Below are 144179 nucleotides of genomic sequence, written 5' to 3'. Positions count from 1 at the left end.
GGAAAGAGTGGCATGCCCCCTCCGGGTCGGGGATGAGATCCTGCCCCAAGTAGGTGAGTTCAAGTATCTTGGGGTCTTGTTCACGAGTAAGGGCAGGATGGAGCGAGAGATCGACAGGCAGCTCGGTGCAGAGTCTGCAGTAATGCGGACTCTGTATCGGTCCGTTATGGTGAAGAAAAAGCTGAGTCGAAAGGCGAAGCTCTCGATTTACCGGTCGGGTAAATCGACCCAGGACACGCTGGAGAGACTATGTCTCTCGGCTGGCCTTGGAGCGCTTTGGGATCCCGCTGGATGAGCTGGTTGAAGTGGCTGGGAAGAGGGAAGTCTTGGTTTCCCTCCTAAAGCTGCTGCCCCCGCGACCCGATCCTGGATAAGCGGTAGTAAATTGATGTATGTATGGATGGATTGATACTCTATATTACTTTATTGTATTTTATTGTTGTAAACTGTATTCTTACATTTCATCACTAAAAGTATGTGCCATTCTAAATATTTTACCAAAATTCATGATGACAACAGTTACAAAAGGAAGACAGACAGGGTTTCAACTCCTCTTGAGGAGTTGGAAAGAGCAGCGACTGAGGGGATGATCACATGTCAGGTTGGAAAGGAGATACAAATCTGCAGATTGGCCATAAAAAATACAGGGATAAGGGAAAAATAGGCTCCAGCTCTCCCTCCAGACCACTCACCAAGTGACAAATCTGGTTGTTCTGCTCACTTGGGTAATGTGTCTTCAGAAGTTATTTTTCCCTTGCCAAAATCCACAGAAAGAAAGAACAGAATTGTTCAAAAAAAAGAAAGAAAGTGAAAACAAGAATTGTGACGGAGAAGGCTCACAAAGAAAGAAAAGATTAAAATGCTGGAAAACAGGAAAAGAAAAAGAACGACAGAAGAAAAGGCCTCTGAAACCTGCAAATCAAAGTTTTGTATTGAATTTGTCTTTTTTTTTTAAATATATTATTGCTTGTTAGATTAAAATGATAATTTTTTTAACTTCAGTTATCAATGGCACAATTTACTAGGGATGTAACGATATCCAAACATCACGATACGATATTATCACGATCTAAAGCTCACGATCCGGTAAATATCACGATATTGTGGGAGGTTGGCGATATTACAAAAAGGTCACAATATTGTAAAAAAAATTAGCTGATACTAAAAAAAAGCACAGTATTGTGCTTTTGTACATAACACAATGGATATAAACTCTCTACAATCGCTAATAACACTTAATATTGAGGCGCTTACATGCTAATGCACGCGTACATTGAGTTCCTCCACATATTGACTCGGTTCACAAGCATATTATGTTCCCCTCCCTCTGACAATTAGTGTGGATTTTAAACATAGAAAGGCCAAAACATCCCTAATGAAAATTAAACTGCAACTTACATTGAAAACAAATACATCAATAAATAAAAGAATGCATCAAAAGTGAAACAAAGATGGGATGAATGCGTCAACACTCCACATAAAACAAAAGACAGCCGTACTTGTGAAATATACCTGGTCCATTTTTCCCATTTAAAAAAAAAACACAGGTTGTAATCTTAATGCAAAAGTAATTCTTTCCATTTTGTTTATTTTGTAAACAATGTCAATCCATTCCTCTATTGTAGGTCTTTCTATCCTTAACCACCTCCTTGTAATGGCCTTCCTACAGGCAGCACTGTGAATCTGAAATAAGTATTTATAAGATAAGATAAGATACACCTTTATTTATTCCACAGTGGAGAAGTTCACAGCAGCAATACACATCATCACACATCATATATAAATAATATGTATCGCAAAAAATACTTATGTAGCTTATAGTTAAATAAAAACTGAGAAGCACAGCAGTGGAAATAGATGGCATCATCATCACATTTGTTAAATTTGAAATTAAAACATCACACCACACTCCATCAATGGTCTACCGAGAGTACAACTGATTGTAAAGTCTAACAGCAGCGGGTAGGAAGGACCTTCGGTACCTTTCCTTGTTACAGCGTGGGTGAAGAAGCATAGCACTAATGGTGCTCTCCAAGGCAGTCCAACAGTCCCGCACAAGGGGTGGGAGGCGTCAGATGACAGCTTTGTCACCATTCTCCTGTTGCCTACCACCTCTACCGTTTCGAGACTGGAGCCCAGAACACAGTCCGCCTTCTTCACCAATTTGTTCAGTCGCTTTATCATCTAAAGAAAAGTTCCCTAGTGGCAAAGTCCCCAAGTACAGAGAAACAAAGATTGTAGCAAAACCTGGTCGGTCTTCTTCCAAAAAGGCAGCAGTACTGAGCCAAGTCCAAAATATGTGAAAATGGTTTGCTGCATTTGCCTCAGTGCAACCGCACTCTCTCCAACATGCAGATGTATTAGCATCGTGTCTTTGTTCATCAGTCTCTTATCCCCCAGCGCTGCCTGAATCGGAAATTCATCCATCATGGCTCCCTCAATGTTTTTCCATCTGGCTCTACAGTATATCTAGGGTTACATCAGAATATTAACGGCCTCAGTTGGGCTGCAATATAATAATCCTTTAAACATGGGAGTGCGACTTGTGTTACGGTCACGGAGTGGAGGACCCAAATGCAGGAAGGTAGGAGAGCCACGGCAGGGATGCTGGTAACTTAGTTTTAATCAAGAACAATGAAACACAAGATCACGCCCGAGGGCGGATAAAACAGCGAGTAGTGTGGGATACGGAGTAGATTCACAGAGAAACGCTACTAGTCAAAGCACTCGTGGTGTCCACAGCACCTGGAAAGATTGCACCTGGAAAGATTGCACCTGGAAAGATTGCACCTGGAAAGATTGCACCTGGAAAGATTGCACCTGGAATGGTAGCAGAATCATAACGTCAGGTCTGGTGAGTAGCGTCACGGAGTAATAGCCCGACACTCCTCGCTGTTTTTTGCCAGGTTTTTATCTTGGCCTGATGAGCTAATGGGCAGCAGGTGTGTTTGGCGGGATCCGCCCTCCAGCTGTTTCCCCAGCAACTGCAAGGGAAAACAGAAACAGCTGACCCCAATCATGACAACTTGCCCCGATCCTTTGCCAATTGCAAATTCTTAAATGTGATTCTTGGTATACGCCCCTCCCAAATATATCTCGATATGATCTTATCCCACTCTTGGAATTGTTGATCGGATATTTGAGTATAAGGCACTGAAAAATTTATAACAGCCTAGGCAAAATACACATCTTAATCAATTCAATCCGTGACCCAAAATTAAGAAATGGCACAAACTTCCATCTCCTTATATCATCTCTAATTCTGTTATTCAGTGGGACATAATTGAGTGAGAATAATTTTGATAAGTCCATAGGTATGTTTACTCCCAGATCATGGAATCAGCCTCCTATTTCAGTTTGTACCGCTTTCTAACCTTTTCTGAAAGACTATGCGAAAAAATTTAGAATTTGTGTTTTAGAAACATTTAATTTATACCTTGAAAAAGAGCCATATTGTTCCAAGATAGAAAATAACTGTTTCAAAGATTGTTCTGGGCTGGACAACTTCAGCAACATATCATCTCCGAACAAAGAAATATTTTGTTCCCCTCCCTTCAAATTTATTCCTTTAATTTCATTATTCTGAATAATCCACCGGCTAGGAGGATTCGATGAAGATTACAAATAAGAGGCGACTAATCGGACATCCTTGCCTTGTTCTGTGTTCCAATAAGAAAGTTCCTGAAATCCCAACATTAATCTTAATTCTCGCCCTCGGTCTGTTATACAGGGCTCGTATAGTTTTAATAAACAAATTATGAAAACCAAATTTCTTACTTGAAATTAATTTTTGCAGTCTGTACCCTCCGCTCTTTCACAGGTACCCCATCATTTCACCTGATTCGCAGCAAAACCTTGATTTTCATAAAGTCATTTCGGTTCCTGAAGTCTGTAAAACAGCAAACCTCTCTTTGTAGTTCCCCGCCATCGCTCCTGGTTTCCCGGCCACCCTCTTGTGCGCCACGTGAATCTCATTATGCACTCCAAAAGAGACTCAGAATGTTTTATGACAGTCACAGGAAATCTTCTTTTCGCCATGTTTCCAGTCGCCTTCTGCGCCGATCCATATAGCACCGTGCCGTCTGGATAATAAACTCACAATCGTGCTGGGAATAGTGTTTGGAATCATATCTTCTCCTTTAGCACCGACTTGGCTTCGTCATATTCTCTTTGTCGTTTCAGCACGTCCGGTGCATAGTCATGATCCAAATGTATCCACTTGTCCTGCCATTGAAAGCCACGCTTCTGCCAGGTCAGCCATAGTACTTCCTCCTTCATCCTGTAGCTTGGCATTTTAACCACAATCAATCTCGGCGAGGCACCGGAAGGCGGCTTCGGCATCAAGGCTCAGTGTGCTCTCTCCACCCGCAGTACAAACGAGTTCAGAAGTTCCAGTCCCTCTTGTAGCAAACGTTCCACGTAGTCCACCATCAACATTGAATTCTCTTCGTTTCCCTCCTTCACCCCATGAATTCTTATATTCTTTCTCCTCAAGCGGCTCTCCAAGTCCGTCAGCTGTTCGTCCAAATGAATCTGCAGCTTTAGCAACTCTGCTACGGTCTCCTCCGTGACTTGTATCCACGTTTCCGCGGCGTCAATCCGCCCTTCAGCTTCTTTGATCCTTGTATTTGTTTTGTTCATTTCCTCTCAAATTTCTTTTAGCTTCTGACCGCTATCCTTTCGGAACACTCTCAATTCTTTCAATGTCCCTCTGCTTGTCATCGTCATTGTCGGCGGAATGCGCGGCCATGTCCTCCATTGTGCTGGGCCGGGACTTTCGATTTGCTCCGTCCTCTTTAGATAAGTTGGACTGCATTAATTTATTTGTCTTCGATTTGGGCATTTTAGTGAAACCCACCAACGCAAATCAACTTGTACTCAAAATTTTAAAACTATTCGAGTCGTAGTGGGGAATTTTGCATCGAGTCGTCGCAAGCTCACTTACCTACCCATTGCTTCGCCTGCCCAACCGGAAGTCCACCACTTTTTTTTTTCTAAAGATATATTTCTCAAATAGTTTATTGAAGATCCAACATGATTGCTCCCAGCGATACACAACTTCCTAAACTATATGAACATATTTTAGTCGGAGGCATTCCTGTAATACCATTGCGTAAAAATAAGTAAAAATTTGCACTACTTGCCCCACTCTCCCCTACTTCCAAAGAGCCATCCACATCCTCTGAGGGACACTGGTGAAAGTGTTCTCAGAGTAGCAACTGTGTCGAAAATGCTCAGCCACGATGAGGATGGGATTCAAATCCATGCATCTAGAACAGAATGTATTAGCAGTCCATCACCTTAACCGCTCAGTCACCTCATCTGCATCTAGTTGCTCAAATAGAGCCCATTGGGGTTTAAACGTCCGGGCCCTAAGCCAAAATTGGCATGATGGCTGCGAGATAACATTGCACCCTTGAGTGGCTTTTATTTATTTTTTCCCAATTCTTAATTTTACTCTCTTCCAAGTGTAAATATTACTCTAAAACTGAATCTATTTGGTCCCACTCTAAATAGAGTCAAATTTACTCTACAGAATTTACTATGTAGGTCTGCCATTAGTCTTTGTATTTAAAGTTCCTTGCTATCATCATGTTCTTGTTTTGCTGCAACATAATGAGCCGCTATGTTGAAATTTAGTTTGGCGATGTTACGTTGAAGCACTTCATTTCCGGGTTTGTGTTACACAGCCATTCAGGTGCCTGTATTCAAAATACAGGAACTGGATCGGCTGCATAACCACAAGACAATTTGAAACAGAGCGCTGGCTGGATGATAGAGCTTCTTCTGCGCCACAAAAAATCTGCCCGTAAAGGTTATTAGAAGAAATGATAACAAAGGACGATCCAGTACTCCGTACTTCAAAAAGCGCCACCCACATCCTATGAGGGACACCGGGGAAAGTATTCTCAGAGTAACAGCAGTGTCGAAAATGTTAAGCCACAATACAGTAAGAACAGGTTTTGAACCCATGCGTGTAGAATACGATGGATTAGCAGTTTATCGCCTTAAACACTGAGTCACCTTAACTATATCTGGCTACTTAAATCGAGTCAATTTTGGTTATAATTGACGGGTAGAACGGAGGTCACCAACATCCGGGCCATGGGCCTAAATTGGACCATTGCCAATTATATCAGGCTCGTGAGATGAAACCTCCTCTGTGGTTTTCCACTACACCAGCTGCCTAGCTTTTGGAAACTCAGCATCCTTCTGCCAATATACTCACGATCTCTCCTCTGGACATGTCCAAACCATCTCAGTCTGGCGTCTCTGACTTTATCCCCAAAGCCTCTAATATGTGCTGTCCCTCTGATGTACTCATTCCTGATTCTATCCATCCTGGTCACTCCCAAAGTGAACCTCAGCATCTTCATCTCTGCCACCTCCAGCTCTGCCTCCTGTCTTTTCCTCAGTGGCACTGTCTCCAGACCAAACAACATCGCTGGTCTCACCACAGTTTTACAAACCTTTCCTTTCATGTTAGCTGAAACTCTTCTATCACACATCACACCTAACACTTTTCTCCACCCGTTTCAGCCTGCCTGCACACGCTTCTTCACTACCTTTCCACTCTCTCCATTGCTCTGAACTGTTGACCCTAAATACTTAAACTCCTCCACCTTCTTGGTCTCTTCTCCCTGTAACCTCACTCTTCCAACCTCACTCTCCCATTCACACACAGATACTTTGTCTTGGTACTACTAACCTTCATTCCCCTCTTTTCCAGGGCAAACCTCCACGCCTCAAGCTTCTCCTCCACCTGTTCCCTGCTCTCACTACAGATCACAATGTCATCTGCAAACATCATAGTCATGGAGATTCCTGTCTAACCTCATCTGTCATCCTGTCCATTACCATAGCGAACAAGAAGGGGCTCAGAGCTGATCCCTGATGTTTTCCCACTTCCACTTTGAACTCCTCCGTCACACCTACAGCACACCTCACCACTGTCTTTCAGTCCTCATACATGTCCTGCACCACAGACTTTGAAGACATTTAACATTTTCAATTTATATTTTTATTGTTTATGAATTTACTTAGAAGTATATAGATGCCATATAAACTGTGTAGTGAAAAGAAGATCAACTATGATAATGTTGTTGTGAAATATATTGGAACTTTTACTCCCTTCCAGTTCTCATGAAGATAAGAAAGAATGTGGAAGTTCTCATGGAGATAAAATGTGTGTCTGAAAGGGAGTCAAGTTCTCATGCTATTACTCATTAAGTCGTAAAAACTGAAGGTCCAAGATCATTACCTGCCTACATCATATATCCGGGATGATAGGAGAACTGGAGTAAACATGACGGTATATCACATATCTGCTTATTATAATTACTAACCCTTTGTCCAGCCTGAGAGGGGGAGTATGCTTTTTTCAAGTATAAAGCAACTGTGTGTTTTCATATTCGGACACACTCGAGGCTTAACATTACCTTTGAATGTAAGCATTTTCTCCTGTGTCTTTAAGAGCTCCTAAATAAATCTTTGCAAAGAAAGCTTCTTCATAAGATCTCAATGCAATTATTTTGAACACGCAAAGATTACACTTAATATAGTAATCAAATAATACCTTCAACTTCCTCATACAAAACCACAGTTCCTCTCTGGGCACCCTGTCATAACCTTTCTCCAGATCTACAAAGACACAATGCAGCTTCTTCTGACCTTCTCTGTATTTCTCTATCAACATCCTCAAAGCAAATACTGAATCAGTGGTATTCTTTTTTGGCATGAAACCATATTGCTACTCACAAATGTTCACCTCTCCCCTCATTCTAGCTTCCACTACTCTTTCCCAAAGCTTCATTATGTGGCTCATCAGCTTTATTCTTCTGTTAGTTGCCACAGCACTGCACAATAGTCATGGTATTTAAATGTCCTTGCTATTATCATGTAAATGTCCACATAACAATGTGGGATGATTCTCGGGTGGATGAAGTCACAACTTGTGCGCCGTAAAGGTTATTTATTTATTTATTTATAAGAACCGGTAACAAAGGACAGTCCAGTACCCTGTACTTCTTGAGCAACTTCCACACCCTCTGAGGGACACAGTTGAAAGTGTTGTCAGAGTATCAACAGTGTTGAAAACAGTAATCCACGATGAGGAAGGGGTTTGAACCGATGCATGCAGAACACAATGGATTAGCAATCCATCACCTAATCCACTCGGTCACCTCATCTGCTTCTGATTACTCAAATAGAGTCCATTGGGCGTGAAATTGACAGCTCTCAAACATAGGTCAGCAATGTCTAAACCAATTTTGGCCCACGTCTTAGACCATAGGTGTCAAACTCCGGTCCTGGAGGGCCGCAGTCCTGCAGGTCTTGGATGTTCTGTTCTCCAACACATCTGATATATGATCAGCAAGCCAAAATTGGCCCACTGCGAATTATATCAGATCTGCAAGATGACATTGATGGAAAAAAAAACTGATAATTAGGGATGCCACAATAGTCTTGGTATTTAACGTTCCTTGCTATCATTGTGTTATTGTTTTTCTACAAAAATAATGAGCCATTATGCTTAAAGGACAGAGGTCAGAGGCAATGCATTGACATTGAAATCTAGTCACAACTTGGTCGTTTCTAAACCAATTTCTGCTATCAATACAGAACTTACAAGAAGAAGGCCAAACAATAGTTTTTATATATGAAAGGTTATTTCTACTTTCATTGTCGTAATTGTATGCAGCACAAGACATTAGACATTATTAACATTTTTAATTCTTTATTTCATATATTAACCATGTTGAAATATTTTATAGATGTGAAGTAGGTAAAATAGTGTTGAACTCAGTATAATTTGACGAAAATAATATTATGTAACATATTGAGTGAGAACCAATCTGTTCTACTCATTCTTTGTAGGAGGAAAAGGGGCGTTTTACTTTCCAAACTCGATACTATAAAATGCCCTCTCTCCCAAGGGAGGGGGCACATGGGCACTTTTTAAATTCCACCTTTTACGTGATGTAAATTGTTGCCGTGGCCGGAGAATTCTCTGTTTAATAAATCATCCTTGCAAGGTGTTTTTCTTACAAGAAATCTGTCTTCAAATTTTTGGAACACGCAAAAGAGGACAAATAATTAGCCTCTTTCAACTTGTGCAGGTACTGGCACATATTGATTCATTATTTTGTGCGCTACTCAAAAATCGTCCATGTTCTCCATCAAGAGCATCATGGCTGCTGGGATTCTTTGAGAGCTTGCTGTACAAATGACTCTGATAAAGGTACAGCCTATTATGGAGTTTGAAATATCAGATAAAGAGAAACCAGACTGTTGTCCACCTGGAGTTGTCAGGCCATTTAGAAATCCAGGATCTCATTGCTTGAAGTAGGGTCAACTGGTCTTGAGCCCGATGTTCATACACTCTCCACCTCCAAGCGAGAAAAAAACTTCTCCATTGGATTGAGGAAAGGAGAGTATGGTGGTAGTAGTTTCATGAGCATCCTTAGATGGGTTGTAAACCAGGCCCTGATGAGATGGCCCCGATGGAAATTCACATTTTGACAATTGAACATATGATTTTGACTATGACTTACACACTGAAATCCTGCTGACATGTTTTGGAGAGGACAACCATTAGAGTGAAAAACAACTTATCCAGTTCGATAAGCAAGATCTATTCATTTGGAAAAAATGGTCTAAATGTAGGCACATTGTGCTAACTTTAGGCTAAATGTACAATAACTTTTGCGCAGATCCACTGAGGCAATTGAGACATGTACTAAAACATTGGCAATTTGATGAGAGCATCGAGGAATGCCATTCAGTTGACACCAATTTGTAAGGTAGTTTTGGGATTTGTCCATGAAAATGTCATCTCAGTTTCAAGAAATGGGCCAAACCTATGAAGAAAAACTGTAACATGCCAGACATTTTTTTATATCCAAAATAACAAAAATAATTATCTCCAAAATGAGAGATATTTCTTCAAGTATACAGCATAATTCATTCATTCACATTCATTCAATTTGGGGTCATTTTTTACCCCATTCATGGAACAGTGAAGGCATTAGTAGGTCATGTATCTAAGGGTTAATTACATATATATGCCCAAAAAATAAGGAAAACTCAAATAGGGAATAACAGTTTAAAGGCATGAGGGATGCTCAACACTTTTTTTGGTGGCACGGTTCAGTGATACAGTGGTCGTTTCCCAACTGGGAGGTTGTGGGTTCAATCCTAAACCCTTGTGACCATGTTGTAGACATAGACACTGGTTTCAGATTTGCTTCCAGTAGACCTGGCAGCTCTTTTCATGGCAGCAGCTGACCACTGGTGTGTGAATGTGAGGCATTGTAAAGCTCTTTGGGCACCATATAGTGACCGATACCAATATGGCGAGTACTTGGCTTTTGAGTAGTCACCGATCCCTATACCAAGTACTGATACCACTAGTACCATTGATACATAAAATTTTCCCCCCCAAAACAACCAATGACAGATCATTTTAAAGAAAAGCCCTCCATTCATCCATCTATTTTCCAAATCATTTATCCTCACAATTTATCGCAATATATAATTTTTTCCCCTTAAAGCAATACTAAGGAACTTTCAGTTTACAATGATTATGGCGGTATCATATGGACAAAAGTGGTAATGTTATGTCTGAAGGATGACCACATTTTTCATAAGGACAAGCACAGAGCGTTGTATTTTGAGTTCACGGCAGCGAGTGAAAGCCGGGCCAATGTTGATTCTTGACTGTTCTCTTATCCAGGTAGCTTCCCTTTTTCTTTTTTGTCTCCTCAGACAAAACTTTTTAGTTGTTTTGCTGCTTCTGCCATGAAAACAGTAATCCTGCATCGACATTCAAATTGACTTTCATTTTTGTAATGAATGGGGAAAAAGGGAAGTGGCGTATGCCATAAAGCAGTCAGCACATTTGTAGTTTTTTTGTGTGGCAAGGTTCCTACTGTTAGATTAGGCCTCTGAATGATTAGACAGGTGACTTGAGCTAGGCCGTTGTGTCGCTGTGACTTGTCCTGGTTTGGCGCCTTTCTATCTATCTGCACTCTGACGCACTTGAACAGCAGAAACCAGTTAAGACCATCAGGTAACACATTTTCACATGGGCTATAGGCTAAGCCGTCTCCCGCGTGGGTTGACGGCCAAGACAGTTAAAGAGTAGAGACTATTTTGAATAGATTAGACATTCTTCCGCGTACTAAGAGAAGAGGGCTCCACAGCTGTGTACTCAATCTTTCTGGCATCCAGTAAATAGTTCAACTGAGAACATGCAGTCTTTTGGTCATTACTGTTTACATAATATCGCGAGCACCACAACCTTAAACTACCATCCTCCTCAAAGTTGCTTAGTGCCAGTAAAAATGATACAGACCCCCTCAGGCCATGGCAAAGACACCATTCAACTAGTTTTAAGTTGATGTTTCGACACGTGTGTGACGTCATGCATGTTGTGATCTATGGCAAGCCCTTTGAGCATTTATTCCATATCCTTGATATCAGACAGTAGTGTTTCCTAACTAGTGCACTCTTTGTCAGAACTAGGTGGACATTCAGCCATACTAGTTATGCGCTTTGTCGTACTACTTGTACAAAAACACTGACATGTCACCCATTTTCTGCAACTTGTGCCACTTTAATCCAACTAGTGCTGACACAAGTCTAACTAGTGACACATATAAGCATGCATGTAGTGCCAAAGTCGCAGCTAGTCGGCTCTTTTATGCACTAGTTGCCCAGTGGACCAAACAAGTAATGTTCAAAGTCTTACTAGTTAACTAGTAAGACACAAAAGCTCTAACATGTTTACTAGTTGACCGTGAATTATTCTAACATGTTAACTAGTTACATCTGATTTGCTGCACTAGCTTACTTGTGAGAGCTGAAATACCTACTTGTTAACTAGTGAATGACAAAACACTGACATGTTAGCTAGTGAAAGCCTCTTAAAGTCTACATGTTGAACTAGTGACACTCAAACATTTTTACTAGTTAACTAGTAATGCCCAACATTTCCACTAGTTACTCTAGTGAGACATTTTGACTGAACTAGTTCAACTAGTGAGGTCCAAAATGTTCACTAGTAGAACTAGTGGATGCCAACATGCTCACTAGTCAACTAGTGTTACAGTCTTTTGAATTTGCTAGGTAGCTATGATGCCCAAATGTTCACTAGTAGAACAATTGAAAAACAAATTGCTCACTAGTGGCACGAGTTACGCTAAATGCTAATCAGGAGGCTGGACAATGCCATAAGTGGGTAACTCCTATTGGCTCTATGATCAGAGCTCAACCCAGGAAAATTTTAACCCTGTAAAGCCTGAATTTGAGCTTCCACAGTCATTTACTGCCCCTTGTATCTATTCAAAATCAACACAGAGCAGTCACTTACCACTTTATATGCTATACTAAATAAAAAGAAATCCAGTGCAACAGTTCTGAAATAAATTTGCCCTTCTTGAGGATTTGAATTGTCATTTGTTGTTAAATCTGTTCAAACTGGTGGTGGTAGCAAATGCATCATGATTGGCTGATTGGTTGTCCGAAGTCACGCAGATCTTGTCTGGTGCATCCTGGGTAATGTAGGCGGAGTAAGAACACGTCTGGACGAGTAAGTGTTCAAAGTTAATTTTTATCTTTATTCCTTAAAATGTCCACTAGAGGGCAGCATGTCAACATGCACACCGTGCAAGTTACATGTTAACAAGTAAGCTTTTATTGAACGTACATGTTAACAAGTAAGCTTAGATTGAGTGTACGAGTAAGCTTACATTGTGTACATGTTAACAAGTATGCTTAGATTGAGCTTACATGTTAACAAGTAAGCTTTTATTGAGCGTACATGTTAACAAGTAAACTTTTATTGAACGTACATGTTGACATGTAAGCTTTTATTGAGTGTACATGTTAACAAGTAAGCTTACATTGAGTGTACAAATAAGCTTACATTGAGCTTACATGTTAACAAGTAAGCTTTTATTGAGCTTACATGTTAACATGTAAGCTTTTATTGAGCGTACATGTTAACAAATAAACTTTTATTGAGTGTACATGTTAACAAGTAAGCTTACATTGAGTGTACAAATAAGCTTACATTGAGCTTACATGTTAACAAGTAAGCTTTTATTGAGCTTACATGTTAACATGTAAGCTTTTATTGAGCGTACATGTTAACAAGTAAACTTTTGTTGAGTGTACATGTTAACAAGTAAGCTTACATTGAGTGTACAAATAAGCTTACATTGAGCTTACATGTTAACAAGTAAGCTTTTATTGAGCTTACATGTTAACATGTAAGCTTTTATTGAGCGTACATGTTAACAAGTAAACTTTTATTGAGTGTACATGTTAACAAGTAAGCTTACATTGAGTGTACAAATAAGCTTACATTGAGCTTACATGTTAACAAGTAAGCTTTTATTTAGCTTACATGTTAACATGTAAGCTTTTATTGAGTGTACATGTTAACATGTAAGCTTACATTGAGCTTACATGTTAACAAGTAAGCTTTTATTGAGTGTACATATTAACAAGTAAGCTTACATTGAGTGTACAATTAAGCTTAGATTGAGCTTACATGCTAACATGTAAGCTTTTATTGAGTGTACATGTTAACATGTAAGCTTACATTGAGCTTACATGTTAACAAGTAAGCTTTTATTGATTTGTGCAAAGAGCCCATACTGTGCATTACAGTAACATACCGAAAAGCCCCTGCGTTGACCACCTTCAAAATAAAAGCTACTCAACACCACAAAAAATCATTAAAAAAGTCAAGGTTTGTGGCCAGGACCCGGACCAGTTCTACAGGACACTGCACCACCCCAGGTGTTCAACGAAAAAAGCACTTTGACCAAAATCTGATGTTACATTTTAAAATAAAAGTCATTTGAAATTTAGACTATTACTGCTGATTTCAATAAATCATTAAAAATTAAAAGTTTGTTATCCTAGGACCGGACCAGTTCTACAGGACACTACACCAACCCAGGTATCCAACCAAATTTCTTTCATGTGATTTACTGGCTAGTACTGGACCACAGCACTCGCTCAAAGCAGGTAGGATATGCTCCAGCTTAAAGAATATAAGCTTGTCGAAATGTCATCAGTTAACAACCAATTCCTGTTAGGATGACATTACATATATAATGACACAGGTATTTTAAAACATATATATACAATACAGGCCAAAAGTTTGGACACACCTTCTCACTCAATACATTTGATTATTTTTCATGACCATATACAGTACATTGTAGATTCTCACAACTAACAAACACATGTGGAGTTATGTAAAAATAATAAAATAAACACAAATAAAAAGCCACCCTTTTCTCTGATTACTTTTTTGCACATTCTTGGCATTCTCTCGATGAGCTTCAAAAGGTAGTCACCTGAAAAGGTTTTCCAATAGTCTTTAAGGAGTTTCCAGAGGTAAGAGTATGCAGAAAAGAAACCAGAGCAAAGGATGGCTATTTGAAAGAATATCTAATATAAAATATATATATTTTTAAGTACATAACTCCACATCAGTTCATACATAGTTTTGATGCCTTCATTGAGAATCTACAAAGTAACCAGTCACGAGAATAAAGCAAATACATATATTCAAACAGAATAATTATATATACACTACTCACAAAAAGTTAGGGATATTTGTCTTTCAGGTGAAATTTATGGAAAATGTAAAAAGTTCAAGCTACAATGATATCAATACATAAATGTAGGACATTTTGAGTGGTTCCACCACACTGGAATCCCTCTCTAAGTAGAACGATGCACTGGTGATTTCGTCATCTCAAACAATTGATTGAAACAAAAAATAACAACAATGGTGGGTACCCCACAACCAGAAATTTCAACATCTCAATAATTCACCATGTGCCCTTGAGCATTAATTACAGCTTGACAACGACATCTCATGCTGTTCTCAAGTCGACTAATTGTCTGCTGAGGCATGGCATCCCACTCTAATTGAAGGGCATTGAGGTTTTGGAGTCTCCAGCCTCAATACGGCGACTCTGCTGATCCCACAGCTTTTCAATAGGATTCAGGTCTGGAGAAAGTGCAGGCCATCCCATTTGAGGTACACCAGTTCCAACAGCCGTTCCCTGATGATACCACCTCCATGAGCTGGAGCAATGTCATTTGTGAATTTTGCCAGTAAGCTCCTTCTCAGAGAACAGCAACTTGTGCAAAAAGTACTGAAACATTTGACAGTTGAACATGTGCATTCAAAAGCATAGGGAAGGTCACATTATGTTAACCTGTAAAGGTTTGAATGCATTTTAGGCTTGTCCTGAAATTTCACCCAAAAGCCAAATATCCCAAACTTTTTGTGAGTAGTGTGTATAATTTTGTGTAAAACATCGTCCAAGATTTTTCTTTTTAATCCACTGTGATAACTTCCGACCTTTTGACAGATGCTAATTTGGGGAAAAGAAAGTATATTGCGACCTTTATAAATCTTTACATTTACAGTAAATTTTCGTTTTCTTGGGAGTTACTGTAGTTTTAATTAATTAATTCATTAGACATTCCAGATTCATCAATATGAAGAGCCCCTCCCTTTGGACCATGGCAGTGAACAGTGCACGGAATCCTCGTATGTGCCATCCAATGCTCTTTGTCAGAGGAAAGACTTGCTGCACTACAGCAAATAAATCCAACCTCTTATTCCTTCAAATCTGGTCAGGACATCTTCTTGCAGGCTCTAAAAGTTGCGGTCTAGTGGGCAATCAAGGAAGTTGCAGATTGGTCCAAATAGACATTACATTTGTTTATGTCACAAATAAAAATACATTCTTATGCCAAGCAGTTTCTCTTTTATTTATTAAAAAAAAACCCTGCATATTAATTTTCCCATCAACAATAACCTTTTGCGGTTCAGTTAAAAACAGTTAATGTGGAACAGACTCTGAGACAGATCCTTGTGGGCCTGCACCACCTCAGGAACGGAGGAGGCTCTTCCATTTTCATCTTCTGGTTTCACATCTTCAATAGTAAAGAAAATATAAGTAGCTTATAAGTGACAAACATACAAAGTATTTTTTTGTTTTTAATCAGGTAAGACGCGTTTGACATATGATTTTTAGAGCTAACAAACGAGCAATAAACAATATAACAATCACAGATTAAAGTTATTACAAAATATTACTTATAAATATATACTGTTCACCAGAATAAATGTTTACAAAATATGTATAAAATGGCATTGGCATTCAGACCTGAAAAATTCACGCTGTGGTCCCCCCATATCATCTGCATCTTCTCCTACAAACTCAATGTGTGGTGGTTGGCTCCAACAAAAACTCACTCTAGAGAGTGCTTTAATGGCACTCTCTAGAAGCTTACTCCTCCTGATACAAATGGTGGATGCCATAGTGCCAGAAATGTGATCCTCGTGATAAGTCCTCAAGATACGTAGTGGCAAGATCCACTTCTTCTTTCTAATATATATGAAAAGAACAGTACATTAGAAATGAATGGCAGAAAGTGGCAAAATCATTCATTCATAAACATTTTTAAATGCAGTCAAAAACGACTACTGAAAAAAATTAACATTTTTCCCAATGCTGTTTAAAAAGTTATAACTTACTGGAGGACTGTCATTTTCAAAAGGATCTGCAATGATATCATCATCTCCCCCATCTTCTTCAGTATCATCAATAAAAAAGTAATTGGCAAGAGTCCTACAAAATATGATTACACAAGTCATAATTACACACAGGAATCCCGGAGACCTAAACCGTTTGTATTATACAAGTACTACATTGTAATTTAGCTAGATGTACTGAGATTTCATTTGTGCATGTGTATCTCATTTATTGTGCATTCAGTCATTTTTTTTCACAGAAATTTTGACTACTCCTTTGTTTTCTGTATTTGTCATATAGTTTCATAACTATCGTAAGGACAAACTTTGTGTTGTCCGGCATAATTGATAAGAGAGGGATGTTTAGCTCTCTGTCAATATACAGTATACAGCAAGAGCACAGCACAAGTGTTGAGGACAGAATTGACATTGAATAGAATACAATGTAACATGTGGCTCCTGTTTCTAAACCTACGAAATACCTGTTCATAGGTTCCAAACATGTTGCTCTGTAGAAGACCTTGAAAAATAGACATGGTGCATGTAATAATGGCATAAAATGATAAAGCCTATAGTCATATTTCTAGAACATGCTCAATATGACTGATTATTTATCATCACATCTGGGGTCCAAGCATTGAGCCACTGTGCAGGATCCAAACTTGACTCCTGTTGGAAAGAGTTACATTCAGCTCTCTTCTATTGAGGTGTACACAGAAAGGGTGACTTCCAAATAGAGATGCAAAATAATGCTATTTTCAAACAATACCGATAAACCAATCATTTAGAAAGTGTCGATGTCGATAACCAATAAGTAAGTTGATAATTGTTTCCAAAATTAACTTGTGTGTGTTTACTTTTGAGTCCTACTATAATTCTAACATACTACAAATACAATGAAACATTGTGTAAAGCACCATGAAGCTGAATTTTCTTGATATCTCTGCTTCAGACAACCAGTAATCCATTTTGAGTTTGCCAAAACAAAACAGTCATGTTTAAAAATTGCAACAAAAAACTGTAAGGGTAACATTTTTGGGAGAAACAGTAAAGAAAGCCCACAATGGCGACGGCCATGTCGCCATAATGCATCTTCTGTGAACACGAGGTCGTGCGCATTACGATGTGACAAATATGCGACACTACCATAGAAGAGGGGAGTGGTTGAGGAGTTGGGCACAACCACAACAGATGGAGCAACGTGACATGATATTAATATTGGCGGATTTCTTTATTATCTGGTTTATCTGTATGATGTCAAATTGATTGATAATTGCTGATAACTATCAGCGGATTTCTTCATTATCTGGTTTATCTGTTTGACGTCAAATTGGTCAATAATTGTCGATAATAATCGGACACCGACATTATCGTGCATCCCTACTTCCAAACCCAAATCATTAACATTTAGACCACCATTTTCTTCAGTCTGAATTATCAAGTACATACAAAATACAGTATTGTTTACAAATACTTACGAGTACTGCGCTGAAGTCTGTCCTTGGTGCACTTCCTTCATTGTCCATGGATGTAGGCAAAGACTGGGAACTTGCACTACACTGTAAAAAAAAAAAAATATACAAAATAATAATAATAATAAAAAAAATGGAATTTTCCAGCACCAAAAAAATAGTCAATTAACATAAATTTATTATTTCTCATAAAACATGCCATTTAAGAAACAATACTTGGATTTTTTTTATTTTTATTACATCCTGGAGATAACATCCTCCTGTACAAATCCATTGAAATCTGCTGTCGAGATTCCTCATTGACCGCTGCAACAGCTCAGCTGGGATTCCATCATTGTTTGATTGTAAATGGCATGTTTTAAGGTTTCAATTACTATGAACAAAATATGTTTCTTCCATCACACTTGGTTTTATTGGATTGTTAAAAAAAGTTCCCATTTTTTTGGTCACCCTAACAGTATAGGCTATGACAAAAAATAATGCGATTCAGCTTCCAAAACATGTAAAAAAAACTGTTGAAAAACTAGATATTGGGTTTAAAATTTCAACAATTTACATTATGGTACTGCAATTCATTTACCGTATATAGCACTTTTCCACCTTATGATGTCCTCAAACAGCTTTACATTTTGACTACTCATTCACCTTCTGATGATGCAGGATCAGGAGTTCAGTATATTGCTCAAGGATACTTCATTATGGTCACAAAGGGGATCAAACCCACAATTTAATGGATACTAGCCAACAACTTTACCACTGAACCATGTCGCTGCTGTTTTTAGCAATTTTAGATCACATGAAATGTATACTTAGTTGGTAGTGCTGATGCCCCATGGCATCCCTAAATCAATTGCAATTATTTGCTTTGCATATTATTTATCCTCTCATATTTTCCCTATGCCTCTTTAGATGTCCTTTCAAAATAAATGTTAATACAATGTCAATGAATGTTACCATCTAGTCAACTAATTAAGAATTTATCGTACAATTATACATTTTTAGTATTAATTTCTCAGAAATTGTAAATGTCTCTCATTTTTAAAGGGTTTTAAAGTTGCATAAATTTGAGAGGTTATTACCTTAAATAACAGACAAATATTTGAGGAATTACGATTTATTTGTGAACCTATTTTAACAATAAATATATGCATTACTAATACGTTTTTCTGTAAAACAACAGAAATATCAAGTTGTGAAATGTTGTGTCAGAGTTACAGAGATTTTATGTTATTTTTGCATTCAGGTAAAAACAGTCTATTTTTGAAAATTAAATCTTTTTTTTTTGAAATAGGAAAAACCTGTAAATTCAAATCAAATAAATATCGAAATTCTGTTTCTTTAGATTAAAAAAAATATATTATTATAATGTAGAATTGCTGTTAGATGTGACAAATGGCAAGTGTATTGGTACTCCAGGAAGTAGAGAGCATGACCTGAGGGACTTCAGCTGAGGCTAGAGATCCGAGAGCTGATGATGAAAGTGATTGAGATTGATTATTGTGTGAGACTTCCGGTTCCGGTCTGCAGGCTGTTGTGGTAGCAGTGGAAGAAGCAATTGTCTCTGGTGTCCTTTCAGATTCAGTGATCTAAGTTGACAACACAAACTGTCTTATTAGTAAGTCACTACGCTAATATAAAAAAAAGGAATGTTTGATCAATACAAAGACAAACACTAACCTCTATTGGCAGTGAAATATTTGTCTGGGGAAGAATATATAATCTGCTTCTGCCAACTGCTTTTCTGAGGTCCTTCAAAGTATTGGCCTGAATTTTACTCAGAAGCCTCGATTTGTCAGCTCTTGCCAGGTGAAAGCCAACTACGTTTAGGCTAACAGAGGGGAAGCTTTGGCAAATGTAGTTATTAAACTCTGGAAGAGTCCATGATAACTGCACAAAACATCGAGAGGAGGTTGCCCCTAGTAGCTCATGACTTGGGGTCCCTGGAAAACAATTAAAAAAATAAATATCTAACAATATTATTTCAGTACTGGTTCAACAAGTTTAAACATTTTTAAAATCTGGCTATCTATCTAATTGTGCTATTTTTTATTTATAGGTTGATTTGTTATACTGCGTGTATACAAAATTTGTTATGTCTGTGTTTGTGCAAGAGGATACCTCATGATAAAAACGTCACTGGCATAAAGATGCCAGAATGTAGTTAATATATTTTTTTAAAAAGCACTTAGTTTTTTTTTCTATTTTACGCTACAATACTGCACAACCAACGAAGCAATAATACACATAGATTTTCTGCATACACAAAAAATAAAACACAAATGCAATCTCACTGTGCAAATCAATAGTGTGTACATTACCCAAACCAATTCTGGTTAGTTGACAGCATTGTGAAGCCGATGGAACAGCGAGATGATCAGCATTTGGCAACAGAAAGAGCCTTACTCTCCAGATTCCATTTGTTCCTTGTGTTTCTGTATTAATAAGAATGTGTTAATGAGATGCAATTAACAGTAGCACATTCGGCAAAATGGGGTATCGTAATCTCATCATAAAACTATACAAATACAGTAGATTATGGGACGTGGGGTAAAAAATAAATACATTTAAATTTCGTGACGACCATCTGGGGTGGGCGATGAACATTCTTAAACATGTGCTCAAGAATCTTCAAAAGAACACCTTTTTTTTTCATGCCAAATGTTGCAAATTAATCAAGTACTGGTCCACTAAAGAATCAGTTCCATGGCTCAAGACTGCTTTTTTTTTGCCTCTACAACACCGTCACCGCAAATTTCTTTGAAATATCGTGCCATTATTTTTAGGCAATATCACCCACCCCTAATAGTATTGATTGACAGACAGTCTTACAGTAGCTAGCCGGCTAGCTGTAAGTAGCACTAATTGAATTAGCCATGTTAAAAAGTTAGCCAACCTGTCGTCGTCGTCGTCGTCGTCGTCGTGCGTGCTCTTTTGCGTCTCCGAAATGTGTTCCTTGTGGCTCGCAATACGTTGTTTCCATTCATCTGCGCTGCCAGTTCTCGTCTTGCAATATCTAGTGCATTCCAGACGCGACTAATAACTTCATCAAATCCACTTTCTGAGGCAGATTCAGGTGAAGACCCGCTCATGTCAGCAATCAGCAGGAGGCCCGCCAAATAACTTTGTTGGATACGCATACTGCCACCCACTGGTCACTCTTTGTCCATGCCTGTATACTGCACTGTATCTATACAGTGCAAAAGTACTTATCCAGTTATTTAAAAATAAAACAAACTGAAAACAGCCATAATGCTTATTTAGTTTACTGATAGGGGCGAGATGAATTAAGCATGTTTTGTTTGTTTTTTGTAAATACAGTTGATTTTCTTTACATTTATTGCGGTCCAGGCACTTAAGGGTTAAAGCTTCAAGACATCTAATTTGAATACCGACCAATCAAAGTTCTTGTCCCGCCTGCTACATTTGCATGTAGTCCACTAGTGAACGTGTTGGCGTTTGAGTCGCATTCAAGACGTCTATGGTCTATTGTTGCATTTTGCATGTTGACATGTAAGGGCCAAATGTCCACTGGTATCACCAGTTGCGTTTTTTCTTACCTTAGTGGTTCACTTGTAAGGTTTAAAATTGATTACTAGTTAACTAGGAAGGCATAGAATGTCCACTAGTTACACTAGTTGGGATCTTCACAACCTTACTAGCTGACTAGTGAGGTACAAAATGTGATCTAGTGAACAAGTAAACGCAAATATACCCACTTGTGGCACTAGTTGGGCTCGTTTTGACCTCACTTGTTAACTAGTGAATCACTTGATTTCTCTCTTGCAAGCTAGTTACATCCGGACTGAGTCACTAGTTAACAAGTGGCACGGCTGTTTATTTAACTAGTTAACTAGTGGAAGGCATTTTCTTTCACAAGTCAGACCAAGAAATGAACTTGTACAAGATTTGACAGAACACGTTAGACATTTTTCCTACATGTTGGGCATGTCTTTTAACTAGTGGGCCCTTATGTAGCACTGGTAAGCAACTGTGCCCAACGAGTACAACAAATATCTAACATGTAGTGAATTTTGTTGCACTAGTTGATGTTTCTAGTATAATAGGCGTCTTTTACATCATACTAGTTTAACAAAAATGCTTACTAGCTGACATGTGCGCACAACTAGTGAACTTGTGAAGTGTTGTAACTGGCAAACATGTCAACAAGTAAAATGTAATTATTTTCACTGGTTAAGTAGTTGTGTGCACATGCCAGCTTGTGAGCATTTGTGTGAAACTTGCACAGTCAAAGTCTGTACAAATTCAGTCTTGAGGCCGACACGTGAGACAAAATACCTTCTACTAGTAAACTAGTGATCAGAAAATATGTGTCACTAGTTTACTAGTTACTCACTCTGTACGCAGATAGTTTACTTGTAGGAAAACACGTGTTTCACTAGTTAACAAGTGGCATCATAAAGACCCCAACTTGTGTAACTAGTAGATATCTCTGCATTTACCAGTTAACTAGTGAACATTTTGAGCCTCACTAGTTAGCTTGTAAGGTCCAAATAGATGCAAGTAGTTGTGAAGTCTGGGTTTCTGCATTCACTAGTTAACATGTATCCGTAATAAGCATCCACATGCTAACAAGCTCCAATTCCTCAGGACAACTTGTAAACTAGTGTAAAACGTGCAATTAAAGGGGGTGGGATAATGACAAAATCTGAATCTTGATTGGTGTATTTTAACTGCAGAGCCAATAGGAATCCTGGACGCACGTCGGCCCCACCTCCTCATTAATTTTTGGAGTGTAACTAGTTTACTAGTGAGCATGTTGGCATCCACTAGTTCTACTAGTGAACGTTTTGGACCTCACTAGTTGACCTAGTTCAGTCAAAATGTCTCACTAGTGTAACAAGTGGATATTTGGGGCATCACTAGTTAACTAGTAAAACAATTGCGTGTCACTAGTTTAACATGTAGACTTCAAGAACCGTTCACTAGTTAACTTGTCAGTGTTTTTTCTTTCACTAGTTAACTAGTGGATGTTTCAGCTCTCACAGCCTAACTAGTGCAAGGAAATCATAGGACACATGTCACTAGTGAGAAGAATTCACGTTTGACTAATTAACATGTTGCTGAAAATGAGTGACTAGTCAGAGTTTCTGTGCAACTAGTATGACAAAGTGCATAGCTAGTGTGGCTAATTGTCCAACTAGTGCTGGCAAAGACTGCACTAGTGAGAAACACTACTGTCTGATATCAAGGATATGGAATAAATGCTCAAAGGGCTTGCCATAGTGATCACCTCTCTGATCAACTGCTGAAAAAGGTGAGTGATTCTTTCATCTTTCATCTAGAACTACTTCAAACTTCAAAGCGTATGTAGGAATAACAAAAACATGTTTTTTTGTGATTGTGTTGCAGGTTATGTTTTTTGTGTGTGTTTTTGTTTTATGCTGCGTTTTTGTTGAGCATACAGTACAGGCCAAAAGTTTGGAGACACACACACACACGCACACACACACACACACACACACACTCATGACACATCTCATGCAATGTGTTTGCGTCATTCTCATTACTATTTACATTGTTGATTCTCACTGAAGGCATCAAAAATAAAAATGAACGCATGTGGAGACTTAACAAAAATAGGTGAAATAACTGAAAACATGTTTTAGATTCTAGTTTCTTCAAAATAGCCACCCTTTTCTCTGATTACTGCTTTGCACACTCTTGGCATTCTCACCTCTGGGAACACCTTCAATAGTGTTGGAAAAATTATTTCAGGTGATAACTCTTGAAGCTAATCGAGGGAATTCCAAGAATGTGGAAAAAAATGATCAGAGTGACTATTTTTGAAGAATCCTTCTTTTTTTTGTAAGTATATAACCCGACATTTGATCATTCATAGTTTTGATGCCTTCAGTGAAAATCTACAATGTAAATAGTCATGAAAATAAAGAAAATGCATGGCATGAGAAGGTCTGTCCAAACTTTTGCGCCTGTACTGTATATCCGTATATCTTTATTATAGACCAGTTGGCCAAAACGCGAACAGACGGAGCAGCACAGGTCCAAAAACTGTTAAATTCTTTACATTCTCTCTAATTATGTCATTATTGTATGTTTTATATTTGAGCCCGCCCTTTCTTATAGCCCACCTTAGAAAAACATCCTTGCCCACAGCCCTGTGTTTCCTCCCCAGCTTTAATCTCAATGAAAAGAGCGTTCAACGATAAAGCGGCCAACCAAAGTGCAATAAAAGATGGGAGGAACTAGGAGCACAGTGCAAGGTTCCTTTATTTTATCACCTGTTGCCTTTGGGCAGCCTTACGATTACCTCTCGCACCTGGACTTTGTGCAACGGTCTTCTTATTAGCAAAGAACAAGGGATAACATGCATTAAAGGTGCATACAAGGAGACGGAGTTAACTGCAATTATATCTACCCAAAAAGTATTGTTTTTTTCCTCTGCAAAATTTGTGAAATAGATAAATAAATGATTTTATTATCTGTTACACAAGTGTGCCAACTATACAAGGAAGATCCAATTAAACATAAATAGTAACGTCCTATCAATTCGCACAGTTCCATTAAATCAGATTGTTGAAAGTTCATTGACTGGTCACGTTATCTTTGCCTGCCATCTTGTGATTCTTTGTTGCACATGCAGACATACAGTTGCTAAGTTTAACACAATCAAACCTATAAAGGAAATATGCTTTAATTGGATTATTGATTTATATATTTAGTAGGCTCAAGCTATAAACTGTAATGCATTGTGATTGAATTTCTCCCTCCTTGTTCTTTTTTCTGTGGGGTATATTAGCAGTTGGTAAATTTGCTTTAATGGTGCATCAATGCCATCATTTGACGTTGTCCTACAAGGAATCAATGTGAAATGCTGTTAAAATTGGAATGAGTTATTAATTTTGAGGTAGAGGTCTAAACTGCACGCCTATTTAAGAATTTGCTTGTATCTCATTAATAAAAACCCTGGTCTCTTGTAAAAGTCAACTTACTCATATCTCAAGGAACTGATGTAGGGAGACCGGGGCTAATTGTATCACTTTTTATATTTATATTTATTTAGTGTCAGTGCATAGTTATTGCTTTCCTTAAACTGGAAATTTGAGATTAAATTGAATTCCAAAAAAATGAAACATTTTGGTTATTGGATGGATGGATGGTTCATCATGAAACTTAAACCAGTCCTGACATGTCAGCATACTGTAGTTCCAACAACTGGAAAATCTATTTCTAAACAACGAAACAGAACATTGTAAATTAATTTACTCATACTCATCTGAAGAATAATTCTGGCATACGCAAACCGAGCTTTTCATTGGCCCATTCTTTGCATACAGTATGTGACAACAAACCTCAAAATGACTGCAACAAGTTGCCCCAAACTACCATGTTGGCTAATTCTTGCTCTAGTTTAAAGTTATCTTAAAACAGAGCAGTGACACAATGCCTGGATCTTTCCTCTAAAGAGTCCACATAATTTGCTGCTAGAATTGGTCTATTACTTTGGGTTGTGCAAAACATGTAACTGGCACTTATCTCAGCTCACAACGTGCTATTTTCTTCTCAGACGGTACACAACCCTTGACCATTTATACGAAGAAAACTAGTATTCTACTTTTTTGTTGCACCCTCTGGTGGAGAAGAAAATTGCAATGCGACAACTTACCCGTGATACAACTAGCCCCGGTGTCCCCTAGATAATTTTGCATTTTCATATGAACATTTTTAATTTTAATTTTAATTTTTTGTCTTACTTAAGGTGAATCAATTCTCTTGACAGAACTTTCTCTAAAAGGAGAACTGGATCTGGTGAATGCTCATGCCCAGGTGGAACCTTCATGTCTGGATATGCGCAGGTTAGCTGGGGACAATGGCGGCCGCTGTGCCTGGCCTCACTGGAAGACGTGGAGGACCGATACATCATCGTTGCCGTGGTGATAGGGATGCTTCTGCACACACACACACACACGCACGCACACACACGTATATATATATAGCCGAAAGAATATGGCCGAAAGAGGATGTTGTGGTGACCAGAGGTGGGTAGTAATAACCTACATTTACTCCGTTACATTTACTTCGAACTTCGAAGAGTAGTTTTACCACACAATACTTTCTACTTTTACTTGAGCAGATGTGTGAAGAAGAAACGCTACTCTTACTCCGCTACATTGGGCTACATTAGAGTCGTTACCCACCGCCCCATTCATATGGAGGGCCAAAAGTGCCAAAATTAAATAAAAAAAAATACACCATTAAATAATTAAATAAATGTTTGCATATATATATATATATATATATATATATATATATATATATATATACATACATTAAGGCTGTCACTTTAACGCGTTAATCTAGATTAATTAATTACATGCTAATTAGTACGTTAAAAAAATAACACAATTGATCACGAGTGGCAAGTCAATGCGCAATTTGGTCCATCGAGGTACCCGTAGGCGGCAGAGGCGCGCCATTACAGGGTAGCACTACTAGCCACTACGAGCATTGACAACAGCAGACATGGACGTGAGTGCAGCACAGCCAGGAAAGCCATTTCATATTTTGACGGTTCTATTCTTTTCAATGTATATCTTTCACCTTGCTGGGACCCGCGGGGTTGTGCCGTTGGGGTTCCGCAACTGCCATTCATCACGGAGGCTACAAGGTAGATCACCATGGCGGAACGCCGTGTCGTGGAGCGATGGCACCAACATTGTTGGAAATCTGTCGTCGAGACGAGTCCGGGGATGCCCTTAGGTACCCTGGTAGGACGTACGGTTCGGGAGATACGGCTGCCCAAAGACCTCTACGAGACAGATGATTTCAAGGTATAGTAAAGGCTTATAGTAAAAATAAAAAAAGGCTGCTAGATGTGATGGTGTCAATGATGTTTTTTGGCAGTACAAGCCTGATAATCGAAATCAATAAAGGTCCACCACCCGTCCGCCTCAGAAAAGCAAGAGAGGGATTTTATTAGTTACTTAAAACAGCCAGTAATAACTATTAATATTAAACTCAAAATGACAGCTTTGGGAGATCTAGTTGTCTTAAAATTCTGGTAGTGCTAGTGGTTAAACGCAAGTTTATTTATAAAAAGAACAAAGCCGGGACTATAAACAAGAACGCAGTGATTTGTACCTTTTGTAAAAAAAAAAGAAGAAGAAAAAAGCAGCTCCAGCCTGACTTATCATTTAAGACTCTCAATGTAAACAAGCTTGTTTGAGCAACTGGCTCAAGGACACATAGCGTTAGTTGTCTGTTGTCAGATACTATAACGTAGCTTGGGGTGGAATTTTGATTTGAGGAGTTGATACTGTAGTCCCAGTTCCTCTTTTGGGTTTGAGTTGTTATGACCCAAATATTGTAGCTTTAGATTTTTGTTAACCTCTCCTTCTAACCTCTAACTTTTTTCCTGATTACCAGTTTGTTAGTTTAGCTCAAAAACCACCAGCGCTATTTATTATCAGTTCATTTCATGCCATCAATACACCGACCGTAGCTTGTGGAAGTTTAGATTAAAGTTTGTTCAAATTTTTTTAAAAATAAGGTATGGCCTGATTGGTTTGTTGATGTGCTTAAACGTTTTCTTTTGAATTTCATTTATGAAGCACTTACGATACGATATACTTTTATTTTCCCCGTGGGGAACTTTTTCCTGGACTCCGTCCAGCTGCAGTTTACAGTAAAGAAAAAAACAACAGAATAGAAAGAGATAAAATTAAAATTAAATAAGAAGTGCAGCAATAAGTAGAAGACTTCCCAGAAGACTTCACAGAAGTATACATGTGTAGAGAAGTACATACATGAGGACTGCACACACCCATAAACACACACACACTCCTATATATATATATATATATATATATATATATATATATATATATATACATATATATATATATATATACACACATGAGTATGTACAGCATGGCTGCATATATTCCTATATTCCACACACACAACATTGCACCATATATCTTATTGCACTGAGTTAATGTCGGTTGTTAAGCAGTTTGATGGATGTCGGCAGGAATGAGTTCTTGTAGCGGTTCAGCCTGGTTCTGGGGGCCCTGAATCTCCTGCCGGAAGGCAGTAGCTGGAGCTCATGATGCAGAGTGTGAGTCGGGTCAGTAACAATTTTCTGTGCCAGTCTGGTGACGGACCGCTCATAAAGCATCTGTAGGGAAGGATGATTCCTGACCCCCATGATCTTCATGGCAGTCCGCACCAGACCGGCAATCTGTGACCTTGACTGCACAGTCAGGTTGCCGTACCAGGCCGCAATGTCGTATCTGATGATACCTCTTTCACTGCCACTGACGTTTAAAGACGTCAAGTAAAAACCTACGCTTCACTGCCAATGACGTCAAAAGACGTCATCCAATGATTTTTTTTTTTTTTTTTGAAACGGGTAGAGGAAACCCTTCCGCATGTCTGATGAAAGTTTCAAGTCTGTCTGTTGTGCCTAATGACTATTTTTGGCCCCTAGAGGGCAGCGATGACTCTCTTTTGACAACATCGGGTGGGCGTCAGTAGAGGCGGAGCTAGAGCGTCGAGCAGGAGATGAGAATGGAAGACAAAGGAAAAATGGCGGCCGGTCGCGAGGAGCTCACACCCGAGACGTTTTTTTTCAAAGACCAAAAGCATCGCTGAAAAAGCACATTGTTGACGATGATCATCATAGATGATGAAGATGAGGGTGACTCCGTGGTTGGAAAGCATTGACGCGGCAGTAGAAGACGTTAGATGGAGCTAGATGGAGGAGGGAACGGGCAATGGCGAGCGTTTGCAAGCAGCTCTACACTTACAAGACGAAAGGCATCGACCAACGCTAAAATAGTGCATTGATGACGACGGTGATTATCCTCGATGATGATGAAGGTGAATCCGAGCTTGACGGCGAAATTGGAACCGCTGACGCGGCGGCTATTACGGTGTCGTAACGCGGAGCGCAACCGAGCACTCACAGGCGGACGTTCGATCGGACGACGGAGAGTGCCCCGAGTCCAATGCATATTCATCGGAGGAAGTGTGTACAGTCTGCTACTTGCTTTTTATTCCCCGGAAAAAAAGGCCGTCAAGAAAGTGTAACGTTTGCACGCAAAACGGACCAATGTGAAAGTGAAAGTAAACTGTGTGCGAGTCCTGGCATCTCCTTGTACGCAGGAGAGCGTTACAAAAAGAAAAACTGTATTTGAAACATCCACATAATTGTAAATAGTACCACAGTTGCACACATTAGTAAATAGTTTGCGAAATTGTTTTGTCAAATTGTTACACTGTTGAATGGAAATAAACGCATTTTGCAATCAAAAAACACTTTTTCATTGTTGGTGAAAGCGTTTTACAGAAGTAAAGCACTATTTAGGTGTTTGTGGCATCATTCATGGACAAAAAGAAGTGTACAATTCACTAGAGTGCATGAAATAACATCGTTTCACAAAAAGCTCTTTTTCTCCGTTTTTTGTTTCAAAAGAGAGAATTTCGGTGAAAGTAACCATTTTCTATTGTTGATTACTGAAGAACGGAATAAGGTAGAAACAAACTTTTTTTTTCTGATGAAAGCTGAGAGTCTTTCATTTGGTAGTATGTGTGTTTCCATAGTCCAAACACAACATTTTCTGTGGACCTTGAAAGATCACTCTAAATGCTTAAATCGGCTGGCAGTGGGGACAACCCGTTTCTGAAAACGTCTGGCAGTGAAAGAGATACTTTCCAATGCAGCCCGGTAGAACAACAGCATGATCCTCTGCTCCACTCCATAGACCCTAAGTCTGCGTAGGAAATAGAGACGCTGTTGGAGTTTGGAGCAGAGACTTCCAACATGTACCCTGTAGCTGAGTGTGTTGTCAATGTGGACCCCCAGATACCTGTATGAACCCACCTGGCTGATGTGATTGCTTTTAATGACGACTGGCCTGTGGTCACCAACAGTTTTTGGATCAAATATCACCTCCTCTGTCTTCCCCACATTGAGCACAAGATGATTCCGGTCACACCACTGGACAAATTTCTCTATTTCTGAGAAATAGTCCAGTGGGCTACCGCCGGCCTGCAGCAAGCTGACGATAGCTGTGTCATCAGAGAACTTAATGATAAAGTTCTCTGGGTGTGATGTCACACAATCATTTGTGTACAACGTGAAGAGGACCGGGGAGCTGACGCAGCCCTGTGGGGCGCCTGTGCTTATCAATCTGGGTTCCGAGAGGGAGCTGTTGACCCTGACTTGCTGTGTGCGCTGTGTCATGAAGGAGTGATACCACCTCGAGATGTACGGGTTCACATTCATCTCCTTCAGTTTACCCAAAAGCAGGTGCGGCTGCATTGTGTTGAACGCTGAGCTAAAGTCAACGAACAACACACGTGCATAAGCTTTAGGGCCGTCTAGGTGTTTGCTGACCAGATGTGTGATGCTGTTGATAGCATTGTTAGTGCCGCAACCCCGCTTGTAGGCAAACTGAAGGGAGTCTAAGTGTGCATCCACCTCCCCCCTGAGCAGAGTCACCATCAGCCTCTCGAAACACTTCATGACAATGGAAGTTAGATCCACAGGCCTGAAGTCATTATTGACCACAGGATATTGTTTTTTAGGAACCGGGGTGATTACTGATTTTTTCCAGCGACTGGGAATGGAGTGTGAGTCCACAGATCTCTGGAAGATGGGCTGCCATGCCGCTGTGAGCTCCTCTGCACAGGATTTTAGCAGAAGGGCAGATATCCCATCCGGTCCTGAGGCACTCTTCTCTTTTTGCTGTATTCAATTGATTAGTCATGCACTACAACTTTGTAATGTCCTGGAATTCAAATTCTTTATTTGGGGACCTTTATCAGATATGAGATTAAAATAGATTGATTAGAATAGTTAATTACAAATCCTGTAATTAATTAGATTTAAAAAATTAATCACCTGACAGCATTCTAGTTATGATATAAAAGTTTATACTCTGGAAAATACTGTATGTAATTTTTGGAAACTCCAAACAAATTGAAAGCGAAACATTCTCCAGAGCAAATTTGATACAGATTCAAATGGTCTCTGTAATTGAATTCTGTATACTACTTCATATAAGGCATCATTAATCTAGTGCTGTCAAATGATTACATTTTTTAAACTAATTAATCGCACAATTTTCCATAATTAATCACGATTAACCACATTTTTCCACTTTTGCTTCTACTTTTTTCTTCAAAGCTTGTAACAGATATTTACTTGAGTAAAATCTTGAATATGAAATCATCAAATAGAACGTATATTTAGAATCAAAGACTGTTCGAATAGCATTCTTTGAGCCTTGACTAGAATATTTCTCCTGTAAAATGCAACTGTCCAACAAAACAATCAAAATAGACTCCAACAAACAAAACTTAACCAGAAAGTAATACTACGGGAAAATACCACTATGCCATCATTAGTGCTACCAGATTAAGGTGGTGGCGGGGTTGTGCAATCTTTGTTTTTATCAGTGTGTGGGTCAGAAAAATAAAATAAAAAAAATTAAGTCTTGGTTTCAAAGTGCTATAATAAATTTATTTACAATTTTACAAATTATATTCTCTGAAAACAATTAATTCAGAGTGAACATGTTCAGCAAAAGTTAATAGTCTGTGCACAATGAATGACATTATATGGTCATTTTTAAATTGATCTTTTACTCATTCAGAAATTAAGTTTAAAAAATGATGATGCCCAACCTTGTGGCGTTAGGGTGAACGGTCCCTTGGATGGTAACGGTCCTTCCAGTCACATTGTAGAATTTTTATTAATTACGATTAATCGCTTAATCAAAAAGGCTTTTTATCAAAAAAATGTTGCCCGCCAAATTTAAAAAGCACCTGTTATTTAATTGTTTTGACATTTAATGTTATGAGGACGTCTTCAATATTTTTTGATCCACTGCACATGCTTATCTTCCTCTTTTTCTAATGAGTTAATTACTTGCATAATTTAAAATGGGAAAAATTGACCCCTATAGTTTGACATTCTAAATATCATACACAAACGTTTATTAAACACTTTATTTTAATACATCTAGTTATGTTGATTGCTTAAACACAACCTGTGCTACCTTTAACGTAGCCATCCGCTGTTAGCTAAAGGATCATCTGTGCTCAAAATTAATAGTGTGATTAACCGCTCCCTTCTTTGGTGGTGGTTTTCATGCATGCCAGATCCACCACAACAGCATCTACCGAAATTCAAACACAATCTGCTTCTTCCTCTGGTCGTTGAATCAGTGGAGGCTGATGTCTGTGGATCTCACTCTGCTTCATCTATCCTTCCTTCCTTTCCTCAGTCTTTCCTTTGGTCTCTTGAGGTCTCCCTAATTGGTTGGAATTTACATGTTTCTGGGGTTGGTAACCGGTGGGTAGTAGGTGATGTCTGGTCGGTGCTGGATTTAACTTTTCTTTCTTTTCTTTGATCCTTCCTCGGGTCTCCTGACAACTTCACGACTAGCGGGATTCTGAAGTATTCGGTTTAGGTGAACGGTATGGGATTTTTAATAGGTTTTAGGTGAATTAATGAGCACACACTCACATGCACGCATATATGCACACACACAGCTGCACACGCATATACAAAAAAAGAAGAAAAAAAAGAGAGACTCTTTTTAATTGGCCAAAATACTCTCATTGAGTCCTGGGTTGAGTTTGCATGTTCTCCCCATGCCTGCGTGGGTTTTCTCCGGGTATTCCGGTTTCGTCCCACATTCCAAAGACATGCATGGCAGGTTAATTGAACACTCTAAATTGTCCCTAGGTGTGATTGTGAATGTGAATGATTTGTCTCTGTGTGCCCTGCGATTGGCTGGCAACCAGGGTGTACCCCGCCTACTGCCCGAAGCCAGCTGGGATAGGCTCCAACACCCCTGTGACCCTTGTGAGAAATAGGCGATTCAGGGAATGGATGGATGGAAAATACTCTCAAGTGGGAAAAAATATTTTGACAATGTATTTCATTACACAGCTTTCTCATACATCTTTCTTTGAACAGCTCTCTCTTCTAATTTCATATATATAATGGGTAGAATTAATTAATTTAATAATTTTAATTTAAAACTTCCATATACTGTATTTAATTTTCTGCTCACAGAATTCCAAGGCTATCTTTTCATGCATGTACATCCTTCTTGGTCTCTGCTGGAAGACAGCATCTTCTTTCAGGGATGCCATACCAGATGTGGAGGATTCACAGTCTTTGTGCAATGGCTCCTTCACAAGGGTTAGAGTAATTTACTCTGGGAAAACATCAGTGTTAGAAAAACTCACATCATCCTTAGAATGAAATAAAAATAATGGTAGAGACATTGGAATCATTTGTATTTACAAGTGGTAACTAATTTGGGTTCAGTTTTTCTTGTCCACTGTCCAAATCAGGGGTGGCCAAGTTCGGTCCTCGAGAGCCACTATCCAGCCTGTTTTTCATGTTTCCCTCTTTCAGCAGAGCTGAATCTAATGATCAGCTCATCAGCAAGCTTTGTAGAAGCCTGAAAACGATCCTGATTATGAATCAGATGTTAGTGGAGAGAAACTTGGAAAACAGGCTGGATAGGGGCTTTCGAGGACCAAACTTGGCTACCCCTGGTCCAAATGGTCATTACATGGTTTCTTCTACAGAGTAGATAGTTCAATGTAAGTAAGCAATATCACGAAATTTGGCATTTGAGATATCATAACAGACATGTCTCACCTGCAGTTAGTTGCCTTACCGTTCTTGTGGTTACATTTTCATTTGCATTGAATTAATTGCAAATTGCAGCCCAAGTACTCCTTATATGTTCAATAGCAGCAGTATGGCATTTACTTAAAATAACAGCATGGTTTCCTACAATTTGTTTCTGTTTCTGAGGTTGTTGTTTTTTTGAACATGTTATTTTTCTTTCAGCCATTCTTTAGGGCAAGAATTTCCTCCAAAGTTTGTCCTGAATTCCATTTCAGGTTTTCGTGAGAACCATTCTCGTTTAAGGTTGCTCCAGGACTCCATAGTCTATGAGCAACTAAGACAAATTTAAGACACGCTCTTGCAAGCCACGAAAATGACCTAGTTTTAGTAATCTGATTTAGGCCTAGTCCTGTCTTGATATAAACTTTGTCTGTGAAACTGGGCCTTAATGTTATGAGGACGTCTTCAATTTTTTTTTGATCCACTGTACACTCTAGGCCTGAGATTTAGCCAACCAGGCTAAGGAGCTAGCCGGGCTCCTAACATGGTAAATTGAGGTAGCCCGACAAGTTTCCAGGTAGACCAACCATTTGATAAGAAATATGGTAATTTTTTCAAGTCCATCCATCCATTTTCTTTACCACTTGTCCTCACAAGGGTCACGGGGGTTGCTGGAGCCTATCCCAGCTGGCTTTGGGCAGTAGGCGGGGTACACCCTGAACTGGTTGCCAGTCAATTGCAGGGCACACAGAGACAAACAACCATACTCACAATCACCCCTATGGACAATTTTGGAGTGTCCAATCAACCTGCCATGCATGTTTTTGGAACGTGGGAGGAAACCGGAGTACCCGGAGAAAACCCACGCAAGCACGGGGAGAACATGCAAACTTCACCCAGGAAGGCCGAAGCCCGGACTCGATCTCACGTCCTCTGCACTGGGAGGCGGACGTGCTAACCAGTTAACCACCGTGCTGCCCATTTTTTTCAAGTCGTAAACTAAAAATAATTCAGAATTGTACATTAAGCCTTTTCGGGTGGTGGCCAGAAACCAAATTGGAATGGCCCTGCCAGAACCAGCACTTTCCCTGTATAATCGCTGGTTTACCTCACGTATAATTTGCCCAATTATTATTTCTTTTTTTAATCTATACTATTAGTTGGTGTGTGTGTGTTTTCTTTGTCAAATTGTTCACCAATAAGGTAACTATAATAAGTAATACAAGAAGATGATTCCTTTAGTAATAATAAAACATAAGTAAAAAATATTGCATATTAAAAGTGTTGATTTCATCACATTTATTTATGAAATGTGTAAGGCCAATGGTATTTTCACCTCTGTGTCCAGACTATATGGACAGCCTGTAGAATACACAATAAAATTATTTTTAACAGGAAGTCCGCCATTTTAAGTTTATTTTGGGAATTGCGCACCATTTTTGGCCTTCTAATGAAACTTTACTTTACTTGACTTGATGTGATTGGAGGGTGCTGGTTGAAAGAGGATAATGTGGCACGTCTTCGCCAACATTGTTGTGTGATGAGCACTCAACCAAACTAGAATGTGCTGAGTCAGCTGCTCTTGCTCTGCAAGCCTCTGTCCTTACCCTGTACGCTGTTCGTACACACCCAATACCAGATTCTGCACACATGCACACACACTGTGCTCAGCAGTCTTGACAGCACCGTGTAAACAATAGACAACACAAACACGGAGGGCAAGTTTGAAGTTGTGCTACAGGTTCTTTCTTGACTGTATGCTGAGAAGGAAATGGCAGGTGGCTGGGAAAGTTTGGCTGTGAAAAGGAGACACTACGAGTGACCATCAGCCTGAATGGGAGCAACTTAGACCTTTACCAAATTTTAGCAGATCACCTCCAGGACACCGAGGCAAGGACAATGACCTTATTTTAAACAAGTGAATGTAAGTATATATGTATGTATGTGTGTATGTATATACTGTGTATATATGTTTCCGTTTTGTCAGTTGCATCATATACGTGCGTACAAATATTCCAAATGCTTTATGCATTATTGGTTTCTGTTTTCATGGATTCACTTTCGATGCCTCAAACTCTGTAGCTGTACAAGAAAACTTTGCAGTTCACATTGTTGTAGTGTTTTTACATGTGCATTTACAACATAGGAAACATGCACATGGAGACACAAAAATGTGAAGTATTTCAAGGAAGATGTTAAAGAGAAAGTCAACCCCAAAATTTTCTTGACAATTACATTGTTGTATAGGCCCCCCTAGTCTAAACACAGCATTCTTATTAATATTGCATTTGTGAAATATGAGTTAGGAAGCAAAGTCTAAACATTTTATCCAATCGCGGGTGGCCATTTTGCTCAGGTAACGACCAATTATGGCTCATCTTAAAAAACAGGTTGTCAGGAAGGTAGCGTGGTTGAGTACTCAAGTGCAGGGAAGCAGAGCGACAAGGCAGAAGTGAAGTCCAATAAGGTTTTTAATAGAACAAAAATTAGGTGGTGACAAGGCACAGTCCGGAAAAAAACTACAATGTTTTGAAATCCTGGCGTGGCAAAACGTAGGTAAACGGTAGGTAAACGGCAAGGCTTGATGTCGACAGAGAGCAACGACAATGGACCAACAAGAACTGAACCAAAAACAGGGGACTAAGACGCCGTCCACACCAAAGTCAGTTTCAATGTATCCTCACAAGTTTCTTATCGTTCGTCCACACAATGGCGCGGTTTCAGAGCTTGAAATCGATCACTTTTGAAACCGGGCTCCAGAGTGGAAAGATTTCAAAGCGCGCCCCGTACGCGTCCGCTAGACACCATATGCAGCAAACAAGAACACAAAAAAACCAAACCAAAAAAAACCCCTAAACCCAAAACATGACACAGGTGAGCCGTGATTGGTCGTTACCTGAACCCTGAGCCACTATGATGTCATTTTCCGTTGACAGCCAGTGGCAAAATGGCCACCCCTTGAGATGTATAAGAATGGGTTGATTTTGTTGCTTAAAACATATTCCACAAACACAATATTCAGAGGTGGGCACTTCCGTCTCTCCGTTGGCCCCGTTCCAGAGGGATGCCCACATTTTCGGCGAGTGCTTTATGACACGAAGGCTCAAAAAAGTACACAGACTGAAACGGACTGTCTGTACTGACCTGGATCGACGGACGAAAACCTGCTTCAGTTGGATGCTCAGTCCCTGTATTTTTTGGCTGTTAGAGAGACGGAAGGGCCCACCTCTGGCAATATTAATCAGAATACCGTGTTTATAACTAGTGGGGCTGCATAGAACATTGGGATGGGAATCTTTGACTGTCTCACGATTCTATTTGATTCAGATTTTTGGGTCTGCGATTCGATTCAGAACAATTTTTGATTCAAAATGATTTGATTGACAATGATTTCTGCTTCAATTTATAGATGTGTAAAGAATCGTCATGAACACTCCAGTCTGACTCGCTAATGCTAATTAGTGCGCGACTCGTGGCACTTTTATCACTCAAAAGAATGGCTATTCATACAAAATGCTTCAGGAATGTATTCAGAGAAGCATCTTAACATTACTCATATGCTCTTCCTACGCTGCAAAAAAACCCAAACTTTTATTGGAATAACTTGATCGTGACTTTTTCCTTCTGCTCTCTAATGTGGCTACAACTTAACAGTGTATCAGAACGTGCAGAACCACACAGCCCCTAAGTGGCCAAATCATGTACAACATGAACACCGTTCCCAATAAAGACACACACAAGGGCAAGACAGTATAAAATAATTTTAATAAGAATTTTTGGGGGCACATTTAAAATAAATTCGGAATCATACTAAATGAGAATCGCAATTCTTATGAAAATCTATTTTTTGGTTCACCCCTAATAGAACATATTATTGTAAACAAAATTTTGGGGTTCACTTCCCCTTTAAACATCATTGGGACATATTGAGACAGATTTTTGTGTGTGTGACTGAAACCAAAGCCAAATCCCATTAATTGCAATATATTTGGACTCAAAGGTGATTGATACCCAAAAGAACAATGCCATATAATGTACTGTATGCCAGCTATGACAACCTTTAAACTGAGCCCTTGAGTTATGAGTCTACTTTTAATACATTTATAGTATGAAAAAATCTTATTTGCCTTAAATACATTTTCTTGAAACACCAATGGGTTACAGAGGTTGGCAGTAGAGCCAAACGACTGACTGAAGGTGAGGTCTCCTGTTCATCAAACCACCGGTCAGCTTTAATTTTACTTTACAAATTGGAAAGCCTAAATTAACCAAGAAAAGGTCCTGTCAGCCTGTGTAGCATAAAATTACAAAGTAGTGGTCAAATTTATACTGTGACCTTTCTTATTTGCTAAACATCACTTTTACTATGACAACCAGAAAAAAACAATCCGAAAACAACGCGTTGAGCGTCATCAGGTTCACCTAAAATCTGACACAATCACTTCCAGGTGTGCTTAAGTGTTAACCTTGCTTAAGCACACCTGGAAGTGATTGTGTCAGATTTGAGGTGAACCTGATGACGCTCAACGCGAAACGCATTGTTTCCCCTCAAATAAACTCTAGAAGTGAAGTTCTGTCAGTGTGCGAGTTTTTTTTTTTTCTGGTTGTCATACACGAGTTCCTGCTGCCTACCAGCACCTGACCTTTGGCGGCCATGCATAGGTACTTCTCCATTGATTGATCACTTTTACTATGTTGGCACATCTTCTGTGAATTCACATACCGGTACACACAATGTAAAGACTTGACTCTAAATTTACAATAAGATGTACATGTAACCAACTTTTATATTTACATACACATACAGACGTGATCTTAGCATTTGTTTTTCTATTCCCATACAGTACCTACATGAGTAATGCAAACATTTGTCCAAAATACTTGAGTACTGTAGTGATATACATTTGTCTGTTCAACTCTCTCTCTCTCGCTCTCTCTCTGAATGAAAATGTAAAAAAAAACAACTTAATATTCAACATGTAGCTTATGTTTTGTTGTTCCCAATGCTCTTTGGAGCACATGAACTGGACATGTGTTTACCTTAATAGCAATTAGCAGTATTTATTGCTGCACTTTAATTAACAATAACAAATACATTTTGCATGGAGAGTAACAAAACTACCAAAAGGATGAATGTACGCCACAAAGACTTATGTCACATTCTCAATTTCACAGTCTGCATGTGCGTTCCTGTCTTGTAAAACTGTAGAAGAGGTGAAGAGGTGAGCACTGCCCTCAGGGCTTTGCTGGGATCAGGCGTGTTTCCACAACATTTGCATGATGTTGACAGGCAGGGATGAATACAGGGCGTGTGCTAATAGTATGTTAGCGGAGTCTTCCTTTTAGAAGTAAACCTCATTACGTCTTTTAGTGGCTCCTGTTAAAATAATTAAAATTCACAATTTAAAAAGCATTAATGTTCATTTGTTATTCAAGTAAAAGGGGTGTGGACTGTTGGTTAGCACACGGACCTTACAACTTGTGAGTCACAAGCACTCAAAACTTGCTCATTGCTAACACATTTCATGCTTGACCAAGAGCCCTGCAGAGTGCAGAGCAGAGGTGACAAATTCAGGTCGAGAAAGTAAAAACCCTGCCACAATTTGGCTTTAGGTATTGATGCTAGCCAGCTAGCTCCCTAGCAGGTAAACAAGCACCATGGGAACTAGCTCTAGCTAGATGTCTAGTACCTGGGCTGGGGCTAAAGCCAAGCGGTGGCAAGGCTTTTACTTTCTGGACCTGGATTTGCCACCTCTGGTCCAGAGACAATAAACGTAAATGACGAAATGAGCAAAAATGCAAATACAACAATAGCAGCATGAGTTACATTACAAGCTGATGTGAAAACGCCATATAAAGTTCATCTGAGCACAATGTTGTCACAAAACCACATTTTTAACCTCCATTCAATACTAGCAAAAAATACTTGAAACACAATTTCACAATTACTGGTAAACTTTTTCAATATAAGAGAATCCGCAACAGAAACCTTTTTATCTGAGCTAAGTGGCAGAAATGTGAGCAACTCTCAGTGCACGTTACTAATGGTATGTTGAAGGCAGGTGGATTCACATGCCAATCAATTTATTTCCTCTTGAAAAGTAACAAAATTGCTTATGGGGTAGGACAGAAACAAACGTAACACCACAAAACATATCAAGTTAAAAAGACAATGACCTGACAAGAAAGGAGAGAAAGTGAACGGCATGTACAGACGCTCCCCACCTTACGAACGAGTTACGTTCCGGACGATCGTTCGTAAGGTGAATTTGTTCGTAAGTTGCTTCAGTGCTATATTTTGTATTATAATTTATGTTTAAAGCCTATATAAGTATATTGAAGGTTTATATAAGTATGTTTAAGGCTTGTACAAGTAACCTGCATTGGTTTGTACGGAAAAAAACTTAATAAAATGGAGAGAATACGTACAGTACTGTACTGTACTACGTATGTTAGAGAGAGAGCGCGAGAGACACACACACACAGTATGTACATGTACGTAATAAGATCAATAAAATGAAGTTTAACTTACTTTTGGAAGATGTACTCGATGCTTAAGGAGATGATGGAGGAGGAGGAAGAGGAGGATTTTATATCATGAGAGATTCTTCGTCGTCGCTGAAATCGGCTTCAAAAGTTATTTCCTGCTTCATGGGGACCGGCGTTTTCTTCCTACTCCTCCTCGCCACATTGCTCAGCCTCCAATGAGCTCTCACAGCGCCAATCGTCGGTATTAGCGGCGGAAAGAAGCACTACGCGCAATACAAAATCTAACTTACAGCATTTCTTTCCAAAATTTTTCGACATACTGTACGCGCAGAAATGTTTGTATGTACCCTTGTTCGCAACTCGAATGTTCGTAAGTAGGGGAGCGTCTGTACCCCAATACAAACAGCTAAGTTGAAGAGTTGAGCGCTGATTGGCTGACACAGAGGTAATAGAACAAATTAAATCAATTAAAGAGAGGCAGGAAACAACACAGATAGCACATGGCTTAATCCTTTCTCTCTTAGTTTTATTCTATTGAATACAGTGACACGGCTTTGGTTTTTGTACATTGCATTGTTAAGCAGGCAAAGCAAAGCAAGAGTGCAGGGTATTGCCAAAAAAGGTATTCACTCATAAAAAGGTAACACATAGTGTTGGATAGAAAAAAAGTATCATTATTAATTAAAGTCCCCACCAAAAAACAACAACAGAATTCAGATTAAGAATATTTATTGACCTTGTCACAAAGGAAAAACAAAACTTCGTTTGGAGCATCCATACAGCAGAGTTGGTAAAGTGCAAAATCCCACAAAATAAATACCCATAAAATAACCCAGTGTAAACATTCGACACAGTATATGACATAGTACAACAAAGACTAAGCGCAACTTAAGGTAATAAAGTGCAGAGCAGAAATATTCAGATACCTGAGAATGTGCATCAGTGCAAAACCGGAACATTTAATCAAATAATATGGTCGTCAAATGTTATGAATAAGAAGGGTAAATTGAGAAAAGAGTAGTGACATTCTGCAATAATGTAAACCGTTTCAAAGTTATTGTTGTTGTTGGATGTTATTATTGTTCAAAGAGGACATTTGGTGGAGCTTGGACCGGTGTTTGAACGGCCGGATGGTGTTAAAGGCCGAGCTATAGTCCACAAAGAGGAGCCGTGCATAGTTTTTTTTAATGCTCCAGGTTCTCTAAAAGTACATGCAGCACCGTGGCAATGGCGTCCTCAGTTGACCGGTTCGTTCTGTATGCAAATTGGTGCGGGTCCAGTGATGGCGGTAGGGCAGCTTTAATGTGTTGGATGACTAATCTCTCCAGGCATTTGGCAGGGATGGAGGTGAGAGCCACAGGTCTGTAGTCATTCAGACATGTGACATTGGACTGTTTTGGAAGAGGAACAATTGTAGCTGCTTTAAAGCAGGCAGAGACCAGCGAGCAGGACAGTGAAGTGTTGTAGATAGAGGTGAAGACGTCTGCCAGGTCCGCAGCACAGTTTTTCAGCACCCGGCCCAGAACTCCATCTGGACCAGCCGCCTTCCTGGTGTTAATGATGCGGAAAGCACATCTCACCTCACGCATGCTCAGGACTGGAGCGGGGTCGGTTGATGGGAAGGGGTGCAGGACAGGGTCGATGTTATCCCTGTCAAAACAGGCATAGAAGAGGTTTAGGTTCCTCAGCCAGGGTGGGACTGTTAGCTGAGGGGGATGGTGGTTACTTCTTGTAGTCTGTGATGGCCCTGATGCCCTCCCAGACTTGTCTCGGGTCTGTGGTGTTGGCCTCAATACGTCTCCGGTAGTGATATTTGGCAGTATTAATGCCCCTCCTGAGATTAGCTTTAGCAGCATTGTATGCCTCCTGGTCTCCAGAGTACAATGCAATGTCCCTTGCTCGGATAGGTTGTTTTACACTGTGTGTCATCCATGGAGGATCATTAGGAAACACACGGAACTGTCTCCAGCATGTGACATTGTCCACACAGAACAACAACAACAACAAGAGAGAATCCAAGTAAACAAAGACAACAGAGAACAATCAGAACTGCCCCTGACCAAATTTGGGCACCAAGCAAAATTGAAAATTGTATTAGGAGCCCCATCCACTGTTGTAGTCAAAACCACACCAACTGAGGCCAAGCCATTATCGAGACCAGAGAGTATTGAAACCGAGACAAGATCAAAACTTTTGGGAGTCGAGATTGAGACAAGGGATCTATTTCACAAAGCAGGTTTAGTGAGAACTCTGGGTCAAGAAACCCTGAAATGTGGGAAATTCTGCGTTATCCGTTTCAGAAAGGGAGTGTAGGCTTTATTTGATTACTTTATTAAGTGTAATCTTTTGCGTGTTCAAATAAATCAGAATTGAGACCTCATGAAGAAGTTTCCTTTGCAAGGATTTATTAAGAGCTCTTAAGACACAGGAAAAAAGCTTACATTCGAAAAGTGATGTTAAGCTCCCAGTGTGTAGAATATGGAAACACCCAGTATCTTTATACAAGTAGAAAAGGTTCTCTCCGCCTCTTAAATTTGACAAAGAGATAGTGTTTAAAATAAGCAGGCAAAAGATACTGACATGTCCATCTCAGCTCCCCACCAGCTTCGGAGAAATGATGTAGACAGGCTTTGACCTTGGACCTTCAGTTTTTACGACCAAATGACTAATGACATGAGACTTTGACAACTTTTAAAGCATACACATTCTTATCTCAAGAGATGGTGGGGAGTAAGAAGTTCAAATGTAGTTCACAAAATCATTATCACCTTGTTATTCATTTAACTACACATAGTTATATCACATCTATGTACCTATAACTAAATTCAAAAACAGTAAAAATATAAATTGAAAATGTTAAATGTCAACAGGAGGTAACTGAAACCAGTGAAAAAGAGGTAACTCTAGCCTGTTTCATAAAAGGAGGTAATTTAAGCTCTCGGTCAGTTACCCTAGTAACATGTTCCATGAACCAAACCTGGTCGGTTGCAGGTTTTTCACAATGAACCTTGAGGTTTTCTCTGTCCCCGCCTCCTTTCAGCCACACACACGACATTTCATTTTCTCATTCATAAAGTCTGCTGCGGCAAATTTTTGCGTAAATACGCCTATAGTCTATAGCGTAAAGTCCACTTTTGTCACGAACATTGCACGTCCTTTTGACAATGACCCTATTGATGAAGTTGCCACATTTTTGCGCAGGGAATTAAATATTCGTTGTGAGATTGTTATCAGACCGCGCAAAGATATGCTGGAATTTCCGGACAGTAATCTTTTTGAGCGGTACAGTTTCACATCACAGTCCATCATCTGCATACACAATTTACCGGTAATCCGTGCTTACATTTGCAAAATTACCGGCGTCGTAGTCATGTACTCACATCACAGCATATATTGTGTTACGCTCTGTTTTTTTCTTATAAATGTTTGAATAATGTTTTTATATTTTATCTTAAGTCAAGTGCGCTTCTCCCTTGCAGGATTGCTCCTAAAAAATAAAAAAAATTAAATAATGAGTCACTATTCAACTGGTTTCCCCTTAATATTATTGTGTTTGCAAAGGACTACATTTAAATTTACGCATTCACCAGACACCCGAGCAGCAACGTTCTCCCACGCCGCCTTCCTCTATGGGGAGCCGCTGCAGTGTTGCACATGGCCGTTGCCATGGTGACTCGACAAATCGGGACTCTATTGATGTGATCTTTTTAGTGTTGTGGAAACGCCAGGTGAAACTACTGTCGTTGATATAACTACCTCAAATTAGTTGTCTTGGAACCGAAAACGCAGTTTACTATCTCAGGGCATTTCAACTCGCTGTTCAGGGTTAGTCTCGTTGTTGAATGTGCTTTGTGAAATGGACCCAAGACCAAGATGTATATATCCAAGAAAAATCACACAAAAACAGAACAAAATGACCAGTATATTTTTTTTTCATTACATTTGCAAACAAAAACTAATTCTGCTCTGTTATGCAAATTATCCAGTCCTACTTATTAAAACTGAATTGTCTTGACAAGCCAAGTTAAATGTAATTTTACAAGGAAAATATTTGAAGAAGTACATCATGCAACACTAGATACAGTACAGTATATATCTTCACTTTTTTTTCTTCTTAATGAACAAAATCTAATTTTAGTTTGAATTATTATTATTTTTATTTTTTTTATGAGAGAGCTTAGTATTGTTCATTCGATAATCTTACCGATTCAACATGTCATCATCATTGCTCTCGCTCTCTTTTTTTCCCTTGTTCTTTTATTTGTATGTGCGGGTGTGCATATGTGCGTGCGTGTGAGTGTGTGCTCATTAATTCACCTAAAAACCTATTAAAAATCCCATACCATTCACCTTAACTGAATACTTCAGATTCCAGCTAGTCGTGAAGTTGTCAGGAGAACCGAGGAAGGATCAAAGAAAAGAAAGAAAAGTTAAATCCAGCACTGACCAGACATCACCTACCCACCGGGTTACCAACCAGAAATTTTCAACAACCCCAGAAACATGTCAATTCCAACCAATTAGGGAGACCTCAAGAGACCAAAGGAAAGACTGAGGAAAGGAAGGAAGGATAGATGAAACAGAGTGAGATCCACAGACATCAGCCTCCACCGATTCAACGACCAGAGGAAGAAGCAGATTGTGTTTGAATTTCGGTAGGGGAGCCGTCGACAGAGCAAGCACAACCCCCCAGGGCCCCGAAGGCCGCGGTGGCGCCAAGGCACAAACCCGGGGCCTTGCAGGGGCCACCAACCAGAGAGCAAACCCAGGAGCCCGGAGCACCCCACACCCCAACAAGGCCCGCGCCCCAAGCTCAACGCAGCAAAATGGGGCACGGCAGGCCCACCAGGCACCCCACCGGCCCACAGCTCCCGCTCCCCCCGCCACCCACCACAACCCAGCCCCGCCGCCGCCCCAAAATCCAAAGACCCCCCCTTTGTACTAGCTTGCAACAAAAGTGTTAGCGTTCAGGTTCATTGAAGAGCAAAATGATCGACTTCCTGCAGCCAAAGAACCAACATAGAGGACGCTGTAGACTAGAAATATGTCCTGTTGGTTGCGTGTAAAGCTCTACCCATTTACTGGTGTAATAAATGATATTTTCATTGCATAAGAACCTCCCAAGTATTAACTTTGGCCTCGACTAATAACTGACGTGTTCATTGTTTATCATCAATACACTTGCTTTTGACAATGCTACGCAAACGAACTTGGCTGTAATATTAAGTCACCCTTAGATCTGCATTCTCTGCACCTGCATTCTGTGTTTCTCACTGATCACAGTAGTATTGGCTTGGTCTTGGGCTTGATCAAAAATGTCGAGTCCATCCTGTCCGAAAACGAGACAAGTAAAAATGCCTTCAATTCCTAGACCTTTAAAAAGAGACCAAGACGGATCTCGAAAACTACAACACTAATAGGCTGCGTTCGGAAAATTAATGGGAGGGGAGCGCGCTCTGCCGCTCCAAACACATATTTAGAGTGGTGTTAGGGCATCAAAGGGAATTTCCAAACGCACCCTATGCTGATGGAAATTGGCAAAAAAGTTGGGCACCTCACAGGAACGCTTATGTGCAATGCATTGCACATATCCACATTCACTGTGCAAAATAATTTCTTATTACTAAACTCATATCAAACTGAAATCATAGTCATTGGCTCCCAGCACCTCCAAGAGGCAACATCTCTAACGATACAATGATGAGTGATAATAATATAGATAATGATATAATGCAAGATGATAATGATAATAATATAGATAATGATATAATGCAAGATGATGATATAATGGCTCATCTTGGTTTTGCAATAATCACCAGTTGCACTGTAAAGAATCTCTGCATTACAAGATCTATCCTTGTCTAATGTCAAAAACAGCAATTTTTTCCACCTGCAAAATGTCACAATTTTTTTTTTTTAAACTCATTCATTCCCAGCCATTTTCACTGAAGCAACCCCCTTCGCTCCCGGCTGTTGATTAAGACAAAAACATGGAACCTACCAAAAGAAATAGTCTCTTCTTTCATCAGGAAAAAAGTATATTTGTATCTGTTTCTGTGTTGGAGCAATTAGCATTAGAATATAGCTGAGTTTAATCATTATTCACAAATCTGTTTAAAACACTGGGGAAAAGAACTTGTTGCAACATGGCCCTGGCTGATTTCTCATACTCTGCTGTCACCTGCTGTTTTTTTTTTTTTTGTAATAACTACCAATGCTTTAAACCACCTCTTCATGTCAGGAGCTGTATCAAATCCTTCTGTATGCTTTCGCATAAAATAAAACACATTTAAAAAACGTATAAATCCATTTTTGGGAGTGCAAGACAAAGTATTAAAAACATATTTCTACATTTTGGGGTTGAATGAGTTGATTTTCTGCCACTTTCAGATCCTGAAAAAGTGCTTCATTTAAGATTTAATTTAAAATCCTGTTTCTTCCATACATATGAAGCACTACATGGCCACTCACCAATAAAGGGCTTGCAGTGTTTATGCCAAAACAAACCTTTTGGAATTATGGCCAAAAAGTTCAACTTTAATTCCATCGAACCACAATATGTTTTCCCTCGATTCCTTGTGGGTTTTTGCATGACGTTGACACACAAAAAAATGCCTACATAAACGCTGAATGATTTAGCGTGCCAAAGAAAAAGCGTGGAATTAGAAAAGACTAAATTATGATGAATGAGTGTATGGTATAATCAGCATCCCACCTTGCTGTCCTTAAACAACCCAAAAAGAGTGAAACAACTGACAGAGCCCAATACTGACAAACTGCAAAACCCATGTCTTTTGGTATTCCCAGTGGGCTACTCCCATTTGTATGGTGTTAGCATGTCAGGTAGACAAGGCAAATTAATGGCTATCCAGAAAGTCTTGCCGAGGGAGGGAGGTAATGAACAAATGGGGGAGGAGATTGTTAGGAGGGTGGGAATAGACAAACAGGGAGTGTGAAAATAGTGCCGGGAAGACTGGTTGCAACTCTGTCAGTCTGTTCCTGTGCAGCCGGCTGCACCCGGGGATTACTTTGGAGCAACACCTAAATTGTGAGAGCAGGCTCTCTGACGTGCTGTACATCCTGTTGACATGGTAACGTAATCCAAGTACAAGAGTTTGTATGTAATGTAAGGTGCAAAGAAAGTACCTGTTTCCTTTCTTTTTCTGTCCTTGTTTTTCTTTTGGAAATAGTTCTATGCAGTAGCAATTTGTGGTCACTTTTGTGGCGAGTCTCGGTTTGATCAGCTGCTTGGGTCTTATGTGTCTGGCAGAGACACTTCTCTTGAATGGCATGCAATTTGCTTGTTAGGTTCAGGCATACACTTGGAAAAACCACGTGCCTGTTACTGTGTGGACTCTACCCCTCCCATTTAGTCTGTCAGTTTCCCTGTTCTGTTCACCTGGAAGTCTATGTTAATGTGAGTGTGTGTATGACAGCGCAATAATATTTATGGTAAAAAAGGTGGAAATTTGGTGGAAGAGGCCATTATATTGACGGTTTTTCAGTTTCTCCGGATGGATTCTGTAACTTTATTAATTTTTCCTTCCGTTCAGCTGTGGCTTTGTTAGCTGTAAACACAAGCATCTGAGGCATGCCCAGGCACTGCCCAAGTGTTGGTATGTAGCAGCTATTGCAGTGTCAAGTTCAAAGTCTGTTTCTCCATTTCTGCTCTATATAATGTGTACAACACTAAAGTCTTAAAAATGCAACTAAAAAATACAATTTTGGGTCATTTCTCCATGCCCATTTTTAAGATACATTTTGGAATGTTTAATATTAATAAGTAAAATGAAACAATACTGAAATGTGGTTAGCCTAAGTTACACTATAGGTGGATTTCAAGGAAAAATAAACTGTTTGATCATAACACAATTACTATAAGGCTGTTAAATCACTCTAATAATATTTTTGCTGCCCCATGATTTTCTGAAAATTTTTATTTTACAAATGATTTTTGGTGAGCCCCACACTAGTAGTGTTTTGTTTTTATTTTTTATTTTTTTAACTGAACAGTTTAGTGCCAATTATTACTCATATAATATAATTTTAATGTTAATTCACATAAGAACAAGTTCATGTCAAATGGGAAATCTGTTCTAACCATCAACATTGATGATTGCTAAGCACATATTGTCAATTTTTTTTAATCTTTCAATTTTTTTTCTTTTCTGTTGTGTTTCTGTTGTTCATTTGTGCACTGTGCTACTTTCCATAAAATAAATAAACATCATTGCGTCTCAAAACAATATCTCAACTTGATGGGTGATAGTGTTTGTAGAACACAGTTTCTTACTTTTCTTTAGTGTAAAGAATCTCTTGTCTAATGTTTTATCTGACCATGTCAAATCATATAATTTATTAATTTTAGGGAGTAAACTTCATCATCCCTCACTTTTTTTCTTACCGATATGCGCAAGCTTACTTTCTCAAAACTGCACCATGAAAACAATCCAGTGTAGAGAGCTCAATAGCTGCTCCAGGAATGTGCTGCATCCCCAGTAAATACACTGTATGTGTATTATGTGTACATAGCAAACGAGAATTCTATGCAGCTACAGGTTTAAGTTACGGCTACGTTAAGTGTACCTAGAATGCTGTGATCCCTAAAATGAAATTGTGTAATTTAATTAAAGGCAGTATCTTCTTCTTTCTCTTTTCCATAATCCTATTTAGGGGCTGCCAAAGTGAAACATCCTCTTACATGTCCATGTCCTCTGCAACTTCTGCTGTAACTTGAGCTATTTGCAAGTCTTCCCTCATCAGATCCATAAATCACCTCATTGGTGTCCCTCTTTGCCTCTTGTACCTGGCAGCTCCATTTTCAGGTTCTATTGATGTAGCCATTAGCCAGGATCCCTCTTCAGCACATGGCATCTCTAGCTTTGTCTCCAAACCTTCCAGTCTGTGCTGTCTAATGAGCTCATACCTATACCTTCCGTCCTCACGCTGTAGAAAAAAAAGAGAGAAAAAAAAGCCCATTCATTTATGAATCTTTGTTGAAAATTCACCATGAGACGCTAAGTTCTTTGCATAGTCCAGGGGTGGCAAATCCAGGTCTAGAAAATAAAACCCCTGCCACATAGGGTTGCCACCTTGGATTTGTGGGGGGAAAAAAAGGGACACCTGACCAAGCTCGGGCCTTAACAGTCAAGCCCGAAATTATTCATACCCCGGCAAATTTTGAATATGTGGACATTTTATCATCCAAAAAATCCCAAAACACACTGCAAGTGGTTAAGAAATAGTTTGCGGACAAAAATATTAACGTTTTTCAGTGGCCCAGACAGTCCAGACTTGAATTCAGTTGAACATTTGTGGAGGGAACTAAAGATCAGGGTGATGACAAGAAAAGCTCCGCTAAAGATGAATGGGCAAAAATATCAGCCGAGTCATGCAAAAAGCTGATCAGCAACTATAGAATGCGTTTTATTTGCTGTAATAGCCAATAAAGGCTTTTCTACACAAACCTAGCTGAACTTAGTGTAATGTTCATTGTTCAGCTAGTCACACACAATGTAAACTGCAAAAAAGGCATTCACTCTAAAAATAACAATAAGATACAAACACAATGTGGCAACGGGTAACTATTCTAGAAAAACGTCACCCACAATTACGTACGTACTACAAAGTCACAGACTTGGTAGGTTCTATAAAGAGCCACCATGTAATACAAGTGTCGATATACATTTTTTGTTCAAATTGATGTAGAAATGTCTGAAAATCCCGCTGTTCCTTTCTGCACTCTTTTGTCATGACTCACCGACTTCCCTGACTTCCATGAAAGGAGTACTGAAATTACTTCAATGGCAGTACTTTGTCTGTAAAGCACAAGGACTTAACTTTCAGGCACAATTGGAATTTTTCCGATAGCACAAATGGTGACAGAGTTACGGTAATCCAAAGTGCACCTACGGAAATGTGCCGCCACCGGCACGCTCGGTAACAAAGAGTTCCACAGTAGCGCAAGGGACATTTTTAGACTGCAGAATTAAGGAAATCAAATTAGCTTTTGGCATTCTTCCTAAAAAACGGGACAAATTGTGTCCTGGGAGAGATTTTTTGTTTTCCAGGACAGCTAGTGAAAAAAAGAGAAAAATTCTGGAAAAAACGGGACGAGTGGCAACTCTGCCACAGTTTGGTTTTAGCCCCAGTTGCAAGCTAGCTAGCTCCCTAGCTAGCTCCCAAGGTGCTCGTTTACCTGTTAGGGAGCTAGCTTGCAGGGGCTAAAGCCAAACTGTGGCAGGGTTTTTACTTTATGGACCTTGATTTGCCACCTCTGCATACACCATAATGTATGTTTAGACAAATGAAGCAACACAATTAAAATGTATCCATAATTTATAAATAAATATAAATTGTTCCAACATAAGAGTATGATAGTATGAGTTTTGGCCACGCAGGTGACTGACCAGCAATTAGCGTCAGATTGTAGACTGATCTGGTGTATTTTTCCACCAAGTCACCCCCTTTGTTCAGATTAAGGTTCCTCAATAGCCTTTTTAACTTGTAGGGTTGATAGGGTGTTTATAAAAGTATCGTTTTACTCCACTAAGGGCCATCTAATATTCTATATCTAACAAATGTAACTTTCAGGCACTATAGGCCTATGTGCAGCACAATAATATGGCTTTGTGGCTAAAAGATCCAGCTTCTACTTTTAAATTTAGTACATAAAGTCAAGTTCACATATTCAAATTTGACCTTTTTGTTTAAACAACTCGCCTCAAAGAGTTTGAACATATGAATTGATGTGTGAAAACGTACTATGCACTTAGGTTACAATAACATAATGACTGATTTTTTATTTTATTTTATTTTAGAGTGCATCTCTCAAAGATAATCTCAACATCTTATACTCTGCCACCTACAACTCTGTCTCATTGCTATTGTCTCAAAACCAAACAACATGGCTGGTCTCATTCCTGTCCTACAAACATTTTCTAGTGCTCTTCTGTCAGAGATCACTTCTTGATACTTTCCTGTACCTGCACCATCCTGCCTGTACTCTCTTCTTTACCTTTCTACTTCATTGCCCATTGCGCTGAACACTTAATCCCAAGAACTTGAACTCCTTCCCCTTTCTACTTCTACTCCTTGTAACGTCACTATTATCCACTGGCTTCACTTTCATTCACACAGATGTCCTCTGCCTTACTGGGACTGAGCTTCATTTGTTGTCACTCCGGTGCATACCTCCACCTCTCTAGGTTTCCTTCACTGTTTCACTGTTCTCATACGTGTCTTGGACATACTTCTCCTCCACTCACAATTTCTTGATTTTGTTTGGTTTATGGTACATGAAATTCATAGACATATACCATAATACATTTATAAATCATATCCTCATACTCACATATACAATTTTCATTACACTCATACCGATACATCCAAAGAAATTACAGCATATATACATTTTTAACAGCTCATGTTTGATTTGCTTTTAAACAATTGTTTTAATTCAGCAAATGACTGACATCTGTTCAGGTCAGTTCCAAAATCATTCCACAAAATAACACCTTTTACAGAACCACACCTTTGCTTAATATTTGTTCTTGTTTAAATTTTTTTTGTAGACACTTGTACCCCTTATGTTATAAGAACTCTCTCTAATTTCGAAAAGCTTCTGAGTACTGTGGCAAAGTAGAGTTGTGTACTTAATACATGATTTGTGCTATTTTAAACTCAACCTAGTCATAAAATGTCATTGTATTTAATTTAATAAATAGTGAATGTGTTGGTTCTGCATATATATATATATATTTTTTTTTTTCTGGAGAAAAAAAAAAGGTTCTGCATATTTTGATCGATTAATAATACTGAATGAAAACCAGGCCGGTATTTGATTCATATGTGTTTCCTCAGATTTCCACACAATAAGTCAGATATGGTAATATTAATCAACAATATAATGTGTATAGTGATTTCTTATTCAGGACATCCTTAGTTTTAGAGAGTATCCCGATAATTTTTGACATTTTCCTTTTGACATTATCTATGTGTGACTTCCAAAATAACTAAAATAAACTACACCAAGAAATTTATTTTCATACACTCTTTTTATTTCAATTGAATTTACCATAATTTTTACTTGTTGTGTGATTTGTTTAGTACCAAAAACTATTAACTTTGTTTTATTTAAGTTTGTGATAATTCGTTCATATGAAACCAATTTTTGAATGTGTTTAATTCATACTCTCCTGAACAATAGAGAGTTGTGTCTTCGGAGAATAAGACACTTTTGAATATTTTTGAGACACAACAGATATCATTTATATACAATATAAATAATTTGGGGCTTAGCACAGACCCTTGGGGTACTCCATGAGTAATCTTCAAGTGTTTTGATTTTATATTGTTAAACTGTAAGTACTGATATCTATTATCCAAATAACTTTTTATCCATTTATATGCCAAACCTCTTATGCCATATCGTTCTAATTTATTCATTAGTATAGAATGATCTATAGTATCAAATGCTTTTTTAAAAATCTATAAAAATTCCAACAGTAAATTTTTTATTATCTATGTTAGCAGATACTGCTTCTACAAGTTCCATGAGGTGAGGTGGTCTGTTTTTCTCGAAACCCATATTGATTTTCACTTAAAAGCTTATGTTTATCAATAAAATTGTCCAGTCTATATACAAATATTTTTTCTAGAATTTTTTAGAACTGTGCCAGCAGTGATATTGGTCTATAATTAGTCAATATATGTCTTTCTCCATTTTTATGAATAAGAATAACTTTTGCTATTTTCATTTTTGATGGAACTATACCGGCTTTGAATGACAAATTACATATATATGTAATATGTTGCACAACATATTTTATAATACTTTTTACTAATGTCATATCAATGTTGAAGCAGTCAGTGGACTTTTTATTTTTTAATGTTTTAACAACATTTAATTCTTCTGTATTATTAACAGCATTAAACCACTTAGTGGATGAATAATTTTTGATGTACTTATCTATTTCATGTTTGTTTCTTGGCTCAGGGATTTCTTTTGCCAAATTACTGCCAACATTACCAAAATACTAATTAAAATCATTAGCTATGTCTGAAATGTTTTCATTAACAATATTTTTTTTTATCTTTTATAAACTATTCTGGATCATCTTTTTTTTGGTAGCTATTTTTAATTAGATGATTTAGTATTTTCCATATTTCTTGTGTGTTGCTTTTATTCTCTTCTAGTAATGCATGGTAATGATCTTTCTTACTTGTTCGTATAATATTCAATAGTTTATTTTTGTAGGTCTTGTACTTTATTTCAGCTTCCATAGTTCTCAATTTAATACATCTTTTGTATAAAATGTTTTTCTTTTTACATGCATTCTCTATCCCCTTTCCCATCAATGCCTTATTTAAGACCATTATACTTTCTTGTGACTTTTATTAATGGACAATGTTTATTGTATAGAGAAATAATGGTAGAATGAAATGCACTGTATGCAATATTGGATCATCATTTGAAATAGACCTTAGATGATGATCCCAACATCGCATACAGTGCATTTCTTCAAACAGTACCACACCAGAACTCTCCCTTGGCAGTCTCAATGCTAAATCCAGACACAATTGAGCTTTTTTGCCCTTAGCTATACTTTTTAATCAGTAGCTATGGCCGAGTTGTTAAGATTGTTAAACCTGCCACCATGTGTACTATGGTTCAAGACCATCTACTGACACATTTCTATGTCGTTCTTTTGCAAGACACCAACAAACCAAGCTGCTCCCCTGGGTGTTTAAGTAGCACCCTGCTCCAGTGTGTGCACATTTTGATGGGTCAAAGACAGAGGTCAAATGTCATGTACATGTGTACATGACAAAAACAAAACAAAAAGATGATTCTTCATTCTCAAATCAAATATGCTATGTGTTGTGCTCTTTCTTGGCATGAAACCATACTATTGCTGTTGCTCAGAAATCTTCACTTCTTGTCTGAACCTGGTCGCTACTCTTTCCCAAGATTTAATCTATGGATCAGTGGGTGGAACTTGAAATGAGAGAGGCAAGCAGACAGCTTCTAGAACAAAGTAAAGAAAAACGTGTGTGCCCATAAAGACATTAAAAGCATTTTCATTTCTGAAGGGAGCAGTTCAGACACTACACTGAGTGCCAAATTCACTAAAAGATTCACTATAAAGGCTTTTCGTGGCGCTAACCGCCTGTAAAAATTTATGAGTAGAGATGTGCATGTGAATTTTGGTGACAATTGATAAGTTTTGATAAGTCCCATTCACAAATCCTTGGTCAGGACCCCAAGCTCGGGACACACATTCCATGAATAATAACGATTATTTGAAATATTATAATTATGTTTTTAAAACAAATGTTCCGACAGTAATGAAACAAATGAGACACACAAAAAAAGAAAATTCTAATTAATTTGAACTGTTTTATTTTAGATAAAATTTTGTCAGTGGGTTCAAGAGAAAAATGGCATTTTAGGGGGTACTCCAGACTTTTTTTATTTCTTAGTCTCAATCTGTATTTTTGTACAAATTATCTATTTTGGTGTCCAGCACAAAGCTAATGCTGCTGACATGCGCACCCCACGAAAAACCTCTTTCATGCTGGTTAGGCGCAGGGTTATTATAATTTTGGAATTTTCATTTTAGTTCGTTTTTATTTCATTTTGAGTTTAGCTTCTTTCTTTTTTTTTTTTTAAATCTAGTTAGTTGTAATTAGTTTTCAGGGTGGTTCTGTTAGTTTTTAGTTTTAGTTAGTTTCAGTATTAGTTTTCCTTTCTTTTTTTTTTCATGTGCATTACTTGTGCACAATATTTAATAAACACCACGGTAACATAAAAAAAAAAGTAACACATTTTGTACCTATCGTAGCATTTCGGCTGAGTTAAATGAAAAAGCAGGTGAGCTGAGACATTGGAGCCAAAAGTCAAGCAGGCAAGTTTGTAGCCAAGGAGCTACGTCATATGAAAGTACTTTTCTTTCGATCTTTCGCTAGATCAGGGGTTCTTAAACCTTTTTTTTACCTTGGGGCCTAACTTTTCCTCTAAAAAGTTGCCCAAGGCCCATTTAGAAATTATGATTTATGTTGACTTATTATTGTTTGCATTTAATAACTCAATTAAATCTAGTTAAGGTTTATAAAATCATTATTGAATAACATGATACAATGTCTTGTTCGTCTCTGTGTACCCTGCGATTGGCTGGCAACCAGTTCAGGGTGTACCCCGCCTATTGCCCGAAGCCAGCTGGGATAGGCTCCAGCGCCCCCCGCGACCCTTGTGAGGACTAAGCGGTAAAATGGATGGATGGATGATACAATGTCGCCATCAATGACATTTATTTATGTGTAAACATTGACATCCAACAAGATGCCCAACAAGCAAAGAATTCCGGAAACCAATTAAGCTTCGTCTCAAGTCTTTTCACCACAAGAATAACTTATAATAATATATTATTTTACCACATTAAAAAGGTGTTTTGAAACGACAAATAAAATTATATGGTGATGAAAAGGTGCTATTTTTGGGGAGCTAATTATTGCCACCGGCATGCATCTAAATAAGCTCGCAGCCCAATGGTTAAGATCTTCTCAACAATGAGAACTAGACCTGGTCAACGCTCATGTCCGGGTGGAACTTTCATGTCTGGATTTGCAGAAGATAACTGGGGAAGATGGTGGCCGCTGTGTCTAGCCTCACTCGAAGTTGATGCCGCCGAAGACATCTACCTGTTCATCACGCTGATGGCTGGGATGCTTCTGCTAGGGATCGGAGCCCTCTGGCTGCATCAAATTCTTAGAAAAATGCAGGATGGGCAAGAAAAGGCAGTGGAAATGGCCACTGTGCCTCTGAGCACTATCATTGGAGTGCAAGCCAACTTGTCCAAGGCCTGTGATGACATGTCACAGGTGAAGAACCTAGCTGCATCCAACATCGCCACGAACAGAATGGCAATTAACTTGTCTACAAAGCAGAACAACCTGGAGATGATTGCTCGTCGGAACGCAGCGATGCAGAGAAATCGAGACGAGGAAGAAACCGACTGAAGGGTGTGGTTTATGCGGGCTGGCATTTATCCTTAGCTATCCAATGCTACAGGATCAAACTGATCAACAAGAGAACAAATCAACGTTTTGATTAACAAAGACTATTAGGAAGACAAACTTTTGCATCAATCAACAACTTGATAATCCACACAACTAGATATGTGACGAATTACCACTTTGATTATCTGCGTCCTATTGCATTCTGGGAACGGGAATTACAAAACCAATTCCCAAAAAGTTGGGACACTATACAAATTGTGAATAAAAACTGAATGCAATTATGTAGAAGTGCAAAATTTCAATATTCTGTTCAGAATAGAACATAGATGACAGATCAAAAGTTTAAACTGAGAAAATGTATCATTATAAGGGGAAAATATGTTGATTGTAAATTTCATGATGCCAACAAATCTCAAAAAAGTTGGGACAGGTAGTAATAGGAGGCTGGAAAAGTAAATTGCCCTTACACAATAACACAAAAAAAACTGCTAGAAGACCAGTTACCAATAATGAGGTCCATTGGCAACTTGATTGGAGTATGAAAAGAGCTTCTCGGCGTGGCAGTGTCTCTCAGAAGCAAAGATGGGTAGAGAATCACCAATTCCTCCAATGTTGCGCAGAAAGATAGTGGAGAAATATCAGAAAGGTGTTTACCAGCGAAAAATTGCAAAAAGGTTGAAGTAACCATCATGTTCAGTGCAGAGAATCTGGAACAATTTCTGTGTGTAAGGGTCAAGACCGAAAAATCATACTGGATGCCTCTGATCTTCGGGCCCTTAAACGGCACTGCACCGCAAACAGGAATGTTTACTGTAAGGGAAATCACAGAAAGGGCTCAGCAATACTTCCAGAAAACATTGTGGGTGAACACAATCCACCGTGCCAGCCGCCGTTGCCAGATGAAACTCTACAGTACAAAGAAGAAGCCATTTCTAAAGCAGACCAAGAAGCGCAAGCGTTTCTCTGGGCCAGGGGTTATTTAAAATGGAGTGTGGCAAAGTGGAAACCTGTTTTGTGGTCAGACGAATCACGACGAAGTTCTTTGTGGAAAACTGGGGCGCTATATCATACTGACTAAAGAGGACAAGGACAACCCGAGTTGTTATCAGCACTCAGTTTATAAGCCTGCATCTGTGATGGTATAGGGTTGCATGATGGTGTATGGCATGGGCAGCTTCCACATCTGGAAAGACATCGTCAATGCAGAAAGGTATATTCAGATTCGAGAACAACATATGCTCCCATCCAGGCATCATCACTTTCAGAGAAGATCTTGCATTTCTCAACACGATAATGCCAGACCACATGCAGCACCAATTACAACATCATGGCTGCGTAGGAAAAGGATCCGGGTATTGAAATGGCCAGCCTGCAGTCCACTTCTTTCACTTATAGAGCACATTTGGCGCATCATAAAGGGGAAGGTGCAACAAAGAACGCTCAAGACAGTTGAACAGTTAGAGTCACGTATTAGACAAGAATGGGACAGCATTCCTATTTCTAAACTTGAGAAACTTGTCTCCTCGATCCCCAGACTTTTGCAGACTGTTGTTAGAAGAGGGGATGCCTCACAGTGGTGAAAATGGCCTTGTCCCAACTTTTTTTGAGATTTGTTGACACCATGGAATTTAAAATCAACAGTTTTCCCTTCAAATTATAATTTTTCTCAGTTTAAACTTTTGACTTGTTCTCTATGTTCTATTCTGAATAAAATATTACAATTTGGCACTTCCACATAATTGCATTCAGTTTTTATTCACAATTTGTATAGTGTCCCAACTTTTTGGGAATTGGGTTTGTAATAAGCTTCGGCTTCATCCCGTCAGCCCTTTTTCTTTTCGGCTATATTTGTATGGGAAAAGTGAATGTTGTAAATTGTCTCTATGATTGTCCAGAAGGAAAAATGAACAAATAAAAACAAACAAACACACTTCTCCGTTTTTGTGTGTGTTTATATGGATTATTTTTTTTGTTTGTTTTTAACACAAACGAGACAGCGTGGACAGTTTCGAAATATTCGGTTTAAAAAAAATACCCTGCTACATGTGTACAAAGCCTCAATTAAAAGCTGCCTTCGGCCCTTGCGGCTCACAGTTACAAAACTGAAATTACTTTGCGGCCCACTAGAAGGTGCTCGCGGGCCCAATGGTTAAGAATCACTATGACATCACTTCTGTGTGACACACTTTCGAACGTCGTTATTCCAGTTAATATCAAAATAAACACATTTAAAATCCTCCCCAAAGGCTCATGTATTCAATTAATTACCAAAGACTAAAGCAAAAGACATCTTCACTATAATTATAGTTAGTTTTAGTCAGGTTTGTAAACATAAAATGTAGTTTCAGTTACTTTTCTTTTCTTTTCTTTTTTTTTACATTTTGTTTTTATTTTTTATTTCGTTAACAAAATTGTTTTTTTTTAATTTTAGTTTGAGTTTTTTCTTTAGTTTTCATTAACCAAAAAAAACATTGGTTAGGCATTAGAACTGAGCAAGGTTGTTACAGCTCTCAAAGGGGTCTACATGGGCTGGGCCCCCACTGTTGTGTAGTATGAAAAATTTAAAAATGTTCACAGACCCTACACATAACAATAAGAAATCCAACCTCTTCTACTGTGTGGTTTTAAGGATGCCAACAGCGATTTGAGGGGCCTATAAAAAACATAATGTACACACAGAAGCCCTTTTTGAACATTGTAAATGATTCAAATTTTCACCTAGTATGGCAAAATATGTGTCCCACAGGCTGCAGAAGAGAAGCTCTTAGAAGACAGCGTACTGCAGATGCCCAGCTCTGATGTGCAGGACACAATGAAGCGTCTGGGCTCCAACTCTGACGATCGCTTACGCCTCACTGCTGTCCTCTCCTGTCTAAAGAGTCCTACAGAAACAGGTGAAACAACTGATACACTGATTGCTTATAGTAAATCTAGAGTCAGAACTACCAACTGTGCTGCATCATATTGTGTGCGAAACTATAGATAATGTTCTTTTTCTGGCTCACACATCAGAAGAACAACTTTTTGTGACAAAATTACAACTAGGGCTGAACAATTTTAGTAAAAGATTCAATTTCTATTTCTCTGTAATTGACGGTTTTCTACAAATCAAGTACTCTAACGATGCACATACACTAAAGAAGCTGCGTGAGAGAGGCAGTCCTTTTTCAAGGTTTTTGGTTCGATAAAGCAAGACCTACTACTTGCTGTCATACATCTATAAATATGCAATTATGTGTAATAGTCTATGTAAAAATACTTTTTAAATCAAAAACGTATTCCATTTTGTACTAATGTACATACATGTTCTTTGTACATATAGTAAATGTAAGAGTTAAGGGTAAATGTTAAATTAAGAGGCATCTATGGTGGCCCATTTTGAGGAGAAAATGGTGGAATATTGTAACGGTTTATAAATATCAGTTTTTTCCATCTTTGTGTCTGGTCTTGTATTTGCCAAAACAGAGTACCGACAATGCCCAAGTTAAATTTTCATGAGGGATGTTTTGGCTCTTCTATGTTTAAAATCCACGGCAATCGTCAAATGAAGGGGAATGAAATATGCTTGTAAAGTGAGTCAATATGAGGCGGAACTCAATGTGTGCGTGCATTAGCAAGTAAGTGCCTCAATATTAAGTGTTATTAGAGATTGTACGTTGTTTATATGCATTGCTGTTTTGTACAAAAGCACAATATTGTGTGTGTTTTTTTTAGTATGAGCAAATTTTTTTACAATATTGTGACTTTTTTTTTTTTTAATATTGCCAACCTTCCCACAATATAGTGATAATTATCGTATCGTGAGCTTCATATCGGGATAATATCGTTTTTTGATGTTTGGATATTATTTCATCCCTACTAAAAAAACTAGCCACCAGAGGGTGCCAGATCTGCACAAATGGAAATCAACTTGACATTTTTTAACAGATGTGCTGCTTTTAACTCTTTTACTGCCAAAGACGTTAAATGACGTTCTGCAAAAACCTACGGAGTAGCGCCAAAGACGTTAAAAGACGTCCACCCATTTTTTTTTTTGAAACGGGTGGAGTAAAGCCTTGCCCAGCTGTGGTGAAAGTTTAAAGCAGGTCTAGTGAACCTAATGACTATTTTTGGCCCCTAGATGGCAGCAATGACTCTCTTTTGACAAGATTGGGTAGGCGTCAGTAGAAGACGTGAGGCGGAGCTAGAGGGGACAATGGCTGGGGAAGGGAAGAAAACATGGCGACCGGTTAAGCAGCTCACGGTCGAGCAGTTTTTTTCAAAGACGAAAAGCATCGACCAACGCTAAAGAGCACATTGATGACGACGATGATCATCATCGATGATGATGATGGTGACTCCGAGGTTGGAAGCATTGATGCGGCAGTAGAAGACGTGAGGCGGAGCTAGATGGCTGAAGAAGCGAACAATGGCGACCGGTTGCAAGCAGCTCACACTTGGGAATTTTTTTCAAAGACAAAAGGCATCGACCAACGCTAAAGAGCACATTGATGACGACGATGATCATCATCGATGATGATGATGGTGACTCCGAGGTTGACGCCGAAGTTGCAAGCGTTGACGCGGCGGCTATGACGACGTCATAAAGGTTCACCGGCTAGCGATGCTAACACCGGAAAACGCGGAGCACAACCGAGCACGCTCAGGTGGAAGCTCAGGTGGACGTTCAATCGGATGACGAAGAGTGCCCCGAGTCCAATGCATATTCATCGGAGGAATGGGTACAGTCTGCTACTTGCTATTCCCCGGAAAAAAAGGCCGTCAAGAAAGTGTAACGTCTGCACGCGAAAGGAGCCATCGCAAGTGAAACTAATCTGTTGTGCAAATCCTGCTGTGTCTCCTTGCACGCATGGGAGCGTTACAAAAAGAAAAACTGTATTTGAAACATCCACATAATTGTAAATAGTACCACAGTTGCACACATTTGTAAATAGTTTGCGAAATTGTTTTGTCAAATTGTTACACTGTTGAATGGAAATAAACGTATTTTGCTACCAAAAAACACTTTTTCATTGTTGGTGATAGCGTTTTACAGAAGTAAAGCACTATTTAGGTGTTTGTGGCATCATTTATGGACAAAAAGAAGTGTACAATTCACTAGAGTGCATGAAATAACAGTTTCACAAAAAGCTCTTTTTCTCCGCTTTTTGTTTCAAAACAGAGCATTTCGGTGAAACTAACCATTTTCTATTGTTGATTACTGAAGAACGGAATAAGGTAGAAACAAACTTTTCCATAGTCCAAACACAACATTTTCTGTGGACCTTGAAAGATCAGTCAAAATGCTTAAATCGGCTGGCACTGGCGGCATCCCGTTTCTGAAAACGTCTGGCAGTCAAAGAGTTAATAAGCTGGCATGACGACGATGATATTGTGGCAGTTTTAATATCGCGATATCACAATATGACCGTTATCGTTACATCCCTATTATATAGTTGCTCGAAACTACTGATTATCACAACATTCTCTCTTCGTCCAAGGTGCAAGTCACAAAACATTTTACTTTTGAAGTTACAAATTTAACTTTTTCTGCTTGTAAGTACACCTGCTAACAGCACAAGTTGTGTCAGTCCTTATTCAATGAAATGGGCACAACAACAACGTTCAGATTTAACCGCTCCATGAAATGAAACCCACTGTAACAAATGTTTAGCTGCTACTTGCGGTGTTGTACAGGAAGCCGCACAAACAATTGCTTGTACATCAGCGCCCTTAGGAATAAGGTGCAATGCTTGATTATCTTATTTGTTTATGAGACATCCATATGCTTTGTATACCGCCATCATAGATTTTCTTTAAACAAAATCCAGCGGTAGCCAATATCTAACCAGATTTGCCTTTCAATGACGCTATGTCACGGCTCCGTCTCCTGCAGGCCAAGAAAGAGCAAATATGTCTGCGTGTTTTAGTTGCCTTGACGTCTCAGACATATAGCTCCCGCAAGCTATTATGAGCTTGCCTTAATAAAACCAGTGTAACCAAAAGGCATTTGGATGCCATTTTTCTTGATAAACCATACTTGTTTTTCATCTGACAATTACAGGTGCCTTTCACAATTGTTTATGATTGAATAAACACTAGAAACAAAAGAATTACATAATTAAGAACACCTTAGACCGAAGGAACAAATCAATAGACCAGATTTTAACCACTGTAAACACAAGTCGGTTAAACACTTTTTGCAAAACAATACACACAGTGATTTGCAAAACACTGAACACACTTTTATACTTTAGACACAGGAGCATTTCATAATATCACTTCCTTGCAATTCCAAAGCACTGACTGACAAATGACTACACGCATGAGCCAGTTGATTAAACACATGCACATTAGCTGTTTCAACACATTTGCTTTATTGTTTTATTGTAGGCAAACCGATCAGGTTTGAACACTACAAAAATGCAGAAGGTAAGCGCACCTGCTTTCGACCAAAATGTTATGAAGTCAGAGGAAGAAAAGTGAGTGTGAGAGGGGGAATCGGTGGAAATGAGCAGGTCGAGAAAAACCTGAAATAGGAGAAGAACGTTCTCAAAGAAGAAGAGGACCACATTTGCCAAATAAAATTCCTGCAACACTAGTTGATAATGTCATCAGCCATGGATTGACGCGGAGGCTAGACTAAAAATCACACATCATAACAGATTTACACTGGCATATGTCGTAGGGACCTTCCAACAAGAAAAAAATATTTTAAAAAATGTCAATGAGGATATTGCCTACGGTGTTGATGAATTTCGCTGGTCAAATCCAACTGGCGATTTATTCAAGTTTACTCAGTTTTTGTTGTTATTTTGTTTTGTTTTTACAATTTAATTTAATCTTACAGTGTTGGGACTTGCTTTGTTGTGATTGTCTGTATCGAGTTATTTTGGTTATATGAAGAGAAATAAATCCTATTTTCAATAGTGCGTAGCACTATTTTTGTGTTTGTTTACAGTTTTTTCCAATTTCTAAAACATGCATCGCACAATTATTTAAACTGACAAACAGAGAGCAAAACCTCTTCTCAAGTCTCCAAAACTCTAAACACATTTCCTGCTTTACACACATTTTGCAATTCAAAATGGCACTTTTGAAATGCACTGAACATGATTCTCTGCATGAGACACAACAATCGGACGTAAGGTCACATGTTTGCCATTTCTTTTTCTTTTTTTTTCTGAAAGAGCTCAGTATTGTTCATTCGGTAATCTTTCCGATTCAACATGTCATCATCATTGCTCTCATCATTGTGTGTGTGTGTGTGTGTGTGTGTGTGTGTGTGCATATGTGCATGCGTGTGAGTTTGTACTCATTAATTCACCTGAAACCTATTAAAAATCCCATACCCTTCACCTAACCGAATACTTCAGAATCCCGATAGTCGTGAAGTTGTCAGGAGACCCGAGGAGTGATCAAAGAAAAGAGAGAAAAGTTAAATCCAACACCAACCAGACACCACCTACTACACACAGGGTTACAAACCCGAATCTTTCACCTAACCCCAGAAGAATATAAATTGCAACAAATTAGGGGGACTTCAAGAGACCAAAAGAAAGACTAAGGAAAGGAAGGAGGTATAGATGAAGCCGATTGAGATCCACAGACATCAGCCTCCAGCGATTCAGCGACTAGAGGAAGAAGCAGATTGTGTTTGAATTTTGGTAGATGCTGGTGTGGTGGATCTGGCATGCATGAAAAACCTGCACCAAAAAGGGGAGCCGTCGAGCCCGGCCAGGACAGGGCAAGCACAAACTCCCGGGGCCCCCGAGGTCTCGGCAGCGACAGGGCACAACCCCCGGGCCCCGCGGGGGCCACAGGCCGGAGAGAAAACCCAGGAGCCCGGAGCACCTCCTCACCCCAACAAGGCACGCGCACCAGCCCAGCGCAGCAGAACGGGGCACGGCAAAAAAAAAAAAGTATTTTTGTGCATGTGAACAATCTGAAGAATGTTCTACAATTTGAACTATTTTAGTATTATGGCAAAGCATACTAAAGATGAGAGTGCTTTTCATTATGCCCAATAGTGTGTAGGTGATGAGACATAAATCTGGTAACATGAATGACGTGTGTGGCACTTGGTACAAAAGTTTGATTTTGGTAAAGCTATGTGTAGTTTTGGTTGCAGTGCTTCATTTTGGGGGATATGTAAGGGGTTTGTGGTTTTGTGAATTGTGTTAAGTATTTTGATAAAAACTTGCCTAGGTTGCAAAATTGAGTTTTAACAATTGGAAAAAACTGTAATCATTTGAAAATGTCTGTTTATGGTCCAGTAATGTCCTAATGAGTACAAGCAGCATAGAAAATGGATCGATCGAGAATTAAATGACTCACAAAATTGCCATAATTGATATTGCATTATTTTGAATTTTAATTGAGCAATTATTACCTCTTTGACTGCCAGACGTTTTCAGAAAAGGGATGCTGTGGGTGCCAGCCGATTTAAGCATTTTGACTGATCTTTCAAGGTCCAGTTTGTTTCTACCTTATTTAGTTTTTCAGTAATCAACAATAGAAAATGGTTAGTTTCACCCAAATGCTGTTTTGAAACAAAATACGGAGAAATCAAGCTTTTTGTGAAACGATATTATTTCATGCACTCTAGTGAATTTGACACCTTTTTTTTCCCATGAATGATGCCACAAACACCTAAACAGTGCTTTACTTCTGTAAAACACTACCACCAACAATGAAAAAGTGTTTTTTGATAGCAGAATACGTTTATTTACATTCAACAGTGTAACAATTTGACAAAACAATTTGGCAAACTATTTACAAATATGTGCAACCGTGGAACTATTTACAATTGTGTGGATGTTTCAAATACAGTTTTTCTTTTTGTAACACTCCCCTGCGTGCAAGGGGACGCAGCAGGATTTGCACAACAGATTAGTTTCACTGCGATTGCCCCTTCGCGTGCAGATGCTACACTTTCTTGCCTGCCTTTTTTTCTGGGGAATAGCAAGTATACACTGCAGTGTGTGTTTGGCCATGTTGCCATCAAGTCTACTCTCAGGATCATGATACGGTGACGTTACGGTGGTGTTACGTCTGGCTTCCTCATGTCCTTCAGTTCCTATACCGGGTGGTAGATGTTCTGATCCATCTTATCCACTCCATTCATGGTGGCATCGTAGTCCAGAACCAGTGTCTTCGCCGTGATCAGACTGTACCCACTCCTCCGATGAATATGCATTGGACTCGGGGTACTCCTCGTCGTCCGATTGAACGTCCACCTGTGCAGAAGTGCTCGGTTGTGCTCCGTGTTTTCCGGCGTTAGCATCGCTAGCCGGTGAGGCTTTATGACGTGGTCATAGCCGCCGTGTCAACGCTTCCAACTTCGGCGTCAACTTCAGAGTCACCATCATCATCATCAATGTGCTCTTTAGCATTGGTCGATGCTTTTCGTCTTTGAAAAAAATGCTCAAGCGTGAGCTGCTTGCAACCGGTCGCCATTTTCACTTCCTCAGCCATTCTCCCCTCAACACTCTAGCTCCGCCTCACGTCTTCTGCTGACGCCTACCCAATCTTGTCCAAAGAGAGTCATCGCTGCCATCCAGTGCCCAAAAATAGGCATTATACTAACTAGATCTGCTTGATACTTTCAGCACAGCTGGCCAAGGCTTTCCTCTACCCGTTTCCAAAAAAAAAACATAGTGAACGTCTTTTAACGTCTTTGGCAGTCCTCCGTAGGATTTTACGAAACATTATTTAACGTTTTTGGCAGTCAAAGAGTAAAATGTGATTGTAACTTTGAATAGGCACATCATGTGCTGTACTAACTTGTTTGTGTCTTTGACTCTCTCTGACTGATTAGGCAGAGATGTGAGGCGGGATTCCCAACAGCACACTGATGGCCTTTCTGCCGTCACTCATGCCACCGAGCAGCAGCCGTCAGTTAGCCACAGCCGATCCATCTCCATATCCGTGGTTCCGTGTTCAGGTGACAGCCAACCTTACATACCTACTGAGGAAATGGTTGATGCCTTCTCGGTGGAGCCGAGCACTCCTTCCCGAATTCGGGCATCCAAGATTCAAAGCACCAAAACGGCCAATACACTGCCGCCTTCCCGTAAGCTTCTGCACCTCCTGCCTGTCTCTATTGGCCCAACACGAAGCAAGAGTTATGAGTCACAAGTGGTGAACCGCACTGAGGAGCCTGCAAACCACAAGTGGGTTGGAGCATTGCACTCTTTACTGCCAAACATTGTTATGTACTTTTTGTCACAAGAAGGCACAGTTCACATTTCAATTAGCTATTTTAAACACACATTACATCTAGCTTAGTAATGATATTAGGGCAGGATATCCAAAGATTATGCCCAATAATTCGTTTCATAATAAATCTATTGTAATAGGACTCTCTAAATGTTGAAATATATTTAAGTGCATATTAAGCACGCAGGAGATTTTTGCACATAATGTGCTGTTCATTAACAATGTACAAAAACATTCAAAGTCTATGAACATTTAACATCAGTGTTTAACTGTTTTAACGCATACACTTGTTTAGTTGAATTTGTTTAAGGAATAAGTCACATTTTGTCCCCTTATTCCGTTTTCCACACACCCTATGGAAAAAATAATGAATTTGTTCCTTGTACTACTTTATTTACAGCCACATAATGTTGTTAAAACCCCCACTTCTAGGCTAAAAACGTTAGGGCATATATATACTAAGTGTTAAGTATTCTTCAAGCTGTTTTGTGTGTGATGTTTAAATACCTTATTTTGAAATCTATGCTTTTAATTTGGAAGGCCGCTCCGTACTTCTGCTTCCTATCTATCCAACATAAAAGTTATTTTAAACAGTCACTCACATCTCACGGGGAAACCAACATGACATTGCCAAAAAACGTGTCATCTTGATTGGACTCGGGAGATTCTTCTTCTCTAGACTCTTAGAGAGGTGGATTACAACATTTTGTGGTATATAGCGCCAGCTACTGTGCAGAAGGGACATAACAATTAGTAGACGCCTGACTGAAAAAAATTGCTGGCAGGCATTGCAAGACGTACAGCGCCACTGCGCCAGTGCCATGATATGTCAATCATTTAGCGCCTGCGGGTTTCAATCACATTTGAGGGATGGCCAGTGCCACTCCGGCCTCCCCTCTGGCTCCGCCAGTGGTGCTGTTTAAGATGATAGTGAGAATAATTTGTTCAATTAATTTATTTCTACAATGATTCAGAGGGATTGTCCCACACCGTCGTCATATTTTGCATGCACCACACGTTTGTAGAGCTCAGAAGCTGCGCCCTGATGAAATCCACCAAAATCGTGTTCCGCCACCTGTACCACAACTTAGACCTGTTTTTCTACTAAATTCACAAACACGCTGAACTAGACTTGCCCTGGAATGAAAATGAAGATGTGCCCGTTTTTACAGTGAGTGCAGTCTGCTTTCTGTTACCAAATTGTCAGGCGCACCAAGGGCTCACCAGCGGTTCAAAACAATCACACTTTTTTTTCTTAGATTTTTGTCAACATAAATAAGTAGTTTGTGAGCCCACTGTGTATTTTGAAGGGCCAACAAGAAGAACAAGTTCCTGGCTTCTATCCAGCTCAACGGGAACAGTCTTGAAGATTCAAACCCGCGTTCACCGCTGCTGTCTGCCCGCACACACATCCCTGTCCCTGCCTCAGCGCCGTACACGATGACTGCCGCACCAACATCCCTGGACAGTAAGTCCCGCAGCTATGACATGCAAGCATCCACTTGTATGACATGTTTCAGGTTTGAATGTTGAATTGACAGTGCACGCTGGTGTTTCACAGACCTCGCGGTGCACAGGAGTTCACCTCAGACAATGAGGCGAGACATTGGCTTGGCTGTTACACACAGGTTAGTACCTGCCTGCCATTCGGGGGTATTGCCAGGTAACATGACGCATTGAGAGCATTGGGAGGAAGCTTTGTGTATAACTTTGTTTAGCCAGTTAATAAAATAAGATTATTGACTCCAAATTACAGTAGAACACACAACCTCTGAACTGTGAGGCAGGCGTGCTAACTGGTTGGCCATTATATTCTCATAATTATCGTAATTTCTACCCTGCATGCCATTTACAGTATGCAGAATATGAAAATATGAATTATAATTTTTTTAAATTTGCATTTTAAGATGAGAGCAGCAGAGAGGTTGGGACTTTTTCGTTACAACAAAATCTTTGCCTTCTCCAATGAATTATTTGTGTATCTACGTTTTTGGAATGTCTGCATTCAGTTTCATACCAAAAACGTAAAAATGTAAAAAAATAAATAAATAAATGAAAAAATTGGACATAAATGTTTTTCGTATAGCAGCGACGTTATGCTTGTCATTATTATTTTATTATTGGTGTCTTTCATGTTTTCATAAGCTCAATTTTGTTGCATCTGCGCCATGGAACGTGACAATAAAGGCTTTCTATTCTATTTTGTGATTCTTTTCATGCTCTATAAACAAAGTGGAATTGAACGTATCAAAATAAGCCGTGCATGACCTGCATGTAATGCGAAACAGCAAGTACATGTTCATGCTCATAAATCAGAAATGTGTAATTTAGATAACTTGAATAATTACGAAAGCCATATGTTACGGTGGCTTGACATTATTTCAGCAACTGTGAGTATATTTGAAAGAGTTTGATGGTATCACTATGTGTTGGACTAGTGACCGGAAGTTAGCACGCCTCCTAACCCTAAATGAGGAAATGATGCATGCATGGAGTCCATTGACTGGTGATCCAGTGAAGCAGTGTGGACAGCATATGTGTGTTTTTCAAGACAAAATATCTTTCTTCATTTCCTTTTCTGTTCTTACAGGTTTTCAACAAAATCATGGCTCTCTCAGATATGTCAAGTGTGTGGCAAGAACATGATTTTTGGTGTAAAGTGTAAACACTGCAAGTAAGGCACCTCATTATTCAATCTCTTTAAGTATGATGATTTTCTCACATATTTGCATTTTTCTCTCTACAGATTAAAATGCCACAACAAATGTACCAAAGATGCTCCGTCTTGTCGGATATCATTTCTCACATGTAAGCAATGATCACGATCAGGGAAATACATTCACTTCTTAAATTTACATTTGCCAAATCAAAAAAAGAAAAAAAACATGTTCCATACACAGGGTTGGGAGGGTTACTTTTAAAATGTATCCCGTTACAGTTACAAGTTACCTGCTAAAAAATTTAGTTAGTAATGTAATCCAAGTACCATACTATTAAAGTAATGTAACTATTACTTTGGATTACTCCAATACCAAATATGGTCATGAAGTCAAAATAAAACAAAAATATTACCAGAATTGATATTTCTATACAGTGCGCCCCTGCTCTTTGCAGTTGATAGGGACCCAGGCAGCCTACCAATAGCAAAAATCCTTGTATAATTGGCAACCATTGAAATGCATGTACAGTATAGATATATTGATTGGTTGATTGATTGAAGGCCACAGACAGACAGATGGATATCCAATGAATGGGGAGAAAAGGGACAAATTATGCTTTTAAAAGCACATTACCATGGTCATTTCACCCACGCACACATGCACACATGCACACATGCACTATTAATGCTATGAGGATGACCGCGCGTGACATTAACTGCAAAATAAACCTTTTATGCCAGCTAAGCCATATTGTGTATGGTGAATTGTTGGGAGGGATATTTGTTCAGAAGATGTAACTCACATTATGTTGTAGCGGCAGCTAGCAAGAATTTCAGCGTAGCATGCCGCAGGATCGACTCTCAGCTGAAACTTTTCCTTTGTTAAAGATAAATCGGTCCTTCAGCAAGACAAGTTTGTTCCACACCGTAAATACCGGTGGCCACTTACTTCCTCCTTTCGTCCGTGAACACTTTTAAACAGGCCGCGTGCCCGACACGACGTCAACAAGTCTCTCTCTCTCTCTCGCTCGCTCGCTCGCTCACTCGCTCTCTCTTTCTTGCCCACTCGCTCTCTCGTTTGCTCTCTCTCTTTCTCGCTCGCTCTCATCGTAGGATTTGTAATCCCTCAAAATAATCCCCATTTTTAATAAATGTACCTGTAATATGATTACATGTTTTTTTTCCTGTAACTGTAAAAATGTTTTATTCTAATTACGTAACGGCGGTACATGTTTTTTTGTTACTCCTCAAGCCTGTCCATACGTCCCAATGTATGGAACATCTGCTGCAACGTCAGTTGAATTTGTGACATGACTGAGGATAGGTTAAGTTTTAGTTGCAATGCAAGCTGAACATTTATAATATCAATGTTCAAATTTGATTTGTAGTGCCAAAGATGCGGAGGGCAGAATCGGTGCCATCTGATATCAATAATCGTATTGATCACAAAGCAAGGATCCCACTGCAGTTTGGCACGTTACCAAAGGCATTAACAAAAAGGGTATGTACAAGTTTTGCTGCACTAGAATTTCTGATCTTCCATCCATCCATCCATCCATCTACATCCATTTCACACAGGAGCGTCCTGTGCAGGTGGATTCCAGTAGTAATCCATCATCAGCCACCTCCTCTACACCTTCCTCTCCAGCACGTTCCCAACTGAGCAAACCACCCAGTGTCAGTGCCACGCCGCCACTCAACGCGTCTCCACACGGTGCCCATGATGACAACTTCCACTTCCCAGGTCAGCCCATTGTGGACGCATTCATTCACAAAACATGCCTAAAGCTAATCTTTCACAAATATATATGTAATATTTCTCTCGTGTCCATTTTGTATACCTTTTTACATGTTTTTTTCGTTTGTTTTTTCACATTACATTCAATCTATGATATTTGAGAACTATTGAAGCGGTACAAATAATGGATGGATGGCAGGGTGTATCTGTCCATTTTTAAATCATTTACAGTATGACAGTTTTTCTCAGTAGCTTTGGTACATTTCTAAGATCAGAATTGAATTTGTTCAAACTACTTTTACATTTTTACTTCATTGTGTCACTTGTGCAAATCAAAAAAGTGTTTTTTTCATTTCTTAGAAGAAGTTGCAAATGCATTTCTCCATTCATGCAAATGATTATGTGCAGTTTTCTGTTGTTTATCAATTGCTTATGTCACGTTGATTAAAATGTATTCTATTTAGTTTCTGTTGAATTGAATCACACCCACACAACATTTTGGCATTAGTTTATCGTATACTTGTAATTGTAAAATATATTTGTACATGCAAAATGGTTGAACAAGTTGTCATAATATGGCAAGCAAATTTCTATACATTCCCATTAGACCCATCGCATTTGACACATCCTCTGAGGGAGAGATGAGCAGCAGCTGGGGTAGCATTCAGGAATCATTTAGTGATCTAACCCCCCAATTCTAACCTATAATGCTCAGTGTCAAGCAGGGAGGCAAATGGGTCCCATTTTTATAGTCTTTGGTATGACCCGGCTAGGGATCGAACCCACAACCTCCCAGTCTCAGGGTAGACACTCTACCACTAGGCCACCTCGTGATCTACTGTATCTATACAGTTTCCATTTTGAAACACTATATTCATATATTGTAATCACAATAATTAATAAATACATTTAGAATACGATAAATTGATACAATAAATATATTTCCAAGGGATCTATCTAGACATATTTTCTATTGTAACTAATTTAATTGGTTGTTTGGCTAACCAATACAATTGGTATGCACGTAACCACCCAAAATGGTCAATGTCTGACCAAAATATTGGTTAATCAAGCCAATATGAGCCTAACCTACTAGAATGGTCGTTTTTTTTTTTTTTTTAAGCAATCCATCTTTTAGAGTGTTGTTTTTAGCTCCTGTCTGTCTTCGTCTGCCACAGACGGTAGAGGCTCACTCAAAACCTTCCTTTTTTAAAAAACAACTTTTCCTGGTTGATTTATATTTTTATTCTTGAGTTTTAACAGTTTTGTTTTTGTTTGTTTTGACAGTTAAATTTTATATCTACTGTGTGGTTCCATTGCTTTTATAGTATTGTGCACTTGAGATTTATTTTATAAATGTAAAGTGCGGTATAAATAAAATGTATTAATATTATTATTATTTGTCTAAATTGTCAATTAATAATAAATGTGCATTATAACTGTCAATTTGAACTTACCATCATGTTACCATAGGTACGTTTCTTACACTGTTTACGTATGAGGCAAAACGGAGAAATACAATTAACTAACATGACAGCACTGTACTTTCCAGACTATAAGCTTTTTCCCCACGTTTCAGACCCTGTGCCTCTAAACGTGACACGGTTTGTTCAAGAATTTTTACAGATGAGCCTCATAATAGATTTACCAAGAGTCTCATCACATCTGACCAATGAAATTACCCAACATGTCACAGTGGACCAATTAATCTGTGTGTGTGTGGGGGGGGGATTCATCTGTGTGACTGTCCCCTTTTTTTTTTTTTAATATCTCATGGTATAATGTGGAGACCCACAGCTATTAAGCAAGGCAGCCAATATACGCTATGTTCATATTTGGCTAAATTTAGCTGTTGCAGCTTTTAATCAGGTGCGCTTTGCAGTCTAGAAATTACTATAATTATGAGCTATATCAGAGAAATAAAGAAGTATTCTAAAGTTATTCCTGTTCTTCCCGCCAACAGACATTCCTGATTCCAAAAATACTGACAGTCAACAATCTGACAGCTCCAACGACTCTGGGTAAAACTCTACAGCGGAATTTGTGTGCTTTATAAATTACTGTTTTAATAAATGAATCCTTTTCTCAGAGTATCACAGACACCTATTACTGAGACGCAAGTAAAAGCACCTGAGCAAGACCAGGTTTGTACAGGCAGACTTTGAACTCACAATTAAATGCTCCTTTTAAACCATGTTGTTCACAGTCAAACATACAATTTGATGTAATACTGGAGGCAGAGTGTGCGCAACATATTGGATTCCAAAAGCACTTTACGTGCTTTATGTTCAGGTTACAAAGTCCAATAAACAGACACAGGACACTCAAACAGAAACCAATGACAAACTGAATATACATTAAATTTACGTGAAGCTGACTATATTCACTATTATCTTAATGAATTTCACACTGTTCTTAAATGATCAGAAGGCAGAGGAGGTTCATCCAGGTGGGGATGCCAAAGGCAAAAACTTCTCTAATGAGGACTTTGATGAAGACGGGCTGGAAGAACTGCCCTCTTCTAGCTGTCGCCGTAGCACCGTTGGCCGCTGGAGGGCAGGCATCAACCGTAAAGCAAGTCAGACCAGCGTCTACCTGCAGGAATGGGACATCCCATATGAGGAGCTGCAGCTTGGAGAGCTTGTAGGAAAGGTGAAGAAATCGTTATCCTTACATGAATTTAAAGTAAAAAGTGGCACGCAGGGATGCAAAAGCTTAATCTGCTCAACACACATTTTGGTGCCATGAATGTTTGAATGGTCTTATGGTATTTTGATGTGGCTGAATTATTTTTTTAATTGGCTCTAATTTTGAGATAATCCATTGTGTTGGTTTTTTAAGTGCTAAAAAAAATACACACATTTCGATTGGTACTCTCTTTATGTTACAACTTTGATGAGGCTGTATATGTCTTTTAAATCTTGTCCATCCATAAAGTATTTTTTCATTTTTGATGCAATATTGTGAATGACAACAATTGTTATCATAGAGAGCCTTTCAGGGTTTCCCGCAGTGCTTTACAAGCCTCCACCCCCACCAGGCTTAGCTTCACTTGGCCAAAGGTAGAGAGTTGGACCCTACCGTAGATGTAGGGATGTTGATTCAGTCTTGTTTGTATTGTGAAAGGCTTGTTGCACACTACTTTGCGAGCCTGCGCAACTTACGAGATGCGGCTGTATTGCTAACGTGGCTAAACATGGCAAAAGTTCACTCTGCATTCGATGTCTACATAGTGGAAGTCACTCGTTGCTGCCTCCATGGCAGTGAAAAAGCTTCACTTCTGTAACGTTAACTTATCACGAAACAAGATGGAGAGAAATCCCGAAATAGCTATATTCAACAACTATATGGCATATCACATGTTTTTCCTACAGTGGATGTCTATTAATGATCTTTCTGTGAAACCACACAAATGCAAAAGTCACAGATATTCAGCCTACTAACAACTAGTTAACTCTTAAAAAATTACCTTAACACACCTTCAATCAAAACAAACAAGCCAACCTCGGTAACATTATCTGTAACCTGAGGTTTATAAAGGATGACAAATTTTGTTTTTCTGTATATCTTGAGGCTGTAGATGGTCAAAGATCATATTATCGAATTTTCTCCCAAATGCATATAAAAAGGTTCTACAGTATTTTAAATATTGCCATGGTCCCAAAAAAAACTAATTATATGTTTTTTTATGCTAGAGCATACAGAAGGCTTTGATGCAGCCTCTGACCTGAAGAGGTCGCTAAAAGCAATGGTATTTATTTTAAGAAATTGGCCAGCAAGTGGCAGCAGAGTATAAGAGATCAACCAGGGCCATGTTGAAAAAAAGCTAATTTACCCAAAGTTCTAAACAGATTTGTGAATAATGATGAAACTTAGCTATATTGTAATGCTAATTGCTGCAAAACAGAACCAGATAGAAATATACTTTTGTTCCTGATGAAAGAAGATACTCTACTATAATCTTTCTTTTAGTAGGTTCCATGTTTTTATAGCAGTAGAACACAATATTCTGTAGGCCTTGCAAAATCAGTAAAATTCTAGTAAAACAGACGGGAGCGAAGGAGTGTTGCTGCCGTGAAAATAGCTTGGAGTGAATGACTTAAAATCAGTAAACAAATAAATACCAAACAAAACTATAGCTTTCACCCGCAGTGAGTAAGAAATAATAACAATTAAAAAAACACACATCAATCCTAGTTTTAACACAGTAAAATAGGGTGTTGTGATGTGTGTCTTTATAAGGGATAGAGTGCACATCTTTGTAAAACTACTGTAAATATGAGTGGCTTTTGACTCTTCAGGGTCGTTGGGGGAAAGTGTTCAGGGGTCGCTGGCACGGCGAGGTTGCCATTCGCCTTGTGGAGGTCGACGGCAATAACCAGGAGCATCTAAAGCTTTTTAAGAAGGAGGTGATGAACTACAGGCAAACCAGACATGAAAACGTCATCCTGTTCATGGGCGCCTGCATGGCACCGCCCCACCTTGCTATTGTCACCAGGTAGAACTCACTGAGGTGGTTTACATTTAATTTTGTCTTAAGCCTATACACAAACACACACACACACACACACAAGTTATCATTTCTGAGTGGAACATTTCTTTGACAATTCTGCTCGTTTGCTTTGCAGTTTCTGTAAAGGGGTGCCTCTATACTCTTTTGTTAGAGAAAGGGGTCATTTGCTGGATATAAATAACACCAGACAGATTGCACAAGAAATTGTAAAGGTAAGAAGCATCAATACAGAATAGATAGTGACAAACCCCAATTCCAATGACGTTGGGAAATTGTGCAAAATGGAAATAAAAACAGAATACAATGATTTGCAAATCCTTTTCAACCTAAATATACCTACTTTCATTTTAATACATCATAAAGACAAGATATTTAATGTTCAAACTGATTAATATTATTATTTCATCATCATGGGATTACAATTTCAATGGGGTTTCAATCGTTTTTTAACATCACCCACTGCCTTGGGACCAGCCGATGTCTCATGCCAAGGTTTGGTCAAAAGTTGACAGCCCTGGCTGATGTAACGTCACGTGGAGGTAAACATGACACTGTTTTAGCTTAAGTAGAAGGAATTGCAGACATTGTATTCAAAATGAGCTTTTGCAAAAAACAAAAAAAAGTTTCTGAGCTTGAACATTATGTATTCAATTGGATATACTGTAGGTTGATCATTATTTGTAATAATTTGCAAATCTTTGTATTCTGTTTTTATTTATATTTTACACAATGTCCCAAGTTAATTGAAATCGGGGCTTGTATGAAGTAAATATATGAGATTGAATTTAAACATAAGATTGTGGAGTTTTTTGTTTGTTTTTTTTTCTTCGAAAATGAGGCCGACATTTGAGAGTCTCAAACTGTTATGCATTATTTCTATATTTATCTCTCCCAAAGGGAATGGGCTATCTGCATGCCAAAGGCATCGTTCACACAGATCTAAAGTCAAAGAATGTTTTCTATGATTCCAAGAGAGTAGTTATAACAGATTTTGGTCTGTTTGGAATGGCCGGTGTAGTACAAGAAGGCAGGTAAGATGAAACTCTTGAAACCAATATGTACAGTTTGTGTCTCTGCCATTATCGATATCCTTTGTTTGTGTGAATAGAAGAAAGAGTGTGTTGATGATACCCCGAGGGTGGATCAACTACCTGTCACCAGAGATTGTTCGCATGATGAGTCCAGAGGTTGCTGAAGACCGGCTGCCTTTCTCGAAAGCTGCTGATGTTTATGCTTTTGGGTATTGAATGTTGTCAATTTGTTACTAATTTTTACATAAAAAGCGAGACCTGTGTTTACAGTAGAGCTGTCAAGCGCTTACATTTTTTATTTAGATCTTAGAATTTTAATTAATCACGATTAATAGCTTAGTTAAAAGTTTTTTTAATCAACATTTTTTGGCCGCCAAATTTAAAGAGCACCTGTTATGTGTTGATTATTTCAACATGTAATGTTATGAGGACGTCTTCAAAAAAATGTATCCACTGCACACGCTCATCCTCCTCTTTTTCTAATCAGTTAATTACTTACATGATTTAAAATGGGGAAAAAATGACCCCAATAGTTTAACATGAACAAATATTCTGAATGTCATACACATTGTGTATTGCTCAAACACAACCTGTGCTACCTTTAACATAACCATCCGCTGTCAGCTAAAGCAGTGGTTCTCAACCCTGGTCCTTGAGTACCCCCTATCCAGCCTGTTTTCCATGTCTCCCTCAGTTAACACAGCTTATGATCTTTATTAGGCTTCATTGCAGAGCTTTCTGATTAGCTGATATTTAACACGGGCAGCACGGTGGCTGACTGGTTAGCACGTCCGCCTCCCAGTGCAGAGGACGTGAGATCGAGTCCGGGCTTCGGCCTTCCTGGGTGGAGTTTGCATGTTCTCCCCGTGCTTGCGTGGGTTTTCACCGGGTACTCCGGTTTCCTCCCACATTCCAAAAACATGCATGGCAGGTTAATTGAACACTCCAAATTGTCCCTAGGTGTGAATGTGAGTGTGGTTGTTCGTCTCTGTGTGCCCTGCGATTGGCTGGCAACCAGTTCAGGGTGTACCCCGCCTACTGCCCGAAGCCAGCTGGGATAGGCTCCAGCACCCCCGCGACCCTAGTGAGGAAAAGCGGCCAAGAAAATGGATGGATGGATGGATGGATGATATTTAACACCTGCGATTGAGAAACACTGAGTAAAAGATCATCTAGGTCAAAATTAAAAGTGTGATTAATCGACCTCATTACATGATAAATGCAATAATTTTTTGTGACTAATTAACACTTTGGCAGCACTAGTTAACAGCAACATTTCCAGTATTCTAAATGTTCACGGTGACGAATGCAGATTCGTTCTGAGCCTGAAAGCATATCCACAATTACAAATACGGTATATTTTCTTGAGATTAACATTTCTGCACAATTTCAGATTGGTTAAACTGCATAACATATTGCACACATCAGCCATGTGTCTAAATCAAGCATTCTTTTAAAATCCACACAATGATTATTCTAGGCTTAAAACAAGGAGGCCAGGACGGTCCTTTTCTATAGATTACACAGACATTTTTGTTGTTATCTGATTTTTCTTGATAATGTCTTCTTTTCAGTACGATCTGGTATGAGCTGCAATTTAGAGATTGGCCAATCACCAAACATCCCGTGGAAGCTAAAATTTGGCTGGTGGGTAGCAGTGAGGGCATAAAGAAGGTGCTGGAAGATGCCAACCTGGGCAAGGAAGTTGCGGTAAGTCTATAGCTTAAACTAGAAAAAGCTGACATTGTTTTAGAATAGAGTTTTAGTGATATTTTTCTTTCTGCTTGTATACAGCTGTATTTGAGTCTCTACACAAGCAAAACAAAGCTGCCTATTTCTGAAAATGTGTCAGTAAGCAAGCCGTTATAAATTTACATACTTTAATAGCACCCCCACTTGCTTGGAAGCTAGGTGAGGTGAACACTACGTCAAAGCCAACAGCTAAGCAGAGCTTCATTGTTAGCAGATTAGCTTTAAAGGTGTATTAAAGGATTTTCTTGAAAAGTATAAGCCAAACGTCCGTTTGTCATTTTTTAAAAAAATGCGCATGTGTCCGAGGGAAACGCCTATCAAATGCTGAGAACAAGCAAGCTCATCTTCATTTTCATCAGTCTCTGCAGCCGGCTTCACTTCATAGACGGATGTCCTCTTGCGGCTCTCAGCCATTTTCAAAGTCGGCCTATGCAAGGAATCGGTGGAGCTACAACGATGAATGGCTGAGCGGTTACATGCTACAAACCCTCCAAGTGCATGTAGAGCTAGGAACGAGCACGCACGGCGTCATTACGTCAGATTGATTGACAGGATCAAGAACCAATCGATAAGATGATCCACCCGGAAAACGCAGTGAAAAAATATCCTTGAATACACCTTTAAGTAACATTATTATCAGCCTTAGCTTCTGTTAATTGACATCTATTCAACTGTTTGATGAAGTTGAGGCAATATGCTTTGTTTTTGTTCAGTGCCAAGGAATGTGATGGAAATGACTCCCCTTTTTTGTTTGGCTGGCTTGTTAATTCTTTATCAATTAGCTCAACTTGGCAAGTCACAGTCCTGCATTATAAAGCTAATCTTTTCAAATTTGTTCTTGCTCTGCAATACCTGATGTCGTGTATGGAGGACCAAAACTGCTCAAATCAAAAATAAATAAATGACTAAATAAATAAATAAATGAATAAAAGTGAAAATAAAAATGGATAAATATCAATGGAAATAAAAACAAAAATATATATATATGAATAAATGAATAAATAAAAGTCAAAATAAATACAAACATAAAAACCGAGATTCAAAAAATAAAAATAAATATAAAAATAAATGTCAAAATAAATAAATAAAATCAATATATAAATTGAATTAAACATCAATCAATAAATAAAAACGCTCTGCTCTCCCAAAAAAAATTCATGCTGCAGAGGCTCAGTTTAAAATGTTATTCAAATTAGTGGGCGGTACTAAGCGTGTCTTGGGTTGGGCCCCCTCATTTGAATTTGAACATTTCTATTTGATAGAGCGTCTGCAGCATGAAATAAATAAATGTGAGAGCAGAGCGTTTTTATTTATTGATTTATATTTAATTCTATTTATATATTTATTTTTGTATTTATTTCAACATTTATTTTTATATTTATTTTTTATTTTTGAATCTCTATTTTTTTATTTACAGTTTTGGTCCTCCATAGTCGGGAGGATGCACTCTTTGAGGCTCTACAGTATAGGGGCCTTGAGCTGCCAAAGGCACGTCCTCTAATAAACTGAATCTAATTTTTAAGATGCAGTAATTAATTTATCATTATCTGTTTGGTAACAATCCAGTGTGGTGACAGATAGAGATAAATATGTTTATAATCCTGCCCTTAAGTGGACATTATTGACCCTCCAGCTCAAATGTAGATCAAAGAAAACTCTTCAAAATTGTTTCGCAATTGGGATCCAGTTCATGATACTTGTCATGCCACGGTGATAGCTTCATGCTGATGCAAACAGACATAGTTGAGTGGGTGAAAGGTCCGTGTATCTATCAATTTGAAACAACTAATGTTGGCATGTATCAAATGTTTGCCACAACAGGAGATCCTTTCTGCTTGCTGGTCTTTTGAAAGAGACGACAGGCCCACCTTCACCCAGCTGGCTGGTATGTTGGACAGGCTGCCGAAATTGAACCGCCGGCTGTCCCACCCTGGACACTTCTAGAAGTCTCCTGAGTATGTATCATAGAAAATGGGAGCCCAACCAACAGTCAACAACTTCACTCACAGTGATCGATGAAAAGGGAGTTTGAAATAGGAGGACATGAACTGCCACAGGGATAATGTGATTTTGTAAATCAGAATGATGATGAAGCAAGCTGCATTGCAATGTACTATATTAATAATGTACAGGAAGTGACTTTTTTTTACTGTGACTGCTAAGGTTGTACCTTTCAGAAGTTAGAATTCTCCCTGCTATGGTATTCATTATTTACAATCCCAATATTTCTCATCATTCATTTTACTGTATATACCTCTGTTTAACACTTCCCTTTGTTTACTGTACTGTATATCTTCTCTCATATCCTCTCATGGGGTAGCGTATAGATTCATCAGCATCACCTTCCTATTGGACAATCAACATAAAACTGTTTATATTAGGGATGGGCAACTTTCATAATGGAGCGGGCTACAATTTATCATTCGCGCTACTCCACAGCAAAATCGCCAGTGTTAGATTTACACTGAGCGTGTTAAATCCCCCCCATGCCGCCCACCCACCCCAGAGCAAGTGGATTTTGTAAAAAAAAAAAAAAAAAAAATTCCCCCCCCCCACACAAAATGCTGATAAGCCTGCCTCCAAAATGCATTTCCCAGGAAAAAGGGGTTTAAACAATTATATTGTTATTACTGTTGATACGTAATAAAGACCACCTCTAAAATAAATGTCTAACATCAAATAAATACCTAATAGAAAATGCACTACGGTACACACTGAGTCTGTCATGCAAGAGTTTGAAGGGTTTTTAATGATACAAGTTGAAAATCAAATGTCAGTTCCATTTCTTTTGAAAACACACATCTTTAATATCTTGAGATTAGCAACATGAAATTTACATTGTTTCAGAAATTCAATTCAATATAACATTATGCCCATACAGCATTTTTGTGTGTGCTTTTTTATGTGCAGTTGGTTACTCTATTATCTTGGTATCCAAGAGTCAATACAGTTAAGGGAAAAAATAACAATATACATCTAGATCAGCTGTCAGAATATCTACAGCAGCGTGTAAATTGATTTTCCCCTTAAAGGTGCTTTGTCACTTTTTTATGCGTGACTGCCACCTCTGGCCTAAAATGTAACTGCACTCTCTGTGTTAAGTTGTGAGAGTACATGCACTCGAATAAACTCTTCCACCCAACCACACACACACACAGTTTTTTTTTAAGTCTGAGCTGGAGTTTGGGTGGTGCTCAAAGCCAACCTCTTGTTTTGTTTTGTTTCAGTTTCAATTCCAATTGTGTTGAATGCTAACACTAAATGTCCACGGTGACGAGCATGACGTCAGCCTCCACCCCTCCCAATCCCCAAGACTAAGACCAAGATACAAGCTGATAGGTGCAGTCGCAGTTAAAAAGTCAGGGCTCTTTGCACTCATCTGGGGCATAGTTGGAGCATGCAGGATGTAGAAAAATCTGTTTATTATAATATGTACAGTACAATACATTTAAAATGTAATAAAAATTAAGATGTCACGCCAGCTGCAATTCAAAATCTGATCTTTTATGTCTTAACCTGATTAGTAGCTCCTCATGTAACCTGCCATTGATTCTTCTTTTTCCCTCACCACAACTGGACAGTTTCCTCTTTTAAATATCACGCTCAGAGGCTGCTGGATTCAGCTTATTGGCTTTAGTTCCTCTTCCATTGTTGGCTTAAGTAGGGCTAATGACATTGAAGTTGATGGTTGACATGGTTAACAATGTATATGTACATATGTATATACAAAAAAAAGCTGAGCTGCTGTTTAAATATATTTAATATTCCAATTTGATTTTCAAAATACCTTAAAGAGGACATATTATGGAAAATTGATGTTTCATTTGTTTGTGTGCAAATGGGGTATTTGTCAGTGTGTCCTCTTGTCCACTACATGCACCACAAACACAGATAGATACCCATACTTAATTGACAAATACAATTCCGCTCTTGACATCTATGACATTTTGTTAGAATTGGGTGGAATCCTCACATGTCTAAATGATTGCTTTCAGGAAGCTAAAACATAAATAAATTGTTGAGCCATTAACAATGCATCGTCAAAGAGCCAGGCATTTTCAACACTTTAGACTAACACTAATTTGTAAAAAAAATAATAAGATAAATAATAATAAATAATAATAATAATGATAAAAATAATAAGAGACCCACTAGTAGTATCGATTTGTAATATGAAAATGACCACATTTGGACATTAGAGGTTTATGCCCGACAGTATTAATTTGTTGACGCTAGTCACTTTTTGGAAAAAGAGTCACTAGAGGGGTTGGCATTCTTGGTAAATATAGCGAAAAAAGTTGCCAACACTATCACACACAGTAGAATCGCTTACTTACGTGAGACTAGACTGCCTTTAAAACGTGTATTTATGATAAAAGTAGGGGATGAAAGTATGCCTTTTTTTTAAATGAAAGCATTAATTTATTCGGAAACCTGGGTACAGTTTTTAATTGCAAACAAAAATGCATGTATATCTATTTTAAAGTATGCTTTGAGATGTACTGTATGTTTGTTTTTTGAGTTTTGGGGAGATGGGGATTTACAGAGGATTTGTGCAAAATGTCATGGCCATTTGTATTAATAATGGAATACATTAAAGTTGATCTTTGGACTCAGAAGCTTCTCTTAAGCTTATTACTGCAAATGTGCATCCAGCTAGTTAAATATTAGTTTAAGCTCCAGCTTCCCAAAAAGGAAGCCCACAATTAAACAGATGGAAAGGTTGATTTTTTAGTTTGTGTTCTATTGTCAAATTTAAAATGAATCTGGAATAATGCCACCAGACAGGCCTGGTCTGGCCCATTGGTACGACTGGGAACTTTCCTTGTGGGCCACCTGGTGTACATATACAACAAGATGAAATAAAATTTTAGCTGCAGCAGCATTTTCGTTCTACCAGTACTCAATTTCAAAACAAGATTCAATTAAAAAAGGGTAAATGGTAAATAGACTGCTTTTTATATAGTGTCTGAAGAAGTAAAACGACTTATATTGTGACACTCTTATTCCTTGTCAAAATGTAGCACTTAAATTCTCCCTGAAACATTGTTGAGGTTATAGCAAATAATCAGTGTTGGGAAAGTTAATTTTCTACACGAATCCTCATTGCAGCTGTTCCATAGTGTAACTCCTTTCACTGTCTGAGACACAGCAAATCTTCATATGAATTCTAACTGGTTGTTTTTTTACACATAAAAAAGAGATGATGTTTGTTTTCTCTCAGTTGAAAAAACCTTTGGAGGCTATTTGGTAACTGCTGCCCAACCCAGCAAAAATTGGTTGAAAAGACGTTGAAAAGACGTCACTGGTGTCCGTCCAAAAGACGTCTGAATTTGGTTGGAAAGTGAAAGGTAAAAAGACGTCCTTAAAAAGACGTCCTTTTACAGTCTAAATTTGGTTGAAAAGTGAACCAAAAAGTCTACATTTGGTTGCTAGGACATCCCTAAATTTTTCATTAATTGTAATTATTACAATTTAATAAAATATTTTATGTAATAAAATATTCAAGTCATGACTGGAATTTCAATCAAAAATGAGACATTTTTACATTTATTGTCAACATTACTATAAATAACAAATAAATCATTTTATATATTTTCCAAAAAATGGGCAAAAATACTAAATAAAAACTAAAAATGAACATATAATTTAAAAAAAAACATTATACAAACATTAAAACACTTGAAAATTTAAACTTCTAAAAATATTATATAATTAATTTTTGTGTGTGTGTGCACCCACAGACCGTGCAGGAGCACGTTTCAGACGGTCAGCCATGGCATTATATATTTCTTGTTCTGTGGCCTTTGATAGATTACATTAATTTTGTAATCTATTGCGTGTTCAAATAAATCATGAATGAAATCGAGGAAGAAGTTCTTGCAAGATTTTATTTTAGAAGCTTCTAAAAGACACAGAATTAGGCTCACTCAAGAAAATGTTCTTCAGAGTTCAGACTTCAGATACAAGTTTCTTTCAGAGTTAATTCCAAACTTTGGAGTCCCACCTTCCATCCCACTTTTGACAGCAGCTGTAAACACAAAGAAACAAAGAGACAAAAAAGCATTTATTCCTGAAAACTGACTTTGGTTTTTCGTAGATTGGCGCACTTGTGCTCCACGTCTTTTCAACGTGTTATTATTATTATTATAATTATTATTCTGCCCTTCAAAAGTTCACCGTTTGAATTTGTGCAACCTTAGAGCGCCCTCCAGTGGTTGCTTTGTTCATTGTTTTGCTGAGAAGAGAGAATTCCAATGTGGCAGCACGCAACGGCAACTCGTTTATGTGCTACGCGAACTGTTGGATCCTGTTTCGTTGTTTCTTTGGACAAGAATTGTCCGTAAGTACATGTGATGTTAAGAAAATAGCACTGTGTATTCATTTTTGTTCATTTAGGACAGTTATTCGAGATAAGAGACTGTTGTGTAATGTAAATATCTACTAGCATGAGAGTGTGTCGTGTATAGTTAGCTAATACACTTTGTTTGTTTTGTTTTTTTAGTTTTACGACGACCTAAAGAGGGTAATGGTCAGAGGCCATTGTTCAAATAAACAGCCCAAAAGGAAAACGAAGTCTGGTTATTTGGAATTCGTTTACTCGCTGTCTAGCTGGTGAAATCTAGACACTTCGGAGCGAGGACAGCATAGTAAAAGGACAAGCAGCGCGGCGAGCACAATCACGAGGATTCAGCATATCAACCATGAGCCTACGGTCAGTAACGCTGGATGAAGCAGACGACATGAAGTTCAAGGATGATGCCAGCAACACAGGTTATAAGGTGCTGTCTATACGCTCGCAATCATCCAAGTGTTCATCAATAAGTTCTGCAGCACTAAAAGCAAGAGCTAAAGCAGTGGCTGCACAGGCGCAGCTAGCTTACTTGGAAAAAGAAGCCACCATAATGAAACAGAAGACTGAATTAGAAGTTAATTTACACGTTTTGAGTTGTCAGAAGGCTGTTGCAGTTGCAGAAGTAGAAGCTGCGGTTTATGAAGAGGAGGAAGAACTCACAAAAACTAAACTGAGCCAGATGTTAGTGGAACCACCGGATAATCCAATGCAACGCACAGCAGAGTATGTACAAAAACACACAGAAATTCGCCATGAAGGATTCACATTGCAAGTTGATCCATTCGCCTGTCACAAAGCTGCACGGGAACAACTTGAAATGGCCATGTACGCAGAGAGTGATGAACACAGCTCGTGGAGTGAACCGCGTCCGTCCGTCCGTCCGTCTTCTTCCGCTTATCCGGGGTCGGGTCGCGGGGGCAGCAGCTTTAGCAGGGAAGCCCAGACTTCCCTCTCCCCAGCCACTTCAGCCAGCTCATCCGACGGGACCCCAAGGCGTTCCCAGGACAGCCGAGAGACATAGTCTCTCCAGCGTGTCCTGGGTCGTCCCCGGGGCCTCCTGCCGGTAGGACATGCCCGGAACACCTCCCCAGGGAGGCGTCCAGGAGGCATCCGAACCAGATGCCCGAGCCACCTCAACTGGTTCCTCTCAACGTGGAGGAGCAGCGACTCGACGCTGAGTCCCTCTCGGATGACCGAGCTTCTCACCCTATCTCTAAGGGAGAGCCCGGCTACCCTGCGGAGGAAACTCATTTTGGCCGCTTGTATCCGGGATCTTGTTCTTTCGATCTACAGCTCGTGACCATAGGTGAGGGTAGGAACGTAGATCGACCGGTAAATCGAGAGCTTTGCCTTTCGGCTCAGCTCCTTCTTCACCACAACGGACCGATACAGCGTCCGCATCACTGCAGACGCTGCACCGATCCGCCTGTCGATCTCCCGCTCTAACCTACCCTCACTCGTGAACAAGACCCCAAGATACTTGAACTCCTCCACTTGAGGCAGGACCTCCTCCCCGACCCGGAGAGGGCACTCCACCCTTTTCCGACTGAGGACCATGGTCTCGGATTTGGAGGTGCTGATCCTCATCCCAACCGCTTCACACTCGGCCGCGAACCGCTCCAGTGAGAGCTGGAGGTCACGGCTTGAAGAAGCCAACAGCACCACATCATCTGCAAAAAGCAGAGATGCAATGCTGAGGCCATCAAACCGGACCTCCTCAACGCCTCGGCTACGCCTAGAAATTCTGTCCATAAAAGTTATGAACAGAATCGGTGACAAAGGGCAACCTTGGCGGAGTCCAACCCTCACCGGAAACAAATTCGACTTACTGCCGGCAATGCGGACCAGACTCTGACATAGCCCGTATCAGGGGGCTCGGTAACCCATACTCCCGAAGCACCCCCCACAGAACTCCCCGAGGGACACAGTCAAACGCCTTCTCCAAGTCCACAAAGCACATGTGGACTGGTTGGGCGAATTCCCACGCACCCTCGATGATCCTGCTGAGGGTGTAGAGCTGGTCCACTGTTCCACGGCCGGGACGAAAACCACACTGCTCCTCCTGGATCCGAGATTCGACCTCCCGACGGACCCTCCTCTCCAGCACCCCTGAATAGACCTTACCTGGGAGGCTGAGGAGTGTGATCCCTCTAAAGTTGGAACACACCCTCCGGTCCCCCTTCTTAAAAAGGGGAACCACCACCCCGGTCTGCCAATCCAGAGGCACCGTCCCCGATGTCCACGCGATGCTGCAGAGACGTGTCAACCACGACAGCCCCACAACATCCAGAGCCTTTAGGAACTCCGGGCGGATCTCATCCACCCCCGAGGCCCTGCCACCGAGAAGCTTTCCAACCACCTCGGCGACTTCGACCCCAGAGATAGGGGAGCCCACCTCAGAGTCCCCAGACCCTGCTTCCTCAAAGGAAGGTGTGTTGGTGGAATTGAGGAGGTCTTCGAAGTACTCTCCCCACCGGTTCACGACGTCCCGAGTTGAGGTCAACAGCACTCCGTCTCCACTATACACAGTGTTAACGGTGCACTGCTTTCCTCTCCTGAGACGCCGGATGGTGGACCAGAATTTCCTCGAAGCCGTCCGGAAGTCGTTTTCCATGGCTTCACCGAACTCCTCCCATGCCCGGGTTTTTGCCTCAGCGACCGCCAAAGCCGCATTCTGCTTGGCCAGCCGGTACCCGTCAGCAGCCTCCGGAGTCCCACAGGACAAAAAGGCCCGATAGGACTCCTTCTTCAGCTTGACGGCATCCCTTACCGCTGGTGTCCACCAGCGGGTTCGAGGATTGCCGCTACGACAGGCACCAACCACCTTACGGCCACAGCTCCGATCGGCCGCCTCAACAATTGAAGCGCGGAACATGGTCCACTCGGACTCAATGTCCCCCGCTTCCCCCGGGACAATGGAGAAGCTCTGCCGGAGATGGGCGTTGAAACTCTTTCTGACAGGGGATTCTGCCAGACGTTCCCAGCAGACCCTCACAGTACGTTTGGGCCTGCCTGGTCGGACCGGCATCTTACCCCGTCATCGGAGCCAACACACCACCAGGTGGTGATCAGTTGACAGCTCCGCCCCTCTCTTAACCCGAGTGTCCAACACATACGGCCGCAAGTCCGATGACACGACTACAAAGTTGATCATCGAACTACGGCCTAGGGTGTCCTGGTGCCAGGTGCACATATGGACACTCTTGTGCTTGAACATGGTGTTCGTTATGGACAGTCCGTGGCGAGCACAGAAGTCCAATAACAAAACACCACTCGGGTTTCGATCGGGGGGGCCATTCCTCCCAATCACGCCCCTCCAGGTCTCACTGTCATTACCCACGAGCGTTGAAGTCCCCCAGTAGAACGAGGGAGTCCCCAGGGGGTGCGCTCTCCAGCACACCCTCCAAGGACTCCAGAAAGGGTGGGTACTCTGAGCTGCTGTTCGGTGCATAAGCACAAACAACAGTCATGACCCGTCCCCCCACCCGAAGGCGGAGGGAGGCTACCCTCTCATTCACCGGGGTAAACCCCAACGTACAGGCGGCCAGCTGGGGGGCAATGAGTATGCCCACACCTGCTCTGCGCCTCTCACCGTGGGCAACTCCAGAGTGGAAGAGGGTCCAGCCCCTCTCGAGAGGATTGGTACCAGAACCCAAGCCGTGTGTGGAGGTGAGTCCGACTATATCTAGTCGGAACTTCTCAGCCTCGCACACCAGCTCGAGCTCCTTCCCTGTCAGAGAAGTGACATTCCATGTCCCCAGAGCTAGCTTCAGTAGCCAGGGGTCAGACCGCCAAGGCCCCCGCCTTTGGCTGCCACCCAACTCACTGCACACCCGACCCCTTTGGCCCCTTCCACCGGTGGTGAGCCCATGGGAAGGGGGACCCACGTTGCCTTTTCGGGCTGTGCCCGGCCGGTCCCCATGGGTATAGGCCCGGCCACCAGACGCTCGCCTTCGAGCCCCACCTCCAGGCCTAGCTCCAGAGGGGGGCCCCGGTGACCCGCGTCCGGGCAAGGGAAACGAAGATCCAAGGTTTGTGTTCGTCATTGGGGTCGTTTGAGCCATGCTTTGTCTGGTCCCTCACCTAGGACCTGTTTGCCTTGGGTGGCCCGACCAGGGGCATGAAGCCCCGGACAACATAGCTCCCAGGCTCATTGGGACACGCAAACCCCTCCACCACGATAAGGTGATGACTCACGGAGTGAACCCCATCGTGGAGAAACTTCCCTATGGATTACAGGAAAAATGGATTGCTACAGGAGCGAAATACAAGGAGGAAAATAAAGTGACTTTTACCCCTTTCAGTATCTTTTCAGCATTTGTGAGACAACAAGCAAAAATAAGGAACTACCCCAGCTTCAGCATCACACCACGTGCCTGCACAAGCTTCAAGAAAGAGAAAAGCTCTTTCCCCTCAGTCTCTCCTTTGGTCTCTTGAGGTCTCCCTCATTTGTTGGAATTTAGATGTCTCTGGGGTTGGTGAAGGACTCTGGTTGGTGGTGTTAACATTTAAGTTTTTCAATTGATATTTTTACTGTTTTTGAATTTAGTTATAGGTATATAGATGTGATATAACCATGTGTAGTTAAATGAATAACACAATGTGATAATGATTTTGTGAACTTCATTTGAACCTCTTACTCCTCACCATCTCTTGAGATAAGAATGTTTATGTTTTAAAAGTTGTCAGAGTCTCTTGTCATTAGTCATTTTGTCGTAAAAACTGAAGGTCCAAGGTCAAAGCCTGTCCACATAATTTCTCCGAAGCTGGTGGGGAGCTGAGATGACCATGTCAGTATCTTGTGCCTACTTATTTTCAACACTATCTCTCTGTCAAATGTAAGAGGCGGAGAGAACTTTTTCTACTAGTATAAAGACACCTGCGAGTTTCCATATTTTCTACACACTGGGAGCTTATCATCACTTTTCGAATGTAAGCTTTTTTCCTGTGTCTTAAGAGCTCTTAATAAATCCTTGCAAGGAAAACTTCTTCATGAGATCTCAATTCTGATTTATTTGAACACGCAAAAGATTACACTTAATAAAGTAATCAAATAAAGCCTTCAGTGGCCTGGTGGGTGGTGTCTGGTCGGTGCTGGATTTCACTTTCCTTTCTTTTCTTTGGTCTCTCTTTGGTTCCCCGGGTCTCTTGACGGCCTCACGACACTGGCTGGAAGTGTTTGGTTTAGGTGAAAGGTATGGGATTTTTTAATAGGTTTTAGGTGAACTAATGAACACACACACACTCGCATGCACGCACACACGCACGCATGCACACACACATACTCACCCACATACAAAATAAAAATTAATTAAAAAAATAAAATAAAAAATAAAAAGAAGAGCAATGATGATGACATGTCAAATCAGTAAAATTACCGAATGAACAATACTGAGCTCTCCAGAAAAAAAGAAAAAAGAAGGCAAATGATAAGCGTGCACAAAACAGATGTCCCTTAAGATGCTCGTTCAACCCAAAATGACTACAGCAAGCTAGTAGAGAGTCCCAACAAGCTATGTCCAATACATTAGAAGCATCATCCGCTTAAAAAGTGTAAAAGCTTTAGAGCGTAGTGATGTATCGGTCGCGAACGAACCGGCTCTGAGAGCTGGATCTTTGACGTGAACGATGGGAGCTGGCTCCTGACTGGGAGCCGCTATTTTTTCTCTCTCTTTTTTTTCTCTCTAAAGCCGCATTTGATTGGTGAGTATGTGTGTGTGACGTCTCTGTGTCTACGCTCAGCGCTGAGCAGCAGAGGGGGGGAGGGGCACACGACAGCACGCTGCAAGCAGTCACACACACTCAAACGCGAACGGGAGGGAGGAGACAAGAGAGAGGAGGAGAGCGCTTGTATGAACGGAAAGGTAAAAAAAAACATTCAAAAATGAGTGACAAGAGAAAACGCAGCAATATATGGACACATTTCAATACAACAACTGACAAAACTAAGGCAGAGTGTAAAGTCTGCAAGACTAAAATTTCATATCGGGGAGGCTGTACAATCAATTTACAGCAGCACATGAGAAGAAGAAGAAATAGGATCAGCCCCTCAAAGTTGAGGCACTTGGCATTTCTGAATGTAAATCTAGACGGAAGAACACTGTTTTCTGGATGCAGATTTTTTCTTTTATTTTTATTTTACACATTTTAATTTATATTTTGCTGTGCGATTCTGTTTGTCTGTTGTTTCACTTGAAAATTGTTATTGTTAAACCTTATTTAAGTTCATTTGTAAATAGTTAAATGTTTATTTTGCACTATCTAATTTGTTTGCACTTTCTATTTGAGTTTATAGTCGAGTTTATAAATAAAAGTGTATTTTATACAACAAACATTTGATATAGTGCAATTTTTTCACATTAGTAATTCATATTGCGCATAGTTTTAAATTGTTGTTGGTAATATATTTATTTAAGCGACAAAAAATCTAAAGAGCCATTTGGGAGCCGAAAGAGCCGGCTCTTTTTAGTGAGCCGAACCAAAAGAACCGGTTCCCTAAAAAGAGACGGAATTCCCATCACTATTAGAGCGAAACCCATAGATGAAAGGAAGTTTCAAATTTATAAAGGACAACAGAATCTATTTTAAGTGTTGTGGCTCAACGCAACATTTTGCAAAAGACTGCAGCGTGCAAATAAAGTGTACCAACGGTGGTAGTGACAGACATTTATCAGTGTTACATCCAGATCCACTTCCTGCTCCAGCTGAAAGTTCTGAAGTTGACAAAGATGATGGCGGGGAGACACAGAATAGTGAAAGTGTATCAGTTGTTTCTAAATGCACAGAAATGTGTGGTGATGCAGATAGCCCACATTCATGCTCCAAAATAAGCCCTGTGTTTGTCTATCCAGATGGCAAAAGAGAATAGGCAAGATAGATGGATGGATGGATGGATGGATGGATGGATGGATGGATGGATGGATGGATAGATAGATAGATAGATAGATAGATAGATAGATAGATAGATAGATAGATAGATAGATAGATAGATACATAGATAGATAGATAGTAGATAGATAGATAGATAGATAGATAGATAGATAGATAGATAGATAGATAGATAGATAGATAGATAGATAGATACTAGATGAACAAAGTAACAAGTCACTAGTTAAGTCACACTTTCTTTTTTAGCTCTTTAACATTAAGACACACTCAGACAGTAACAAGCTCAGAACATGCTCAGGACTGGCAGATAATGTCGGCAGGACAGCAGTAAACTTTATGATTGAGTCGGTGGATGGTAGAGTCAAGCTCCCACTCCCAAACCTAATTGAATGTGACATGATTCCAGATGATAGGAGAGAGATCCCGTCTCCGCAAGTGCTATGCAGTTCCCACACTTACAGAAGGTAGCAGACAAAATACCTCCTATCAAAGAGCAAGTACCTATCCTTCTACTTTTGGAAATAGATCTTATACAAGGACACAAAGTCAGAGAGAATTAATGGACCACACAGTATGCCTTATGCACAGCGTTTAGACTTTGGGTGGGTTATAGTTGGAGAAGCCTGCCTAGGGAAGACGCATAAGCCCCCTACTGTAAACGACCAAAAACACATGTGCTTGAAAACGGCCGTGCCTCTTACATGAGCCCATGCCCGAACATATTTCAAATCAACTACCAGCCAAACGACCAGCCTAACACAACATGTGCCTCCAGGATGGACAGTGAAAACAATCATAATGAAAAATTGGGACAAACAGTTTTTGCAAAAACAAAAGATGATGACAAGCCAGCACTGTCAGTGGAGGATAGAGACTTTATTGACATCATGGAAAAGGAAGTGTTCCAAAGCAAAGATAACAACTGGGTGGCACCGTTACCATTCCGCTCTCCCAGACTGCAGCTTCCAAGTAACAGAGAGCAAGCGCTCAAGCGACAGAGACCACGCGGAGATTGCTCCACCCCTGGACTCAAACAAAGAACATTGGTACTTACCGTCCTTTGGTGTGTATCACCCCTAAAAGCCTGACCAGCTCAGAGTGTTTTTGACTCAAGTGCAGAGTTTCAAGGGCAGTCCCTCAACAAAGTCTTACTCAGCGGACCTGATTTAAACAATACGCTACTAGGGGTTCTCATGCATTTTAGAAAAGAACCTATAGCATTTTCAGCTGATGTTCAACACATGTTTTATTATTTTGAAGTAAGAGAGGATCATAGGGATTTTCTGAGATTATTTTGGTATGAGAACAATGATCTGAGCAAAGACATTTGTGACTATAAAATGAAAGTCCATGTCTTTGGGAATAGTCCCTCCCCAGCGGTGGCTACTTACTGTCTAAGGCATGCTGCAGTCCAGGGAGAGGAAGATCATGGACATGTCACCAAGCAGTTCATAATGAGACATTTTTAGGTGGACGATGATCTTGCGTCCACAGCGTCACCAGAAGAAGCTGTCGAAATACTCACAAACGCACAAAACATGTTGGCACAGTCGAACATAAAGTTACATAAAATAGCCTCCAATGACCACAAAGTTGTGGAAGCTTTAACTTCTGCTGAGAGAGCAAAGGATCTTAAAGACTTTGATTTAGAACTGGACAATTTACCCCTGCAGAGGAGCTTAGGGGTGCTGTGGAACCTTGAAAATGACTGTTTTACTTTTCATGTCTCCACTCAGCAAAAGCCATACACCAGGAGAGGCGTGTTGGCCACCGTAAACAGCCTATACGATCCCCTAGGATTCGTGTCACCCATCACGATGCAGGGAAGTCATTGATGAAGCGGGCCTTCTCAGAGTAGGAGGACGCTTGGCACCTGCCAATCTAACTATGGAAGAGAAGCATCCACTCATTATCCCAAACCATATAGCTGTTTTTCTCATCAGATACTATCATGAGAAGGAGCACTCGGAGGAGCTGGACTTTGGATCATCAGCAGTAAACGGTTAGTTTCCTCTGTCATTCATAAATGTGTTCACTGTGGTAAGCTTAGAGCACAACTGCAAACTCAAAATATATCAGATCTACCCGTTGATAGACTGTCACCTATGCCACCGTTCACTAGTGTAGGAATGGACGTCTTTGGCCCTTGGACAGTAAGCGCTGTGCTGTACTTTTTACCTGCATGTCTACAAGAGCTGTGCACATTGAACTAATCGAATCAATGTCAACCTCCAGCTTTATCAACGCGCTGAGAAGGTTTTTCAGCATTCGCGGACCTGCGCAAACACTCTGCTCTGATCGAGGCGCCAATTTTATTGGAGCATGCAATGAATTGAAAATTGATCACTCTGAACTAAACTCTTACCTGCAGGAGAAAGGATGTACATGGTTGTTTAACTCCCCACACTCCTCTCACATGGCTGGGTCATGAAAGAGACTCATTGGAGTTGCTAGACGCATCCTGGACAGCATTCTTTTGAAAGCAACACATAGCCAACTCACACATGAAGTCCTAAGTACCTTCATGGAAGAAGTGATGGCTATGATGAATGCAAGACCCCTTGTACCAGTCACAACGGATCCGGACATGCCAACCCTTCTCACTCCCGCATTGTGAAAGAGGAATAATTTTATTTTGTCCTCTTTGCATGTTCCAAAAATGAAGATAGATTTAATGTAAGAAAAATACACCTTTGCAAAAATGATTTTTAATCAGTCAGAGATTACGGGACAGATAACAGCCTCTAATTCATCACTTAAACAGGTGGGATTCAGAGCGTCAAATGTAGCTCTTCTGCCTGTAGAATCGCTTCTTATAGTTAAAAGACCTCCTCTCTTTCATTTGTAGACAAAACATACTCTCTGGTACTTTTCCGTGAGCAGATGGCGAAAACAGAGTCAGGGGTGCGTGTTCAAAACAGATTCTGTTCTCAAGGACCAAATGTGTTTTCGCACAAAACGCTGAGAAGGAATTTTTTTAGACTAAATAGTATGTCCCAGCTTAAGGTCAAATTATACCGAAATCAACACCATCTGCTCTGCACAGGACACAAAACATTTCGACAAGGTTAATATAAAGAATTAAAATGTTAATAGTGTGTAACAATGGTTGATATATGAAATGGAGTATTAAAAATGTTATAATATCTATCAGTCCGCCCTTTGGGCTTTTTAAATAAAGCCCAACAACTAAATATTTAAACATTTTTACCAAAGGATTCCAGCGGGATCTTCATCATCGCAATGGCAGGTGCAACATAAGAAGAAGAGAAAAATGAAAACATTCTTTTTTGCAGGAGAGGAGGTCAGTTATATGTCAAAACAATGTGATTCATTAAAAGATTTTTTCTTTTTTTTTTCAGTAAAATAAGCATATCATATATAAAGACAATGTGTTGTTATTATGTTCAAAATTTATGGTGGGGGATCCCAAAAATAGCAAATTGGCATGACAGTCAGTATGAGAAAGAGTGTCATTATGTACGTGCAATTGGAGACGCGATTGAAGACTTGTTGTCGTTTGGGCTAGGGAAGTTTTTGTTGACGTTTGTCAGTTCCGTTTTCGTTCTTGCGTTTGTTTTTTCAAACCGAGTCCTTCAGCTTTGCGATTGGCTGGCAACCTGTTCAGGTTGCACCCCGCCTACTGCCCGAAGCCAGTTGGGATAGGCTCCAGCACTCTCACAATCCTTGTGAGGACAAGCGGTCAAGGGAATGGATGGATGGATGGATCCTTCAGCTCTTTTAGAACCCACATCAACTGCCAGAGATGATCACCGGGCCCAAGGTGTGACTCATTCTTTGTGGAACGCCCCGGAAAAGGGACACATTCCTCCTCTCTCCATTGGGTAATCCTCAGGTCGTCTGGTGGAAACTGGAAGCAGTTGAATGGCCTCTCAGCTGGCACGTCTGGTCACTGGAGCAATTGACTGGTTTCTCAGTTGGCTCCCGCTGGTGGCTGGCTCCTGAAGGTGGGGGTTGAGTAGAGGGCGGACCCCCTGCTGGTCTGATAGGCAAGATGTGGAACCAGGTGCCCCGTGGACTGGACTAGATTGACCTTTTCATCACCTCATCTGGGTGCAAAATATTTTCATTTAGTCACTAATAAACATTTATTCACATCCCTTCTATTTGAAAGAGCATTTTGGTAGTGTTATTAGTTAGGAGTTAGTAAATGTTAGTAAAGTTCTGTAGGCCTCTCCTGTGGGAAAAAATTCTGTTTGTTGTTACATTCAATTAGGATCCAGCCTTTGGCTGACTTTAATGACCTAAGCACATTCATTAATGCAAAAAATGAAAATCTTAGCCAATTAAAATCTGACGAGGCCAATTTTGTTTACAGAATATAATGATTATTGAAATGTTTTATTATAATATTTACTGTTATAGATATAGCATGAATGTGCTTCCAGCCATTAAATAAATGCAACTTTCGCCAACAAATAAATCAAAAAATAACAGCTAACCCCAGGACCCCAGGGGAAAATAGAAATGGAACATATTCACCTTATTTTCGCCATCCCTGCCAAAACTTACTCCTTCTCCATGGTCAAGGAAATCCCCAATTGTCCTCCTGTAAAATTCATTCTCACGGACTATCTATAATTATCACATTAAGACTAACTTTTAATTTTATATTTATTTAATTCAACATGGACTGTTTGTGTCCTTCGCAACGATATACACAGACCGACCAATAATTCCCCCATCTGAAAAAATCGACTTAGAGAATTTTTCAGACTCTAATAATATACAAGTTCTGCAGTAAATAAATTTTGCTTGCTTTTTGTTTAGAAAGAGGGGAACATTTTACATTTAACCAGTAAATTCGACCATGCGTCCCAAGCAACTATTTAAATTTCAAAAGAAAATTTGGAAAATATTAAAAGACTAAATTCAATAAGCGTAAAATATAATAATTAAGATTGAAATAAATTTTATCTTATCTTTATTCACATAAGCTGTTTTCAATTTCTGAAACCACACGAAATTTACCTGTATTATCTTTTGTACTATAAAAATATTGTAGCTTAAGCCAATGAATTTTGCAAAGAATCTCAGTTTTCAGCCAATCCATCAATTATTATTAATACATAAAGTTGCCCTTAATTTTAATATTTTACCATTAAGCTTGCTAGTCCCCCTTGTTGATGTTTGTCCAAAAAGCTGACTGTTTTAAAATAGACAGAGATAAACAAATCAGATCAAATCAAAATAAACATCAAAAGTTTTAAAATATAATAAATCTGTGTGTATAGAGTGTTGTCAATCAGTTCGTTATATTTACGAAATGTTTTACTGTAAATGTTATCACCTTATATCTGTCAAAATATAGAGTGCAGTGTAAACAGTCAGTATCACATCATATGGTCTGATATCACCATCTCAAGGAAACATTGTTGGTGGGGGCGGAGTCACCAGCGTGGTGGAACAGTTTTTTCACAGGACAGTTCGGGATGCAGGAATGCATTAAGGAAACATTGGAGCAGTTTTTTCATTTAAGACTTTTGCATGTGAGTTCAGGGTGCAGTCATTGTGTGCATTGGGTAGTGGAGCAGTTTTGTTTTATCACATTTGTATATGACGGCACAGTCATTGTGGAAACTTTCCACCAGGTGGCGCCAGGAACCTCTGCTCTCCATCAGGTTGTGGTAGGCCGAGTAGGTGGAGTCAGGTATATTTTGTGATGATGGCTGCATCACGCCCCTCTGGTGGTGGTCTTTGTTGGTGGGGGTTTTGTTTTGAAGAGATCTGTGTCCCGCTCGTATTGGTCGAGTTGACTTTGTTTTGAAATAATGACCCCGACCAATGGCCCTCACTCGACTGAAAACATTAAAATCTGCCCCAACAGTACTTAGGTTATAACATGTCAGTAAATATTAAAAACAAAAAACTTCTTTTATTTCAAAAAAAAAATCAAAACATTTTGAGAAGGATTTTTTTTTTCTAAATTTAAAAATAAATAAATAAATAAATAAATAAATAAAAATAAAAATAATTAAAACAATGAAAGTTTACAATTTTAAATAATTGCTAATTATATGTCAATATTTGTTATGGTTTACAATATTTAATTTAATATGTTTTGCATACCTTCATAAATAATATTTAGGATAACTCTAACAATTTACAAATATAATACCGAGTCTATTAATAAGTGTGTAGTTTTCATTTAATATTTCTCAATGGAGGCCGTAGCCCGTAAAGTCAGCCTTTGGTCGAACATCAAGGTAGAAATTATTTTAATTACATAGCACCTCAAATTATGTCAAAAATATTATCCTCCCAGATGACCCCCATGGAATGGTCCAATCTTCCAGGGTATCGTACTCCAATTCTGAAATGGGACTTCAAATGTCAAATTCAAAGGTTAAATATATTCAGGAGAGATTAAAATTATTTTTCTATTTATAAACATGGGAAAAAACTCCTTTTTAAATTATAATTAACACATTACTTCATCCCCAGGACGGGAGATAAGGAATTTGTCGTCTCCACTCCTTCTAATGGGTGATAGCCGCTTCTGAAAAGATATTTCAAGGTTAAATAATGTTCTCGCGTACGAGAAAAATCATAAGGGAAGAACAATCATCTTATAACAAAATATTCCACATTAGTTGCCATCCAAATTATTCGTTTTAAATTAATTATTATTATTATTAAAATAAGAAAACATATGGCTGAAATATGTCATATATACCTCTTTACATTAGTTGATTTGCTCTTGGCATTTTTAATTTGAAAAAGGGTGACACCTGGCGGTCAGAATGAGTCACAGCAACTAAAATTTTCAAATTGACCTGCGTCATTAATTTATAAAAGGATGACACCTGGCGGTCAGCTAGAGTCATAGCAACTACAATCAGTCAAAGTTATTTATGTTCAATAAGCATAAGTATGCATCGAAATTTTACAATATTTTAACACTATACTTCTCTATGTTATTTGCGTATTAATATTTGTTCGTTTTATATCAAACATAATTTTAAATATGACGTATTTGCACTCATGAAGGCAGATTAAGTATTCAACATTAGTGCTTAAGAAATTTATATAAGGGGCTTATAAAATCAGTTACGGCAACAATTTATGTAATGTCGTTCAATTATTTAACGCAGACGCTTGCGGTTTTAGCGTTAGAAATTTTATTAGTAATTTTACCGTCTAATTAATTTATCCCGTTTAGCGTTAATTAACCATTTTCATTTATTTTATTACGTAAATTTGTATTATACAGCTGTTTTATTTGCAAAGCAACATTTCAGCATTAATCATTATTTAATACACTTTTCTTAAAGTTACGTCCGGGATTTTCCTCTATATCAAAATACATATAACTCTAATACTTTTCAATCAGCGGTCGGCGTTCACACACATCCACAGCCAAACTGCCGCCCCCAAAACCACCGAACAAATGACACATCTCAATCGAATAAACTAACCTTTTCCACAATAAATTCAAGTCCCGTTGTTCAATATTAAATACATTTTATATCATTATTCGACGGTCGATTATATAACCTAGAAGCTTTAGTTACGTCTAGCGGAAAATCATTTAGTCCTTCAGAATAAAAGCGCACCGTAGTCCCAACATTATTACTCTATTTAAAGTTATATAAATGGTTATAACTTCACCAAAATACCTAAAGCTAGTATTCTAGCATTATTCATCATCTTATCCAAAAATACACTTTTATGTCTCGCTTTTGTTCCACTCGAAGAAACCACAAATACAACCCGTACTTCACGTCAAACGCCCGGCGGCGCAAGCCTCAACGTCCCCCATCAATAAAATTAACTTACCGTAGCTTATAACGGCGCCATAAGATTTATTCCACCGCAATCGTACACCCAGTCGTGCAATTATTTTATTTCTCATCTTTATTTCATACCTTTCACCGTTGACACCAGCGCTCTCAACCTTTTCCTAGCGTCATCCCGTAGTTTAACGGAAGCTTATTCGGGTCAAACAATTATATTACGCGCTCGAATAAAGCGTACATTTCTCTTCTTATTTATTGACTCCCGTATGGTCTTAGCTTATTATATTATGTTATATTGTAGTTAAGTTGTATTAATATTTAAAAATGAAGTGACGTCTCACTTCATTTTTAAATTAGACAGACAGAAGACTAACAGAATTAGTCAACACCATATCTCATCGGGTCACTTTAAGATTTTACCGTGACGTCAGATTTTCTTCACCGACAAGACGGCATACAAACAAATGAATATCAACAAAATATCTCTTTGCGCCCCCGTAAAAACAATAACAATGATGTTGACTATTCTACCACATACAAATAATACACAACAAATATCATGATCTTCTCTCGAAATAATAAATACCGCTTTAAGTCAATTACGAAGCAGTCTCTCGACTAATATAGCCTGTCTGTTCACAATTATTTGATTCAATTGTGCAGAAACCCCTCGTAACGTTACGTACCAATCTCTGGTAATATATTCTCATCTGCGCATTCATATTTCTGTTATCTTTCAGCTGAACAGATCTGTCCATGAATATCCATATTCAATCATCCAAGGACCTCGCGATTGATCACAAAACGGCGTATCAACTCCTCTTATTGCCAACCTGACTACCAAAGCTGAATAAATGTTCAAGGATCTTAACGACGTCAATCAGGGCAGTACTATTCCGCTGTATCTTTCGTAGTATTTCCGAAATTCTATCCAAGAACCTCTCGTTTGCGTCTAACAAACTGCGTTCCTTGCACAAAGACTTCTAAGAACCAATCATCTAAGTGCCTCTCGCCTGCGTGAACAAGGCTGTTTTCCACTTCAGCTTCTATTTTATGCAAGGAATTTATGTCAATTTCCCAAGCATCTCTCGTCTTGTAAGAACACAAAATGTCCCTCAAAACTGACTACAAAGCAATTGCGTACAACTCAACGTGCAGCTTTTATTATACAAGGAAATTATGTCAATCTTCCAAGCATCTCCCGTTTTGTAAAAACATAGAAATGTTTCTCAAAAATGACTACAAAACGATCGCGTACAACGTGACAGCATTTCCGCAAATAGCGCTACGTCACCACTAGTGTATACTTCAAATACCGTGGTAAAATCCGAAATCTGGGATTTCGCGTCCAACTAAACGATTTCAAAATTTATCACTATTTTTTCTTACACAAATTCCATTCTCAATATAATTTTGCAAGACGAATTTACCAGCCGCAGCGTTCTCAAACGAATTCCTAAAACGTGGATAAAGTGTCCACTTACCGTGATTAATATGTGGACGGGGAATTCTGCCCGTCCTTGAACGCCCCGCTGTAAAACGTCGCTCTACGTCGGGGTTCACCAATTTGAAAGAGGAATAATTTTATTTTGTCCTCTTTGCGTGTTCCAAAAATGAAGATAGATTTAATGTAAGAAAAATACACCTTTGCAAAAATTATTTTTAATCAGTCAGAGATCTCTGGACAGATAAAAGCCTCTAATTCATCACTTAAACAGGTGGGATTCAGAGCGTCAAATGTAGCTCTTCTGCCTGTAGAATCGCTTCTTATAGTTAAAAGACCTCCTCTCTTTCATTTGTAGACAAAACATACTCTCTGGTACTTTTCCGTGAGCAGATGGCGAAAACAGAGTCAGGGGTGCGTGTTCAAAACAGACTCTGTTCTCAAGGACCAAATGTGTTTTCACACAAAACGCTGAGAAGGAACTTTTTTAGACTAAATAGTATGTCCCAGCTTAAGGTCAAATTATACCGATATCAACACCATCTGCTCTGCACAGGACACAAAACATTTCGACAAGGTTAATATAAAGAATTAAAATGTTAATAGTGTGTAACAATGGTTGATATATGAAATGGAGTATTAAAAATGTTATAATATCTATCAGTTGCTCCTTACACAAAAGACCAACACAGTATCTGCACCATCAGGAGTCTTTGCACCTCCAGACCTTTACTCCAAGCAATAGAAGTACAGTGTTTGGCGGACTGTTTTTGGAAACAATGGAAGAGTGAATACCTTTCAACTCTACAACAAAGGAAAAAATGGACTGATAATAAACCAAACCTAAATGTTGGTGACATTGTGATATTGAAAGATGCCTTAGCACACAGAAATGACTGGTCTATTGGAAGATCTGTAAAAACATTTGAGAGTCAGGATAGAAAAGTGCGTAAAGCAGAAGTGAAAACTGTAAAAGATGGAAATCTTTTTGTGAACCATTGTTGACATGGTTTTACTTTTGCCAGATGAGATGTTAAATGTCTAGAAATGTTTAAGAAAATGTTTTAGTGGCACAATTGTATATTGTACCAGGCAAGGAGTATTCTGCCCTTCAGAAGTTCACCGTTTGAATTTGTGCAACATTAGAGCGCCCTCCAGTAGTTGCTTTGTTCATTGTTTTGCTGAGAAGTGAGAATTCCAATGTGGCAGCACGCAACAAAGACTAGTTTATGTACTACGCGAACTGTTGGATCCTGTTTTGTGATTGCTTTGGACAAGTATTGTTCGTAAGTACATGTAATGTTAAGAAAATAACACTAATTTAAAATACTTAGGCATAAAAATCTCACCTAAATTAACTGATTTAATTCATTTAAACTTTTCTCCACTTCTGGATAACATTTATAGTTTCTTGGAGCGCTGGAATAATCTTCCTATTTCTCTAATATGATGAATAGCCACCATTAAAATGAAAGTTTTACCCAAAATAAACTATTTTTTTCTCAATGATTCCATTTAAACCTACGGCTAAATGGTTCCAGTTGTTGGACTCAGCCATTACAAAATTTTACTGGAATAAAAAAAAAGCAAAGATTAGTCTATCTACTCTTCAGAAAAGTAAATCCAAACGTGGTCTAGAGGCACCAAACTTTATGTACTACTATATAGCTAACCAGCTACAATATATCATTCTATGGGCACAACCCAACAGAGATACTAACTGTTGGCTGGAACTAGAACAGAAGGATTGTAATAACCTCAGACTTCTAGATTTACTCTTTATTACAACATCGATTAACCGACATAATTGTTTTAAAAACCCAATGATTTCTGCCACCCTGACTGCCTGGTGGAAGGCACTAGAATTGACAAAAGCCCAAGTGGAGCCCTGTGGGCTCTCTCCCCTATGGCATAACCCCGACTTTCAACTTAACAACCAACCGTTTTATTTAGGTGTGTGGGAGCAGAAAGGAATTACACATCTCCACCATCTCTTCTCAGATAATATGTTTATATCATATACATCCTTGCTCCAAAAATATAAAATAAAAAAACGAAAAATTTTTACATTATCTACAAGTTAAAAATATGATAAAGAAACAAATTCCATCACTTCGGGGTACGCTCCAACCGCCTGTTTTAGCTAAAGATATTACCAAGCTTTCTCCGACAACAACAAAAAAACTTTCAAAAATATATAAGTTACTTTCATATACTGATAAAATGTCTTTACCCATCTCAAAATGGGAGACAGACATGTCTATAGCACCGGAATCTGACTTTTGGATTCAAGTTTGTGAAAATGCATTTAAAATGACAAAACACACAAATTTACAACTTATCCAATATAAAATTATTCATAGAACATACATTACTCAATATATGATGAAGAAAATGGGACTCTCAGACTCCGACATTTGTCTCCAGTGTTTACAAAACACTACAGACACTTATTTTCATGCTTTATGGTTATGTACTCCGGTTATGTATTTCTGGACTAAAATCTTAGAAAAACTTTCCACTATCTTAGACTGTAGGATACCTTTATCTCCAAACTTGTGTTTGCTAGGCGACCTAACAACAACTGACTTACCACATAAACAATTTCAATCTACACTTGTAGCCCTTACTATCGCAAAAAAAAACAATCCTTGTTAACTGGAAAAATAAACAAACTCTGAATATCGACCAATGGGCTAACCTCCTCATAAATCACATTTTAATGGAAAAAAATATCTGCCTCAAATAAAAACCAAATATCAAAATTTATAGAAACATGGTCTACGTATATAGAATATTTTAACCTAATTCTGGTTCCTTAATTCTGCCTGTTAGGGAGAGCCACCACATCGTGATAACCTACATTGATGTTTCTGTATTTGGCAATTTGTAACTAATGGTTGTGTTTTTATAGTCAGGAAACCAGTTGCTGCCAACAGGATTGAGCAGATTCACCTCCAATGGGCACTAAGGGCTAATATTCGGATTCACTGCATGCCAGGGGGTTAATTCTATAGGTGCTGTCCCCCCCTGGCTGGGCGTGGGCGGGTCTGCCCCTCTGTTGGCTGCTGGGTGGCGGCTGCGTCTTTGCCGTTCCCTGGGTCTCTTGGGGGGTGCTGCGTTGCGGGGCTCTCCCTGGTGTACGGGGCGGCGCCGCCCCGGCATGGTCCGTCGCTCTGGGCCCGGCGACGCGGCTCGGGGCCTGTGGGCCGCCTGTCCGTCCCCCATTTATTTTTTTTAATGCACCACATACACTCACTGACATGCCTGGGAGGCGGGTGGATCGGAGCAGGGGGGATATCATTTCCCTCTGCTCCGGTTCACCTGCTCCCAATTTTAATGCACCACACACACACACTTGTATATACACTGGGTGGGGTCACATTCAAGGTTTAGGGGTAGAGTTCGCCAGTCGCGAGCTGGCGAACTCAGTAACAGGGTTAACTATCACTAAGAACGCTGGAGTGATGACCGGGGCCTCTCCCCGCTGGGCCTGGGGTTCGGGGGTGCCGCCCGTCCTCTGGTGCCCCCATCTCCCCTTCTGCCCCCGGTGTTCCGTCCCTCCACGTGGTGGGGGATGGGGTGGGCGCAGATGCCCTCTCCGCTCCGCTGCCCGGCCCCGGCGCCGGTGCCTGTGTGCGGGGGATCCCCGGGATCTGGGGGTCGGGGGCTGCCGGTTGGTGGGGGTGGGGTCCGGGGGAAGGGGGGGGGGGTGATCGGGGGCTGTGGGTGGGAGGGTGGCTGGGGGCTTGGGGGCCTGGGGGTGGCTGTGGGCCGGTGGGGTTCCTGGCGGGCCTGCAGTGCCCCGTCCTGCTGCGTTGGGTTGGGGGCGCGGGCCGCGTTGGGGTGGGTGGCGCTCCTGCTCCTGGGTTTGCTCTCCGGCCGGTGGCCCCTGCGGGGCCCGGGGGTCATCCTTTGGCGCTGCTGCGGCCTGGGGGGCCCTGAGGTGTTACGCTTGCTTTGTTCTGGCGGGGGTCGACGGCTCCCCTCTTTGGTGGAAATTTTCATGCATGCCAGATCCACCACATCAGCATCTATCGAAACTCAGACACAATCTTCCTCAGGTCATTGAATCGGTGGAGGCTGGTGTCTGTGGATCTCACTCTGCTTCGTCTGTCCTTCCTTCCTTTCCTCAGTCTCTCCTTTGGTCTCTTGAGGTCTCCCTGATTTGTTGAAATTTAGATGTCTCTGGGGTTGGTGAAGGACTCTGGTTGATGGCCTGGTGTGTGGTGTCTGGTCGGTGCTGGATTTCACTTTCCTTTCTTTTCTTTGGTCCTTTCTCGGGTTTCCTGACGGCCTCACAACTCTGGCTGGAAGTGTTCGGTTTAGGGAAACGGTATGGGATTTTTATTTTTATTTTTTATAGGTTTTAGGTGAACTAATGCACGCACGCACGCACATACACATAAAAACGTTAAATAACGTTTAGTAAAATCCTACGGAGGAGTGCCAAAGACGTTAAAAGATGTTCACTATGTTTTTTTTTTTGTTTTTTTTTGGAAACGGGTAGAGGAAAGCCTACGATGCCACCATGAATGGAGTGGATAAGATGGATCAGAACATCTCTTACCACCCGGTATAGGAACTGAAGGACATGAGGAAGCCAGACGTAACACCACCGTAACGTCACCGTATCATGATCCTGATAGTAGACTTGATGGCAACATGGCCAAACACACACTGCAGTATATACTTGCTATTCCCCGGAAAAAAAGGCTGGTAAGAAAGTGTAGCGTCTGCACGCGAAGGGGCAATCGCAGTGAAACTAATCTGTTGTGCAAATCCTGCTGCGTCCCCTTGCACGCAGGGGAGTGTTACAAAAAGAAAAACTGTATTTGAAACATCCACACAATTGTAAATAGTACCACGGTTGCACACATTTGTAAATAGTTTGCCAAATTGTTTTGTCAAATTGTTACACTGTTGAATGTAAATAAACGTACAGACGCTCCCCTACTTACGAACATTCGTGTTACGAACAACGGTACATACGAACATGTCTGTGCGCATGTGCGCATGTCAAAAAATGTTCGGAAAGAGATGCTGTAAGTTAGATTTTTTATTGCGCACCTTTTTCCGAGTACTGTAGTGCTTCTTTCCGCCGCTAATACCGACGCTTGGCGCTGTGAGAGCTCACCCAGCATTGGAGGCTCAGCAACGTGTCGAGGAGGGGGAAGAAGAAGAAACGCCTGTCGCTCATAGATAAAGCCATCGCACTCTTCGAGCAGCAAGACCCAAATATTGAACGTTGCACAAAGGTTGCAAATCAATTGAATGATGCCATACAGTGCTACCGCATCATTTATGATGAAAAAAGAAGAAAACTGTGCAATCGTAGTTAGATCGCTTCTTTCGGTCAGTTTCCAGTAAATCCTCCAAGGAAGATACTCATCAACCCTCATCTTCTTCTCCGCGACCCTCAACTTCTTCCTACATTGAAGCTACGGAGGAGGAAGTAACTTTTGAAGCCCATTCCAGCGACGATGAAGAACCTCTCATGATATAAAATCCTCCTCTTCCTCCTCCTCCTCCTCCATCAAATCCTTAAGCATCGAGTACATCTTCCAAAAGTAAGTTAAACTTGATTTTTTTTATCTTATTACGTACATGTACATACTGTGTGTGTCTCTCGCTCTCTCTCTCTAACATACGTAGTACAGTACTGTACGTATTCTCTTTAAACATAAATTATAATACAAAATATAGCACTGAAGCAACAGACGAACAAATTTACCTTACGAACGTTCGCTCGGAACGTAACTCGTTCGTAAGTTGGGGAGCGTCTGTATTTTGCAACCAAAAAACACATTTTCATTGTTGGTGATAGCGTTTTACAGAAGTAAAGCACTATTTAGGTGTTTGTGGCATCATTCATGGAAAAAAAGGTGTCAAATTCACTAGAGTACATGAAATAATATCGTTTCACAAAAAGCTTGATTTCTCCGTATTTTGTTTCAAAACAGAGCATTTGGGTGAAACTAACCATTTTCTATTGTTGATTACTGAAAAACGGAATAAGGTAGAAACAAACTTTTTTTTTTCTGATGAAAGATGAGAGTCCAATCTTTCATTTGGTAGTGTGTGTGTTTCCATAGTCCAAACACAACATTTTCTGTGGACCTTGAAAGATCAGTCAAAATGCTTAAATCGGCTGGCACTGGCGACGTCCTGGCAGTCAAAGAGTTAATGTATTCAATGTGATGATAATGAATCAATAACATTTCAACAACCTTAAGATTGTATGTGATTTATTTATTACTACAGAGCAAAGTCTACATTGCTTGTTGACTAACTCACATAGATGGGGAAAGAACTTTGGCCATTGGAGCATACATTAGTTGGTGGAAACTATTACAGTGCTGTTGTTTTTGTAACAGAAAAAAATCTTGTGTGGAACCCATTATGACCCAAACGTATATGTTATATATATTTCATTGTGTTGTTATATGTGTTCTCCAGTGCCTCAGTGCCCCCTGTCAGAAATGGTGGTTGACACCGGATTGGAGCAGCACCCAGTGACTCAAGTACACCTCTGAAGCTTCAAATGATCATGACTTTTGCCCGCAATGTTCATCCTCACACTTTTTTGATGCATTGTGTAAAAGGGCATATTTGTTTTGCTCTAGGGGAGAATACGTCCTGCACTACTACATGTCATTTTTAAGACATTTTCAGTTTGGAGGCTGATGGTAAAAAGTTGAGTTGAATGCTAAATTAAAAAACAAACAAACAATGTAACATGCACACTATATTTATTTCTTGGACACTGCAATAATAATTTAAAAAATAGATATATTCTTAAGGTTTTCCCGACCCAATTGGCTGTTTTTAAGACACGTCACACAGTGTGTGATAGCTGAAATGGGCTAGATGCCACGGACTTCCGACATCCGGGTTTTACACATCCGGCCGCGTTCCAACACTGTTGGCCGCGTTCCAACACTGCTGGCCGCGTTTCAACACTCGCACCCCACCTCATCGGCATCTCAGCTATCTGAAATGCTTCGGACACTGACACTTGCAGCCTCACACCCGTCGACAGGGAACGCGCAACCGAGGGGCACAAAGGCGGAAGCGGATGTACTGGGACGCGGCCCACACGTCGCAAACCGGAAATAGAAACAAAGTTCATGGGTGAAAACCCGGAAGTCGGATGTCCCGCCTCCTCCGTGGCTTATAGTCCATTGTCAGCATGGTAAGAGAACTTTCTCTTTACTGGAAAAAATATTTTTGCGTGGAAAAAAGAAACTTCAAACTCAGCGAACTTCACTGTTTGCATAGGCCATTCAAAGTAAGTTATCTCAATATTGTGAATTGTAACTCATAGAGGTGAAAGCTACTGAACGCAGAAAATTACATTTTGAATCGCTACTGCTACCTGTTGACAAAAATGAAACTGCACACACCCTTCCCCATGTACACAATGCGCACATGACGTCACATCCCCAGACAGAGAGCGGGACATTCAGACCCATTGTGAACAGTTTAGGTGTTAATCTACCAATTAGAAGATGTTTTAATCATAAATGGTCAAAAAAAAAAGGCTCTTGTAAAAATGTTTTTGGGCAAATCCAACATAGAGCAGCTTTAAGTTCACAATTCACAGGGGGGGAAAAAATTCTGATGGGCTTGATTTTTTATTGTTGATGGTTCTGACAACATGATGCAGGTGAACCTTTGAGCAGCACCCAGAGAGATACTGAAGAGGAATAAAAAATATTTGTCCTCTTTGCGTGTTCCAAAACTTGAAGACAGATTTAATGTAAGAAAAAACACCTTTGCAAAAATGATTTTAATCTAACAGAGATCTCTGGACATCGTGACAGGCTCCAAACATCACATAACAGGTGGAATTTCAGAGTGCCGAATGTGCCTCTTCCGCGTGTAAAATGGCTTCTTATAGTTAAAAAGACCGCCTCTCTTTCATTTGTAGACAAAACATACTCTCTTGGTACTTTTCCGTGAGCGATGGCGAAAACAGAGTCAGTGGTGCGTGTTCGAAGCAGATTCTGTTCTCAAGGACACAATGTGTTTTCCCACAGAGAAGGAACTTCTAGACCAAATAATATGTCCCAGCTTAAGGTCAAATTATACTGAGATCAACACTACTTGCTTTACACGTATACAAAACCTTTCAACATGGTTAATATAAAGAATTAAGATGTTAATAATGTATAACAATGGTTAATATATGAAAATAAAGAATTTAAATGTTAATAATATCTAACAATACCTTATAGAGAAAATTCTTGTAAGGAATGAAATGTACATGTAGTGCTCCGCCCAGATTTATTGGTACAACTGTAAGTCATACAAAGCGGCTTTTCTACAGTTGAGGCGAAGAAACTAACATGAAAACCCTGCAAAGAAATCAATATGTTCAATTTAGGCGGCCTTGGTGAGTGGCAATGTAAGAGGGCCACCGGTGGCTGCACTTCAAGTCAGTGGTTAATGTTGACATTGTTAACATTTTTACTGTTTTATTTTACATTTTACCTGTTTTACATTTCATTATAGATGTGTTGATGAAGGTGTAATTATGTTGACCTAATATAACCTGATGAGTAATGCTTTTGACATTCTTGCTATCTTTTCTACTGTTTTCCCAGACATGAGAAAGTTAATATGTTTCTATGTTTATCTAAGAAGTCTAGTTGCTGTTCGTCAGAAATCCGGTTTTCAAAAGTTCAAGGACGATCTAGTTTACTGGGAAAATGCAAACTCATTCTGTACCTCACGGGATGACAGAGGCGTTTCCTCATGTTATGAATAAAGAGGCTGTGTGGGCAAAAGAGGACACACACATTGGATGACACTGCTTAGGTGATATGCAATTGTGTGACCAGAGATCTCTGTAATAAATTCTCCTTGCAAGGACCCTCTTCACCAGAATCTCATTTTGTAATTATTTGAACACGCAAAAGATTACAATTAATGGTAATTCCTTCATTAACCATCACAATTCTTGTTATGAAGTCGGAAAAGTCCGCCTTCTGACCTTTGTCGAATGCAGCATTATGCTGCATTCAAGGAAGGTCGGAAGTCGGATTTATCCCAGTTGGCTTTTCCCAGTACCGACCTGAAAACATTAGAGGCGAAAGTAAATGGCGGATTATGATCAATTGTTTTGTTTTTTTGTCCTTAAAACACATTTTGACATCTAGCAAACTTGTCTTCTCCCAATGTTGCTTCATTTATTGTTTTTATCTTATTTCATAAGTATTCCATACAGTTTGGTAGTTCACCATATAATTTCATGCAGGGAGATAGCAGCATACTGTCACGTACGCCCTGTTACCTGAATTTAGGTCAAATATTTATGAATGAAAAAAGCTATCTAGTTTTATACTCGAGTAAATTGTGTTTTACCATTCCCAGTCTGTGTTGCCAAAGTGACGTCACATTGTAGTCGGTCGGTGAAGTCGGGGTCCTTTTTTTCCCGACTTTGCAAGTGAGATTTCCGAGTTCAAGGGGGCGTTCCTGTACACATGTCTTGGTTTGAAGTCGGAACAGTCTGACTTCCCACTTTCCTCGAATGCAGAATTAGTTCCCTGCTTTGTTTCAGTCCTTGTCACGTCGTGTTTCCTGGTTTCCTCGTTTAGTAGATTTATTCCCAGTTTTGCTTTGTATTTTGAATCTCGTTTTGGTCGCATTTTGTGTGTGTGTGTTTTAGTAGTGGTGCAACGGATCACAAAAGTCTCAGTTCGGATCGGATCACAGATTTGAGTCACGGATCGTTTTTCGTGTGTGTGTGTGTGTGTGTGTGTGTGTGTGTGTGTGTAGCATTTCAATTGCAGCAAATAGTAAAGTGCTTATTCATGTGATAACTTATACAATTTTCCCAACAACAGCAAAAAAAGAAGAAGAAGAAGATAACTGTATTACTGTATTTGGGCAACTTTATTTTGAAGTTAGGTTTAGCCTAGTACGTTGAGTACAGTATATTTGATTTTCCTTGACATGTCATGTCAGAATGTTATCGACTATGAATGCACACTTTGTTTTTTGTTTTCCCCCCACCAACCAATCCGCGGATCAGGCGTGATCCGAACCGTGGTGCCTGATCCGAACCGACCACGGATCGATGATGATCTGTTGCACCACTATTTTTTAGATTACTCAAGTACCTAGTTTGCTTTTTCGCTTTTGTTAAATGAAATTGCTTCTTTTTTTTTTTGCCTGTAGGCCTACCTGCCTCCATGCCTTGCTTCCCTGCATTTGGGACCACTACTCGTAGTAAAAAGCAAAAGTGATTTTGGTAACCTTGGGTGGTTGGTTACTGATGCCAACTTGGGTGGGATTTATTTTGTACTTTTAGCATTAATTGCTAATATGCCTTTTTAAAAATGTTAAAAAATGATTTGAAATTTGAAATTAAAACAACGGAGGGAAATCTATCCACACTCAAATGACGAGACATTGGTTACAAGACTTCAGTTGTTATCACAATGTCAAACTGTCAGATAATCTGGTAAGGTTAATGAGTCATACGGTTGATGTTTAACCTCATGGTGGCCACATATTTTACACCCAACAACACATATCAAACAGAACCTCCTTATAAATCAAATCAAGCCACAGGACATACACAGTCATTAGTCAAACATTTGTGTTTTTTAACCAGAAAAAGAGTCTTGTTATGTCACTCACCTTTTTTCTTGACCAAAAAGTCGGAACCAGCATGTCCATGGCTGAGTCCCGCCCACACACCACAAAATCGAAACTTTTAAATGGAATTGAAAGTTGAAAGACTTGTAGAACATCCCTCACTTCTTACAGCTACACGGAACACAAACACTGCTGTATACCTTCTTGAATTATGGCTTTCCATTGAAGTGTATCTTCTGCCCATATTTAGTCATAACTGTTTTAATTTCCTCATTTCCTCAGTAGAGCTTTGTTCTGCGGATGTATCCTTGTGAGTGTTATCGCAATTCCTGCCGGGTGCAGTCATGACTGAATAACTTCCTCTATTCCTCAAATGGGCTTTGTTTTGTGTTTGAATGATCTCCTTGATTTTTATCTCATGTCTGATCAACTTTGTGAACTGTTTACTGGAAACTGTGTGGTACCGCCCTTCAAGATAGTATAAGAATATTGTAAGTCCTCTGTAATCTTCGCACTTGTGAGAGGCTACAGCCATTGTCTGTAACTCACTTGTGCCCGGAATATTCTGTAGAAATAAAAGCTTTGAAAGAACTGTTTATCGATCTCCAGCCTGTATTCAGATAACCAACATTCTCACTACCCGAAAGAAAACAAACACGCGGAAGAAAAAGCTTATATTCCAACAATTGGTGACCCCGACATGATTTCGGGCTGACAGAACATCTGGCGACAAAGTAATTAAAGGTAATTTATCCTCCTAGTTGATTTTCTGTCTGTTGACTACGCCGAGATCTGTTTTCATGTAATTTAATTTGTTACTAAATTGTACATGCGATCTAAGTGAACAGATATTAGTAAATCTAAAACACAAGGTTGTTTCGTTCCATTATCCTAGAAACAAGAAATCCTTGTTTTTGGATTTTACTAAGACATTAAATATACGAGGTTGTTTCGTTCTATTTTAGAATCTTAGAAACTGAAGTTCTTGTTTATGGGGTAACGTTACGAAGAAATAAGCGCATAAGAAATAACTGAGTGAAGAGAAATAAGAGAATAATATCTGGTTTTGATACATTAGGGCTTGAGTGCTTTTGTTTGGTCCTAGGCAAGTGCTTTTGAATTAAGAGGAATAGTTCGACCACTTCTGAGAAATTAAGGCTCAGACACTTTTGGTTGGGAATAAGCAAGTGTCTTTGAATAAGGAAAAAGAGAAGGCCTATGTGAAACTGTGGTACCACAAAATGCGTTAATGAAGTAACTAAAATAAAATAACAAATAATAATAATAAATAAATAAGGAAGTAAGTAAATAAATAAAAACAAAATGAAGGGAGAGTTTGATAGGGAAAGTGAATGGTTCAATTTGCGCCAAGTACCAAACCATTCTGAATAAGTGTGCTGGGTGAGTAAATCAGGAATGTATGAGAGAATGGGGGGCGGGGGGAGAGAATGGGGGGAGTGAACAGAGAGAACAGTTTAAAAAAAAGGGAGTGAATGCTTGTGTTGGAGGAGCGGGGCTCTAAAATATATATTTTTTTAAAAACTAAACTAGCAAGAATGATGGTGATGGGAACAGGCAGCTAGAGGCCCTTCGAATGAGGAAGTGAAAAACAGGTTGTACATTGCTCAGTTACAGAATCAAGTAGCAGAATTAAAGTGTCATGTCCAGAATCTTTCAGGTGCCCAACCTGACTCCGTTCTGGACCGAACCAGAGGTCCTAAAAGACCCCAAAGAATCTTCCAAAGGTCCAGCTTTTCCTCCTCATCGGCCTGTGACTCGTTCCCAAATCTTGCAGGCACCCATGTTGGCTAAAGTTGACCCGCCCACTGGTAACTCTGCTATGTTTTACAAACCTTTCTCTCCCACTGATGTGAGTGTTTTGATGCAGAAACTTCCACCTATGTAATCTGGTGGTGCCAATTATCTTCAAGCAGTGCAAAGAGCGGTTACGGGACAAATGTTAACAGTTGGTGATATCCGTGGTGTTCTTACAAAATTGTGTTCGCTCCCAAAGCAGATGAGGAGGCAAGACTTCCCAAGTCTGTGGCACAGGCCATGGAGGCCAATCCGGATCTTCCCGGTGCTGAGGTTGACCAGTGGTTGTCACATCTTAAACATCATTTAAGGAGACATGCTAAAGAAAAAGAGTCTAAGAAAGAAACCACTCTTGCTGTGATCGCATCTCCCTCTGTCGATTCTGAGTGCATGATGTATCAAGCAGCTTCATTCATGGGTCTAGGTGCGCCCCCTGGGTGGCATAACATGTGCTTCAATTGTGGACGGCCAGGTCATTGGGCCCGCGATTGCAGACAGCGACCTCAAGCGTCTGGGTGGAAAAGCAGATGCCAACAAACTGCACGTGGCTACAACCAACCTTCAGGGAGAGAGCAACCGCAGCTGGTGCCAAACCAACCATATCTGCCTCCCTCTGGTGGACAGTTTCCACAATGATGGTGCCCTGAATCCACATGCTCAGTGACTGTTCAATGTTTTCACAGACTCTTTTGCATTCTTTTGTGTTTGCACCTAACTGTCCAGTCAATCTTTTGGGCACAGATCTCCTCATCGCCACATGCCCTCTCACCAAATGCAGCCCTGATGAACTTATCCTGGAATTTCCGGATGATAACACCTACTGCTGCTATGCCTCTTCTGCCTCCAGTGCCACCTCCCAGTTCCCGCTTGTTGAACAACGCCCTGTGGCATGCGCTACTGCCGATATCTACTTGGCAAGAGTGGATATTGACTCCAGTGGTTGGCTCGAAGCTGAGCACTTTTGGACTCTCTGGTCACCTTGGGTTCGTAACCCCAGATCTTATGATATGGTAACTGATTGTATGCATTGCACTTTATACTATGACAGATCAGGGGATGAGATCTATAGCGAGGCATTTCAGGAAATTGAAAACATATGGGAATTGAACATGGGTGATTTGTTTGCAGGCAAACCAGGTGTCGCCTTTTCGGTGTCCCTGACTCCTGAACAACTCCCACATGTCTCCTTGATGATCTCGCCTCAGCACAAAGCGAAGGATCTCGGTCCGTTTGTCCTGGCATGCACACAGGCCACTGATTGGCAAAATGTATTTCACTCTTAATTGCTCTATTCCCCGTCACTTGATGCTTATTTGATTTAGTCTAATACATTTTTACCCATTTCCGTTTTGTAGCACCAGCTTCTGGATAGGCACCATGGACGTGAAACAACCGACAGCAATTTTGCTGGTTACCTTCTTTATTTCTTTCCCACATTGCTGTGGTCCATGGATCCCACTGATGTTGGTCTCTCTAACGTCTCACCTGTTGTGTTTCAGATGAAACCAGGACAAATATATGTTCCCCAATACTCTGTAAAAGAGGCTGGGATGATTGGCATTTCGGAAACACTTGACGGTTTGCTCAAAGCAGGGGTGTTGTGTGAAATTCCTGGCTCTGATTATAACACTATTTTACCCGTTGAGAAGAAAGATACTGGAAAGTTTTGCATGGTCTATGACCTGCGAGCGATTAATGCGGCTGTCTTAACTCCTACTTTGTCTGTCCCGAACTCTCACTCGGCATTGTCCCAAATTACATCCACCCACTTGCTGGCAGCTCCATCTGAAACTTCTTGTCTTGAAGCCACCAGGTCTTTGCTCTTCATCTCCTTGAAACAGCATCTTTCCACTGCTGCAGCTCTTGCGATTCCTGATTACAGTCGCATGTTCTATCTTGACGTGTCTGAAAAGGTCAGCAGTGTTTCTGCTGCCCTTTATCAGGAGGAGGAAGTCGACAAGTTTGTCTGTATGCATCAACTCCATTGGAAAAATACGAGCAAAGACACCCAATTTGCGACACCTATTGACAACCCGGACTTGATCCTTTTCACAGATGGATGTTGCTTCAAAGGCAACGATGGCCTACAATCTGGGTTGACAGGAACCCAACCCACAGAAACAGGTTTTGAAGAAGTCCAAGCAGAAAGAATTTCAGGCTCTCAGTCAGCACAAAGAGCTGAAATTTTGGCATTGACAGCAGCTCTCAGATTGGCAAGAAACTAGTCAGTAAATATTTACACAGATTTGGCGTATGCACACATTACAATTCATGTTGCATTAAAAGAATGTTAGCGAAACGATTTCTTAACTGTAACCGGTACACCCATTAAATATCAGGATGATATTCTTAAATTGCGAGATGCTTTAATGCTCCCAACAGCGGTGGCAGTAATAAAATGTAAAGGTTACTCTCGAACTAATGATTTTGTATCAGCAGGAAACGAATCAGCAGATCGAGCAGCAAAAAAGGTTGCAGGGGTACCGACCTACACTCCAACTAACTGTAAGTGAGTCTGAATGTGACAATCCACAGGAGGTGACAGTAGAAACAGTTAAGTTGTGGCAGGAAAAAGTAAGTCCAGAAGAAAAGAGTGTGTGGAAGTCCAAAGGGGGACAAAAAGATGAAGCAGGTATATGGTGGAAAGAAGGTAAATGTATTCCATCTCAGAAACAATTAAAAAATCTAATTTCTGAAGCCCATGGAACATACTATGTAGGTGTGGAAGAAACACTGAGACGACTCCACTCCTGGTGGCATCCTTTCATGAGACAAATTGTTAAAAGTGAACTGCAGGACTGCAGTGTTTGCAGCAGGTATAACAGTATGCCTACATCTAAAACCTCCCCAGGGCACTCACGATCCGGACGTGACTGCTCCTGGTCAGGGGGTTTCGATGGATTTTACTGACATGATAAAACCAGTGTCAGGATACAGATATTTGCTGATAATAATGGATTCCTTTTCAGGATGGCCAGAGGCATATCCCTATAAAACAGAAACAGCAAATATCGTAGTAAAACATCTGATTAATCATTACATACCATCACATGGGTTCCTAGAAAAATTAGATCAGACAATGGAACCCATTTCAAAAACAAACATCTACAAGCAGTAGAAAAGGCATTGGGATTAAAACACACATTTGGTTCAGTGTATCATCCCCAATCCCAAGGACAGGTTGAGCGAATGAATAGAAATATTAAAGAAAAATTGGCTAAAGCACTGGCCTCATCAAATTTGAATTGGCTACAAGCTCTTCCTGTTGCATTAATGAATGTGTGAATGTCACTTAACTCAGCCAAAGGCTGGACTCCGTTTGAATGTCACACCAACAGACCATTTCTGGCTCCAACAGCTCCATTGGAAGAGATGCACGTTCCAGGACCTCCAGAACTCAAACAACTAACATTTACTTTCTCCCAGCTAACAAAAAAAACAACCAGATGCTTCTTCAGAAATAAATGATTGTGAATATGTATGGTTGAAAGTCATTAAACGAAAATGGTCTGAGCCCAGGTAGACAGGACCCCACAAGGTGACGGAGAGGACATTTTCTGCAGTTCGCCTGCACGGAAAAGATGATACGTGGTATCACATCTCCTCCACCCAACCGGCAAGGACACCGGCTGGAGCCATTGTACCTGCACCAGGCAATCACCCAACGACAACCGAGAAGCAAACCAGCTCCCACTGACATCGTTCTATTAAAGGGTGAGTTCACGGTATACGGGCAGAATAATCCTGGTGACTCATCCTGGGACCAGGCAGTCTACCCTAAAGTCCTGAAGAAGCTGACAGTGCCCTCCAGCAACAACCCAAGAACATCATCTCGAGATGGCTTCGAAGTGGGAACGCATCTCCATATGCTGCTACATCATGACACATTTCTCATATTGACTTTTATGCCAATCTGGTATCTCTGGAAGCCCCTCAGTACAACCTTGAACGTGACCACAACACATCGTACTAAGCGAAGTATTGATTCTCCACAAACTCCCTGGCATCCCATGGACAGTGGACATCCCTTAACTATCAACATGTGGAACACATATGCTTACTCCAATGTAAAATCTTTTAATTAATCAAATTGTTCTTTAATGCCACATACTGCTAAACAACCTTCTCTTACTGCTAAAGGGATGTTTCATTGTTGCGTGCTTTTGCTTCTTATTCTATTGATAAGATGATAATGTCCAATCTTTCCACACAACCCTTGCTTAATGTTGCGCCAGCCGGCTGCGACAATGACGCCGCTAGTACCTTTTTTTTTTAAATAAATTTTGTTCATTTCATGTGTCGGACTCTTTCGAGTCCGAAAGGGGGATTGAAGTGTATCTTTTGCCTAGATTTTGTCATAACTGTTTTAATTTCCTAATTTCCTCAGTAGAGCAATGTTCTGCGGATGTATCCTTGTGAGTGTTAAAGGAATTTCTGCCAGGTGCAGTCATGACTGAATAACCTCCTCTATTCCTCAAATGGGCTTTGTTCTGTGTTTGAATGATGTCCTTGAGTTTTATCTCATGTCCGGTCGCTTTGTGAACTATTTACTGGAAACTGTGTGGTACCGCCCTTTAAGATAGTATAAGAATATTGTAATTTCGCTGTAATCTTCGCACTTGTGAGATGCTACAGCCATTGTCTGGAACTCACTTGTGCCTGGAATATTCTGTAGAAATAAAAGCTTTGAAGGAACTGTTCATCGATCGCCTGTATTCAGATAACCAACATTCTCACTACCCGAAAGAAAACGAACACGCAGAAGAAAAAGCTTATCTTCCAACACCATCAACAAACGTTGTTTTACAATCCGATAAAATGAATCTGCTTTTGTTTAATTAGTGAGACCCAATCTCCCAAAATGAGGAGAGGGCTAGAGTTTGTTTGTCCCATTACTTATGCACTGTAGGCTACTGGTAGCGGCTGCATGTGGTCTGAGTGTTTAAATATTTCATTACAAAAAAAAATACTGTTATGCCATGATACATTTTTATGGCATTATAGGCTATAATGACAATGGTGAAAATTTAAACTATACTAGGGCAGGGGTGGTAACCTTAAAGGTATAATCGGAAGGATTTGTTTTGTTCTGTCCGGGGCGTTTCTGGGTGGCGACTCAACATTTTCCTTCCAGCCAAGCCGTAGAGGCAAGAACTATCAGTGGCATATACAAATCTCACTGTGCATCCCCCCCGCTCCTGATTGGTGTACTGGTTTCACGTTCGTTCCTGGTTGGCTGCTGTCCTCAGCTTCCTCGAACGTCCGTTTTGAATGTTGTGTTTACAAACATCCATCCTTCCATTTTCTTGACCGCTTTTCCTCACAAGGGTCGCGGGGGTGCTGGAGCCTATCCCAGCTGGCTTCGGGCAGTATGTGTGAACCCTGAACTGCTGTGTTTACAAACAGCAACAGAAAAACTTTTGAAGCTTTTGAGCTTTACTTTACAGAGAGGCACAAGACAGGGATGCCCACTATCCCCTTTATTATTTGCAATATTTATTGAGCCACTTGCATTAGCCATACGCCAGGAAAGAAGGATTCAAGGAATTCACTCTGGGGTAACAGAACATAAAATTAATCTATATGCCGATGACATCTTACTTTATTTAGAAAAGCCGGCTACTTCGCTAGGGGAAGTATTTAATTTAATAACTAAATTCTCACAGTTATCAGATTATTCTATTAACTGGACAAAATCAACACTTCTACCTTTTACAGAAAATTCATGGAACCCTGCAAGCCAGGACCCACACTACTCATTTCCTATAGGTAATTTAAAATACTTAGGCATAAAAATCTCACCTAAATTAACTAATTTAATTCATTTCAACTTTTCTCCACTTCTTGATAACATTTATAGTGACTTGGAGCGCTGGAATAATCTTCCTATTTCTCTAATAGGACGAATAGCCACCATTAAAATGAAAGTTTTACCTAAAATAAACTATTTTTTCTCAATGATTCCATTTAAACCTACGGCTAAATGGTTCCAGTTGTTGGACTCAGCCGTAACAAAATTTTACTGGAATAAAAAAAAAGCAAAGATTAGTCTATCTACTCTTCAGAAAAGCAAATCCAAAGGTGGTCTAGAGGCACCAAATTTTATGTACTACTATATAGCTAACCAGCTACAATATATCGTTCTATGGGCACAACCCAACAGAGACACTAACTGTTGGCTGGAACTAGAACAGAAGGATTGTAATAACCTCAGACTTCGAGATTTACTCTTTATTACAACATCGATTAAGCGTCATAATTGTTTTAAAAACCCAATGATTTCCGCCACCGTGACTGCCTGGTGGAAGGCACTAGAATTGACAAAAGCCCAAGTGGAGCCCTGTGGACTTTCTCCCCTATGGCATAACCCCGACTTTCAACTTAACAACCAACCGTTTCATTTAGCTGTGTGGGAGCAAAAAGGAATTACACATCTCCACCATCTCTTCTCAGATAATATGTTTATATCATATACATCCTTGCTCCAAAAATACAATATAAAAAACGGAAATTTTTTACATTATCTACAAGTTAAAAATATGATAAAGAAAAAAATTCCAACACTTCGGGGTACGCTCCAACCGCCTGTTTTAGCTAAAGATATTAACAAGCTTTCTCCGACAACAACAAAAAAACTTTCAAAAATATATAAGTTACTTTCATATACTGATAAAATGTCTTTACCCATCTCGAAATGGGAGACAGACTTGTCTATAGCACCGGAATCTGACTTTTGGATTCAAGTTTGTGAAAACGCATTTAAAATGACAAAACACACAAATTTACAACTTATCCAATATAAAATTATTCATAGTATATACATTACTCAATATATGATGAAGAAAATGGGACTCTCAGACTCCGACATTTGTCTCCAATGTTTACAAAACACTACAGACACTTATGTTCATGCATTATGGTTATGTACTCCGGTTATGTATTTCTGGACTAAAGTCTTAGAAAAACTTTCCGCTATTTTGGACTGTAGGATACCTTTATCTCCAAACTTGTGTTTGCTAGGTGACCTAACAACAACTGACTTACCACATAAACAATTTCAATCTACACTTGTAGCCCTTACTATCGCTAAAAAAACAATTCTTGTTAACTGGAAAAATAAACAAACTCTGAATATCGACCAATGGTCTAACCTCCTCATAAATCACATTTTAATGGAAAAAATATCTGCCTCAAATAAAAACCAAATATCAAAATTTATAGAAACATGGTCTACGTATATAGAATTTTTTAACCTAATTCCGGTTACTTAATTCTGTCTGTTAGCGAGAGCCACTACATCGTGATAACTTACATTGATGTTTCTGCATTTGGCAATTTATTATTATATTATATTATTAGTATGGGATTTTTTTTAATGGGCATTAGGTGAACTGATGAATACACACACGCTCGCACGCACGCACGCACACACACACACACACACACGCACATACACATACTCACCCACATACAAAAAAAAAAATATATATATATATATATATATATATATATATATATGTGTGTATATGTATATATATATATGTATATATATTTAAAAAAAAAAAAAACATTTATTAATTTTTTTTTAATTTATTTGTTTGTTTTTTTTAAAAAAAAGAAAAACTTTTGAATACTCTGAGGCACATCTGGACCATCTTCTACAGGAAAAAAAACACAGGATAACACACCATATAACTGACCTGGGCAAAATACTGCCCAGGGGCCACATTTGACCTGCCCTCGGTCTTTGACTGGCCCTTAAAGTGACCTTGAAGTACTCCCCAAAGTTGTGCTTATATATATGCACATTTGTGGACTCTAGTACAAGCGAGGTAGTGAACTACGACTCGGATCTGCAGCATTGACAACTTTGTGATGTTTTCTGATGTTTTTTGGCAAATTTTTCAACCCTACTAGTAACTATTTTTCCAAAAAAGAGACATAAACATGAAAGAGTGGTCCGAATGTTAGCAACATTCTTACTACCTGGCATAGTGGAGAAAAGAGGGCCAAGAGGATTTGGCCGGATAACACCGTACGTTAATTTGTTAAATTGATTACTAGGAACGGCAACTGTGCCAGGCTGTTAGCATCAAAGTGTGCAGTCATCAGGTCGATTAAACTGCCTGTACTTACTGCCTTTACTTACTTACATTAAAAAGTAATCCGCAGTGCAATAGCACTAGTTAGCCACCCTAAGTGTACGTGGCGTAATTTCAGAAAAGTACAACCAATCGCAAGCAAATTGATCATATGCTATTTTAAGAGATTGATGTGGGCCTTATTTAGAGATGTGCATGTCAATTTTGGTGGCGACTGGTCGTAGTTTTTATTTTCAGAGGTTGAACTGGGCGTAAGACATAGATATGAATGGGTGAATATTGGTGTGTGGGGTAATGTTCTTGTGTTCAAAGAAGAACCGTTCACTTGCCTTTTATGCTAGCTTCCCAAGCTGTTTTTATTTCAAACTCCCTTCTGGAATACTCTCTTCCAGTCACGGAAACCCCCAAAATCCATTGAGGCTACATTACCATGTATAGGTTAGCACACGCTACTGCATGGACCATTCATAAACATTTTCTGACCTTAAGCGACATGCACGCACTCGAAGCGTTTTAGACAATCCCCTTTCCGATGAGTTTCTCGTGGAAAAATGTGTACTCTTTCTTAATTTTTCTTTTTTTTTGTGATGGAGTCTTTTTTGTACAATGCTAGTTTCCACATCGGCAAAGGTGATTTTGAGTGTAGAATGTACTCAGCAATCCATCTTGCTTCTAGCACTTAATATAAGGTCCGGAAGTACCCAATGATGACGTATCTTCCGTTTTTTGTGAAAAAGGTCCGGAGAGGTTCACAAAGTGTTCAATTGCGTCATCAAACAATGCCACGTGTTTGTTATTTTGGCAATTTTGGTACTTGAAATGATATAAAAAAATTTAGCAAAGTACAACTTCAGTAAAATGCCCAGTCAATGACAGCTATGGCTCCACGCCTGGATTTGCGAAGCATTTATTTGCGGCCCTTGCACGACCTGCGGCGCATGTGCACAAGGTCGCTAAGTATTGCAACTGCACTAGAGCAAAATATGTGGGTGACGTTAAACTTTGATTAAAATTACACATATACAACTTAGTAAACGAACAATACTTTGATACTTACACTTGAAAATAAATTTGTTGGCACAGGCACAAGAATTACCATCGAACGTCACCATTTTCCCACTATTTTAGTCAACTCAGCAATGAATTGTAGGTAATTCACTTTGGCTGAGCTTGCATTGATGCAGGCCACTGATCTGTATATATAACTGGATAGCTGATAGGCCAAGACTTTTGAAGCAGCGAGGTTGCCATATTGCCACTCCCAAGAAAAATTTCTCGGCGTACGATTCTATACAATGACAGTATCGAGATTGGAGAACATCTTCAGTACTTAGTAGAAACAGCATAATTTATGTGTGTTTTAAATGTGTATGTTAATGTTAATTTATATGTATAAATTATATGCTTGCCGATGTTGACAGAAGGAAACATAATTTTTATTAAAGAATTATACCTGTAATTCAACAAAAGATGCCTCTACCAATTCTAATATTGGGGTCTGAAGAACTGAGCGATAAAAAAAAGGGCGTCTTCAAAGCAGCACATACACCTTGTTACCTTGTCTACCTTGTTAAAAAATAGTGACCGTGAACACTCCCGTGCTGTACATTCACGAGTGAATTTTGATTTTCCCACGACAATTTTCTTCGCCATGGGCCCAAAGAAATACAACAGTGGCAGTGGCAGCAAAGAAAGACAGAAACTGCTACGAACCACAGTGGATTTAATAAAGGAGATAATCGCGCCGTTGTATCTACCGTTGACTACTTCTGTAAATTCTGGCGCAAGGACTCCAATGCTACCCCGACCCACCCCCCTAAGCTGTTCAACTGCCTGATGTTAAACAGTGCACGCAAGGACCCCTTAGTAGTCTAACACAGTGGTTCTCAACCCTGGTCCTCGAGTACCCCGATCCAGCCTGTTTTCCATGTCTCCCTTAGCCAACACAGCTGAGGATCGTTATCGTGCTTCATGCAGTGTTTGCAGTTTGCTGATTAACTGATTGTTTGAAATACCTGTGTTGGCTAAGAGAGACATGGAAAACAAGGATAGGATAGGGGTACTTAAGGACTGCAGTTAACATTATGCCCAATGTAAAATACAGAAACTAAGCACTGAACTAAAGCAAGCAATAATGAGAAATTTACAACAAGCACCGTACATTTGCAAATACATTTTTCATCCATCACACCACAACAAAAACGGTAAGGTATTTTTAATTTAAATACTTTATAGCAGGGGTGCCCACACTTTTTTGCCCCAAGATCTACTTTTCAAGCAGCCAACCTCCTGCGATCTAACCTTTTTTTTGGGTGGCACTTTTTTTTTTAAGGTCGCGTGTTGTCATGCGATCGAGCAATAAATCGCGATTGACGCATTGAGCACCCCTGCTGTACAGGGTGTACATGTTTTTACATAAATAAAAACTTAAAATAGGAATTTTCTGTTGAGATCTTAGGAATGGATTAATTGCATTTACATTTTTTCCTATGGGAAAAAAACGTTTCGGACGGAGGTTGAACAAATCAGACTTTCAACACTTCACAGGAACAAATTATGTTCAAACTCCAAGGTACCACTGTACTTGGTAGGGTTAGGTTTGTTTTGAAGTTGGCCTTTTCTCCGCATTTTCAGCGATTGCCAGACAATGTGTTAAATATTCCCCACAATGTAAAATATGTACCTCACTTTTCCACCCTTCTGCCCCTCAATTGCGGGGTGTTCCGTTGATGGGTGAGAGTGTGTAGGGTGTCTCAGTTCTCTGAAGTGCACGTCACTTAGCTACGCCCCGCCCCCTTTTGCGCCCTTGTACTCCATGACGTGTATAACACAATTCATTGCGGAGATGACCAATATGGGGGCATTCGATGTTAATACCTTTGCCTGTGCCGAAAAAAAATATTTTCAAGTGTAAGTATTGTTGACATTTAACTGTTTTAATTTATATTTTAACTGTTTCAATTTAATTATACATGAGTAGAAGTAGAATGAACATATGTTAACTCAGTCACCAGATGTTTAGGAAAGGATGTGATAAGGATTGCTTTTGATCTCATCTTTGTTTGAAGTCTCCTCTCTGTTCCCGGAACAACAGAAGGGGGCCAAAAGGTTTCTGTTTATCAGGAAAGATTGAGGTGCCAAGCGCTCTGCTCCTCAACTCGTCCTGTCATAAAAACGTATAGGAACCAGAATCTCTCTACATCAAAGACTCTGGTCAGGAAGTACTGTTTTTTTGTAGAGGTTCAAAGGAGAGCATAGGCAGGGCTGAATCTAAGAACTGTTGTATAAAGATGCTACAAGATTGTCATCCCGACACATACTCTGGGCAGCGATCACCTTTTGCAGTGAGGAGGTTCCTGTGTGTCTTCGAAAGCTTTTGAAATAAAAAACTTGCAAGAAACTTCTTCATCGATCTCATTTATAATTTATTTGAACAACGCAAATGATTACAAAATCCAGTAATCCTTACAAAGTGGTGACCCCGACGATTCTTTGACTTGTTCCAGCTGTGGCGTTTATGGACGGATGGAATTTCTGGCGCCATATTAATTGAACGGTAAGTGGAGACATTTATCCACGTAGAGAAATTCTGTCTGTTTGGGATCGCTACAGCTAGTGTTCGTCTTCTGAATTGGCTAAATTGTATATGAGATCTGAGTGAACAAGTATAAAGTGGAGTTTAAAGTCGTTTTTTGGTTACAAAGAGACGCGAAGTCCTTGATTTTGGATTTTCCTCCGACAGTTGAACTATACGTACGTGGTGACAGTCTTGTTTACGGAAGTACCGTCACGTTGGATTCGGCGCTGCTGTGAGTGAGACAGCATTAAGGACAGGTTGAAGTGGATGGCTATGTTTGTTTTTGTTGTTTGTTATTTTTGTTGTGTTTAGCCGCTTCGCGAAGAAATCGGTAAATCTAGATATAACTTATTATTCGACGAAGTAACGGTGTATTTTATTTTGTGAGATCCGTGCACTTTGGAGATATTTGTGTTCGTCTGTGGTTATTTTCTTTTTTGGAGGAGTGATGTGCAACGTTGCTGAATAAATTTGATCTGTTGAATTGTGATACCATAAGTGAGACGTCACTGACTTAATAATTATTAGATACGACTTGAATCTAATTAATATACATTATGGAGGCCATTTTGGACCGTGACACTGAATGGTTTGACCTGGATGTTCTTTCGGTTCATACTTGGAGCATGTTGTTGGTTACACAAGTTGGAAACGCTTCCGAGGTCGCTTTAGGAGTTCTGCCCGCGAAGCGGAGACAGCAGTTAAAAATTTTAATGATTGATTGGATGCGTGTGTGTTCAGAAAAAGGATAGATGCCGTCGCTACAATCTACGGTGTGTCTAATTTCGTTGATGAAATCGGTTGAACTTGCTTGTGCGAAGAAACGGCGAGCGCTGGATAAGCAGGTAAAAGAAACGTCTATTTTGTCTTCGAATGGGAGAAGAGTCAGACAGAACTTAAAGAAAGTGGATCAGATGATGGTTTATGCTAGAATGTTAGCGTTGGGTAGCTCTGTGAAAGTTGCCCGGATGGCGGTGTTAAGTGATTTTGATAACAAAGAGGCTGATGCTAAGCTAGCGGCTCCGCCGGCATACAAGTTGCCACGTGCGGGAGATGAGTTGTCCCCTATAAACCCGTTTACTGAATCTCCATATAGCACTGCTGTTCAGATGCTGCACGATTTGCAGGCACCTGTATTAACTGTAAATTCTGGTCATCTCGATGTTCGGTGGAATGGAGGCGATCTTGATAAGACGCTAACGCGCGACTCTGTTTTGAAAGCCGCAGATGCATTAGCTGCCGAATTCTGCTACTATGTATAAGCCTTATTCCCCTTCCGATTTGGCCGTAATTTTACAGCGACTCCCACCATTACCAGCGGGGGCAGAATTGGCTCAGGTCTTTGCAGAGGGAGGTGATAGGTCAGATTTTGACAGCGGGGGATGTGCGTGCGCTTTTGACCCACGCCTGTCCTCTCTCTCAACTTGAAGTGTTGATGACTAATTCAGGACTGCCATCTTTAATGGATGGTGAAGCACTGTCACGTGATAATTATTTGACACTTTTTGACACTCCTTGATGAATTGTTCCCAATCCCGGAAATTGTTATTTCTGATTTGATGTTCGCCCCAAAAATTGATGAAGAAGCAGCTATATTCATTGACCGTGCGCTTGCAGAATTTTCGTTAAAAACTGGACACTTGCCAACTGACTCTGCACTATATTCACAAGTTTTCAGAGCAGCTGTGCTAAAAGGACTTCCTAGAACGGTTGTTCATCCCATGGACTCAAATCCGGATTTGCCCGGAGCAGAACATTCTAGGTGGTTAGCCCATCTTAAACATAATTTGAGGAGGTATGCTAAAGATGTAGAATCAAAAACTGAAAAACAAAAGAATACTGAATTACAATTAGCCATTATGCAATTGCAAACTTTAAAGAAAAAAGAGGAGAATCCTGTTCTTCCGGCTTCCACTGATATGTCATCACCTAATAATGTTGTGGGAGATTGTGTTATGTTTCATTCAGTTCCATTCGTTGGTCGAGATTACTGCTTCAACTGTGGTCAACCTGGCCACTGGGCGGATTCCTGCCGTTTGCCACGCGGCAGAACTCGGCGGCAACAAAGAGGGCGTGGATACTTCCCACAGAGGGGACGTGGTTCACAGAACATGCCCACACGCAGAATGTCATCACAACCGACAGTGCTGAATCAGCAGTTCCTGCCGCCACCTGGTGGACAGTTTCCGCAATGACTGGACCCTGAATTCACATTCAAAGGCCTCCAGGAACCGATGATTGAGATGGAGGTAGGAGGAACTTCCTTGTCATTTATGGTGGATACTGGAGCTCGTCACTCTACCATTAAGACTTTGCTGTCTGACTGTACGCTCACCACGAATGGCATTTCTCTGGTTGGATTCAAGGGAGAACAAACTGTTTTGAAAACACCCCCTATAAACACGCTGTTGGAATTTATTTCTATATTAATATAAATTTAAGTTAATAATCTGACTCCAATTTGTGACCTTACCAAACTATCACTCATCCAACAATAGCATGCTCGTTCTGCAATAGAAAGGTATCAGGAAGCCGGCATTTTCACACACGAGTGGATTTATTCCTAACACTCAAATCTAATACATCACAGCTGGGGTCCCGGGTCCCTATCAATACAATTCTATACGCCTCTGTCTCAAACAGCAGACGTAGTCTCATCCGAGTTGCCCCAGTGAATAGTTATACTACACAATATTTAAATGACACAGAAACAAAGGCATCCTGGCATTATTCTATTGGCTATGTGTTTTCTGCAGTTTAACTTTAGCTTGCTTCTCATTGGCCGATCTTCATCCGCAGGTCACTGGGTGGCTTCTCCTGTTTTGTACTTTTCCGCCATGGTCTCAAACAAATGTGGTTTATAACCTACTTTGATCTTATCACGGTTCTGCATCTCCCCCTGCAATTAGCATCCTTTGTTGGCAACCTTCCATTCCTAACACGCCCACGTGCATCACACACATCCTGTATTTCACCCCCACTCAACACAAACTCTTATATTCCTTTAATCCCTCTCATGACCTCAGACGACTGAGGTCATCACTCGAATACCTTGTTTTTTATTGTTAAACATGAGCTATAAATCAATAAACAACTAAAAATTAGTAAAAAATTTCATTCTAGTAGAAAATCAGTATAAAATTTCATTCTTTCTCATGGCCTCAGATCCCTGAGGCTAACTTCACATACTCACATCCCGGACTCCCGGAGGGCCACCGCTGTCTCCGCTTCCTGGGGGTCCTTCTGAGGGATCATCATATACTGACCACCCGGCTGTAGTGGCCCCAACGTGCGTTCAATTGTCTTAACAGTCAATGATCTGATACATGGAATATAACAACATCCGCATAACACCATGATAGCCTGAATGCTCTTTCATTTTATTACTTAGCGTGCGCAGACCCTCCAATGCCTTAGTAAGGCGACCATCAGGAGGTGTATTGTTGGGGATCAGAGTACAACACTGCTCCCCAAAAATACCACACACTCCTCCTCTTTCAGCTAACACCATATCTAAACTCATTCTATTTTGGAATGCCATAAGAGACGTGGCTGCTAATTGCTCGTGCACTGCCTGGAGTGCCGAGGTGGTAAAGTTCGCCAATCGTTGGACATTGTAGTGGACATAATTAATCCGGTCCACATTTTTGTTTACTGTAATAAACAGAAAAATACTCTCCCATCCTGCTGCCACTTGATCCACCAATTTGTATTCATCAGGGACCCCTCTCGGAACTCCAATTGCATCTATGTATGTGGGGTCTCCTGCATTCAACCATTCTTGCATGTCCCTTTTCTTCCTCCCAAGGAAGGGGATTCTTCCCCACTGTCTAACTCCTTCCCAATTTATCCTAGCCATGTCTAATGCTGTCACACTTATTGGCATGATCAGCGTTACTAGGGCGCACTTACCTGAGGCATTGGGGGGAAGCCTATCGTACAACACTCTCTCTCCACACCACAGCCAAACATCAGCACGAGCGAGAGGTATTCCTGCTGGCAAAGACACATTTTCATTACACCATGACTCCTGGATGTTTCCAATCCCAGGGCCACTCCCATGTAACTTTAGGCAGGTAAAATTTTGTTGTGCAACATGGATGTCAAAAATGGGCTTTTGCTTTTCCATATTTGTCAGTGGAAAGGCCGAATCCAATTGGCTGCACTTTCCTTGGAGAGTTTTGTTATACAGGAAACCAAAGAGACAGGTTTTGGATACAACAGTTGCTGCCACAATTTTCAAAACTGGTCTTGCACCTAAACATACCAAACAATCCTCGTTAGTATTCTTAGCGGCCTGTTCAGCCATCAGGAGCCAATTATTAGTGACCATAGAAATACCTGTGTGACTCATAAACCAGTCATCTACTGTCGTCATTGTTTTGGCCGTGGTACCCGTTCGACGGGTATAATTATTTACTACCGGTGCTTCCCCTTTTATCATAGTCCCATTCTCACAAATGATAATTGGAAAATATGGATCTTTTCCAGACGAATATGCCCACAACTTAAACCCCCAACATGATGTGTTTAGCACTAACACTTCTTGGTGTGGTGGCGCAATTGACTTATTACCCATTGCAATTGTTAATTTCAATATCTCCCCTTCTTTTCTCAGGAGAATCTTATTATGGAAATACTTAGCAATTTTATTCTTTGATGGTGTCCAATAATCACCCGCCTGTGTGGTAACCACGGAATCCCATCCCCACATTGTCACATGTGCTGTCATATACCACCAGTAACCAGGGAACATGTCTCCAGTTACTAGTGACATGACTGCCTTCACTGGTGTATACCATGCTTCCCGAAACCCTCTCAGTGCCTTTATTGGTATATTTACTTGGGTCTTCGTATTAGGGGCCACTGTTATTCTCACCGAATTATTATATGCCCAGCCTATCATCCAATTCTGGTAGCCCTTTTTCTCCCCCTTATTTTTTGACTTTACCTCTCTTCTCCTTCTAGGTTCCTGTGGGCGTACCAAGGACCAGTCCTGGTACTGTGGTTGATAATTGTCCAATTTATCTAACAAATCAAGCCATTGTTGAGTCCAGTTGAAAATTGTCACCCAAGTGTTCACCTGTGTCGGTTGTTTACACTTCAGATTTAACAGTAGTTGTTGTGTCTGTGTCAGCGTCTTGCCACCATCTTGCTCTGCTTCATACCATACCGTTCCATTACAGGAATGATACACCATCACTCGTTCTCCTTTCGTTCCATCACTTCTATCATCCCGCACCATATGTTCAAACGCTAACATAGTCCACACAAAGCACAAGCCTGCAAACAAAATAGTCAATAAAGTTAAACATTTGCATCGTCGTCGTTTTTGTTCCGACACTTCCGAGTCCGATTTTGATCCAATTCTCGCCATCGACACATTCCCTCTCTTGACCTGCCCGTCCGGGCAGTCAATCTTTAAGCTCACCATTGGCAGGCACAAAGTCTGGGGCCGGGCGCAACTGTGAGTAATGGTACCCCTTTTGTCAATTCTCATAATCGCTTGCACCTCATTTGGGAGGCCGTTCAGCATCGCCGTCCTGAACATCATCTCAGCTTCAGGGTAGCTGCCTGGGTGTTTACCTGTGGTCTCAATCCACAGCTCCAATGCTTGAGCATAATGTTGCTCTTTGTCGTACATCAAATTTCTGTATTTTTAACGCTGGTTTCTTATTATAGCAGTGTAAATCATTTAAAAACAACATCATCTTAACTCAGAACTATTCATGTCCGGCCGGGCCATGAACAGTCTGAGAAGAGATTTATACTTATACCTTAAATAAACACTGCAGTTCATTTTTAACAACTTGTCTCATGAAAAAATGTCACCCAGGTGTGTCAATGTTCCTTCCACACCTAAATGGCATATTCCATGGGCTCTAGAAATTATACTTTTCAATTGTTTCTGAGATGGAACATACTTACCGTATTTCTGCTATAAGGGTCGTCTTTTGTCATCTTTGTAGAACTTATTTTTCCAACTCCCATCCTCTTCATTCGCTGCCTGTAAATTCCTCACACCTAACTTCATTCTCACATCAGACTTCCTTTCAACCATACACAGACAGACCAGTCATTCTCACATCAGACTTCCTTTTCAACCATACACAGACAGACCAGTCATTCCCCCATCTGATAAAGATCAATTTTGATCATTTCAGACCTGAATGTGAAAACGGCAGCCGCTTCCAAATTGCTGCTTCAAAGAGGAAAAACAGACACCTTGTGTCCTGTAGATTAAAAAACAACCAAATTGTGACAATTTGGCCAACACCAGAACTATAAAAAGATCTCCAGCTGAGCTAGCCAGGAGCCATAAAAACAAAAGCCTTTGAGGCAAGAGTTTGTAATGTAAATTTGAATCCTGTAGATTAGAAAAACAACCAACTTAAGCAGATGTAAATTAAGATACTGCAGCGGAGGACTTTTAGGGTCAGGAAGAGATGAAAAAAAGATTTAAAATAACCCCATTAATCTATTGCATGTCACGAATCTTCCAAATATCTGCCATCTCAACTAATAAAAGAAATGAGTTATAATCAGAAAAACAAAACAAAATCCCTACTTTACACCAACCAAAAAGTATTCTTAAAATGCTAACTAACCTCACCTCTTCTACAGAGTAGTGGGGGCTTTGTAAAAACACAGCAGGGAACTTTGCAGATCATGACCCAATCAAAAATCAGTGCTGCAACCTAAATCAAAAATTAAAAATTTAACCAGCAAATTCGCCATAAGTGTTCCATATCTGAGTCCACTCTGAGAAGCCAAAGTTATAAAAGAGAAATGGGAAAATAATAGAAGGCCAAATTCAACAAGCATCAAACAACGGAAAATATAGTATTTAAAGATTAGACTAAATTTTATACTACCCTAATTCACATAAGCTGTTCTCAATTTCCGAAACTGCGTTGCTATAGATCACATTTCCTTTCTGACATAGTACAGAGTGCAAATGTCTACAAACAGAATACAACATACGACCTCAGGCACCACACTCAGATGATTCCAGAACTTTGAGTCCACAACTGTAGTTCATATTCCTTCCTGTCCTTGTCGATAGCAGTTTATGCAGGGCAAAGTTCAAAGCGGGCACTGGGCTTTGTGTACTGGAGTTCTCAGGAAAAGTTCATCATGACAGAATCGATGGTTATCCTGTCTGCTCAAAAAGTTGCTGGACATTATGCTCAAACAATGCATAAGAGTCATTGAACAGTCACAGGACGAGCGGATTTACAGTGTACCATCCTTTTTGCAGTCCGTGTGGTCACTTCCCCCCCCCGAAAGTGACCATTGTTCAGTTCGCCTTCCACTCTGAACATCAAGCATAGCAGGAGAATGCTGTTCATTCCATTTCCAGCACTTTTCGGTTGAGTCACCCAAGTGAAACACCTTTCAGTCAAAGATTGAACCTGCCTGAAACATTTATACACTCGGAACAGACAGAGGGAGATGAGATCATAGCAAGAGAACACTGCTTGTTGTCATTCAATTTCCAAGACAAAATAAAATAAAAAATTCCCCCAAAATATTTTGTTTTCCAAACCCCTAATTTATTCATTTTGTGGTTTTATTTGAATTTGATCACTACACTATAGCAAGTAGTAGAACTATATTTACGCATATGTCTACCATAGACATCTTCATTACGTGTTACCTCAAATTTAAGAAACATGTGACAGCTGTTAGTCACCCTGGCCACTTGGATGGAAGTCCTTTCCAGACTTCTAGAATGGGACTCAGATAAAGACAAAGGTTAAATCATTTTCACACCTACGAATAAGTTATCAGAGATGCAGGGGAAATATAAAAATCAAAAATGAAAAGTCTATTTCAATTAAAATTTGGTTTTATTACTTATTCAACTATATTACACAGATCTGATTTTAAAAATAATATGAGAGTGGCCTGTAGTTCACACCTAGACCTCTATGTCCTTCCGCATAACAGGAACAATTTGATTTAGCCTTAGACGACCCCTGTTATTCACACACACAACAGACTACAAGTCTCCCAAATGGAGACAATGGGAGAGAGGACTAAACTTATCACACCCCCTTTCCTTTTTATTTAGTTTAATTTAATTTTAACAGACAACAGTACAAATCACCATCTTCTTAAAACAGCAGCTCACGGCCCCCATCCTTTCAAAATATGCAGATTTCCTGCTTACCATTCTTTTTCACCCTTTTTTCACACACTTAAAAATCACTGTCTTAAACAAACTTACACTTCCATTCACTTAACTTCTGCACTTTTCTCATCACTCTCCACTTCCCCCTCGCGGTGATCCGCGTTGCTGGGCGTTGCCTGCCCCCGTCTCTGTGTCCCTGTCACCATTTTCTCTAACATCCCTCTTTCCTCAGTCTGCACCTTCTGTCCATCAAACAACTTCCCCTGTGCCTCCTCCCTTATCAGCTTCGGAGTCCTCTTATCCCCTGCACTAGTGGTGCCCCCGTCTCCTGCTAACACCGCCCCTGACGTGCGCACGGGCGACTCACTCCCCCTCAGCCTTTTCCTCTCATTATTCACAGCCTGTTCGATCAACTGTATTGTTGCTGGCGTCATCCGTGACCCGTCATCTTCCACATCTAAAACCATTCTGCCCCCCAAAGTAACTACGGGGGCCATCACTGACGCCGTCGGATACGGAGGGGGCGCAAATACATACTGTCCCGAGCTCGGCAACTGTGGATAAACGCCTCTAAAACATTCCGCCTTTTCTCCCTTATCAATCACTTCCTCCTCTCTCTTTTCCACTTTCTTTTCCTCTTTCTTTTCCTCTTTCTTTTCCTCTCTTATCGCTGCCAGCGCAGTCGCAATAGTCGCCAATTGGTGAATGCCCCGTCTATCATTCTCTACATCTTCAACTTTTTTCTGAGTTTATGACGCTTTCGCCATCCAACTCGGCTCTGTTCCTCCTCCATATCTTGAATATTTGCCAACATTCTGCTCTCCTTTTCCTGTAACTGCCGCGCTAACTTCGACATATCCCATGTTCCAGGTTCTCCGCGAAACAATTCATCCTTCTATAATTTCCGAAACAACTTCTGACACCGTTCTCTTTCCTTCTTAATTCTCTTACTTTCTATTCCACTAATCAACTGTGATTCCATCCTACCGTAATGACCATTAATCTCCGACCAGACTCCAGGGGACCCGAGACCCTCATCACACTTTCTCTTCTCTGCCATCCTTAAATCCACTCGCACGTGTCCTAATCACTTCTCTTGCAGTTTAATTTTAGTTTTTACATTCACACCGCTTCCACACTGATACGTAAATCCCAGATTTTAAACCGTATCGATACGTAAATCCCAGATTTTATACCGTATCTAACCACGAATAGTTGCGACCTATTCTAGTAGGTAAATCCCAGATTTTATACCCTACTAATGTCCACACTTTATACGTAAATCCCAGATTTTATACCGTATCAAACCACGAACAGTTCCAAACTTATTCGAGTAGGTAAATCCCAGATTTTATACCCTACTAACACGTCCCACATTCCTTCCTCTCATAATTTAGCGTTGCCAATGTGCAGAATTTAAACAAAAGGAATCTGCTCACCTTGTTTGAGTATGGGCCCAAGAGGAAAGCCGATCGGACGTGTGGCTTTTTCAGGTCGTCACCTGGTGTGGACTTGGATCCCAGATCCTCGAGTCCCAGACTCTTGTGGTTTTCTCGAAGTCCCAGACTTCTTTTTTACCTCTCTTGCATCACGTCGGGGTCACCATAATTGTTGGAATTTATTTCTATATTAATATAAATTTAAGTTAATAATCTGACTCCAATTTGTGACCTTACCAAACTATCACTCATCCAACAATAGCATGCTCGTTCTGCAATAGAAAGGTATCAGGAAGCCGGCATTTTCACACACGAGTGGATTTATTCCTAACACTCAAATCTAATACATCACAGCTGGGGTCCCGGGTCCCTATCAATACAATTCTATACGCCTCTGTCTCAAACAGCAGACGTAGTCTCATCCGAGTTGCCCCAGTGAATAGTTATACTACACAATATTTAAATGACACAGAAACAAAGGCATCCTGGCATTATTCTATTGGCTATGTGTTTTCTGCAGTTTAACTTTAGCTTGCTTCTCATTGGCCGATCTTCATCCGCAGGTCACTGGGTGGCTTCTCCTGTTTTGTACTTTTCCGCCATGGTCTCAAACAAATGTGGTTTATAACCTACTTTGATCTTATCACGGTTCTGCATCTCCCCCTGCAATTAGCATCCTTTGTTGGCAACCTTCCATTCCTAACACGCCCACGTGCATCACACACATCCTGTATTTCACCCCCACTCAACACAAACTCTTATATTCCTTTAACGCGATGCTTCACATAAACTTTTTTACATGAGTTTGTATAGGCGCCGAACTGTCCCGTGAATCTTATGGGAAGGGATCTTCTCATAAAAGCTGCACCATTGATCCAGTGCGGGTCGGACGGACTCACGCTCCAATTTCCAGATGGACATTCATACTACTGCGATGCTGCCTCTGTCTCTGACTCCTGCCCCCAGTTCCCAGTGATGCCTCAATACGCTACGACATGCGCTCCGGCTGACATCTACTGGGCAAGGATTGACACTGATTCCTCCGGCTGGAGGGATGCTGAAAAGTTTTGGACAGAGTGGTCTCCTTGGATTCGTAACCGCCATTCATACGATATGGTATCTGGCTGCTTGCATTGCACTATTTTTTATGACAGATGTGGTGATGAGATATACAGTGAAGCCTTCCATACAGTTGTTGGCAACACATAGGAGTTGCGTGTAGGTGATCTGCTCGCAGGTGGGCCCGGAGTCGCGTTTTCTGTAAGTCTGACTGAAGAACAACTTAAGTGGTATGAGATGCGGGAACCACCAGATGAATCTGTGCTGGCATGTCATCCTCATGTTTCATTGATGGTCTCATCCCAGCACACGGCAAAAGATTTGGGTCCATTTGTCCTGGCGTGCACAAAAGCAACTGATTGGCAACACTCTATACACCCAGATTTATTATATTCCAAATCTCTTGATGCCTATTGGATTAAATCAGATTTATTGGCTTCCATGTCTGTTTTAGAACATCAATTTTTGGATCGACATCATGGGAGGGAGACATCTGACAGCGACCTTGCTTGTGACATGCTAAAAACCTTGCCTGCTAAACTGTGGTCTGATGACCCGACTGACGTAGGCTTGTGTAAAGTTACTTCAGTAACTTTTAAAGTAAAACCCAAATCCGTTTGGGTGCCGAATACCCTATGAAGCCTGACGGTCGTCTTGGCATCTCGGCGGCAATTAATGGTTTGCTGAAAGCGGGGGTGCTTTGTAAAATTGATAAGTCGAGCTACAATACTCCCATTGTCCCGGTAGAAAAGAAAAATACTGGTAAATTTCGCATGGTGCATGATCTCAGAGCTATTAATGCTAAGGTGTTGACACCTGCACTGCCGGTGCCAAATCCGCATTCTGCGCTGTCACAAATTACTCCGTTGCATACGCATTTTACCTGCATTGATCTTGCAAATGCATTTTTTTGCATCCCTCTTGACGTGTCTATGCAAAAGTATTTTGCATTTTCATGGAATAATGAGTGCTACTCATATACTCACCCGATTGCCACAAGGGTTTGTGTTATCTCCTGGTGTTTTTAATGCTTCCCTTAGACAGCTGCTATCATCTCTCCAACTTCCTACTGATGTTCTGTTGGTGCAGTATGTGGATGATCTACTGCTAGCTGCACCGTCCGAGGAGTCCTGCCTTCAAGCTACACAGCTCTTTTTGAGCCACCTGGCTTCGGTGGGCCTGAAGTGCTCCAAGGACAAGCTCCAAATTGCCCGACCTCGGGTGTCTTTTTTGGGAAGGCTTATTTCAAAGCATGGAACAGGTATTTCTCCATCACACAAAGATGACATCTTGCACCATCCCAAACCGACAAATGTTAAACAAATGTTGGCTTTCTTGGGCTTGTACAATTATTCCCGATATCATGTTCCGGATTTTGCGGCACTGACTCACCCTCTCAGACAGTTAGTGAATGAAAAAGGGATGAGAAACCTGTCACATGTTCTTGTTTGGACTCATGATGCTGAGACCTCTTTTGTTATGCTAACCCTAACCCTTGTCGTTCCTGATTACACTAAGATGTTTTTCCTTGATGTTTCTGAAAAGTCATCGGCTGTTCTTTTTCAAAAGAGGGAGAATGGTAATAGACATGTTTGTCTTTATGCATCAACACCTCTTGAAAAATATGAACAGCGTCACCATGTATACGCAGCTTTTGCTTCAGCACTTGCGCGCTTGATAAAAAAAACATCTCATATCGTTTTACATCATCCGTTGACAATACGTACATCACATAGTACAGTCCAGTACGTAACCAGCCAAGCATTTACTATGACAAGGGGACGACAGAGAAAGATTGAATCAGTCTTGACACAACCGCACATTTTGTTTACACACGAGGGGACAAATATGGCAGACGGCATGCTAGAAGGGCAACCTCACTGCAAATTCTAGAAGATAATTCACTGAGAAAAGATCTTTATGAAATCTCATTAAACGACCCAGACCTGACGTTATTCACAGACGGCTGTTGTTTCAAGGGTAATAACAGACTACAATCAGGTTTTGCTGTAACACAGATGACTCGAACAACTTTTGACCTAAAAGTGGCAGAGAGACTTACAGGGCCTCAGTCAGCTCAACGAGCAGAGATAGTGGCTGTGACAACTGCATTGAAATTAGCAAAAGATAAGACTGTGAACATATACACTGACTCCGCGTATGCACATGTAGTTGTACATACGGCCACCAAAGCATGGCAAATAAATGACTTCATGACTGCTTCAGGGACACCTATCAAACACCATCAAGACATTTTTGATTTGAAAGACGCCTTGCTACTACCCAAAGCAGTAGCTGCGATAAAATGCAAGGGACATTCAAAAAATAATGATTTTGTCTCAGTAGGAAATTATTCCGCTGATGAGGCCGCTAAACAGGCAGCGGGCTACCACACAACACTTCAATTGATGGTGAGCGAATGGTGAATTGGGAGACGGAGAAGAAATAAATCCCCAAACGATCAAACTGTGGCAGGAGAAAGCCAACTCCGGAGGAAAAAAGCGTTTGCTTTTCAAGAGGTGCTGAACAGGATGGGGAAGGTATTTGGAGAAGAAAAGGTAAATATATCCCATCACCATTACCTAATTTCTAAAGACCATGGAATATGCCATGTTGGTGTAGACGAAACATTAAGACGACTAAGTAACTGGTCACATCCTTACATGAGGCAAATTGTCAAAAGTGAACTACAGGATTGCACTGTTTGTAATAAATTCAACAGTATGCCTACATCTAAACCTCCTCCTGGCACTCACGATCCAGAAGTGACTGCTCCGGGACAAGTCATTTCAATGAATTTTACTGACATGTTAAAGCCAGTGGAAGGTTACCGATATTTATTGGTGATAGTAGATTCATTTTCAGGATGGCCGGAGGCATATCACTGCAAATCTGAAACAGCAGATGTCGTGGTGAAACATTTGATTAATCATTACATACCATCACATGGGTTTCCCAGAAAAATTAGGTCAGACAATGGAACCCATTTCAGAAAAAAACATTTACAGGAAGTGGAAAAAGCATTAGGACTAAAACATACATTTGGTTCTGTATATCATCCTCAATCTCAAGGACAAGTTGAACGAATGAATAGAAATATTAAAGAAAAATTGGCTAAGGCACTGGCCTCATCAAAATTAAACTGGCTACAAGCTCTTCCTATTGCATTAATGAATGTACGAATGTCATTAAATTCAGCTAAAGGTTGGACTCCGTTTGAAGGTCACAAAAACAGACCATTTCCAGCTCCTAATGTTCCGCTGGGAGAGTCGCAAATTGCAGGACCTCCAGTACTTAAACAGATAGTATCTACATTCTCCAAGCTTTTTTTTTTTTTTTTTTTTTTTTTTTTTCTGGGAGATCTCAGTATTGATCATTTGAAATGTCATCATCATTGTTCTCCTTTTTTTTTTTTTTTTTTTTTTTTGTATGTGTGTTTGTGCGTGTGTGCGTGCGTGTGTGTGTGTGCGTGCGTGCGTGCGGAAAAAAAATAAAATAAATAAATAAGAATTCCCATACCGTTCACCTAAACCGAACACTTCAAAATCCAGCCAGAGTCGTGGGGCTGCCAGGAGACCCAAAGGGGGACCAAAGAAAAGAAAGAAAAGCGAAGCCCAGCACCGACCAGACACCACCCACCGGGCCACTAACCTTCACCAACCCCAAAGACATCCAAACTCCAACAAATCAGGGAAACCTCAAGGGCCCAAAGGAGAAACTGAGGAAAGGTAGAAAGGACAGACGAAGCAGAGTGAGATCCACAGACACCAGCCTCCACCGAATCAATGACCTGAGGGAGAAACAAATTGTGTCTGAGTCTCGATAGATGCTGGTGTGGTGGATCTAGCATGCATGAAAATCTCCACCAAAGAGGGGAGCCGTCGACCCCCGCCAGGACAGAGCAAGCGCAGCACCTCAGGGCCCCCCAGGCCGCGGCCGCGCCAAAGGACGACCCCCGGGCCCCGCAGGGGCCACCGGCCGGAGAGCAAACCCCGGAGCAGGAGCGCCCCCCACCCCAACGCGGCCCGCGCCCCCAACCCAACGCAGCAGGACGGGGCACTGCAGGCCCACCAGGCACCCCACCGGCCCACAACCCCCGCTCCCCCCCGCACCCCCACCCCCGCCACCCACCCCAACCCAGCCCCAACCGCCCCCAGGTCCCCAAATCCCCAGACACCCTCCCCACCCCAGCACCCCCCACCCCGGCACCCCCACCACCACCCCCCCACCAACCAAGCCGCCCCCGCACCCCGCCCCCACCCCCACCAACCGACAGCCCCCCAGCCCCCGACCCCAGACCCCGGGGACACACCGCACCCAGGCATCCGCGCCGAAGAGGGGGCCGGGCAGCGGAGCGGAGAGGGCACCCGCGCCCACCCCACCACGCGGAGGGACGGAACACCAGGGGCAGAAGGGGAGATGGGGGCACCGGAGGACGGGCGGCATCCCCGAACCCCAGGCCCAGCGGGGAGAGGCCCCGGTCGTCACCCCAACGATCTAAGTGAAAAACTAGCCCTGTTACTAAGTTCGCCAGCTCGCCGACTGGCGAACTCTACCCCTAAACCGTGTGTGTGACCCCACCCAGTGTATATACATAAGTGTGTGTGTGTGGTGCATTAAAATTGGGGGCAGGTGAACCGGAGCAGAGGGAAATGATATCCCCCCCTGCTCCGATCCACCCGCCCCCCAGGCATGTCAATGAGCGTATGTGGTGCATTAAAATAAATTAATTGGGGGGGGGGGGGCGCACACGGACAGGCGACCGCAGCACTGCTTCATACCGCGGCCGCCCCAACCGATGCCCCCCCCCCCCAGTTGTGTGGTACATTCTCCAAGCTAACGAATAAACAACCAGATGTTTCTTCAGAAATAAATAATTGTGAATATGTGTGGTTAAAAGTTACTAAACGAAAATGGTGTGCTCCTAGGTGGACTGGCCCATTCAGAATCACGGACAGAACGTCTTGTGCAGTGCGCTTGCATAAGAAAGGCGACACCTGGTTTCATCTGACATCCACAAGGCCTGCTGGTTCTGGTTCGCCTCCTATTCGTGTAATCATTTGTATTTGTGTGATTTTAATCAAAGTTTAACGTCACCTACATATTTTGTCCTAGTGCAGTTGCCGTACTTGCTGACCTTGTGTGCATGCATCGCAGTTCATGCAGGGGCAGCAAATAAATGTTTTGCAAATCCAGGCGTGAAGCCATAGCTGCTGTTGAGTAGGCTTTTTACTTTAGTACTACTTTACTACAGTTTTTGTAGAATTTTAAGCCGCAAAATTGCCAAAACAACAAACGCTGCAGCAATGTTTAGTTATGCAATCGAACACAGTGGCACAAGTCAATGACGTCACGCGCAGTGTCCCAATTCTACAATTTTCTCATGCTTGTAACCTGTGCTCTCCAACACTTCATGCACCTTGATTAAGTGAACACTTCATTGAAGAGCGTAAGGGTGGAGTGTGGGTATTGAGACTGGACCTATGTACCTTCCCACTTACCTATGAATTTGGGAGTCCTGACTTGGAACAACTACGAGTTGTCTGTTGGTGCACGAAACTAATTTATAAGTGTAAAGTTGTCATTTCAATGGCCGTATATAATTTTGTTAAAATTTGTATTTCATAATATAACAATACCTACCACATCTATACTCTCTGTTTACTGAAAACAAGACAAGATTGTTATTTGAAATACAAAGTTGTGGTTGTTCAAAATGCGTAGCACAAGGTTGAGGTAGAAATGTTGGCTTGTCCCTCAGCAAGCTTTACGGTTTCTCATGTGGCCCCTTTGCAAATTAATTGCCCACTCATGGCATACAGTATATCTTTTCAAAAAAATAAGTCCTTCCCTATTGAAGAGGAATAAAGGAATTTTGTCCTCTTTGCGTGTTTCAAAATTGAAGATAGGTTTAATGCAAGAAAAATACACCTTTGCAAAAATGATTTTTAATTTTTCAGAGAATCTCTGGACAAATAACTGCCTCTGGTCATCACTTAAACAACGTGGGATTTCAGAGCGTCAAATGTGCTCTTCTACGTGTACAATAGCTTCTTATAATTAAAAAGACCTCCTCCTTTTCATTTGTAGACTAAACATACTCTCTGGTACTTTTCCGTACGCAGATGGCGTAAACAAGGTCAGGTAGATGTTTTTGAGACAGAATGTGTTATATAGTTGAAGGATTTTCCCATAGCAAAATCTCACAAACAAGTTGAACCAAATTTACGGTGGCCGTGACTGATGAAGAAAGTAAAGAGTGTGTGTGAGTGTTATTTCAAAGCAAATTTTGTTTTCAAGACCGAAATGTGTTTTCGCACAAAGCGCTGAGAAGGAACTTTTTTTAGACTAAATAATATGACCCAGTTTAAGGTCAAATTATACCGAAATCAACACCATCTGCTCTGCACAGGACACAAAATATTTCGACAAATATAAAGAATTGGAATGTTCATAATGTGTAACAATAGTTGATATATGAAATTAGGTATTAAAAATGTTATAATATCTTTCACTATACAGAGAATTCCTTTTACTGGTTCCATCTATGGTGGTCTACAGGAGGGCAAACCCATCAGCATTAGTGGACGAGTCCAACTTGGAGCTGAAGGTTAAAACACTCCTTATATTAGTACCTGCATTTTCACCTGTAAAAATAAAATTTTAGTTGTGCAAAATGTATGAAATCTTTGTTAACTGTGTATTGTTAGACATTATTAACGTTTTAATTCTTTATTTCATATATTAACCATGTTGAAATGTTTTATAGATGTGTAAAGTAGGTGAAATAGTGTTGAACTCGGTATAATTTGACCTTAACCAAAGCTGGTAAATTGTTTGGTCTAAAATTCCTTCTCAGTGTGCGAAAACACATTCTGTTCGTGAGAACAGAATCTGTCTCGAACACACACACCCACACCCACACACACTGACTCTGTTGGCATCATCGCTCACGGCCACTCTAAATCTGATTCATCTTGTTGGTGAGATATTGTTTTGAGAAAAAGTACCCGGAGAAGTATATTTTGTCTGGAGACCGGCACAGCTGCAAATCTATTGTATAACGTGTTTTAAAAGGCGTTTCACTTTCCAAGCTCGATACTATAAGTAGCCCTCTTCCGCAAGGGAGGGGGCACAATCGGCACTCTGAAAATTCCACCTCCTACGTGATGTTCAGGGTCGCCCCAATGTCCGGAGATCTCTGTTTCAATAAATCATATTTTAAAAGGTGTTTTTTCTTACATTAAAAATCTGTCTTCATATTTTTGGAACACGCAAAAGAGGAATAAATTTAACCTCTTCAAAGTGGTGACCCTCGACTAAGAACGACGTTTTACGAGCGGGGCGTTCACGGACGAATAGAATTCCCGGCCATATTAATCAAGGTAAGTGGACACTTTATCCACGTTTTAGGAATTCTGTCTGTCTGGGAGCGCTTCGGCTGATATATTCGTCTTGAAAAATTATATTGGAGATGGAATTTATATAAGAAAAATAGTGATAAATTTTGAAGTCGTTTGGTTGGACGCGAAGTCCCAGATTTCGGATTTTACCACGGTATTTGAACTGTACACGTACGTTGTGGCGGAAGCATTGTCTACGGAAATGCCGTCACGTTGTTGGGTATTGCGCTGAAACGACAACAGGCAAAAAATAAAAAGCCGAGAGATTCTTGGATGGAATTAGGATCGTAATAAATTCCTTGAATAATGGATTATTTTTCTCAGCGCAGAAGAGGATTCTGCACAATTGAATCAAATAATTGTGAACAGACAGGCTGACGTAGTCGTATGAATTTGAGAAAGTTACGTTACAAAGGAGCCGAGGGACTGCCTCATGATTGACTTAAAGCAGTATTTGCGTAACGTTACAATGGTACGTTACGATGGGTTTTGCACAATTGAATCAAATAATTGTGGCAATCAGGCTGCAAGCAGTATTTATTACGGAAAACACATGGCAGTCTCTTTATAATAAGGTCTGCTTCAAAATTGGAAACAACGCTTCGCTCCTTGCAGCCGAGAGACTGCTTCTTGATTGACTTAAAGCAGTATTTATTATTTTAAGAGGAGATCATGATATTTGTTTGTCTGTATTCTATGTTTTGTCTTGTGATACAATAATCGGACGTCACTGTTATTCTTAAAGGTACCGCGATGAGATATGTTGTTGACTAATTCTGTTATAAGTGAGACGTCACTTCATTTATAAATGTTAATACGACTTAACTACAATATAATATAATATAATATAATATAATATAATATAATATAATATAATATAATATAATATAATATAATATAATATAATATAATATAAAATACGGGAGTCAATAATTAATAGTAATTATAAAAGCTCTATTCGAGCGTGAAACTAAATGGTTTGACCCAAATGAGCTTCCGTTAAACCACGGGATGACGCTAGTAAAACAAGTTGGTAACACATGCGCAGTTTCTATCGGAGTTTTACCTACGAAACAAAGACGAGTGGGTGCACGATTGCTGTGGAATAAATCTTTTAGTGCCGTTATAATTTACGGTAAGTTAAATTTTGGAAAAGGTTAGTTTACTCTAATAAGATTTGGAATTTGTTCGATGGTTTCTAAGGCGGCAATTTAACTGTGTATTTCCGTAAACGCCGACCGCGGATTAGAAAAAGTATTAGAGTTATATGTATTTTAACTCTTTGACTGCCAGACGTTTTCAAAAACGGGTTGTCGCCAGTGCCAACCGATTTAAGCATTTTGAGTGATCTTTCAAGGTCCACAGAAAATGTTGTGTTTGGACTATGGAAACACACATCCGACCAAATGAAAGATTGGACTCTCATCTATCATCAGAAAAAAAAGTTTGTTTCTACCTTATTCCGTTCTTCAGTAATCAACAATAGAAAATGGTTACTT

General features: G+C 40.1%; 1 protein-coding gene and 3 long non-coding RNA genes across 6 annotated transcripts; 1 reads left to right on the top strand and 3 right to left on the bottom strand.

Moving 5' to 3' along the window:
* Positions 1 to 15798: 15798 nt before the first annotated feature.
* LOC144052255 (uncharacterized) lies at positions 15799 to 21177 on the bottom strand. 3 transcript variants are annotated; one of them, XR_013294180.1, is made up of 9 exons: positions 20846 to 21177; positions 20367 to 20480; positions 19726 to 19988; positions 19482 to 19634; positions 18055 to 18135; positions 17059 to 17245; positions 16580 to 16673; positions 16209 to 16430; positions 15799 to 15975 (listed from the first exon to the last, which is right to left on the bottom strand). It is a non-coding gene; the product is annotated as an uncharacterized LOC144052255 (long non-coding RNA). The 3 variants fall into 3 exon arrangements; XR_013294182.1 differs by having other exon boundaries at positions 20878 to 21177; XR_013294181.1 differs by having other exon boundaries at positions 20942 to 21177.
* A 26004-nt stretch (positions 21178 to 47181) lies between these two features.
* Positions 47182 to 82712, top strand: LOC144052405 (kinase suppressor of Ras 1-like). The gene is made up of 18 exons (XM_077566431.1): positions 47182 to 47271; positions 58947 to 59094; positions 66000 to 66354; positions 67711 to 67868; positions 67962 to 68028; positions 68991 to 69074; positions 69147 to 69208; positions 70448 to 70560; positions 70638 to 70803; positions 72761 to 72818; positions 72887 to 72941; positions 73225 to 73449; positions 75099 to 75295; positions 75426 to 75522; positions 76208 to 76341; positions 76419 to 76550; positions 77916 to 78051; positions 79915 to 82712. The coding sequence occupies exons 1-18, from the start codon at positions 47269 to 47271 to the stop codon at positions 80035 to 80037; spliced, it is 2313 nt and encodes a 770-aa protein (XP_077422557.1). The 5' UTR covers positions 47182 to 47268; the 3' UTR covers positions 80038 to 82712.
* An 11316-nt stretch (positions 82713 to 94028) lies between these two features.
* On the bottom strand, positions 94029 to 100380 carry LOC144052220 (uncharacterized). The gene is made up of 2 exons (XR_013294179.1): positions 99137 to 100380; positions 94029 to 97856 (listed from the first exon to the last, which is right to left on the bottom strand). It is a non-coding gene; the product is annotated as an uncharacterized LOC144052220 (long non-coding RNA).
* Positions 100381 to 127180: 26800 nt separating this feature from the next.
* Positions 127181 to 135565, bottom strand: LOC144052181 (uncharacterized). The gene is made up of 2 exons (XR_013294172.1): positions 129726 to 135565; positions 127181 to 128983 (listed from the first exon to the last, which is right to left on the bottom strand). It is a non-coding gene; the product is annotated as an uncharacterized LOC144052181 (long non-coding RNA).
* Between the last annotated feature and the right edge of the window lie 8614 nt (positions 135566 to 144179).

This window comes from Vanacampus margaritifer, chromosome 5 (genome assembly GCF_051991255.1).
Source record: "Vanacampus margaritifer isolate UIUO_Vmar chromosome 5, RoL_Vmar_1.0, whole genome shotgun sequence".
In the NCBI taxonomy this organism is placed as follows: domain Eukaryota; kingdom Metazoa; phylum Chordata; class Actinopteri; order Syngnathiformes; family Syngnathidae; genus Vanacampus; species Vanacampus margaritifer.
This window is presented reverse-complemented; position numbering and strand designations above follow the sequence as displayed.

Coding starts and splice junctions, on each gene's coding strand:
- LOC144052405 (XM_077566431.1), top strand. Junction 69,075..69,146: donor GTAAAGTGTAAACACTGCAA/GTAAGGCACCTC, acceptor TTCTCTCTACAG/ATTAAAATGCCACAACAAAT. Junction 73,450..75,098: donor TTGGAGAGCTTGTAGGAAAG/GTGAAGAAATCG, acceptor TTGACTCTTCAG/GGTCGTTGGGGGAAAGTGTT.